A 144,179-nucleotide genomic window follows, 5' to 3' on the forward strand; every position below is an offset into this window, starting at 1 on the left:
ACTCACTACTTCCTGTGTGCTTAAGAATTTGCTCATACAGTCGACAGCCTCCAAAGGCATGCAGCAAACGCCGATACCTGCCACACACACAGTGCACACAATATAAACGATATCTCTCCAAGCATTCACTGCCGCTGCACCTCCCATTTACAGCAAGAGATCTCCCAGATAACCCACTATCTCACAAATTAGAATAGTCACTCAGCCAGCTCCTCTTCAGCACATTCTTTAACAGCTGCAGATGTGTGACAGTCTCAACCACCAGGATTCAATTTAAATCTCCACTTGACATGCTGAGTATGAGATGGTGCTTTAGCGCAATCGTTCTTGCCGAGGTGACAAGGATTTTCCACCGGGGCGAGTCTGGGTGCTGAGTACAGTACCTGATTTGGAAATGCCCTCATGTGCAGAGCTTGACCTTGTGTGCTTGTTTTACATTGCAGTCAAATTGGTGGCATTTTCAAACTCATTGTAGCCGCTGATGAGTTTCATAGTTGCGCAGCTTTACTCCCTCATTAAGTCTAAATGTCAGGCAGTACCACAGATGGAAAGAGCTGGAGTCATTTAACCTCGCTTGTGACAGTAAACACAGGTACAGCCATCAACCGTGAAGTGATACAGGTACGACGATTTGTGAGCAGATGTCAGCTTCGCTGCCGACGGAGAGCCGCTGCTGGAATCACATATCATAAACCTTGAGATCTTTCAACTCAGCTCAAAATACTGAAGGTTGTTGACCTCGGGGTATTGAGCAGCAGTGTGTGCAGCACAGTCATTCACTGCGTTTACTCTGCCGAGCAAAGCCTGCAATGTGACCCAGCAGCTTTTATGAGAAATAAAGGTGTGAATCACGACGGAGATGAAATTGGAAATGCCGGGAAGTGTGCACTGAAATTGAACTAATGCTGGGAACTCGCCACACGTCAGTAAAATTAATGAAGCCTTATGAGTGAGTGGTGAAATGTCTGACAGTCTAGACAGCCACTGTATACAGCTTTACCTAATACGGAGGGGTGAGAGAGTTGTGATTCTTTCCAATTAAAGCTGCAGCAAACATTATCAATGAATGTATTCCATCGATTCTTCTTTTTTGTTCAGTCAGCAAAATGTCAGAAAAATCTTTATAGAGGCCCAACACAATCACTCTGAGCCAGAGGTGTCTTCTAATTGCTGTTTTCTTCCACCAATAGAAAATGATGAAAATGATAAAATGATACAAAACAGAGCAGAGTTCCTCAAACTTTTTACACCATGCACCACCTCCTGTTACCATCATTATGACTGTTTTTGCGCCATTTGCTGGTAATGCTGTGAACAGGTGAGCAGGTGCTGTGAACGCTTCAGCTGCTCTGCCTAAGTAGCCATTAGCATTCAATGGTGTCGAATTCAGTTTCAACAGGGCCGCTCCAAAATATTCTCCTCCAGCTCCACACTTCTCCTCCTCGCTTGTTGTGTTTTTGAAACCTTTCTTTTGACCTCCGTTCACTATCTTGCCAATCGTGGTTTGAGTTTAGCTCGTAGTTAATCATGGATGACGTATGTGTGCGAGCAGCCTGCACAAATGTGACTTGCAAAGACAAGAGAGACAAAAGAGACTACGTCCAGAAAACATTCCAACGGGTTGCCATAGCAGTGGAAACAAATATCACGGAGTAACATTTAGCTCTTACAGAGGCCACTTCTACAACTACCTTCTAACACTTTTTGATGTACTCCAAACAGCAAACCACGCATTCTCTTGTAGCAGACTGTTGTGCTACAACATCAGGAAGTGTCGCGATAGAATCACACATTCGCAGCGTGGAGCTTTATTTTTCTTGAACACCATAGCCGTCCCTTCAAGCGGTGCTGCTTAAAGTCCCTATTTAGTAAAGGGAGAAGGTGTCAACATGGCTGTTGGCTGTTGTGGGTCAGATGCAAACATGGAGGATATGGCTGATAATGTTGGTGTCTGATGTTGGTGGGTGGGTTGTACAAATGCTACGATGTCCACCAAAGCGACAGCCACTTTGAAAAACGCTTTGCTAACCACGCAGTGGTGTGGTTCCTTAATTATCAAAATGATTGCCAATTAAGTTTTTGTCCATCAGCTTATCAATTAATGGACGTATTGTGTCAGCCATGCATCCAATGCAGTTTCATCCACTACTGTCAAGTCAATGCCTGCAATGTTCCTGAAACAGGTTTTGTTTGCATTAGTAAAAAGTTATTTTACCTCAGTAACAAACATAACAATTAGTCCAAGAATCAGAACTAAATAGTGCACCTTTAAATTAACCATTTACAACGTATGATGAACGTCATTTGCAACTTTACAACAAACAGTTGCTTAATAAGTGGTTTATAACTATTAAACTAAGATAAATTAACTATAATTTCACCATTTATGATGATGGTAATAATGATGGTTATTATAAAGTGTTGCTCTTTTCTTTATTTATGAGAATAAATTAACTATCTTTTCTTTTGGGGCTGTTGGGTGGACAAAATAAGCAAACTGAAGCTGTCTCGTGGGATTCTGGGAGAAATGAGTGGTCATCAGTATTTTCTGACATTTAATGGGCAAAAACTGAAAAAAATAAAATGAATTCATCATGAAAATAATGGTTGGTTGCAGCGCAATACCCGTGGTCGGCACTTTACATGGTGTTGTGTGACCATTTTAAATATTGAGTGACATACTAATTGCCACACTTGCTATACAGTACAGTATGTCCTTCAACCTCTGTATAGCCATTTCCATATCGTATGCACTGTAAAGCACGCCATCGTAATCAAATCATATTATTCACATGGTTAAAAGAAGGATGATGATAATGGTGATGATTACGATGATGATGGTGTTGGGGGGGAGTCGTGAGAGTGGACAGGAAAAAAGGCATGGAGAGACTGCAGTGAGAGCTGTGTCGAGGCTCCAGTGACACCTGCTGGAGGCATGCCGAGCACAAGAGAGAGATTCCTGCAACTGCAACATTTATCTAATTAGAGTGTCTCTTTCTTTCCTCAGTCAGTTTAACCAGTAGCCACATTTCCATATCCCCAGGAGCAGCAGCTCTGTGAGGTGATGCACACTTCACATAAAAAAGCGATGGAAACAGGGATTATAGAGTGCACATAATAAAAAAAAGGATTTCAGAGTATAATCCATGCACTCAGTCCAGCACAACACATTTAAATGTACTCACCAGCATGTATGTATGCTGCTGTAGCCTGCTGGATTTAGTGTTATACAGGATTGTGAGCAGACTGACACTGCGGGCATGATGCAACACCGCCACCTACTGTTTAAAAGCAATAATAAGTTTAAATGTCACTGAATATTTACTTTCCTAAAAGCATTTTGTCGTACATAAAATGCATTTGCTGCAGACCCTGATCCAGATTTTACGTGACAGATGTTCTACAGTTGTAATGAGAATAAATGGGGACTGCGACCTGATGTGATTTGATTGGATATGTGAGGTTGCTGTGTCGACATTTTGTGGGGAAAACTCTGAATGATTCATAGGGACAAGGTCAGGACAGAGAGTCCTGTAATATAAAAGGTAATAGATATTTATTATGCTAAGTTCACGTGTTAAGATGTACTTTCATTGAAACTGAATCCATTTGCTTGCAGGTACAGTGGGGTCCAAATGTCTGAGACCGTATTGAAAATCTTCAATATTCTTGTTTACTTATCAGAGCTTGGTCACTTGCAGCCACCGTTCACCTGTTTTTAATTAGGCTGTGACTCAGCAGAGCATTGCTTACTAAGTAGCATTGGCGCTAGTGGCAATGAGAACTAAGTCAAAGTGTCCAGAAGTCTAATCGTTATTCTCAGCAGAGGGAGTCTTTTTAAGAGTCAAATCGTGGCTCGACTCCAGGTTTCAGTGCATTGCATGGAACTCTAAAACAGCTCAGAGAAACAGGAACAGATGGATCCAAAGCAATACATCAAGCTTATATGCCCAAGAGACACAAAAACAACTTCATCACAAGACACTAATCAGCATAAAGTACTGTCAAGTACAAGTATGTTGACAGTATGTAATGGTATTAATAGTTATTATGGATTCAGGACCTGCCTTCATATTCAGCCCAGTTGCCAGGAGAAAGAAGCCAGGATAAAATGTTGGCAGTTATCGTTTCTGCAAACCACTCTGTTCACATTTGTGCGTCTCATAAGCTATGTACCACATTGACATTTCTCATTGTCATATCACATGTCATATTCGTCTCACTCACAACATGTTTGAGACCTCACTTTCACATCGGGTGGTGGAGAGGATGAGAGGCTGCCAAGCCAGTCACCGCAGTCCAAGACTGTGTAATTGTAATTTCCGACCATGTTTGTGGCGATCAAAACAGGTTTTTTAAGCCAAGACATGATCTTTTCCTGACCCTAACCGAGTGGGTTTTGTGCCTGAACCTAACAAGACCATAAGCACAGCATTGTCACAACATACAGTTGAACCCAAAGAAACGCAAAGTTGCAACATACCTATGGTGTGCAGAAACATGAACATTTATTCTGGTGATTGGGTTGCCATACTTGCATCCAAAAGACAACAAAATCTACTCACTGCAAGCCTCATGACCTCATGACCTCCTCAGGTTAAGATCCAGAGGACAGCGGACTATTACCTTTCAGAAGGAGAAGACAAATGGTTTGAAAGGACAAGAGGAGGCTATCTGTGTCAATCTAGAACAACTGGCCCTGAACAGAATGACAAACTGTGACACCAGTTATTAGCTACTGGTGACACGATCTTCACGGACGTTTCACACCTCAATTCATTTGACTTCAATGACTCTCAAAGGACCACCCCCAGAGGATAAAATGCCTGGAGCACCCGTCATGAAATAAAGCTTTTAAAAACGACCTTTTCACCAAACATCTTGTTATGATGTGTTGAATGCATATTATTTATTTAAATGTATTTTTATCCTTTTTAATTTGCACATTTTGCTTTAATATGCACATTAAACTAAAAAATCCATAAAAGCATGCAACAAAAAATCACAGTTACATTGGATCATTCATAATTGCAGTGCTGTCTCTGGTTAAACAAAGAATTTGGTTCTAATTTTGCAGCACAATGAAAGATTTGATGGTATTTGCTCCCAGTATTTGATCATGAAACATGAGACATCACTCGAGTAAACCGGCGTATGAATCAAATTCAAAAATTTCTGGGTAATTTTCAAATGAACATCTTGAAATTGATGTTGTGTTGTTTCTGTTCGCTGATTGTGTTCTTGTGAGTGTTTTGTTTATCTCAGGTCCCGATTGGAAAAGAGATCTTAATCGCAAAGAGACTTCCTGATTAAATAGGCTACGGATTAAATAAATAAGTAGTGTTTTACAGATAAACAGCTTTGTTTTTTATATAAAACTGTGCATTTAGTAAATGCTCAAACTAGAGTCACAATTCAGCAAACAAGCCGTCCTACAAACTGTGTGCCCCTCAAGGACTCGCATTTAAATGCAGCTATAGCATGAAATGTGGCATGAAATTCTTAACATGCACAAAATGTACCTCTGGGTCTGAAGTGGCATGGAACACACAGAGAAAATAAAATGTCATGAAGTAATTCAACATAATTGGTGAATCAGCACCAGAGTTTGGTTGCAATCATTGGGAAAATGCACTATTGAAACACTTGGAGTCGACTGTGTGTACAATGCTTTTGGTGGCAAAAAAAAAACAGTGAATGTAGGTTTCTATTTTATAACCACCATATAGTGTGTTGAGATGTATTCATTTTTATGCTAAATGAATTGGGAACATTTATGGATCAAATAACTAGAGCAGGAAATCAAACATCTGACAAGCAGGGGTGTGACTTTGTGTTGAAAAGTGTGGGACAGAAGGGCTCAGACACTTTTTAAACAATGTTAAACGTGCAGTTTTTGGCAGTGCAGTGAGGGGTCATAAGAGGTCAGACTGGATATTTAAGGTGGAAACGAGTTGCTTAATGGAACATCAATATTCATTTAATGTTGTTTGTTAGTTAGTATTTCTTTGTTCACAATGTTTGGATAGTATTTTCATTTTCAGCTACTTTATACTTCCACTCCACTACATTTTGGAGGAATTTAGTAATAGTTAATAATAATAATTATCAATTTACTTTATCGACAATCACATAAAAAACAAAAAAACATAGATTCTGATGATCAGAAAAACCCTGAATATCAGATCAGATGTTAGGATATGTATAATTTACTTTGACATGTACTTTAGATACTTAAGTATGTTTAATATCAGATACTTTAAGACTTTTACTCAAGAGCTATTTGTATGGGTGACTATTAAAGTATGACGACTGGGTACTTTTACAACACTGTCATTACACACAATGTGGCCAGTATGGCAAAGCTTTGATGATTGACAAATCAAGACTTTTTTCATGGTATATGTCATATTTCTCAAAACAAATGGCAGCTTAATGGCTTTAAATGCTCGTGTGTCAAGAAAAAAATCTAAATTACACAAAACACCCATCATATCAAAAAAAGAATTTTAAAAAATGCTTTTAATAGTCCTCAGCATCACACTTCTCTGTATGTATCGCCTCCAAGAGTCTCCATGCACATTATCTGTGGTGTAACAAGTGCAGCTTGACAGGGCATCAGTTATGGTGTTCTCTCCCTTATCATATCTCCACTCCACATACATAACATTTCTTATCACTGCTTGAAATATGGGCACATTCATGTTGGCCATACACAGAAATATCGTCCTGGCATTACTGGAAGGCACAGAGCTGTCTGTGTACTTCTTTTATTATACCTTCTCCATAGCTAAGAGGTTTACAAATGCATACATGACATGGAGAAGTGTATGCAAAATGATGTAGGCTTTATAAAATAATATAACGAACAGTACCCCGCTGACAACAGTTATTTCTCCACACTAGATGGCTGATTGTGCACAGCAAATATTTAGAATTTAACAAGGGAAACAGTAAAGTAGAACCAGCCTCTCTCAGTGCACACCAGTGAATTAATCACCATCCCCCTGTTTATGATCAATCCCAACAAATGCTCTATTATCCATCAGTTTCACATCTATATAAAACCTAACTGACACTACCTGGCAGCCGCAATTCACACACTTTAACTAAACACAGACTGCTGTTTGCTAACCGATTAGCAAAGCAGTGATGGTACAGAATCACAAACTGTTGCTCTGCTCATTAAACCAGCAATAAACATTAAACAGGCGATAACAGAGCGAGTCGTCTCACCCTGCAGCAGGTGTTTGTTTTCCGCCTTCCTGCGCAGAAGAAGAGATCAGATTCTGAGGCACTGAGCAGATTTATCTCGGTATGAGTTCACTCTTTAGGCCAGATGTCCCGGCTTGAAAAGCTCTCACAGGGGTGCACCATGTGTAAGCTGGTGGGTTGCATATGGATGCAAATAAGTGTCATTATATTGTGAACTTGTGTTGACAGCCTACACTTGTATATCACCTTTTGTGTGCATGTGAAAATAAATCAAACATATTCTCACACACTCAAGTTTGTGTGTATTAAAGTTGTAGCAGTAGCATAAAAAATAATATAAAAATAGTATAATATGATAATATAATATAAACATATATGCATATATACAGTAAAAAGAAAGAAAAACAAAAATAAAAATATATAAATATATACTGTATACAGTAAAGACAGAGGTAGCAGCTTAAACAGTGTAATTGTGCAAAACAGTGGTGGTGCAGTGGTGGGATTGTTCATTATGGGGGGTGGATGGAGGTCACAGCTCTGGGGTAGAAGCTGTTGGTGGTGGATTTTATTGTCCTGAACCGTCTGCCCGAAGGCAGCGGTTCAGATAGGGAGTGTCCGGGGTGTGTACAGTCCTTACAGATGCTGTTGGCTTTTTTCTTCAGCCTGGCAGCATAAACAGTGTCCAGTGTAGGAAGCTCCGTCCCAGTGATGCGCTGGGCTGCTTTAACCACACAGTGCACTATGTAACTTTCTCCCTTAATGGGGCACTATGTAGTTCTGGAGAAGAAATTCAAACTCAGAATTTTAATATTTACAATATTAATGAGGTAGTAATACAAACACATTTTTTTCCATAAGTGAATAAACAAGCTGTTCTCAGAGGAAAACAAGGTCCCAGTGCACCTTTAACATCCATTTTTTCACCATGTTTTTTTCATGTTGCTTTATTTGCTTCTTTTGTCTTACAAATGGAACAAGCTTTATGCTTATTACTCTCATTACTGTGTAGAGCAGGGATACCCGACCCAAATCTGATGGGACCTATTGGGACCTGACGGGCTGGCTGGAGTTCAGACATAAATTCAGAAATGATGCCCAGATTTGGATCGTGTTCGGTCACCTCAATTGATATGGTGCTTTAAATTCTTTTAGTGAAAATGTAGTGTAAAGATTATTGAATAGAGTGTAAATAAATAAATAAATACATTAAGTGTAAAAATAAATTAAGTGTAACATTAAATAAATACATATAATGTTAAAAAATAAATAAATAAACGTAAAAAATAAATAAATAAAGTGTGAAAAACATTATTAATTAAGTGTAAAAGTAAATAGATATAGTGTAAAAACAGTGCCCCTTGTGGCAGCAAGAGATAATTATAGACAAACATGGACTGTCCTTAGCCGTTCAATTAATTTCAGCCTCTTATGCAAGTACATGTATGTTATGATTGACTGACCCGTTTTTTAATTATTTTCAATTCAATTCAATTCAAAAAACTTTGTATGTCCCCGGTTGGCACTTAAAGGCACGTGGAGTAGTTGTACACAGACATAAACAAGCACGTTCAGTACACAGTCTATATGCTATACTGTGCACATTCCACACACTGCTTATGCAATGCATTGTTATTAGCTTCAAGTGCAAGCATACACAAAGTTGCAGGAAGAACAGGTATTAGATTAAACAGGAGAAATGGACTGAGTGCAAAGTGTCAAAATAAGCCCTCACCCTCGACTTGACAGCCTGGACAGAGGCTTCAGATACCTTATTAGACCTCACTATTATACCCTGAATGAAGTTAACAGCAGATTTGACTTTGTATTATGCACATAATTATAACAGATTACAAATAATGCTTCTGCTGTAAATTAACAACTTGATCTGTGCCACACACTCACACTCGTCTCTTTAGAGGCTGAGGTGGTTTAAATGGCTCTGACCTCATTCCAAAATTCATTATAACTTCTAATTAGCAAATCAGTCCTCGTTATTTTCTCATTTCTTTTCATTTTGACTCACACAGTAAAATACATCTGAGATGTTTATTCCACTGCAGTCCCAAGATTTCTGAGTTTGTTTTATTACCTCATTAATATTGTAAATATTAAAATTCTGAGTTTGAATTTCTACTCCAAAAGTAGCTAGTGCCCCATTAACCTTATTGTTATCTTCAGAAAATGTCTTTTCTATACTCAAATTAAAGTTTTACGATGTAATTTTAGACATCTTTTCAACTTACAGACATCTCAAGAACTAATTGTGGTTCATTTAGAAGTTAATATGACAGCCAAATTTTACTCCATGTAGCAAAAGTTACAGGACAGATTCAAACCTCTGGCCTCAACCTCAGTGATCTGCATGAGGTCATGCACTTTACCCTGTTGGCTATTAATAATCTCTACGAAGAATCACGTTTTGGTCATTCCAACTTGGAATATTAGCCTACCTGATGACGGTTGGGTGACCAAAACATAAAAATGACTAATGCTGATAAATATCTCACCCGGTGAAATGCATGCATCATGCAGGCTACTGAGGTTGAGACAAGGGTTGTAATCCTCCCTGGAGCTTTTGCTGCATGACGTAAAATTTGGCCATCATAAAACTTTTTTAATTTTGAACCACATGAAGTTCTTTAGACGTCTGTGACTGAAGTTGAAAAGATTTTTTTGAAAAGATAATTTGGAATCCTGTTTGGAGGTCACTTGGGCAACAATGGTGAACATCCAACAAGACATTAAAAAAACTTTCATTCTGGCTCTCCACTGGACGCCAACATTGTCAAGGACGTTGAAAAGACGTATTTTGGCTATGTTTATGCTCAGTGGGATGACTAGATGTGAGTCTAACAATAGTTTATCCATCATTGCTGTAAAAAACATCTAAATTGGAAATAGAATCAAATGGAGGACTTGAGAAATCGTGACACCTCTATCCTTTAATATCCCAATCTATTGCCCTTCCTCCAAGTATTCCACCTTGGACTAATCCCCCAACTCCAGGAATCATTTTGTGTAGCGAATACAAGCTTTACCAACTATGTCTCTTGAATGCAGATGTTACAATTCCAAAATCACTCTTCAACCACAGAGCTCCCTGGCCTGGATTTAAGTAGGGGACTGTGCAGTTACACGTTATGAATCCTGAAGATCCTGGTCTGCGTTTAATACATTTCTCCATTAAAATGTATCACACATTTCATGAAATGTATTGTAGCGCAGTCAGAATACATTTTGACAAGTGCCACGATGACTCAGCCCAACATGAATATGGTAATGTTATTCTAATGACACTATAATGATATTTTAATTATTCTGTTCTGTTCCATTTTGTTTGGTTTCATAGCATGAGATGCATTTGTGCCAGCCTGCTTACAGAGCTTTGAATCGCTGCCCACATCTCTGATTTCTTTTTTTTTTTTTTAAACATCCGTTCCGTCGAATTATCAGGCTGCATTTGCATCAGGCACTTTGTGCTTCATATCCTCCATTATGGTTCACTCCACTCCAGCGTACCTTCGGGAGAAAAGAGTTCACATGTTCCCTTTCAGAAACTCTTGCACTGTGTCTCAATCTGAAAAGGTCAGCAGAGACAAAAAGGTCAGGAGTGATCGACTTGCCTCTGCCTGATGATGATATCGCTCTGGACTGACAAAATTGTGTGTGTGTGTTTGTATGTGTGTGTGTGTGTGTGTGTGTGTGTGTGTGTGTGTGTGTGCGTAGCTGGGAGGGTGGGGGTGGGTGTTGTGAGGCAGGTGTTCATCAGTGCATGTAGAGTTATTTTTTTCCTTCCTTTTTTCCTCTTTTGTGCCAGCAACAAATATCGAGGACTCTTTTCACCATGAGTCATTTTGCTGGGTATGAGCTCAGCCTGTTTGATGACACAAAGCTCAAAGGTCCTCTGAGTCACATTTTCCTTGAACTGGCATCCGCACCACCAAGAAGAGAATGCCTCACTCTGGTTTGCTCCCGCACTTTTACCTTTGCACCACATGATGGAGCTGCTGCATCAACTTTAGGAGCCAAGGCAGCTTAGTAAGATGGAAAATATGTGAGTACCAGACGTGGGTGGGGGTTGTTATTGTGATTCAGCTCCTCGCCACCACTGGAGTGAGTCCTCTCAGGGGCACGCTGGTTGTTTTCTTTAGTTTTTTTTTTTTTTTTTTTTAAAGATGGATGGAAAAGCAACAACAAATAAAAAGCCTTTGGGTATTATGAATTTGTATTATGAATTCGATTTAGTGGCTTAATTCTCAAGTGAGAGTGAGAAAAAGGGGGAGGCAGGGAAACATTCAAATACAGCAGTTCAAAGAGAGTGGTACAGTAAATTACATCTTCAAGGCCAACCTGAAAGCCTGTTTACTGTTTCACAGCATTCACACACGCGTACACACACAGCCCTTTGGCATCTCCTTCCTTTACTCTTGCTTGGAAACATGCTTGAACCCAATTGGAGTCAATTTTATGAAAATGAAATGGATGTTTATCCATATTAAATGAATGCTATTGCACTAATGTATATTTAATGTTGTGGCAAGAAAAATATATCTTTGTTGAGTCAATTAATGAACAAAAAAGTTTCAAATTAATGAAAGAAAAGTTGAAATTATTTTTTATTGGCATGTTTGAAAAACAACATATAAACCACACATAAATCAACACCCCCAACTGAACTTAAAGGAGACATATTATGCTCATTTTCAGGTTCTTCATTTTCTGATTTGGGTTGCTGCTAGAAAAGGATTACATGCTTTAGTGCTCGAAAAATACATCAGTTTTCTTATTCTGTTCATTGCTGCGTCACTGTATTCCCTTTCCGTTTTAGCTCCTGTCTCTTTAAGGCCCCCCTTTCTGAATACAAAGTCTCCTCTGATTGGTCAGCTCACACACACCTGAGCCAGCACTGCTAACAACAACAGAGCAGCTGTGCTAAAGTAATTATTATGTGCATAACTGCTAGGCATTCAATTATGCAAATGTGTGACGTGGTGACGTCACAAGAATCGCAGATTTAAAGGCAGGACTACTGACGAGGCATTTCAGGAGTAGTGTTTTCTGTGGGAGAGAGGAGCTTCTGTTGGGCTTTTTGACTTTGAAGACCTTTCACATGCACAAGAACCAAATGAAACACTGAAGGAAAGGAAAAAACAGAAGTAACACAAAATGCCTCCTTTAAACATACACTCATTTGCAACTGCACACACAAACTCACAGATGCACATTCACATCCAGGAGGATACAAGTAACAAAGAAAAGTTCATCTTAGCCACATGTCAGTGACATAAAAACTGTTATCCTTAAATGTAACCATCAGGATTTGGTGCAAACAAGAAGAAAATAGGGAAAGAAACTACCTGCTAAATTTAAGAATACAAATGCAGTCAGTCTGAGTCCAAATGCTGCAACAAGGGAGCCCCGGCTTCTTCCCATTTATGTTGACATTTTGAATTATTAAATCGCAGTTTTGCAGTTTTCCAGCCTTTGAAAAAAGTTTTTTTCATTTAATACCAAGCCCACCATTAGAGCTGTTTGAATGTGTGAAGGAAGAATTAAAGTTCAGGAGTTCGAGTTCAAATGAAAATGAATGCTGATGTTGTAAGAACCAGTAAAACCTACTGTGTTTGAAGCTAGAACACATGCCTTAACCCCGAGACTCACCCAAAGCACAAACGAAAATCTTCAAAACTAGTGCAAACCAACATGGTGATGGTTTGCTCAAGTTTTTTGTCCCAGTACCCATAATGTGACTACAATTTTGTGAGTATAATTTTTGTCCAGTGTGATTTTATCAAATAAATGTAGTGAGTAAAAAGTACAATATTTGCTTCCAGAAGTAGTACTTCAAAGTACCTCAAAACTGTACTCAAGTAGAGTACTTGAGTTAATGTACTTAGTTACATTCCCTCACTGCACAGAGTAGGTCCTTCTCTGTGTGCCATGTAGATAATGAAACCACTCCTCTCCGACTGATGGAGCTGAGCAACTGAGCAATGACGCAGCCTAAAGTGTATCCAGAGTGTCCTCCACCTGGTGGAAAACTAAAGAAGAGTTTGCTTCCTCTCAGACATATTCCCACCTGCGCTGGGTTTATCAAGCATGATGATAATTGAATATTAAAGCAATTTGGTTTCTCTTATCACTCCAATGAGAAAGAATCGAACTGTACTGATTATATTGAGGACAGAGAATATGCAGCAGTAATCTCAGAGCCGTGCTCTTGGGGAGCGATAAGTAACACGATCATTGTGGATATGAGTGAGGACTGAAGGCTAAGTGTCCGAGAGGCTCTGCCCTGCACCGATAATGTGCCAGTATGAAGGTCAGCCAGAGTGTCACCCCTCGGCAGGGATGTACACAGACATTTTGGGGGGTGGGTGCAGAGGAGAAAAAAGGGGGCACTCACACCGCCCACTAATTCTCTGTTTCCACCCTGATTGTTGGAGCCTTTGAAATATTAATAATGTGTCCTTTTTTTGTTGATACTACGCCAGCCAAGAGGTTGTTCACTCTGAGATCAAAAGGGCAGGCTCTCAAGCCACTTTTAGGGATCTGTCTGTCAGCAGGGTTGCCAGGTCTGCGAATCTCCCTCAGAATTGGGCTACTTTTGAAGTGTTGCGCAGGTGAATTTTCTGTCTACGGGTTAGTTAGACATATTTTTCAATACGTTCAAACACACACGCACATAATGGACATGCCTATACACCTCGCCTCTCGTTCCCAACTCTACTGGTCAGTTAGTGGAGTAAGCTTGCTAGCGACCGCTGGAAGAACTATAGGCTATTGCCTGGAGAGTTTCTCTCTCTCTCCCTTATCTCAGGGCAGTTAACAGATAATAGGAGTAGCCCTTTACAGTAATCATGAGTAATAATTTTACCCCTTGCCACTTCTGCTACAAAACTGTTAGAGAGGAACAACTGAAAGTGATGCAACATTATGAGTCTTTTCAGTTGTAATAAGGTGTGGCAGTAACTACAGGAACCTTAAATGGTAATTACATTGTGTTCATGTTTGAAGTGAAGAGAAAGCAAAAGCATACGCTTAGTTTATGTGTCAGTGTAATGGTCTACATGTTCACAAAGCTATAATTTATTTATGATAATATACTGCATCTTCTTACAGAAGGTCATTATAGGGTCATAGGGAAAACTAGGCCTATTTAGATTCCTGTATCTGGATGGTGTTATTGCCCACGGGACTGGTTTAGTCACACAGACCAGGCACCCCTGTCTGTCTGTCAGCCCGACTGCAGTACAGCAAGTTGACACTGGTGTGCGCACTGTAGCTTCCACTCCATCCTTCTCCATCAGGGTCTGCATCAGCCAGAGTCAAGACATCCAGACAGAGCCAGACACAAACAGGAAATCACACCGCTGTGCCTTCAAAATAAATGACCCAGTGATAACCGCTTGAGAATAGTGGATGATTATGTGCTATGACTGTTTTTAAAATGAGAGACACGTTTATTTATATAGACAGTCTTTAAGAGGCAAATATTGCACATGAGGCTCAAGAAACAAAAATGTGTAGTACACATTTGGAGTTCAAACTCAAAGTCAGTCATTCAAACTTTATTTGTACTCGTTTACAATGACATTAAGTCAAACAAAATAAAGAAGAGGAAGAACAATAACAAGGGAAAATACTGAAATGTAAAAGTAAAGGAAACATTTTTAAATTAATGTAAAGTAACATTAATTTACATAAAATGTAAATGTGAATTTAAATGTTGCAGTTATGCAAAAATGGAAAATTTTAATGAATGAAATAAACTAGTTGGAAGTAAAATAAAAATACAGTAATACAAAATGGTTAAAATAAAATGATGTGAATGGTAATAACAAAAGCAGTGCTGTTTGTATTTATCTGCAGTGTTTTAATCATTATAATACCCTGATAGTCACCTGCAGTAACATTACATTATCGTGGAAGTTACTGCCCTCAGCGACCACGCAGACTTTTAATTCGAAAAGCTGTCACCGGATATTGACTTCCCTCTCTCCCAGGTCTGCGCTGACACCGGCCATCCACCACAGAGCAGCCTCGACTGCCGTATTCAGAGACCCCCGCTCTCCCAGTTCCTGTTTCCGCCGCAGCCTTTCTACTCAATTTTCCTGGAGCAACAAATCTCGGCTGCCGCTGCGACAGACCCAGCCTCCGCAGCCCCGGTCGGATGCCGCTGGAAGCGGGTGTATCACGCCAAGGTAGGTGGCAATAAACCCTGCTGCATGGCGGAAACGTATACAGCTCAGCCCCGTAGATTCCCTCCCGCTACATCCCGGCCTGTTGACTGCGTCGCTGCTGAGATCACGGTGGCCAAATAGCGGTCACGGTAGGCATGAATTCCTGGTACCGTTATATGAACGCAGTCGCTCGGATATGTTGGCTCTGTTGTCCCCGCTCCGTTACATCCTTACACCGGCCCGCCGCTCTCTTTGTTGCTTATCGGCGTCTGGAGGAGAAGCAAGTGGGCATGTTCAAAACAATTCACAGCCTGTCCGCGTAAAGCCTGAAGCCCGAAACATCCTTTCACACAGCAGCAGTACCTGGACTGAGCTGTGTGAATTAAAGTGGTTAAATTCGGCTGCCATGTTAACGTTAACGGCTAAATGCATCAACAGAGCTAGAAGAAGCGTGTAGCCGATAAGCTAGCTGTCCGTCTGTGTGCGTTTGTTTTCTGTTTGTCGTGCTCGCCGTCACACGGGAGCGAGATCTAACAGTTGACGTGAAAATGAAGACACATGACCCAGGGATGGTTTGACAGTCGCGTCCATCCTTCCGTCACTGTATGTTATGTGTGTCGGGCAAGACAAAGCAGCAGCCTGTGTTTGAGCCTCAGCGCACCGCTGCCAGTGTCAGGGATCGCTTTGTAATAATCACCAGAGCCAGGCGTGCGTTTGTTTTCAGTATCAGGAGGTGGGGTCTGATATGCGATAATGAAATAAAGCAGCTCAACTCGGGACAATCAGCAGGTTGATTCCGGCCTCACATCCTCTCCTCACAGCATCCACACACACACACAAAGTGTATGTGGTCCTGTGCTCAGTGTACCATGTCTGATGGAGTCTGGCGTCAGTGCTGGTAAAGACTAGAGGTTCAATTCCCTGCAGGGCCACCCATTAGAAGATGCACGCCTTCATAGTGAATGGCTTGTGATGAATGCACAGCTCATTGGGTGAAGGGGTGTGATGCTGGAAGTCAAAGCATGTCAAGGAACAGTATACTCTGAGGCTCTTTTTAATCTCATTTAATATGGCAGGTTCAATAGCTTTTTGCTTTGGCCATGAAATCGATTTGTGATATGGATGACGTATGGCTTTGTTTCCCCTTAACTGAAGTGTTTTATATCACTTAATGTCTACAGCTGATATTGCAAGACATACTTCACCGTCACCACTGTGAAGCCCACTGTGATTTTTCTCCCTTTGACAGCATATTGTCTGACAATAAATGATTAGCTCATCATGTTGTATAGTGCTGCAATTATCCCCAAGTTTTTGATCCATTTGCAGCCAATATCCATTGTGTTCTCATTTGAATTGGAGCTGCTGACTGGGGAGAAACTCAACACCTATGGACAACTAATGCATCATTAATGTTATCTAATAAAGTGAGCCTTGGTAACGGGAAGCAGATTGATTGAGTTAGTAGCCTTAACCCATTCATGAATAAGTAAACAGCCATAAATATTGCGGTGACAGCAGTCTGTGCAGTGGCAGGGGGAGCTCTGTCTTGGAAACAGATACACGCCTGCTTTAAAGGTGCACTATGAAGGAGAAAATCTCCATTGATTGGTTTTCTTGCTTTAATAAACAAACTGTCTTCGTTTTAATGACTGAATGTACTGAACATAACAACTGACCTTAAAGGGGCACTATGTAGTTTTGGAGGATAAATTCAAACTCAGAACTTTAATATTTACAATATTAATGAGGTAATAACACAAACTCAGAAATATTTATTTTTTCCATAAACTGAATAAACAAGCTGTTCCCAGAGGAAATTAAGGTCCCCAGAACAATGTTTGCAGCTTTGAAGGCTACTTTATTCAGTTGTGGAAATAATGAATATTTCTGAGTTTGTATTATTGCCTCATCAATGTTGTTAATAGTACCTTTCAGAATTTATTTTCAGAAACTACACAGTGCACCTTCCAACTGTCAAGGGCCAGTTTTTTATTTTAACATACGGCAAAGTGACTCATGCTTTGGCTACATGTTGCTGCGATCTGTGCTTTACCATTTTCAGAATGAAAAGGCAAAGAAATGCATGGACCCATCTATATCAGCCAAGTGCAAATAATTACATTAGGGCAGTCCATTCCAGCCTGTGTAATTTTTGATGAAGCACTTAAATGAAGTAGTAGTGATGACACTCACACTAACCCTTGAAATTTTCTTGGCAGATTTGAAGTGTTTTTTTGCAGGATGCCTCCAAGCCAAGTTGTGTTGTCTCTGCTTTTTGAGTTGATTGCTTCGGACAAATGTTGCATTCGCTACCATGTAGCTACCGAAACACATGATAGTGCATCTATAATACAGGATGTGCTTTCTAGAGAAGTAACCCACCCCCCACCCTCCCTCACTTTAACTCGTCTGTTTTCTCTCACCCCCCTTCCTTCCCTCTCTCTCTGCCCTTTGTGCTTCCACCTTCCATGCCTCATGCCACTGTCTGTCTTCATTTTTGACTAATGAGTTCATTAAACATATTAGTGTTGCTCTGCCAAAGAGGTTAGATGCGGTGCAGTGAGCAAAAATGGGCGGTGACTCATTTCATAGTTTTATCTGTATTTAACACTGTGCACATTTGTCACGTGGCGAGCTCCATTTCTCTGTTTGGTTTAGTGCAGCAAACCACTGCCAAGCGGAGTTTTATTTAAAATAGCATTTGGATTTGTTTTTCATTTCAATTCTAGTCTGCAATACCAGCCTGTCACCTGCACAGCAAGTGCCTCTGTTTGCATGAAAAGCCATTCTAATTTCAAGCATCACAGTGTTTTGGCGCACTGTACAGTGTGTGTATAATGCTTGATATTGGCTTCAATGTGCTGTTTATACATCCCCTTTTTTTGCACACGCTTGTCCCAGATATATTCTTTTTCTCCCTCCTGAAAACGTCAGATGAATATGAAGAGAAGGCTGAATTAAACTATGGAGGAAGCAAACAGCACATTATTGAAGACATGTTTTCAGTTTGGGGGGGCTTCATGCTACAAACACAAAGAACTGTGAAGTGAAGAGGCTAGGCAAGACACGGCAATGCTTGTAGCGAGCTGCAGTAACAATGCTACCAAAAGAGGAAGGCTCATCTGGAAGCATTGTTTTGTTTGTATTGTTAATCCATGTGCGGGGTATTTCTGCTCCCCGATTCCAGACAATGTACTGTAAATAGAGCAGAAGCTGTTGAAAAGAAGCTTTTGCCTTTGTTGTTCTTGCTTTGAGAAAGGGAAAGACTGTCACTATAACATATGGATACATGGACACACACACATCTGAGTTCTGAATCTCATTATAAAGACATAAACAATGAAGACTAGCTGGTTAATGTATAGGGTTCAGTGAGTAATCACTCTATGTCCAGTGTTGGCATTTGGCTGACATTTCCCACGTGAGACTATAATGTTTAATGTCAATTTTCTGTCTTCTCTACCCTTCAGGCTGTTGAAGACACCAGTAAAGAGATTAAATCATAAAGTTGTTGAAGACTTTGTGACAGATAGGTTCAGGTTCAGTTCAGGTGCCGGTTTGGAGCCAGTGCCTACTCTGGACCCAGTTCTTTTTGGTGGTTTAGACAGCCAAATAACTAGTTCTAGAAGGAAAACTGGTTCCAGAACACTTTGAAAGAACCGCTTACGTTGCGGGGTTATCGTGAACCAACTAAAACCACTTATGACCGCCATTTTTAACACCAGTGCTAGTGTAGCGTGTTCTGACTTATCCAAGGGAGAATAAACAAAAGTTTTTCACGACGGATGCCAAATTGGAGCATTTTTGGATGTAGGCATGCAAAGTCAGGGGCAACACTTGGAAAGAGTCACTGTAGACAACCATAGTTGTTTAGAAAATTAGAGACGTATACAGTGAATGAATGATGTGACTGTATGGTGTATGTGTGGCTCTCATGCCCGTGGAAAAGCAAAGTGGTTCTTAAAAGGTTCACTTGTTTGACTTTGGTTGAAAGGGGATGTCTCTTGTCCAGTAGAGCATTGGTTCTCAACCTGGGGGTTGGGGACCCCAAAGGCGGTTTCAAATTAACTTCCAGGGGCTGCCTGATGGTTCTGGAGAAAAAAATGAAGCAACAGATTTTAGACTTAAGAACAGTGTTTACATTTCATTGGCTGTATCAGTGATAGAATTTGCCTTAGAATAGATTTTGAGTGCTTGTGAGAGTCACAGTGGGGGGTCGTGAACATCAACCTGATTTTTCTGGGGGGTCGCGACTCAAAAAAGTTGAGAACCTCTGCATTAGAGTAGGGACTGTAGAGATAACAACTGCATGCCTTGTACAGGAACATATCTGTAGTTTTTAGTTCCTTGTAAGCTCGCTGGATGCAGTCTTTCTAAAGGGCAAAATCGGTAGGAAAAAAGGCCTCTCTGCTATCACTCTTCTCCTGCTCTCATTCTACCGGAGGGCCATTATTATCTGTATTGTAAGACAGAGTGTCTGTCTAGTGATCATATGAGCCAATCACAGGGCGAGTGTGGGGCAGGTTTCCATGGAGAAAAGCGGGCTGGGCTGTGAGGCTGCTGAAGCTCAGCTTCAGCTTCAGCAGCCCAGCCTGATCCAGCCTGATAGCATTCTCCGGCAGCAGAAAAAGAAAAAGGCCCCAGCAGGCCTGCCCTCCTGTCTGCCTGTCTGAACGTCTCGATGCTGCTCGTCTACCTGTCTTACTCAGCTGAATATCTAAAGACAGGGTGGAAGAAGGGGAGTTCTGAATAGAAATGCAGTCAGACAGGCACAATAGGAGCTTGGCCCGATAGCCATGTGGCATCACATTTGATTTGTGTAGGGAGTGGGTCTAGAGCACATAATGCCTGTCTTGCGTGTGTTTGGAGGATGTGTGAATGTGTGTTGGCTTTATGTGGGGGGGCAGACCAGTCAGAGATCCTGACCTGGAATGCCCCTCGAAGAGTGTGTCGCTCCAGCTCTGTTTGGCCCTGCAGGGGAGGCTGCCCAGCCTGCAGTGCACTCAAATCAGAAAGGATGTGTATTTGTGTGTGTGTGTGTGTGTGTGTGTGTGTGTGTGTGCACATTCGCTTATGTGTGCTTGCTTTTGCTGTATCTCGGGGAGTTATTGCTGCTGCAGCCTGAGCCGGGAAGTGGGTCTTACGACATTTCTTCTCGGCTCATTGGAGCCGTCCAGAAATGGGCATGTACTCATCCACATGCAGCGCTTAAGTTTTCTTCTTCCCCTTTTTTCCCTTTTAAGTAGGAAGCTCTTGCACACCTATTATTGCACAGTGCCTTTAGTGCATTTGCATTCATTTATGGCTATGTATATACCTATATATGTATGTACTGTATATCTGCATGGCTGTGTATTAATTCTAGTTTTTGACCATATCTCTGAATGCTTAACACTATGACAGGAAGAATACAGTGAAGTTTGTGGTGCCTCGTCTGCATGAGGAACTGAATTCACATGGGTATGACACATACTGAGAATTTTTAGCTCATCAGAAGTTGCTGAGGGACTCACTGTGGGACACAAACAGCCTCCCCCCCTTCTCCCTGCCAACCACCCGCCCACCTACCCACAAAATCCCCTGATGCTCAGTGCCCATGGCCCATCAAACAGCCTTGTCAGCCCCTCTGAGTCCACAGCTCAGGCCAGGATCAGAGCAGGCATGGAGGGCTGTAGGGATTCAGGGATGCTGCTAAAAATTCTTAGCCGCCTGACAAGATAGTGCACTGTCTGGGTCTTATGCTCCCTGCAGCGTTGAACTTAAAACAGGATCCAAACCTACTTCGGCCGCTGAAGGGCTCTTTCTAGCATGGGAGCCTCCTGAAAGTACAAACACACACTAGTGGCATCTACGGATGGATGGGACAGAGATTTGGAGTGTGGAAGAGGCAGATGGGTACGGAGGGGAAATTAGGAGAGAAGAGAGAGGTAGTAATTGGGACAGCTGCTCAGCTTGAGGCGTAAGCAGTCGGATCACCCACCTCACTCCTACCCCTCCACCCCTCTTCCCTCACCCCCCCCCCACCCCGGAAAAATAAAAAAGAGTGCCAGAGAGCCAGATGCTGGCCATTAGGATCACAGTGACAATAGCCCAAATTCATTCTGCAGCCAGAATGCACAAGCTCACAAAGGCACACACATAGGAATAGAAAAGAAGAAGACTATGAGCTCATCTGACAGAATGGGTGCATTTCCCACACTTGGGTAGAAAGGTTGTGTGACAGGCCTGCCTCTGCACGGGGGTTTGTGGATATTATTCTGTTTTCAACAGGAAGCCAAAATTCCCAGCAGCCACTCCACCTTTACCCACACACACACGAGGACTATTGAATGGCCCCCATTTAGCCAGTGGTATCTGATCCAGTACTGGCCAGTATTGGGTGGCCCACTTGTGACCTCAACTCAGGTCCAGAGAGGGTTCAACCCCAGGCCCCTGCGAAGTGGGACCTGGACCACGATGAAAGGCTGGCATTATCTTCCTCAAAGGCGGGGGGGGCTATTTATGTCTCTGGTGCCAGTCCTGCTTCATAGAGGGTTTGTTTGCAGCAGTGTGGGGAGTGTTTGTGGATTTTTGCCTTTACACTATTGATCCCCAAGGGGTAAATTCATCTCTGTGACCTCCGTTGAGAGGACACCATGTAATGTCAGCTGCACCGCATAGTCGTCATAGCTGGAAGGGATTTAGTGTTTCGCTTAGCACCAAGCCCCTGAATGTCTGTGCCAAGTTCACATGAGGTGAGGTGGTTAATGTGCATGTGTCCAGCTCCATATCTATCAAAGAGTTCGTTGTAAGTGTGCGTGGCATGTGTGTTGCAGACGGTTTGCGGTGTGGGGCGGCGGCAGAGAGGATTGTGAGGGATCGTAGAGGATTGGCCTGATTGGATTTCCGTTGCAGGAGCCCTGTCACCTGGCCCAGCGTGGTGCTCTGGAAGACAGCAGGGTAGCAATCAGACAGCAGTCACACTGCGAATATACAGCAAAATCTGCATTTACGCACTGCAGACACAAACATCCACCGTGTTAGTACAGAGTATAGAGAGAACTTCCTGACAGTCAAGTAAATGATTAAAAACCCAGTATCATAAAAACTGCCTTTATCGTTGGACTCTTGATACATATATGGAGGAAATGACCCAAAAACACAGAAAGAGCAACATAGTAACATTACCCGACTGACAATCAGGATGAAAATTATAGACAAACTGAAAACGTATATGAAATGAATCAGGAAGACATTGAGAAACTCCTAGGTGCTGCCAACAGATAGGAATTGATCCTCACAATCTCCTCTTCACCATGGAGACGTGAAAAGAGGGCAGACTACACAAACACAGAGAGACAGAGAGGAGAGGCTGAATCCCCCGCAGGATGAAGATCCAGATCCGAAACATCTGGAATGAGGCACTGGCAGCCAGGAGAGGGGGAGAGAGAAAGAGGTCCCAGGACAGCTGATGGTCCGGCACAGAGACGCTTGAGAGGAAATTGAGGACAAGGAGGAGAAACTAGGGAGAGAGGGACAGATAGGCACAGAGATTGGATGCTGATTTGCTTGTAGGACGACAACAAACAGATTACAGAGATGCAGTGGTTTTCAGGTTTACAGTATTCTTGTCAGCAGGACAAACATGGACTGTGAGTACTAGGCTAAATAGATTCAGTGAGCCTGAGAGACACATGCAAGAAGGGTAAAGGTATCAGGTATAAAGGCCTGATGTGGTCAAAGAATAAGCAACTAACTGAAAGTTGAGGCAAAATGGGGAGTTTAAAGATGGATTTAAAGACTGTGTCATGTCATGTTTTTGACAGCCTCAACTGCATACGGTTTTCATAAAAACCCCTCACAATTAAAGAAAAAGACTTGACTTTTAACCCTATTAAATGACGAGTAGTGAATACACTGGCAGAAATCCATTGTTAACCAGGCTGTGGTGCTTTTTTTGCCTCAAGAGGCCAGATTGCAATGCAGCAATGAGACATTTTGTGCTCTGATGCAAGCGCCCAACACTCTCGACTGAAATAAAAAAAGCTCCGATATGCTTACTATCTTTTCCCCCCTACATATACGTCTAAACCCCACAGCTGAATAAAACAGCTTGTTCCAGCTTGTCAGGCCTTTTCTCAGGGGGTTGTTGAAAAGCACTCTGGGAAATATAGGAAATCACTAACTGAAGTCAAATTAGAAGAGGAAGGCTGAAAGAAAGTGGGTACAACAAAAAAGTAATTATAAAAATCACAGAATAACTCCTGGAATGCATTGTTCATCACATATTGATGGCTCTCAACAGCGTAAGAGTATCTGAGGGTTGGGTTATTCTTTTTAGTTCTTTTCTCACAAATCTCCTTTAGGGCTGAGGTGGATTTAATTGAGGAAATCAGGGTTTTTTTTGGGGTTTTTTTTACAAAGAAGGACTAGAATATTAACCAGATAACTGTTAATGTTAATTTGTTATCATTAACAAGCTGAATTAAATCCCAGAAACCTAACATATTGGTGTTGTGTTTCTGATTTTAAATTTATTAATTTCATCAGGAATTTAGCATGTTTTATTTTTTTTTTAGTGTCACAACTCTGGAATTAATAACTTTGATAGAAAACCTTGAAAAATATTGACATTTAATACAATTTTTGATACCACAGGCTTACATTGACAGCATTGAGGGCATACAATTTAAGTGTTTAAGGCTAGACAGTATGAGAAAAGCAGCATTGCATGCAGCATGTAAACATTTCCTTCCTAGTAGACACCCCAAAAAAAAAGTATGAACCTGAAAAGTAGCATAATATGGGACCTTCAAAGAGGTCATATTATGCTACTTTTCAGGTTCATACTTTTATTTTGGGGTCCTAGTAGAATAGGTTTACATACTTTTACTAATTATTAATTTTCAAAAAAACACATTTGTTTTCTCATATGGTGCATTGCTGCAGCATCCCTTTTTTTTTACACAAGGCTTGACTTCAAACCAGGCGTTTCAGTCAGTGCAGGAGCAGTGTTTTCTGTGGGAGAGAGTAACTCCCTTTGGTGTGGACTTTGAGCTTTTTCACTTTGCAGACCTTTTACATTCACAAAAATGCTACATCAATGCAACACAATAAAGGAAAGGCAAAAACCCCAAAAGGCATAATATGACCTCTTAAAGTGACCCTGGGTCGAAGTTGTTGCTATCTCCGTGGCTAAACCCCTTTGTGGGAAGCAAGGTGCAGCTTGACTTGGGTCCTAAGATGTTTTAGCATTTATTCTCCGACAAACAGCCTGAACTGTACACACACTGCACTGCCACATTCATAGCTTTAACATCACTGTTAACGTCATATACTCACTGTTACACACGCTTTCTCTTTCTCTCTCTTTCGGACAACCGCACCTGCTTACATTACACATTACACACTGAGTTATTCCTCTTTAGAGAAATAACTTAGTATTATTCCTTTAAAGAATTTGGTACTTTTATAGCAGTTTTTTTTTTCTTTTTTTCAAAAACATCTTAATAATTCATTTTAGGGAAATTCCACTATACATAGTCCCGACGGGCTGCCATTCTTGAAGCACACTGGCGGAAACCCTGAATTGTGTATCAACTTGCTGGAAAGAGCAAGAAATAACAGCTGGTACCTGTGTATGGATTACTGTAGAAAATGAGTATGGTAACTGTTTAAAAAGTTCAGAAGTGATATGTATTTATTTGATATTTTTTACAACGCTATTGAATACTACCATTGACTTTGGTGAGGATACACCTGCTCATAAAAGGCATACAGCAGTTTTGGACAATTCTGGTATTTCCTGTTCTGTGGATGATCACCCTCAAATAGACAGAAAATCTGCATGTTCATTGTACAAACGGAGGGATCACAGAAATGTTAAGGAGCAGATTACAGAGGGATTCTCGCAGTGATGTGACATTAATTCATACCTGTGCAATTTACTCACCCAAAGGCAGAAGAGAGCCACAGAGCTAGGTCTGCAGTGTGGACTAAACATCAGCATTAATTTGACATATAGTACAGCTGCATGCATTTGAACAACAGATGTAAGGTTTTATTAACTTAATAGATGTGACTTGAAACATTTCCAGACGCTTCCCCGTTGGATGACTGCGGGAATATCTCCCACCGGACCTCTCAGTGATGTCCAATCTCTTGTTGCTTAATGATATTTCTGGGTATTAAGGAGTTCTGCGTGCCAAAAAAGTCTCATGCCCAATGTTTCAGCTATTGATTCGAGTTATAAAATGAATTTATAATGCTCATGTTGCAGGCCTTGAATTATAGATAATGCATTCTTCTATACTGAAATGTCAATATGAATTTCCAGGCCTTGTACAGTGTAGATGGCAAGTGTTTGTCGGCTGTAGTTCATATACAGTAAGTAATGTGCATGTCTTGTGGAAAGTAACATGTATTACTCTTGCGACAACACAGACCTCATTGGCTGCAAGGGGTTTTCCATCAGAAAGGGGCAGATTGATTTTTCACTTTCACATCAATTCAAAAACAAATAAATGCAGAGATGAAAACAGCTGTGCATTCTTGTGTAAACCATAACCATAACCATTGAGGGCAAATTGAGCTGTATATTTGCTATAAAGCTGTCTGAAAGTTTGCCTCATTAGTTCAACAGTGCAGGGCAATTGTTGTTTCACAGATAATATCTAAAAAAAAATAACTTTATCATGTGTTACATTTGGTTTTGACCCTGTCTATTAAAGTGTTGCAACTTAAACCATCTGTCTACAGGATGTAATCTTTCTCAGTATTGAGCCAGTGACTGATACAGAGGAGGGTTAAGTGTTCTCTGGTCTCTCTGAGGCATCAGCACGACATAGTGTGTCTATAGTTCAGCTGGTTGCATGTGGGGAGAAGTATGATTTTACCAGCATGAGCCTGAGCTCAAGATTGTGAGTTCGAGGGGCAGGAGGATAGTGTGGTCTTTTATCAGTCTGGGATGCTGGAAGCACAGTTGCTGCTTTTCTTTGATGCTTCTTGAGGCTCCATGAAGCCCAGAAAGGGGAAAAGAACAAAAGACCCTCTAAAAGTTGATGTTTCTTTTCCCCTCCCTTCCCGATTGTCTTTGTACCTATTCTGGTCGCTTCTTGCTGTTTCTTAATATCAGATTTCTTTTTTAGCTTGTGTTGGAGAGGAGTTCATTGGGCTAAAAACTACCATTTTATACCAAAATGATGGCTTATATGCAAATTTTTAAACACAGATAAACCTGCTAAAAAAAGGCAGTTGACTCCTTTCTCATTGCAAGCAGACAAGTTTGCCTCTTTGTGTTTTTTTTCTGTCATGTCGGACTGAAAATAGGGAAGAGTAGAAAGCAGCATGAAGGCCACTGACAATTTTAAAGTTGTCACTTTTTATCTTTTACTTCAGTTTCTCTTTCAAAATGAACTGATCGTGCTTGAACGAACACGGATGGGGAACCGTTTTCACGCTAACTTCCAGAACTTCAACATTGCATCAAAGCACTGCGCCGAAGAAGGGGCGAAAAATTATGTGTCCACCCAGGTGTTGTGTTTCCATCATTGCTGGTCAGAGCTGGAACCAATAAATACCCACGACAATGCAGAGTCATTTGACCCAGGAATCAATGCCAATGTCCCCTTTCCCAGTGAAGACAAAAGCCAGATGGTAGTGGGTGATTGTGGCTCTTTTGTCCAGTGTGAAAGGCTTTAAATATTGCAACTGTAATATCTTGCTCTGCTAGTTTGGCATGGTAAGACTGTGAAGCCTTGAGGGCCCTTTGTCCAAACTCAATGCCTGCACTCAGCTCCCAGTCAGATTCAGTATCCTACCTTTACTTTACCAGATCACTATTAGGGTCGGTGTTCTCCAAAACCAATTAGCAAATCTAAATATTTTTTTAATATTCTATTTGCTTTCATTATTGGCAAGTACCTAAAGTTTTGAATAATTGAAACTCAAAGACTCAAACACAGAAACCAGAAATACGTTTTGTAGTGCAACTTGCCAAATTAATCAACTTAACATTCATTAAGCTAAGCTAATTAAATTCACAAGCTGTTGCTACAACCTGAAAATGAGAAGCGATGAGCAAAACATTTGAAAAGCTGATCGTTGATTGATATTGAATGTTTTGACACACTGAAATAACAGATTTAACAAGATTTTTCAAAATAAAGGATCTCCCGAATCAGAACTATGATGTATGACTATGACTCTCCTGTTTTTAACATGCCATGTAGAGCAGCAACGACTAATGAATTAGTCAAGAACTAAAAGAGTCGCCACTCAGATGAACTAAAAACTTGCTACGTCGTGACGAACAGCACTTCTTCTATTTTGCGTCCTACTGCCCCTGCAAGCTTGTTGAGTCGTCCTTCAACATATGTAAGAGTGACAGCAGTGGCATTCACCTATGGCAAAGCCCATAGCAAACCAGCATGAGACCATTTGCATCTGACAAGCCCGTCATGTTGCCCCAGGGATGTTACATCACATGGTGTCACCTCCTACCCTTGCTCTCTTTTCATGTTTTCTTGGTACTACCCTCCACCACAGCTCCACTGCTCCTTATTGCCAGTGCCGTCAATGCAGATAGGGACTTTAAAGGGCCGTCTTGGCAGACCCATTCCTCAGTTTAAGCTGTGGTCTGGGAGAGCAATAACAACATGCCAGTCAGATATAAGAGCCCCTAATAGGACTCAATGAGATGACACAGCAGTCCAAGACCTATTATGCCGTTGGAGCTGTGGGGCAGTTGGGGAGAGGAGAGGAGAGGAGGGAGAGATCAAGAGCAAGACTGACCACATAACAAAAAGAAAAAAGATTTACGTTTCTCCTAGAAACGGAAGGAATGTGCGACAGAGGACTGGATGGAGGTAGTCTGAAGCGCTAGGATTTATGAACTTTCTGTCATTGACCCAGAGCTAGTTTTGACGAGGATCGAGGAGACACTTGCACGATGCCAGCAACGCTACCAGCTTTTCAAATATGCGTCTGTAAAATAGCTGTGTGACAAGCCGCTCCAGAAACAGAAAACAGCCTCCCCTGGCCTGGTTTTTACTTCTCTTTGATCTTGTGACAACGGCAAAGAATCAAAGTTGGCACATCAACTCAGTGAGGAGCTTTAAACACTTGGTGAGTGCTTTGCCTCCTCACTTTGATTTGTGGAGTAAATGAAGGATTATTATAGATGAATCCAGTGTTATGGTTGTCCTCCAACTCTTGATGTTTCAACAAAAACTGTAACAGTGCAACCACCTGAACTGCTGCGCTGTCACATTAAAGGATGAATGAGGCAAGCCGCAACCCTGTATGCCATACTCACTCATCATTATTCCGCACGCACAGCATGGAGAACATATTATTGAGAGCCATAATGGTACCCTATAGTCGCTGCAGAATAACGTACCCTGTGCTGCTATGCTAATTACATGTTCACTGCTGAAGTACCTGTACAGTGAGTGGGGAAGTCTTTACAGCACGGAGAGGGTCAAGTCTGGGCGAGGTCAAGCTGTGAGGTTCAAGCTTCTTCTGTAAGTTTAGCCCCCTGTTTTAAAGTTGACCCCATCCACTCAGGTGAAATAACGCAACGCCTTTCCGCACTCTCTTTTTGTTCAAAGCAGCATCATCGGCCTCACTCGGTCTTTGCTCTCTTCTGGCAATTGGCGCCCTAATTGAGGCACTCTTGAGCCATGTTTATCACCGTGGCAACGTTGCCCCGCAGATAATCATTGTCTTGTGGATTAGCATAACAACAGAGGAGAGGCTTTGCTTTAATCCCACTAACACTGGACCAAGCTCCTTTGTGTCGGCTCGCTGCCGGGCTTGTCTTAACTGGGATTAGAAGCACGGGCTGCTAGCGCCCACCAGGCCCGCACATTGCGCTCATGCCACTGCCTTTGCACTTGAGTGAGCCATCTTCGTGCCCTTGGATGTTTCTTGCAGGCAAAGCCAGAAAATCACAATTTTCACCATTATATAATTAGCCTTACCTGAGTGTTAAACTTTAGCACTCTGTTTCGAAAGTTTACTTGAAAAGAGAAGTTCACCATTTACTACTATGCCCTAAGTGCCTTCTCTCAAAGGACTGGAGTTAGGAAGGCTATCCTTTTATAACTAAAATAAACGCAAAAACATCTGCCAAGTTTGTCCGAGCAGCTTGTACAGCATGTTCTGTACCAAATAGTTTAACTTTGGATTATCTACCTGATTGTTACATTCACCAGAAAGTTATCTCAGTCTTGTGTGCGTGAACCTTGTCACCCTGCTGAAGTAAATTTTGTGTGCAAGCACAGGGTTTAGCATACTTGAAGCAATATAATTCACACTCAGTGTCCTCCTAACTTGTCTTATGCCAAAAGTGTGTATAACTCCTCCAAAATGCCACAGTCAAAGGTGGGGTGAAGAGCATGCTGTCAGAGAGAGGTACGTGGCCCAATGAGTAGTTCAAATAGAGGTAAGCACACACATTCAGTCTCTCTCCAAAGGCATTTATGGCGTCGCACTTGGTTGTATATACAAAATGTGACAGGAGTATTTGTGTGGAGAGCCCAAATCCTGCATGCTTTCTCCACTTTGCACTCCAGACCAATTGCTGCTTGAATTGGGCGTGTTATTCAGATTGTCAGTTTCCAGAAGTTACAAAACTTGTCGGATGACGCATGATGATCCAACTCGTACTTGTTTAAGGAACACTGTCGCTTTAATTTTTGGTTGGAAATCTTAAACTATTAGACGCTTAACTGCAAGCGATAAAACTTGAAAAATACTCCAGATTATTAATTAAAATCACGACACATTGGACTGGCATGCAGAACTGCTTGGCTGATTTTCACAGTTGGTAGCAAGTGGGTTTGGTTGGCGGCAAGCGCTGGAAGAGGAGGCAGGCATGTAGCAGTCGTGTCATGCTGTCCCATCCTGATCTGCCTGTGCAATGCAGTAGAGACTCTATGGGAGAATGGGTGTAACCACTTGTCTGTCCCTGCGAGCTGGAGCACACGGAGGCGGAGGAGTGAAGGGGAGAGGAAAGGCGTATTGGTAGAGTGGGGGCAGCCGCTGACCCCGAAAAACACACAAGATTAACAGGAATAATAAAAAGGGGTCTTTGCAGTGGCTCACTAATATGCGTGGTAATTTAAAGACGCTCCGAAAAGAAATGTCAGCCATGTGTGGGTGGGCACAGTTAATGTGTGTGTGAGAGAGAAAGTTCCACACATCTCCATGGAGGATTCCTGTGGTAAAGCATTCTCGGCTTCTCGAGCAAACAAGTGGTGAGGCGTGCAAAAGGAATTTCAAGCCCTCTCAAAAAGATGACCATACAACTGTGAGGGAGCTCCTTTGAACGATTAGCAGAGTCTATATGCTCATGTCCACAGGCAAACACGTACACACACTCCTTTGTCTCATCGTTGATTTATTTTGCGGGATGGTGGTTTCACACTTTTTCTTGTGGCTGACATTATCTAAGTATGTGCTCTTTTGCCAGGCTTCTCTCAGGACTAATTTGCTGTGTTTAAGGCTACCAGCCCACAGCCAGCAGTATTTAATTCAGTTGAACTTGCGGTGTCAGTACTTGGCAAGGCCATAGCAACATGACATAGCCAGTAGCTCTGGATAACATTTCTCTTTTTTTCATCCAAGCGACTGTCGGGGACACGTGCGATTGCTCTGTGACCCATGCTGGAGTCTAATTTTTTTTTTTTTTCCAGCAAAACAATTATTTACATTTCAAATAAGCAACAACAGTATGAGCTACTTGCATTGGCCTCCAGTGTTGTGCTGTTTACTAGTGGACGAGTGGTGGGGGAGGGCGAGTGGTGTGAGGCAGGCTGCTGGAGCAGGTGACATCTGTGACCCAGCACAACAGCGGTGGATGCCGGACACATGCTCCTTCCTCAAAGGCTACTGGCACCCTTTCTGCCTCATTGGGCTCATGCCCACATGCATGGCCACAAACACACACACATTTGGAATACTTCGTCTGAATGAATCTACTGTACAGAAGGTTATCTTAAAACCACCATGATTCAGCATACCTTTAGGACATAAATGCTACAAAAATCATTTCCTCCCACATAGACTTTTTTGTCTATTACAGTGACTAGAGCATTTTTTTTTTCCTTTTTTTCTTTCATTTTAGACTGTTGACCCACACTCTACAAGCTGCTAACAGCTACTCTGCGAACAGGACAGACTGCCAAACATGAGGATCATCGGCTTACAGAAAATAACCTCCCGATACGTATTGCTAAGAGCTGATAGTAGGTCAGTTTTCAGTTTCATACAAAAATCTAGTGGAAAAATGCTTCTCAGGACTGGCTGCTGCTCTGTACTCTTCACTCATATAACAGTGCAAACACACACACACACACACACACACACAGTGCATACTGTACGTGCATGTGCATGCCTAAATTGGAACTTTCTTCAGCTTTTCACACAATGACAATCAGATGATTGATCTTGCTTGCTGGGTTATTAACCCATTATATTTACCAAGCCATTAGCTGCCTGATAATTGAACTGTTAATTAAAACAAAGGCCTTAGTTTCCCCCTATTGAGTCCCAGACTCCCCTCACTGAGCTGAAGACAGTAAAGAGCAGAAATAGACAGTAAAAAGTAGAATATTAACACTCCGTTTTCCTAGGAATGTCCATTATACCATATTTTGTGATACCCAAAAGGATCCACACACATTTTTCCACTACATTCTTGCAATAAGTCAAAATGTATTATTGTGTAATTTTCTTTTAATGCAGCTCTACATTATTTAAAATACAGTTTTACATCAGCTTTCCCCCTCCATATCGCCCATCCCTTCTCCTCCCCTCTCCTTGGAGGGAGTGCGTTTCTCCTGCTGGTCTCTCGTTGCATTCTGATAAAGCAGACTCTCCCTCTGATGTCTCTTATCTCCTCTCATCTCCCGCAGTAAAGACGCCCGTCTCTGTTTGTTTTATGCTTCCTGCCAGTTTTTCCTTTTTTTCTCTTTTTTTTCTTACCCCTCTTTGGTGAAGCCCAGTGCTTCGTCCCAGCATTGTGTGCAATGGATCAAAATTGTCAGAATAACTTAATGGTGTGCTGACCTGCCTCCTGACCCCTGCTGTTTATCAAATTCTACCCCACTCCACACCCTCCTATTCTGTGAGAGGTATAGATTTGTTGCTCCATATCTCTGGCAGTGCAGTACTCTGCTTGCTTACTGCCGTTGACAGAGTGTGTGTCCAGTGCAGGCTACGGTTGGATGCATCAGGGTAATGCTGTTGGCTAGCTTAGATCCAGCAAACAAACAACATATATTATATTCGAGGCAAGGAGCGTGGTTGTATAGCCATGGGGCCCTCACTCTGTACGTGTTTGTATGCATGTCGGTGTGTTTTTGTACAGGACTGTGTCAGTGTACACATTGACCTACAATGTAGGCAACACTGCAAGAAGCAGTAAACCCAGACCGTGTCAGACCTGCTCCAACCATGCTCAAGGCAGCAGTGTAATAACAGCAAAGTCTAACTTGCCAGAAGTGGAAGCCGTCAGACACAGCAGCATACAGATTTGTGAACACTTACTGCAGCTCTGAATTGTTGGTTTATGTGCACTCCATAACAGTGTGTGCTGCAGGAATACAGACCCATTGAATACGCAACCCACTGAAACAAAGAAACAGAGCTGAAATGATTCGATAAGTGACCAGTCAGCAGACAGAAGATGTAATATTTTAAAAGTTTTAAATGTTTAAATGTATTCTTAAAATGAAAACAGACACACTCTGGAATTTACCCCTCCTAGTGTTTCCCTGTGGTATTACTGCTGCCGTTAGCAACATGGCTACAGCTAATGGCCTGTTTACTGTCCTAAGTAAAAAATACAACAGCAAGACTCCCGATACGATCTAGAATTCCCGATCTCAATGCGATGAAAAGGCAGAGTAATACACCTGGTTGATCTTGTGGAAAGAGCAGGTTGGACTGGGAGCTCAGGACCAGAAGAGTGTTGGAACGGGCCAGGGCTAGCTGGTTAGCATGCTAATTTCAGGAGATATCTCTGCAACTCAATACCAAGACATTAAAATGTCAACGCTGCTATTAATTCACATTCTGTTTGTAGTTTTAATTGTTTTTTTTGAATGTTTTCCAACTAAAACTTGCAAATATTGCCCCTTTTAATATTTAAAAAAAATTGCAGAGATGAAATAAGCCATTTGAAGATGTTACCTTGGGCTCTAGAAAAAAAAGCATTTTTCACTATTTTGGAACATTTCATAGAAGAAACAAATTGATTGAATAACTGATCATGATAATAACTGTTGGCAACCATACCAAGAGCTCCAGTTTCTCTCTTTTTCAGCTACATAATTACATAAAAACTTAAAAAAGAGCAGCTGGTGAAATAGCAACAGGGGTATTTGAGGGAATGCCAGCGCGAAGAGATGGTGGGCCATAAAGGTGAAGATATTGTTTTAACAAGCTAAGCAAATAATGCCCCAGAATGATTAATTTTGAAAAAGCTGACTACAGGATGCTGGCAAAGAGAATGGAGAGGAAAAACTACTGAACCTGGACAAAGAAAATGGAAAGTGTCTGTGCAAAGCAGCAGTCTTTTAGTATTTAATAGAGGTGCGTATAAACCATAACAATCTGAATAGTTAATTAAATGGTAAATGAAAAGTGTGCATCAAAGAAATAAATTCACAGAAGTAACTCGACTGTTAACCTCAAGTCTTTTAATTTATATCATTCTCCACATGGAGTATAAAGAATTTTCACTCCAGTCATTTTTCCTTATAAAGATAAAACCGAGGGGAAAGGAGGACATATCATAGAAAGTATCAGTTCTGGTATCTGAAACGGAATAATTAATTTTCAGATGCTGAGTATGAGAATGTCTCTTATCAGCACCAGTACTGATGTTACTGATAATGTCGGTGCACGTCTGATGTTTTAGCCCAGTGTCTCCTATCACTTCCACACAGTGGGGACTGGTTTTTAAAGGATCAGACTGGTCTGGCCAGCTGGCCTGACTGTCCACACTGTGGAGCCAATACAGGGCTTTGTCTTCCTTCACTAACCCCCACTCAGCGTCCGCCTGTCCACAATGAACCGCTTAGATAAAGTTTTACAGAATGTTTATCTTTTGTGTTAATAGGAGTAAACTCTGTCAGAGAGGCTCTGCATGTTTAGTGCAGAACATTTAATTCTTGGGAATTTTGCTCTTATTTTCTCATCCTGGAATTTTCCTATTCCTGCCACACTGTTGCATCATCTTCATCATTCATTTACTAGGGTTTCTGTGACTCAGGTGATGTGGTTTAATATCAAAGGAGCTGTAGTTCTGCTTGGAGACGCTGCTGTCAATGTGATCTGACACACTTATATGATATCTCATTTCATCATTTCATATCGCTCTCTCCATCTGTCACTGTTCCTTTCTTTATTTCTTAACCCATTTTCCTGTCACTTGGTCTGTTGTGTAAACGCAGGCGGCTGACGGATATGTAGAGTTCTATTAAGTGGTCGTACAAACACAGCATCTTGATTTTCATGATATTCCTTGTACTATATTCCTCTCCGTCCCTCTCTCAATCACTCACTCACACACACACACACACACACTGGCCTGAGATCAGGTGCATGTATGAGGTGGCAGTCTGCTCTCTCTGTTAGGTCCTCAGCTCCCACCGGCCCTCCAGATGGCCATGGTGTCAGCACCACACCTTCTGCACACATGAAAAACTCCCTACATCCTCCAACCCCCACCCACAGCCCCTGCTCCTTCTAACAAAGTGCGCCATTACAAATAAAGTGAAAGATGTCCTGTACAAAAGTCCTCATTAGCATTAATCTGGCATTAATTACAGTATAGGGATTTCTGGCACAGTTTCACTTATGTCCAAAGTGCCCGTGGAAGGGGTCAAAACTCCATCATCACTTGAAAGATAAATAGATAAATACTACCAATGATTAGTTTGCTTTATATTTCAGATAACTGTCAGGGAATGGATACATTATCTTGAATGACAAGGTGTGTGTAAGGTGTGAGCTAATGGGGTAGTCTGTCAAAAACATGGTGTATCCGACTCTTTTAATCATTTCGATAGTATAAAGGGGGCATTTCTGTATTCGTTTTTTACCAGCAAATAGGAGGAAACTGTAGAAAAAACTCTTTAACTAGTAAATTAGCTAAACTCAATTTGCCAAAATGTTTGAGGCTGGCTGATGACTTTCAACCACATACATTGTTTGCATTTTTATGCCTCTGCTCCCGCAGTAGAAGTATCACAGTCATCCTTGTGGAAGTAATATCTCAAGAGTGCCTTCAGAGAATTTCTTCAAATTTGGCACAAATGTCCAGTAGGACTCAATGATGACCTGATTAAGTTGTGGTGGTCAGAGGTCAAGCTGACTGTGACCTCACAAAACATATTTGGCCTTTACTAGGGCTGGGTAGTGTTAAAAAATATTTGATACTGGTACTGATACAAATAACAATACAATACAAATTACAAGATTACATTACAGATACACGTGGTTAGCCCCACCTCGGGGTGCAACCTAGTGTTTTTCCTGCAGCCAATCACCAGCACTATGAGATCTTGGCACAACGAGCATGCTGCATGCTTATTAGCTCACTGACACTGAAGAGATTAACTGACAAGACATTTTATACTACGTACTTTGCTATTATTGTAAAATTGTGTCTAATGAGAGAGGGCAACAGTAGAGGACACAGACGCCATCTTCAAAGTCAACTTGAGGAGTAAGCAATCGTTGAATGTTCATATTTGTGCACACAGATCACTGGACTTTATGTGCATGGGTTTTGATACTATTTTTCTCCATTATTCTTTTACCTCTTTTTTGTTTCAAATACTGATTTGTACCTCGATTACCATGGCAACGGTTGAAGCTTTGAGGCAAAGCATTTGGGTCAGCCCTAGATTTTTTCACCGGAATTAAAAGCATGGCAGGCCAGCATAAATTTGACCGAAGCAGGTTGTAATTTTCTATATGAATTATAGCCACACAAAAGAAACAAAAATGGAAAGAATCTCCTGCAGTTTTGTGTACACAATTTTTCTGGTGATGGACCGGTGATTTGTTTTTATAGGAGAAAATGAAAAAGCTTTCACAAACTGCCCATAGATTGAATCGCCGTGGCGTCAGATTAGTCAGCAACAGAAAACAGAAAAACAGCCTTTTATGTCTTAAAACACAGCTCATTAAATTATTCAGTGAAAGTTTGAAGAGGATGTGCGCTCCTCTGTTCTGCAATGCCCTGTTTCACATTCATACAGCAACTCAAATTCACTTTGGGAGTTCTGCAGGAGAACCACACGTTTGTTTTCTTCTTCGTGTGCGGAGCAGCTACACTGGAGCAGATTGGACAGTATTCGCTCTGCTTTTGGGGTACATGTGAAGTGTTGAGGGGCGGGGAAAGGGGTGGCATGGTTACTTGTCCTCAACTGGGCTACTTGTGGTCACAATATCATTTCTTTGACTTTTTTTTTTTTCTGTTTCAACTTAGATTCGGTCCACTTGTTTGTCTTTGAATTTGGTTCTTGTCATCGTGCCTTTCGGTCATTATTGCTGCGAGGTTCATCCATTCAAAGCTATTCCCTTTCACTCTTGATGCTCAGCAGCACCCGTTTTCATTAACGTGCTTCATTCACTCCGTGCTGTTCTCTATTAATGCATTCCTCCTTTCACCTCCCTGGTGAATTCCTCAGTACTGTATATATAAACTCCCCATTTGTTGTCCCTATCATGATCATCTCTCCTCCTATTCCTCTCCCTTTCAGTCTTTCTTCTCTTGTGCCATGTGCTCTCTGTATTCTTCCTCCCCCTTCTCCTCGCATCTCTGTCTCTCCCCGCCTGCCTCCATCCTCACTGCAGGGTTGAATCATCCCCGTTTCTGCTTGCCTTGTCACGTTTGGCCCCCCTGCACGTCTGTCCAGGCCTCATCACACGGCGATGGCGCTAGCCGGGCTGACATCTCGCCACAGCGCTAAGGGCCTCTGATGTCCGTGACGTTTGCACTGACCTGTCCCTCACTCCTCAAAACACTGACATCATCAAAATGGGACACATTTCTGCCCCGAGGGCTATTAATTGCTAAGTACGGTATGAGCCACATTTTCCTCCATACGATTTCCAGATTAGAAGGGGAAAGGGAGTGTCACATCTTTGTCTCGTCTTTTTTTCTCATATCAAAGACATACTCTAGCTGGCTGCAGATTTTTAGGCCTTTTTCATGTAGTTTCGTATCCTGCCGTCTCCTCGCATGGTATTATCTGGCTGTTCTCGGAGAGAGGGACCACATCAGCACTATTCTCTTCAGAGCTTTCCCTCACTGGGGAGCCACTGCTTCCTCACATGCTCCGCTTCAAACGACACACCTCAGATCAGCATCGCATATGCTCGCATGCGCACATAGACTTCGAAACAGCAGAGCCGCCGTCCTCGATGCAAAAGTGCACACAAATGAAAGCCCCAGTATCCTCCTTGGTGGAAAATTGAGTCATGGTCCTTCTGCTCGCGTAAACTGACAGACAAGCCAAGCGAAAAATGGAATCAAAATGTCCCTATATTGGGGAGTGTGTGGGCATGAGCAGTGGCACTGTGTGATTCTATAACAAGCACATGCAAATCAAGTCAAACCAACCCCAGGCTCATTAAATAAAACATGGGAGTCAGGACAAAAGCCTGCTTCTACTATAACCTTGCATATTCATAATGAGTGCTCTTTCCTAATGCGGAGTGGAAGGATGTTATGCTGGTTGACATTATGTGTCTGGGGTCCCTCTTGAGTGTGTGCTGTTGATCTGCAGACTCCGAGCATTCTTGACTGTTTCAGTAACTTTGTCTTTTCTGGCTCTGCACTCTAAAACTTGCGGTGTCCTGGAACAAAAATATATTAGTAACCAGGGACGCAATTCTCTTCTTTCTTTAATTGATAGTCGGCTGCCTTTACAAATGATTATCAGATAACCCTTGCATAAATTAAATATGTTGGACATTTTTTTTATTAGAAAACAGGTTTAACCACTGACTTGATCTATTTTTGATGCAAATTCAGAGTAGGCTATATAAGGAATTAAAAGAATAGATAAAATGAATAAGTTATTTGAATCAAACTAATAAATTACTAACATGTAATAATATCGGTTTGTATAAAATGCCTAAGAAATACCAATGCTAAATTAGTATTTTGACAATCACTTATATTTTAATTACATACATTTTCTCACATCAGTATTTGTATTTGCAAATAATAAGCTTTCCCCAAAATTTTACATCTGTCGAAGTGACGAAGTTCATACCCCATAAACATTTTCAGACTTCAAGTATTTTGGTCTGGACAGTTAATGAGATTGTGGCCATAGAAACAAAACAAGACTGGCAAAGAAACTGTACATAATGTGAATCAGTCACATCTGATTTGCTCTGATAAGGTCCACATCGTTGCTAATAAAAGTCCAGTATATTGTTTTGGTGCATTCTTCGATTGGTTTCATCAATTTCGCTAAAAGAATTGTGTAACATTTTTACATGACCAGATCAGACATGTTGATATGTTTCCTGCCCCTACATTGACATTTGGTCAAAATCCTGGCTGGCAAATGGTCAAAGAATGCACATTATGTTACATTAGATCATTAAAGTACAAGTATGTGCATGTGGTCGGTGTCATTTTCAAAAGTTGAAACTTGACTTAAACCCATACGGTACTGAGTTGTATCCTCCCCAGCAGTTTTGGTTTTTTTTCTCACAGAATGATCTGAGCATGGGACTGAGTTCACTTTGGTCCTGATTTTGACTCGAGCACCACAAAGGTAGCTGTAACAAACACTTGATGGAGGTGGGCAGAGAGGCCAGGATTAGATGCCTCCACTGATCTCTGTGATCCCCAGCCAGCAGGGGAGGTGAAAAAAAAGTAAAAGAGAGCCCATTTAGATCAGACCATGCCGATCCATCGCCCAGAGTGATGGGTGAGGGATCTGCAAAGAGGACTGGTACTGTGACAGGCAGTGTTCATTAATGCTCCAGCCTCTGCTGTAGAGTCCAATCAAGGGGCTCCACACACAAGCACCCTCCAACACTAAAGCTCTCTCTCTCACACGCACACACATGACTATCCAAGCAATGAGACAGGCGGGCTAAGCGTGGGCACTGATGGCTTCACTGCCTCAATTGATGGGTGCTTAGAGGGGAGTGAAAAAAGAGAGCTGGAGATACGGGGGCCAGCGAGACTGAGTGTGAGAGAGATGGAGCGGCGGGTCTGCTCCGTCGATGACTGTCTGATAGCCTGAGCTTAGCACCACTTCTGCTCAACATGCAAAGCCATTACATTAACCCACATGCTGCCCAGCTGTTTCCATTAAATGCTTCAGCCCTGAAAATCTCTTTAGCTGTCACCACATACACTACAACCCTAATAATGCTCCCTCACATGCAGGTGCTGAATTATGCTGGTAAAAAAGCAGTGTTATATTTTACAGATATTAGGCGCTTAGCCAACGCTTGTATCCAGAGTGAGTCACAGGGAGGGCAACCATAGAATTAGTTTATAGTCGTAAATTGCCAACATTAGAGGGAACCAATATTGCATAAATATCAGTCTCTACAAGGCGCTGGCATAGCTGCGTCGTGGCAGAATGTGATCGTGAATCTACATTTGCTGGCGTGTGACAGACTTGGCGAGACACGGAGCAGTGTCACAGACAGTACTGTGTCTGTTTGTACTGTCATTCAAATGTTTACCTCCCAAACACCCATCTGAAATGTAATCAGCAGTGTGTGCATTGATTGTAAGCCTGTTTGGTGGTGTGATTGACTCAAACGCTGGACAAACAGGCAGAGTGCCTGCGAGCATTTCCCTTAGATAAAAAAGGACGAATGCTGACTGGAGGCGTGTCGCCCCTGATCTGTCCTTGACCCAGCTGGTAGGGAAGACGGTGAGAAAACGAGCAGAGAATGAGTGCAGAGCAGTCTGCTTCATTCAGGTAATAAAAGTAATACGGTTATTCTCTGCATTCTTATACGGTTTTAAATCACTGCAAATTATTTTCTTGCGGTTTGTATCGTTGAATGAGATGCCTGCTCCATACTCATGATGTGTAGCATCTAATTCTACATAAATATCACTGAGTCTCTTGATATAGTGTTCCGCTGTGGGTGGCTATTTTCAGCCACAATTATGCAAAAAATCAAGCATTACTTTCGCATTAGTCTCCTTGGCTTGTCTGTTGGCCTAAACAGGACAACCTCCATAAATAACCACAAGAAGTTCTCTTTAAAACAAAGAAACAGAAAGAGGAAGAAAGACACTTCCTCCTGTCTCATTGCTGCTGGTGCTTTGTTCTCAAATTTGCTGGAGCTTCTCTCAAAATGTGCAAGTTTACAGCCTGATGCAGTTCTGCTAAATGGATTACTAAAATTGAAAGTCTCAGGAGTTGTTTTCTTTAATGTTTGGGATTATATTGCAGTGAAGAGATGTGGTTAAACTGATTTGAAAATATCTTTCAGTTTAAAATTAATTTTACATTGACAGGAAATATGAAATATGAGCAAACCCTCATATAATGCTCAAAATGCCCTTTTAGGCAGGAGTGATATTCCCCATAGAGCGCTTAACTGCCTCAAAAATAGTTCCCATGGCAGTCAAATGGCTGCCTTCCCTCCATTTAATGAAAAATAAAATACTTTCAGTTGTCTAATTTGTGACATTGATATTAACAGCCTTCATCAAGTCCTGTTTTTTAGTTTCAAACTGTCATGCCCTCACATTCTTTCAAAGGGGAATGTGAAATGTACCAGTTAAGACTGTCCTGCGCCCCCTTCCTCTGATTTGTACAGATCATGCTGTTCCTTGAAGAGTCTCTGTGCGATCACATGAGACAGTAGGAAGCAGGGACAAGACGGATCAGTCTCATTAGATGAGCTGATACATGCGTGTCTACTGTATGTATGTGAGAAGTCTCGAGTGGCTGCTGGACATGTCACAACCAACCAACGCGTTTGATTCAGAGCTCCCCTCAGACTGCGTCCCTTTGAGCAGCTGGGAATGAAAACAGATCAGGTTTTGCTCCATCAGGAGTGCGGCGTCGAGCTGGGTAATGAATTCCAGGAGGCTGAGCATGCTAACAAGTTCATTATTCCAGCCTGGTTCAGGAGTAATTACCATTTTGCATCCAAAGCCATTCAAGACTGGGTTGCACTTGTCACATTAAGCCAAGTGTGAATTCAGATAAATATTTGCATAAGCATGAATGCACGAGTTGGACCTCTGACAGCCTGAGATTGGTGTGGCCATGTTGGATTTTTGTCCACACCCTCGGTAGTGACTTGCTGATATGCACGTATATAGTGATGAAGGAGCGGATGGCATGTCTCCGGTGGGCGGATATCTTCCAGGTTCAGGATCGGATGATGAGAACATCACTGAGAGGCTTGATGTGAACTTGTGACACCCTTCCTTTCATGCTTGTCCGCTTTCAAGCCCCAAACCTGCTCTCTCACAGGTCATTTTCATATTTTTGCATGAGATTGATAGGGCATGGTCCTAATAAGCAGCCAAGCATAGAGCCTACATCAGATAAGCAGACTCATTTTGGTCTCAGAAGAATGTCATTAATTATAGAAAAGAAAACAAAAGGAGCAGGCCCCTGTAGTTGTCTGCGTTGGAACACTTACTCCCTGAGTGCATAGTCACACTGGTGGGACTCCTCTATGTGTCATAAATCCCTTTACAGAAAATGTTCAATCAATTTTACTGAAAAGTTGCAAGTAGCGAGAGATGAGTTCTCCAAAATGTCAGTAATTTACCACCTTTCTCTTGAAACATTTATATAGCTAAAACTGGCACATTTTGGTCTGTTTGCCCTGCCAGGGCTTCAACAGCTGCACATTTTATATCACTATCTTAAAAGACTGTTTCTACTTGTTTTATTACTTTCCTTTACTCACTTAGTCTTTATATCCACATTACTGATGATTATTTGTCAAAAATCTCATTGTGTTAATATCTTGTGAAAGTACCAACAATCATCCAAACAATATTGTGGTATTTGATTTTGTCGCCCAATCCTAACATTTATGAAGTGCTTGTGAAAAGATTTCAAAATATCAAGGTATATATCTTATATCGCGATATGGCCTAAAAATATTGTGATTTTTATTTTAAGGCCATACCGCCTCAGCCCCGTCACCGACATACCATCTTCATTTTACAGAACTCAGCAGGTTTTGCTAAAATTATTTATAGTTAGAAGTTGCATCCCAAAAAGGGCTGCAGGATATTGTAAGAAAAATAATATTGTGATTATTTTAACAGATAATGTATATAATATATCAATTTTGCATCACAGCTTTCATTTAAAGAAAAAAAATCATGACGATGTGACATTTGTTGTGGTTTGTACTAAACAAACAGGCTTTCTTACATCTGGGGAACACGATTAGTAGACCAGGGCATCTGTGCAGCACTACCGTGCTTCATTATAATGCTGTTTTGTCACAGATATTGATATTTCAAATTATTTCGAGTTATTGTGCAACCCTATTCTAAATGTACAATTCATAACCTCAGATTAAAGGTGCACTATGTAGTTTTGCGGAAGAAATTTTTAATCAAAAGAGAAATTGGCTGATTGTTTTTTATTTTTTATGCCTCAACAAACTAAACAAACCTTTCTTTGTTTTCATGACTGAATAAACTGAATAAACAAACTGACCTCAAAGGACAACACAATTTCATACCGTTTTACTGTTTATATTTGGCGGACCCTGCCACCTTTCTTTCCTGTGTATAATCCAATAATTAAGGTCCTCAAATCTGTGTGTGATAGCCTGACATTCGTAATCTGAGTTTCCTTATATTTGTACCTTTTTAAACGTGTATTATTTAAAGAAAATCTTTCATCACAGGAAGCTAAAATACATGAGAACTATGATTATGCTTCATTATCTCTGACAGTACATTATGTGTACAATAGTTTGTAACCACTTTGTGTGAAGCCGTATTACTGTTGTGCCCATGACTAAAGTAAATACTGCCCCTCCAGCGGTTATTAACGGATACACAATGTAGCCACGAAGAAACATGCTGTTCTGAAGAGTAAAAAATGAGCCGTCAAATTATTGTTGTTTTTCTAAAAAACACTATGCGTCACTCTATGAGTTAACTATCAGCATTCACAACAAATTCTCACTATTGAATTGGTAGTGCAGCTGTCTCTGGCGTGAGGCTCATCCTGCAGTGGTCAGACACACATTCAAAGTACACTACCACAATGTTGACTGTGTGCATTGTAAGTCCCCACCCTATGGTGTTTATCACAGAAGGCTTTTGTTGTCTTGAATAAATAGACATATTACTGAGAGTCCAGAGTTCAGTCCACACTGCCGGCTAGCCACAGGCACACGCTCAGTCTTCAAGGGAACAATCCTATATATTCACTGCTTGAGCGCTTGTACAGAAACATACAACTCTCACTTGGAAATGACCTTCATTGGAGCTACTGTAAAAACCTGTGCAGTGTTTGAAAATATTAATGAAAACATGCCTGGATGCATTCTGGCTTGTGCAACTCAAAAGTCCCTAAAAACATCCTGCAAGTTCAAATCCTCTTTTTAATTCACATGCACAGCAGATCATCTGTAACGTGTTGTTTACACCCAGTACGTTTGGTTGGTTTCCGTAGTTATTAAATCTGTTAGAATTCATACATCTGCCCCGAAATACCCGTCGTGTCTCTGTCCCGGTTTCCCTCTGTAGACGTGACAGAGGGTTGTGCATTTCATTTGAAAAGCATACCACTGCTTGTGCACCACTGGGATTTGTAAACTTGAAATCACAAAGATATCTTTTTTTTTTTCTCTCTCTCAGATATGTGAAACTTGGAAAGAAATAATAATCCAGCGGATTTCTTCAGGGTGAATATTTAGTTGCTAGGCAACAGTTGTTGGCATTCGACAGGAAAACCTCAAGTAAAGGAAATGGTGAAAAAAGGCGACCGGGTTGGGGTGCGTTTGTGGCAAAACGGAAAAACATGAGTGGCTCGAAATAGGTTGTATGAACAAAATGGCAATTTCCCCAGGCCTGAAGTGGATATGTTGTTTTGACAAATTGGCCCACATGCAGGACAGTTGTTTACCAAACCAAGGCCATTTGAACAGCATGGCCCAACATTATTGCAGCCATTTTAGAGAGCACTTATTTGAAGCTCTAAACTTTAAAACCTTTTCTTTTTCTTCAACTTCTAACAGTGCCAACAGTGAGCTGTTAAAGTAATGCAAAGCTGTTCTACATTGAGCTATTTTGATAATCTATTGTGTGTCTGCTAAACAGAAAGCTGTAACTTTTCGTATTCATACCAGGGGTCTTTAACGCGGCTTCCTCACAGCCACTGTAGCTGTCCGTGTAAACCCAACACTGTTTTTCTTTGCTCCTTCATCTTTGTAGTAGCCATTACCCTCCTAACTCTGCCCTCTGGCAACCAGTGAAGAAGTCTGTGACATTGATGCAGGATTTTCGTAACACGGTTCCCCCTCCAAGCCCATTTTCTTCGTCAGATTGGAAGTTTGGATATTTATAATCTTGGGGCACCAGCTAATGGTATTTGCAGAGCAAAATCAGTTTAGCGCGTGTTTTCTGTAATGGCCTTGACTGCGTGGCATTGCCGGCGGCCCTGTCTTGAATGGTGGAAGGATGGCTCTAATTTGGGCTAATGGGTGACTCAGCCGTCATCATCATGTGTCCCTCAGTGGGCTGCAGATGGCTGGTGAGCCATGGGTGCAGCGGAGAGCCACCGTTATACACACACATAGCACAACACAATGCATCAAGTCAGTGACACATGCAGCCAACACTGACATTTGTAGAGCCACATCCACTGAGGGAGGGCGGGGAGGAGGAGGTGTGTGTGTGTGTGTGTGCATGTGCATGTGTATGTGGCTATGAAATGAGACTTGCTCAGCTATATGCGCACAAAACACAGAGGAAGAGGTTAATCAGTGGCCAAGCTAATCGAATCATTTGTCATCAGATTAGATTAAAGCACTGAACCTTCCCTTGGGCAATCATCTAGGGAGATGGCTGTGCGCGGCGCAGGTATCAAATAGCTGTGAAACGATAATGCATGGTAAGAGACTGCTTGCTTTTGTTCAAACTCTACTTATCTGCACATGCTTGAAAATAGAGACAAGGCGGGCAAATCACTGTGGCAACTGGAACGCAAGGTGGATGCTAGGCAGGCAGTTTTATACAGGGATAGCAATACGTGTGCTGAGGGGGGAAAGGTGGGGGGGATTCGAACGGCACACCGGATCCCCGTTGGGGCAGCGTCTGACGGAGGCCGGGCAGGAGTGCTGCAGTGGCTAGTTTACATTCCACAGAGTCGGCTAAGCTTCACCAACCTCTGCTCTGCTTAGACATGCACACACACACACACACACACACACACACACACACACACACACATATATATATATATGCGGATATATTTGCAATTTCTCAGAAACATACATAATAGCTCTTCCTGTTTGCCCCCACCAGTCCAAAATTCCTATACCTCCATCAGCCCATCTCTACCTATTCCACCAGGACACAATCATATTTCGTCTCACATCAGCCATGTAGGCAGATAACAAACCACCTCATCTGTACCTCCTCACCCCGCCCCCGCCCTTCCCCAAGTAACCTTGGCAACAGCGTCACTTTGCTTCATTGCAGTGGAGGGTGAAGGAGGGAGAGAAGGTGATGAGAGGTTGCAACGTGGGGGAGTCGGTCCCAAGGGAGGAGCGAGCCGGTTTACAACTGTACAGAGCAGAATAGGTTTGGCTCCCCCCACACACCCCAGAGACCCATTACTAGGGGTCAGAGCTCTGGTCTCGGAGCGTCTCTGCGCAGACCTCTGTGTGCAACCTGTCAAAGATCAGCCGCGTGACCTGGGTACATAAGGGATGCATGCCTGGATTGGGAGGAGGTAACTGGTGACTACTGTGTGTCACTGGTTTATGAGCTACTGGAGGAATGAAGAGTGTAACAACAGCTGTTTGGCAGCTAGTCCGGGTAAATTATGGTTTTATATTTAAAGGGACACTATGTAGTTTTGGAGAATAAAGTAAAACCCAGAATTCTAATGTTGTAAATCTTTTTTTCCATAACTGACTAAATAAGCTGTTCTCAGAGGAAAATAAGATCCCCCAGAACACAGCTGAAAGGTGGCAGGGTCCGCCAAATATAAACAAAGTTAACAGTATGAAATTGTGTTGTCCTTTAAGGTCAGTTTGTTTATTCAGTTTATTCAGTCATGAAAACAAAGACTTTGTTTATTTAGTTTGTTTAGGCATATAAAAATCAGTCAGTGAAGATGTTTCTCTTCTGATTAAAATGTATCCCCCAAAACTACATAGTGCACCTTTAATAGTGGGTACTTTGCAAACAATTATTTTATGCTATATTTGGCGACTTTGTACATTGATGGCTCCGTGGCAGAGAAAACACTGAACGTTGCAAATTTATAATGAACACAAGGAAGATACTTCTAAGCCTTTGTCTTGTTGGTTAGTGTAGGCAGAAGTGCTGCGGTGGTTTAAAAACAGTTTTGACCTGCCACTGTGTAACAGTATGATTTATATATTTGTACATTTTCAATCATCACTTCTTTTTCCGCAAAACATCAAAATCTAATGCATTTCATGTAGAGCCGAACTACAGTAATCACAATACATTGCACTTATGATGCAAGATGCAGGAGGTGGACACACTTACTTTAACATTTGTAAACTATAATGCAATCCAACGCAACAGCCTTGCAATTAATGCTACTGTACCTTTGTGTGAGACTTACAGTGTTTAGCGATTATTTTTCAGTCTATGTCAGAGAGATGTTGATCCAACTCTGCAGTCGGTTTTGAGGTCAGAGCGTGTTTTACTGTGTGGTACTTCTGTTATTTTGTCCAATGGAATAAAATCACCTAACAGGGTGTTGCAATACAATACTAAGGTTCTGTTATATTGAAAATAATGAAAACACTGACAACGTAGTGTAATGCAGTAAAACACCTCCACAAAATACAGCATAAAAAATACTATTGAGTTGAGTCAGAATGTCTCTGACACACTGTCAGCAGAAACATGTAGTTGTAACCTGCACAAAAGAAGATACATTGCAGGGCTATTGCAGTGGGTTGCAGGTTTTGTCCACCTACTGTAAGGAGACAGCTGCCAGTGGGCCATATATGAACGAGATGCTATGGAGATACTTGACTGAATATTTGTTTCACAAAACTGGTGATGAATGGTTGAGAGTATAATCCAGTGAATTAACATAAGCAAGTTAGGCAATGCTAGTGTCATTAGTTCATAATGGACTGAGTGTCTTTCGTGCCTGAGCATAGATGAGATATTGAGCTGTCTAAATGAAATGTCAACAAAAATACTGCCAAAAACAGCCCACTTCAATATGGACACCGAACTGAAAATTGATGAAAACAACTGTTAAACAAGTGGTGGGCCGAGGATTTAGAGTCTTTTACGAGTCATTAATAAACATAACCCTCGCTTCCATCCCCCCATCACTGATATTGACTTCCAGCTATTGGGAAACGCTGCACATCCTCACAAGTGGTTTTTAAAGACAGCAGAGTGTGCCTCTGTGTGTGTCTGTCTTTGGGATGATATATATTTTTGTGAGCATGTGCGCCTGTGCTTTGATTTGAGCCATGTACGCTTGAGTATGCATGGGGTCTGTGGGTCCTGCCCTCCCCCCTGTGTCGCCTTTGGCTCTGATGGAGCCACCGGAATCAAATCAAATCAAGTCAAATTCATTTCATACCCCCCCACCCCCCACACCACACACACCCCCCCTCCAAGGAATTCCTCTGACGTCCCTGGCACCAACAAAAATAAAAGATGACATTAAGGAAGTGTGTAAACATCCAGCCGGCCGCACGTGAAGGCGATACACAACACATGCATGCATGCACACAAAAGCACCACGGCATAAAGATAATTCAAAGCGATTGCATGTGACAGGTCGTGCACATAATGTTCCTTCCTCTCTAGCCCTGTAGTCCCACAATGTGTAGTTGAAAGGACCTGTAGCCCAGCATGTACATCTTTTTTCCCCCCAGGAGACAGCATATAATGAGAAAGCACCATTATGGGTCCAGCAGGAGCCTGCGCCTCGGTGCTGCTGCTGCTGCTGCTACCACAGTTACCCGTGAGGTCTTTCTCTTTGTTAGTTAAGGGGAAGAGCAGCCGCAGACGTCCCTCGCTCTCTGCTTGTTAGCCAGCAGTAATGACTAGGCTGTGGGGAGCCAGGCTACCAGGCCAAGGCGCTGGAAGCCTGTTCCCCTCTGCTGGCCCTCAGCTCACCGACAGGAAGGGGAACAGAAGCAGACACCACTGAGGACACATTGGGAGGATCAGATCCGACAGACTGAGGAGGCAAGAAGGGAACGTAGGGGGGAGGAAATTTCTACCTCCGGACAAACCGAGACCAAACTAGATCATTACCGACTCACACACAGAAGCACATGGGATCCAGCTAGCACACTGCTTGTTCACAGACCTGGCATTAGATCAATCCTAGCTGAGCAGCACTAAGATCAATGCGTACTTTGTACAAAATGTGCCTCGTAGGTTTATTTGGTTCTCCAGGATCATGTATTCACAAGGATGAGATTAGAATTTCTAAACCAAACGGCTGTTTGACTTGGAGAACCATGTAAAAGGCAACGTCTTAGCTCAGGATCCTCCAACACAATCAAATAAAACTCTTTTATCTCAAGATATAAAGTAAAAGAAACAAAAAAAAAACCTTGCCTGTGGTGTTTTAGTACATCAAAAAAAAACCTGCAGATGCATTTCACAGTTGAATTGTTTCTATGATCTTGCATGTTTATTTTTTTCCAGATGGTCTATGTTTATCTATGATTAGTCATCTACACACACACACACACACACACACACACACACACACACACACACACACACACTCATATGTGTGCTGTGACAGAGCGGTATTATCATGTCAGTTTATTGTGTTTACGTTACACACGAGCGGATCAATAATTCAGAGGGAGACACACGAGCCATCTGTATTACAAGGCACTATAGCAGCAATAACTTGGAATGGCCTGTTTGTCACCATGCCCGTTGCATGGTCACCAGGAACAGCAATGGGAATAACTCTTATGCACACCGCATAGTAATAAATGTGTGGATATGGATGTTGTATGGATAGTAATATACATTCTCCAAGGGCCCATAAACAATGATCAATGGGACGGTTGAATCCAGAGGACACAAATGCAGTTGACTGCAGTTTTACCTTCTAGTGTTTTGGTTTTGAGAGTTGAAGATGAACCATCAATGCTGCCCGAGGGCTGGATTAGCCGTTGAGGAAGCATTTCGTTGCTCGGCCTGGCTAGTATTGATAGGTTCTAGCAGTGAAGTTGCTGTGAGCAAAGGCAAGAGGGCTGGGAGAAGAGTACAAGAAAGACTTATTGAAGTAGGTTATGTCAAATTAAATGTATCAAATGAAGCATGTTTTTCCCTGTGAGTGTACCAGAGACGATGGTAGCGTTTTTGTCTTTATTATCATCATTTTAAAATCTAGTGCTTCAGCCCAGGGCCATAGTCTCCATCCCTTTTGGTGGATTGCGGATGGAGTGCAACGTTGTGTGAAGACTCACAAACAACATCTGCAGCAGTAGCAACCAGGCACTCCCTCTGTGCCTCGTTCTCCTTCCAAGTCCGCCCACGTTCCCTCTCATCTGCTCAGGCCATCATCCCTTCTTCCCCTTCCTCGCTGTTTCGACTGTGGTTGCCTTCCAGATGACCCATCTTTCATCTGGACTCGTTGACTAAGCACAGGCCGGGCTGGTTCGGAACTGTGCATTCACTTGAATGGAACTGAGCCGTGCTGACTTTAGTGCAGAAAGACGGTAGGCAGTGCATTATTGATTATGTTTGTGATCCAACCTTGGAGCTCAGGAGTATCCCATCTCCTCCTCCCTGCTTCCCTGTGCACATGCATAATTTCTGCACCAAAAGGATGATTTTTTTTTCACCTTTATAACGGAAAGTTTGGTGAACTGTGAGAGATTTCCAATAACTCTGGATTTGGCATTCAAGTTCTGCTCCCTCTGTTTACCCAGTGGTGAATTCTAGTCCTGGGCCTGTCAAAGGTCGGCATGGTAGACTGAGACAAATAGAGAGAAAAGTACAAGAGCGAAAAGAGAGAGCTCTATTATAAATAGATGCCATCAATCAGGGGAATGTCCTTCATTTGGCATGCGTCAGTCCTGGAGGGAGAAATGCATATTCAATCTTGAACAATGAGTGTCAGTCACACCGCTTTCACCAGACACATGACAGCTGTGCGCAGTGGCTGGTTACACACTCGGAGAATAGGAGCTGCAAGCAAGTGAGGGGGTGAAAGCCCAATCATTGCACAAGGGAACTGAATAAGCAACAAACCAGTTCCCTAGAGGAAGATTGATGGACTTCCCTGTGCTGTCAAGACTAGTGCCATGACCACTGTTCAAGACAACTGACAAGACGCGCATGTACCAGAACATATATGTGACATTGCTATCATGTCTGATGTGCAAACGCGTAGTGTCCTAGAGCGTGGTGAAGGAGAGCGACGGAGTCTTCCCCGCGGGTCTTTCGGCTGATCCTCGCATTTAGAAGGGGGGCAGCCTGTTGTTGGTGTGTTATTGAAACAAGGATGCAGCTGCTCCCAGTTGGATCACAATGTTCCGCCAGCACTTGAAGTGTCTCTTCCTTCACTTTCAGCTTTAACAAAGTCATATTGTACAAACTCCTGCCCTGGCTTTACCAAGTATTAATAAGGCCTCAGCGGTGCCTGCACTGGATAGACGAAAGGACTAGAAAGAAAAATTATTTTTTTGCGACAACACATGATTTTATTTCTTTATCCTCCTCGGTGAGAGACGGAGTAGTAAAAGGTGGGATTGTTTGTAGGTGTGATTGCATCAGCTCAGTTTTAGCACAGCCTGGCACACTGTGTATTGAATTGAGTTTTTTCATCTGCGGTTAGTTAATGTGATTTGAGCAACAGGTTCTGCTTAGTGGCAGGTTGTGTGGAGAGGAGAGATGTAGTGGCTGTTTTCTCAGGCTCTGTTAATAGGGGTCAGGGAAGACAGTCTGCCAGTATTTCTCTTTATCTCATTTAGGAAACTTCTTCCTGTAGAGGTGAGGCAGGGTTTTTTGTTTTTTCAATGAGTCTTGTATCTTTTTTATTGTCCTCCGGAGGAATGCAGAGTTGAGCCATTTAGGGCCAAACCCAAATGACTTCACTAAAAAAGCCTGTGGTTATGAGCAGCCACAGAGGGGGATGTTTGCACTGTAGCTCGTAATTGTCAGTTTCATTACACTAACAACCAATGGTATATTTGAGTCAAGCAAGTCAACGCTGAATGTAGTGGATGTGATTAGTGTCTCTGGCAAAGCAGAAAGCCTTCAGCCTGATGACAGGATTGTTTTCCTACAACACTGGCATAAACTCTTGTTGAACCGGTCAAATAAAATCATGGCAACCGTTGCTGCTACATCCCAGACACAAAAACAAAACCCTCCTTCCACATGAGGCTTTACACATGGAACACAATCTATACATTAAGTACAAAAGACTTACAAACAGGTCACATCGAGTGGAAGGAGCATCCGAGCGGAAGCTGATGGGCTGAGCAGACACACTGTGCCAGACGTAGAGCCGGAGTGGAAGAGACGGAGGAGAAGTCAGGCAAACAAACGAGTATGTACCCGAAGCAGAAAACTCAACCTGACGGGGACGAGGAGTTCTGTCAATATGGCTTGTGTTGTGACGCATGCAGGCTGTGGTGGAGGGACAGGAGAAGAGGCACTGCGGTTAAAAAAAAGAGACAGAAATGGGCGGTAAACGTAGGTTATGAGGTGCAAAAATAGGATCTTATCTTGGAAATTGTGTCAAGGCTGTTCCAAACTTATATCCAAGTACCTTGAATCCCAACATGGTGAAGTAATTTCTCTTTATTAAGGGGAAGAGTGTTTACATTTTCAAACAATCCTGAGCCAAAGTGAAGCAATTAAAAGGAAAATTCGGTGGAAGCTTACCCAAGTCTAGGCTGGTCCCAGTAGGTTTGGGTCTTAATGTCAAGCCTTGGCAAAAATCTGTAAAGATGAAGAAGAGCGGATTGGAGTTAAGAGGAAGTCAGGGACCTGGATAAAGCAATAGCGAGTGGAGCAGAGAGTTGAGAGTAGGACAGCAGTCAGGCTGGAGCACGGCACAAAAAACACCCATCTCAACTTGTCAATTATTAATTTCCTAGTCGGCTTTAACATTATTCATGCCAGTCGCCAGTCCGTCACAGGGCCAATACAGACAGACCAATGCATGCAGCTGTGGGCAATTTCCAGTTTTCATTTCATCTCGCATGCACGTCTTTGGAGTGTAGGAGGAAACTGGAGCACCTGGAAGAAAGTGAAAGGGAAGAGCAAACGTGGAGGGAGAAGTCAGGGCAGAAAATACCAGAGCAGGGAGTGAGACACTTTTTACATCCTGCCATTTTCACAATCTGCCGAACTGTCTTAATAAGCATTAAGGCAAGGACAAAGAGTCATTTTGAACAGCTTTAATGCATTTTAGGCAAGAGTTTCTTTTAAATGCGTGACATTTCAAAATATATGGAACGATGCTTTATTTCAGGGGAAAGACGTTCGCTTAAATGTCTGGGAAGTTGCCGTGTAATCAACCGTCTCCTGCAGATGCCAGCTATTTTTTCTCTCTTGTCTCTGAAAAAGCAAGGTTTAAAGGCTGAACAGAGGATGAATAAATATGTCACTTTTTAGCGCTGACGTGTTTTCGCAGTGTGGGGATTTAAGGTCACAGAGCAAAGACGCTGAGGGTTGAAGACAAGAGAATGGAGGTAATGTAGCAGAGAGCGATGAATCGGTGGGAGATGTGTGTGACTGCTGTTTATAGAACTCCTTCTCTGTATTAGTCAGGACTTGGGCCCCTCGGGGAACACTCTTCATCTCCCCCCTCTGTCTGTGTCTACAGCCGCCATCTTTCTTCCGCTTACCACCTCCCTGGCTCCCACTTTTCCTACCACAATGCTTTTTTAAAATTATTTTCCCCCTCTGTCTTTGTCTGTGACTGTTTTCGTTTCTTGGTGTTCTTGCTGTCTGGGCATTCGTGTCCTGTTTACTCTCCCCTCTTCCTTGTTCTTCCTCCTCTACTGCTGCAGCCAAAGACTCTTATGCCACAGCTCTCCTCTCCATTTTTTCTGTCCTCCCAGTTGTCGCTTTATCATTCAGGCCTCGGAGAGGGCACTTTGACTTGTGGCGGTGGGGGGGAGTACTTTTGCCCTGAGCCAGGGTATAATGGGAGTTAACCACTGACCGTAAATTCTGTCGTGGAAGATGAGTGAAGTAGGGAGTGTTCGGGGGTGGGGTGCCGCGCTTATTGTGTTGGAAGACGTAACTTATTGCACAAGAGACCGTCGAGCCCCCTGTTCTCGTCAATCTTACCTTTTATTGGGAGATTGCGATAGGAGATCCGGACAATTTTTCTCACTGTCCGCCTCTGTTGCTTGTGTCCCCTAACCGCTGGCTTCAGAAACATTTCTTCTGTCTGTTCTGACTGTGATGCCATTGTACTGTCAAGTGAACTGTGGTTACACTTTAGTCTATCACAGCGCGATTTTAGATACCTGATCACAAAGTGTTTTATTGGTTCACGTGGTTGTGCATCCTCTCTTGACTTGGAACTGCCTATTTTATCTCCTGTGGGTGTGTTAACAGAAATACTTGATGTTTATGCCACATTTTTGTTCATCTTTTTTTGTAGATCATTGTGGATTGCTGCCAAATTACAAAGAATTGCAATCACAATGTGAGCCTGACCACTTCCAAGACTACTTTCAGAGGTCTGATTGTAATCTGAGCCAAATCCATATTCAGTGGATCCAGGCGTATCGCATTATGCGTCACCGCATATTCAGATGATAAAAATCACACAATTTAGCACAGTGTAACAGTAGCTGTTCTCTCTCCCTGTCCTCATCTCCCTCCCTCTCTGGCCACTGATTTCACCTATTATCCCTTCTTCTTGCTCTCTTTTTTCCTCTTGTGTTTTCAGCCAGTCATTAGGCCTCTTTATAGTGACTGAATGATGGTTGGCACCCTCTGTATGGGGTCACCACAGGCCCCTCCACCCTCCCTCACTTGCCTCACCTCTCAAGCTCATCCCCGGGCCGTGAAAGGTCAGCCGTCATTGGGACTCATTACGAGGAACTGAAACTGGAACAGACAGGAAGTGTGTGTGTGTCTGTGTGTGTGTGTGTTGATCCAAGCAGCAATACAGCTCAAGGAAAATGGATAGTACAGCGTTTGGAGCTTCCTCTGTTCTGTTTCTAACAAATAATAACGGTCAAGGTTGTTTTTTAAGCGCTCTCTGGCTTTCACAGAGGAATCTATTTCTCAACACACTGCTGAGCATAAAGTAAATGATCAATTTGAAATGATGCTTAGATCCACAATTTCTCTGCAACCTTCCCATCACCGGATAAACACTCACACTCTCACACACACTCTGACACTTAATGTCCTCTCTGCTCTAGGCATGATACATGCAGCTGCTTGAGTGGCATTGACTCTTGCTCTTTTCCCTTCTCTCTCAAACGCACACATGCACACACCGTTGCAGAGCCAGTTCATCACCCTCACTGACACGGTGAATTTACAATGCTGTCCTTGACCACGTCTGAGCCCTGAGATCCACCTTCACTCGTCAGGAGACAGATTGGGTTGGCAGGTGGGGCCCCCGCCCATGTCCATGTTTTTATTTGGACATAAAAAGCAATAAAGCAGAGGAATGATTGGTTCTTTTTACTGCTAATCATATGTCCCACCGTCCCAATTAAAAACTTGTTTGCATAAATCGCCAGCACAAACATGCCCCCCCCCCCCCAATGAGGTGTGTGTACCGCTGTGTTTGTGTGTGTGTGTGTGTGTGTGTGTGTGGGGGGGGGGGGGGGGGGGGTACCTATCTTTGTGTCACCGTGTGAGTGCACGTGCGCGTGGAAATGCGTGTGCGTGTGTATCCTGCTGTCAGCGAATTCTCCACAGAGATAACCTTGAAGGAGAGGCGGTGTGCTTAGCTCTGATACTGAATGCCAAGCTGCAGCGGGCTCAGCGGTTGCATGGCTAGAACTTCTCTAAGACCTTTGGCCACTTCTGCGAGACTTAATCCCAAAGTTGGGATGAGGTGGGCTGCCTTCAGTGCTCGAGTGGCGTCCCTGCAGATAGTTGGTGAAAGCCATGGTAACAGTGCGAATACACAACCCTCTTTTAAAAAAGAGCTGACAAATATTTGATTTTTTAAAACTCTCTGATAATGCTGTCCAAATTGAACCATTAGAGTACATTTGCAGGCTGACGTCATCAAACCTTATTTGTAAGGCTGAATTAACCTGTTTAGAGGCTCCCGAAGCATAAATTTGCAATTGGGCCTTGGGCTGACCAAAATGCTTCGAGGCTAAAAAGCTTCTTCAATTGCCATGATAATCAACGTTCAATCAGTATTTAAAGTTAAGTTTATTCATCATGAGGAGTAATACTCAGGCTGGGAACACTAGTTCTATAACATCCTCTGTGGTTCTGGAGGACCTTTGTAAAGTCTCGGGAGAATTACCCTGATGATGTCAGAATGATGTCATCAAGGTTATTTGCGTTAAGGCTTGGAGACTGCATTTTTTTTTAAACTAGACAGCCTGTGTCAAAAACTGAATGTGTGGAGATCGAAAGACGCAGGCATTTAGTTGTCAGTGATGGCCTGACAAAAGAGAATATGAGTTGCTTATGGGAAATGTAGGATCCAATGGTTTTGACCCAAACTCTTCTGCACTGTTGATTTTGGCCATTCCTACTTTAAATCTTTGTTTTCTGAGTCCTCCAATTTAATAAAATGACGATCTTTCGATGAGGTTCACTGAAAGCATGGAGATATTGTATTGGCTGCATGGAAAAAAGAGGTAAAAGGTAAAGAGAGCACGAAATCAGCTCCTCTACTGTGCAGTCCCACGTGCGCAGGGCTGTGACGAGCATGAGCTCGACCTGCCACGCTCGCAACTGCTCAACACTCGCTCACCCCCTAAATTGATTTTTGAGGCTTTGGAGGCGGGGACAGCGGCTGATGTCTCTCATTAGACTCAGAATTAGTTCTGCAGTAATTAGCTGAAAAAATTAAAAAAAGAGTGCCACCCAAAGCCCCTTCGACATAGGGTCCCTCTGCAAGACTTGGTATCAAGATAATAATAAGGCTAATTTCACCTTAGTTGACATTGTTTTTTATTGGTGCAAATTTAATTGCTGGAATTTTCTGATTAATCAATTGACCAACTGACTATTGGGAGCCTTTGTTCTTGAGGGCAATTGGCTGGTTTGCCCAGTTTGAAATCCAGCCTTGATGATCTGGACTGGACAGTTATGTTGGCAGACACAATAACAAATTGCAGAGCAGTAAACAACAGCAATAGATGTTTAATTGGCCCATTTTTATCTATGCTTGACATTTCTCAATTCAAGTTTGATATGGTTTCAAAGATGATGTTGCTATTGCGACATTGCACCGGCAAGCCCCATTGTGCCCATGTTGAAAATCACACGTGCTAGATCAAACTGGTCATATGCTAGAATGATGGCTTTGATATACTGTTTGCTGTCTGAATTGACTAATATTCATTCCTACTATTTTTCATGCCGATAAGTTATAGATGCACATCGAGTAACAGCTACAGATACTCCTCGTTTATGTTTTTCTTCTTCAGATTTGGTATATGCCACGTTGTAGTCTGGATTTTTAGAATGTGGAGGTAGTGATTGAAATACTGAGATCATGACACCAAATCCCCACCCTGTGATCCCACCGCTCCAAGAAATCTTTGCTAATGTACTGAAAAAGTTTTCCTTTTCACATTCAATTATATTTTTTGTTTTTCTTGTTCAGTATTCTGTAAATATTGTCCTCCTACATCCCTCTTCTCTCAGCCAGGAGTGTAATTCTGGTGGGAAACAGTAAATTACAGTTGAACTGAATTGTTTTGCGTAAATACGGCCATATTTAAAGATATTTACAGAAAATATCAGAATCAGCCTAACCAAGTGTGGCGTTAAAACCCCCATCTTCCCACAAACAATTCTGAGGACATGACCTCGGTGTGCTCTTCTGTTAGCTACAGGCCTTTTCATGTGCATGTGTTAAAATCCAGTGCGGTTACTTCGGGCGTCCTGCCCTTTTATTCTCCCAGGTCGCCATCTATCTGTTTTCTTCTCTTTCCCCATGCTTGTCCCCGTGCCAGGCTTTCTCTCTGTCATTTAGCCTAAGTTAATGGACTCTTCCACATTCAGCTTAGACATGTTGTGAAGTAAACAGCAGCTCATGAAATATTTACCACTCTCCTGTGTGTGTGTGTGTGTGTGTGTGTGTGTGTGTGTGTGTGTGTGTGTGTGTGTGTGTGTGTGTGTGTGTGTGTGTGGTCAGGTGACTCCAGCACACCCACCCATGGGCACACACATGCATATGAAATGCCGGGTGCGCCCCAAAAAGCTAAGGGTGTCTCCGCATCTCGGCTCTTTGCCAACCGAGAAGCATAAAGGAGCTCTGGGAGTGGGAGCACTCTGCTGCTGAATGAGTCACACAGTTGCTGATATTCATATTGATGAAGAAGAAAAAAAAAAATCACAGTCACACTTAAAATTTAATCGGAATGTTTTTGTTGCAAATGGCAGGAACCAAGGGAGCAAACATTTCAGGTTACAATCCCTCCTGAAACATTTGTTTTCTCCTGTTGCTGTCGCTTTTGGGAATGAATACATTATGATTTCTTTGTTAGATCCACTAATATGTTGTGTCTGGTTCTGGTAGTTAAATTTGAAATGTGTCAACCCTGTGTTCCTGATACGAGTCTGATCCATTCCTTGGGAACTGGGGTAGAGGCTGTAAGGTCACTGGATTGAACCTCAGGACCAGCTGAGAAAATAGCCAGAAAAGCTGCTCACTGGCCATTTGTAAGAAACTGTGGCTGCACCATGCAGCTATCAGGTGGAAATCAGTGTAACTTTATGACTATAAAGAAGGCTGTTTCTCAAGAACAGCTTGCTCAGCAAACCATCCCTGGATAAATAATGGTTAAAAATTGCTGCCAGGGTTGAAGTTGATGTTTCTCTTGCTGCATTTCTGTATCCAAGCACCTGCAAGCTGCCCCCTCCCTTGTCCTCATAAATTGATATTGAGAAGCAGCCATCTCAAGTCGAACTGGTCGATGCTGGGATGGAAAATCCCCAGAAATATATTTCATTTCAACATTTTTGACAGCATCGGCTACAAAACTACAGCTCCCGTCCAATCGTAGGCCACATTCTGAGGAATAGATATCTCTATGTGTGTAGACAGCTTTTTCACTTCATTTTTTCCCACTTGCATCCTTTCTTCCTTCTTCCTGATCCCCTCCTACATGTATGTTCTTCACACTCAGCCACCATGCTACATGCTACATGCTACACCATGCTACATGCCAAAACATGTACCACGTCTTGCTGCGTCCCCTTAGGGTTGCCCCTAGCATCACGCACTAATACACTCACACACGCATATAAATATATATAAATGTATATATATATACACACACACACACACACACACACACATATATATATATATATATATATATATATATATATATATATATATATATATACACACATACACATATACATATATACACATACACATATACATATATATACAGTATATAAAGTATAGATGACGCTCCCTTCCTGTTGTCCCCAAGCTCGATTGGCCGCGTTGGTGTAATAGAAGCCGTCCTCAGCCGAGCTTCCATGCATAATTCAGTGGCGGACCTCATCGCAGTGCTCATTGCCTGGAGACCGGAGCGAGCTGATAGATGACCTCTGCTGCAGCTTGAGTCACGTTGAAGATTAACCAGCAGGACTGAAAACGGGTCATCTCTGCTGACCCCTCAGGCTCCTGCATGTTGCTGCAGCACCGGGGTGACAGTCCACCCAACAGTAACATGTGCACCATACCCTCCCTCCCTCCCTCTCTCCCTCTCGGTAGCCGTGACAGCAAGGTGAAGGGCATAGTTGGAGAATGATGACGTTTGAAACGCAAGGTCAAGAGGAAGATTTGGAGAGCAAATGTGCAGGTGGAGCTGACAAGAACAGTATAGACCTACTTTTTTCCTTCCACTTATACAATTCAAGGACTGGACATTCAAAAGAAATGGTGATGTATTTCATTTTGTCCAGACTAGCTGCGACCTCGCAATCATGTTGCCACTTTACTTGGAAGATGAGGGTGGAGGAAAGCGGAATAAAAAAAAACTGGCACTAAATGGCCAACTTCTGTAAAAACCCCTCTGTCAGCGTATCTGTCTCAGAGTCCAACTTAGAAATGATTGTGCCACAGCAGGGAACCTTTTTTTATTTATTTAACTGACATTATTATAATTTCCATTATTTATGTAGTACCCTGTTCATGGCGACTCGAGGGCAGATGTGAGAGGTTTCAGAAAATGCAAAAGTCTTTAGGTCTCAGTCTCACGCTCGGGCTATATCTCTGGTTTAAATATTACTCTGCCAGATCCTCATCTGGGGAATAGATTATAGTAGAGTGTCATTTCCCCTTTAATCAGGCCACATTCTGCTGACACAGGACTCAATAGATGTCTCCTCTTTCTTTCAGTTATAAAACACAGCGATCTGAAACAGTTGAAAGAGTGTGAATGTGTTTCTTCACTTATTTGCCACTTAATCACAACCAGGGCTAAGATGAAAGGCATGTTAAAAAGAAACTGTAAAACCGTCTTCACTCATTTATAGTTAATTAAAACAGATTTAGCCAATAATCCAGAACAAATTTTATATAAAACACCTCCTTAATAGTGATTATTATGTGCTTCTGGGTCTTTAATTGCACCGTTGATCTCAGGTTCTGTTAACTAACCTCTTCAAAGACTGTGTGCATCCAGTAATTTAACCAGATTAGCTTGCACTGTATCACATTCTAGCCTCAAACATTATAGCGTATTTGCTTTTGCTTTAAATGGCACTTGATTGTAACAATTCCACCAAAAGTGTGAGTGTGGGTCAGCAGACTGATACAACAGTCAAACACCCACACAGTTTAGAGTGATTGATCTGTTTTTCAATGTGCTTGGTCTTCTGTATCTGAATATGTTGATCATTTTTCTTTTGAACTTGTAAAATGATATTAGCTTTGTATTTTTAAGCTTTAAATGGAATCCTGCAATTTAATGTTTCACCATACTTTTGGGGGACTTGCATAAGTAAACAAGAAAAGCCAAAACCTAAGCAGAAGGGTGGTAACCTGACGCGCCAGATGGTTTGTTTCACTGAAACATCTGGGAAGTCGTCCATGGAAACTGTTTGGAATAGGACAGGCATGTTAAAATAATACTAGACGGGTGATTGGATGAATCATCAGTCCGTCATCATTGATGATGGGCTAACTTGAACTAATCAGATCAACAGTAGAAGAGTACTATCACGGGTAGCCAGTTGGTAAATCAAAGTTCTGCAAAAGCCAGTTGAGAGAAAAGTGAAAACATCTCAAAACCTTCAGTGCTATAGCTGCATCTATGCTAACCTCTTTAGGAGCCACCATTGTTGTTTTCAAACGAGCAGTCGCTGCTCTTGCCGGTTGTCACATCTAAACCACGCCTGGAGCTCCCAGAAGTTCCTCATAGGATGCTAGTTGGTCCGAAGCACTGTGGTTCAGCCATAAGCGCATAGCTGGAAGCCCGGCAAGATGGATTCTCAAGATCACATCATGATGAGATGTCACAAATCTATCTGCCTTTCCCATTAAGAAGAACATGAGATATCCTGACTTTTAGTTAGTAGTATGAGAGAAGCTTCACAAAAGCTGTATCCTACAATTCCCAAAATGCAAATCCAAAGTGCTTTTTATTTGACGTTCCCTGGCTGTTAAATGCCCCTATCTTTTAAATTTTGTGCCTTAAGTTTGTAAACCAGATTTTCTTGAAGTCTCATTTTGTCAGACGTAAGAAAGTTTCTTCTAAAGCCACAGAAGAAAATATAAAATTGATGGAGTGTGCCTTTTAAATTGAACTTGTTTTTACTGCATGTATTATAGTTGGATGAATAGAAAATTTTAGCATTTCCTGGACCTTTTTACCTCTCTGTTATCTAGACTGAAATCACTGACTTGCCAGTGTCCAAGGTTGGCCATTTAACTGCAAGGAGTTAATTTCCCAAGAGTTCTATTAATATACCAGTAATATATGACTAGCTTAGCTTGACTTTCAAGTGTAAGCAGAACTACTAGCTCGAAGCATTTTCTCCAAAAAGTTCCCACATCCTACTTGGCAGCAGTTGCCCGCCTCATCCTACAGTTTTATATTTATCAGTTTTAGTCTACTGAACACAAACCTCATTACGGCTCCTCAAACACAGTGACAAGGGTTTTTGCAGCCTGCCTTTTAGTAAAGTCCCAGTCGTGCATTAGCTGGTGGAGTGCTACCCCCTCGCAGCTCTTATTTTCCATAATAAAACACAGCTCAGCACATCCTTGTGCTGCATGCATAAAGAGGAGCCACCCTTGTGTCAGCCTAGGTTAGTCACAACAGGAGCACAGGCAAAGAAGGGAGTGTCTGCACAGATTTCAATAATCCCACATCATTCAATAAGAAATGAAGGAGAATGGTTTGCCTCTCATTGTTTCAGTGATCTCAGCTGCTGTATTCTGGGCAGTTTGCGCCAGTGAAGCATGAACAGTCTCTGTGGTATTACAGCATGGCACCATTTATGTCCTACATATGAACCATGCCGCCATGGTAAACATGATGAGCTACTGTTAACCTACTTCTGTGCTGCCAGGCGAACCCCAGCAGGAACACTTTTCCTCTGTCTTGAACGCTCACGGGCAGAAGCACCAGAGACACTGCGATGTGTCAATCAAGCCCACCCCACCACCATCACCACTCGCATAAAGTCTAAGATGTTTGGCATTATTCCAGCGCGCTGTGGTACACACTCAGAAATGAAAGCACACATACACACACACGCACCTGCCAGTCTTCATCCCATCACACGACTAGTCTCAGTTGCGTGGCAGGGCTTTGTTGGGGAGTTGACAGCGAAGGTTGCTTCATAAACCCGGCACGCGTCCATCTCCATCTCCCCCGCCGCTTTGGGATGAAGGGAAGTGATGATCCAGGGATTTTTTTCGTTCCCTCTGCTCCATTGAGCTCAGCGTATCACCTTGACAATGTTGAATTCTGTCATGGAGGCTAAAGGGATGGCAGTAGGCACTTGGGTAGAGCGAAAAAGCTCGGGGAGAAGTTTGTGGGATTTAACTGCCTCCAAACAAATCCATTAACTATCTGTATGAGGCGTGCTTTAACTAAGAGCGACAGAGAAAGTGTTGGAAGTGGGTTGTGGTCGGCTGTGGTTGAGGGACTAAGTGTTGAGGAATTAAATATGTATTCTTGGTTATGTGATGGCTTCTGTATGTGTATGAGTGAGAGCGTTTGAGAGACTAGAGTGTGTATGAGTACAAGTGTGTGTCATGTGCAAGCAGGCAGGACGTGGAAAGTAGAACATCCCTGTCCTGCCTCGACAGCAATGCAGCATAGCTCAGGGACTGCACATCACTATGTAAATGCAAATTGCAGTGTCATGCTGATCAATCCTGTAGGCTGCTGAGACAGGGTTATGTCGGGACCAGTCTGCAGCATCATGGCGGCATCTGGCGATCTGTCTGCCCTGTTCTGAGTTATGTGTTTATGGCGCTATATGAGTCATGTCTCTTGCTTTGCTCTCCCCAATAGGAGTACTTGTCTGTTAGGCTGGCTTGCTGGCCTAGCTTTTCAGTGATTTGAATTTGCGTCTGTTTGATACATTTCTGAGACAAAACGTTGTGCAAGAAGCTCAGCTAACAACCATTTCTTTCTTTGTTTCTGCAGGACCCAACTCGAGTAAAAGAATCCCGTTGGACAGGAAGGAAACAGCAAGACAGTCTGGGACACAGGTCAACCTGGAGCTGGGTGGAGGGGAGAAGACACCAATCGGGCTGTCAAAACACATGCTAGCCATGCTTTAGCACACACAGGAGAGGCTGCTTGATCGCTGGAGAAACACCCACAGCCTTTTCTCACCCACTCCTGAGACACAAACACACGCATCTCCCTCCCATTCGTCATTCAGTGAACACCATCCCTGCAAAGATGCCGATGCCAAGGTTGGCGCTGTGGCACTTGTGGTGACGGGGCACAGAGTGTGTGTGCGCACATCCGGCAGGCAGGCCGGTGGGTCGGTGGGTGTACGGGCACACCAAGAGGCATTTTCGGGTGGGTGAGGTTGAACCATGCGGCCCTGGGCGGGTTCATGGCGTTGGATTACCCTGGTGCTGTTGGCCTGGGGCACGCTCCTCTTCTACATTGGCGGTCACTTAGTGAGGGACAGCGAACACCCGGAGCGGTCCAGCCGGGAGCTCTCCAAGATCCTGGCCAAGCTAGAGCGGCTTAAGCAGCAGAATGAAGACCTGCGGCGCATGGCCGAATCGCTCAGGTAAGCTTGACGCTTTTATAAGTGACTTGCTTGACTGTAACGACATCAAACATTATTTTTCTTAAAATTATTGTGTTAACATGTACATTAGTATACTGTTTATGTGGTTGAACACTGAATATGCTAGTTGTACTTTGATTGAACCAATACAACATGTGACCCCCTTATCTGGATTTCCGATCATTGCCTACCATGTGCGTCCTCAACTTGAGTTTTGTAAACGGCAAATTTCCATTTACTTGGATTTATGTCGCTCTTTTCCGGTCTACCAACCACTCACCCATTCCCATGCACATCCATACACTGATTGAAAAGGCAGCCATGCAAAGTGTTTCCTAAACAAAGCACCCAACAATGGAACAGCCATTCGGAGCAGTTTGGGACTCACTATCTCGCCCAAGGACATGTCGACATGCAGCTGGAGCCAGGGATCGAGCAACCGACCTTCTGATTAGTAGACAACCCGCTCTACCTCCTGAGCCACTGCAGCACTAATATTAGTAATAGTGAGGTGATGATAAACAATGTAGTAATTCTGTTAAAATCATTTGTAGAAGATAGAAATTCTCAGTTTCCCTTTAATGTATAAATCACTTATCCCAAATATGATCAAAACTGAGCTAAGAATAAAAACATTTGGATATTAGCACTCAAGTAAATGTGCTAAATGAAAGGTTAGCAGGGTTTCTCACTGACAATAACAACTGAATCATCACAATCTGTGTTTTCCATTAAAATCTACAACTCAACATGTCCTAATCCTACCTTTTTTTGAACATCTGCACACGTGGCAAAGTAAAATAGTGTTACAGCTTAGATCAGATTTGCAGGTCAGTGCCATTTGATGTTGCACCAGATTCTGAGTGCTTTCCTAAAATGCATCAGTTTCCAGAGTTTTGTCACCACTGTGTTGACGTTTTTGTGCACTGTTGACCAAACAAATGTGATGCACCCCTTTTGCTCGCCTGGTTAGTATACTTTACTTTTTTTAAGTTAAAAAAACAAAACTATGGTGCAATGCATCATTCTCTCAACAAGTCTCTACAAAGTCCAGCATTTAAGTATAGCCTCCAGCTCTATGGTAGTCCAATCAGAGTAATTTTACAAAGGCCAGGATGTGGCAATGAGATTGTTGTTTTTTTTTTTGTTTTTTTTTTTGCTTTTGTGAAAATTTAATCAGCATCTGATTAAATCAGCATCTTGTGCTGCGCACAGTTGAACAAATGTTGCAGCAGCGTTTCATCAAAAGCCGATCAGTGGGGCTGGAGATGCTGTGTGTGACAGACAGATGGATGGACTGTCACACACCTCACCAGATTTCATTGTGTTATTTTGGCAGACAATAGCACATTGTACGAGCCCATTAACCACACAGCATCGTTCACACACTATGCTATGTTTAATAGAGGGACAGATGGTTCTGCTCTTATCTCCGCATGCTGACAGTGTTTCTCTTTACACATAAACACTGGGTCTGCGCATGGATGTGTACGTCTGTGAGTGTGCATGCATGTGCAATGGATGCAGTTAGTGTGTCCTGCTGCGCGCCATATTAACAGGGAACCCGAGCTTCAGATGTTACCCATTGCTGCTCCTCTGTGATATTCTGATTCACTTTGATGCAGGGCCCTCATCAGCGCAGAGTAACATAAAAACACACGCGTACACGTTGCTTCAGACAGCTGGTCCCTGATTAAATCCCTTGCTTTTGTAATTATTCAAAATTGGCTCAAAAACAAAGGTGGAATTCATGGCATAAAAAACAAGTGCAGCTTTCAGTCGACCAGTGTCCAGATGGGTCCCCGACACACTGCACGCTTGTTGCTTGTTATTGAGTTGGGTTGTTGATCTGGGACCGAGGCCTCCACAGTTGTTTACTGGGGCAGCGCTACAGTGCCTTCTCAAGTCCCCCTAAGCTTCAGCTAAGTATCCAGCACAGCAAGCCAAAAGCAGGCAACTGGCTTGCGGAGGTTAAGCTTTATGAGCTATCGACGGAGACAGGGGTCTGTTTGTCCTCTGTTTAATTTTGTGTCTTTGTGCATGTGTGTGTGCAGTGGTCAGATACAGGCCCGGGTGAGAACAGCACCACCGCCTCATCCTGTACTGTCTCTTATCCTTATATTAGAGCCCTAATAGAGGCAAAGAGGCTGTTAGTGAGCTGCCCATCAGTCGTGGCACAGCCCCTCCCTTCTCTCCACCACCTCCTCCTGTTCCTCGTTTCACTCCTTCCTCACCTCCCTCCTCCTCTGCCTCATCCAACCACCAAAGTGCTGACAGAGGCATGGCACAGAGCCAGACTCCAGGCGGCAGGTTGTCACTGACTGACTGACTATGTAACAACTCACTAGCTCGCTGATTGACTAGCTCAACGCATGCCTAACCCAATCCACCGACTTAAACGCTCTGCATATTTGTTTTGAGAACATGAATCTGAGTTTTGTATTAGAAGCAGAACCGGTCCTTCACAGGCGTCCCGCTGACATTAGGTAATAAAGCAGGTTTCATTCGAAGCACCTAACCTTCGCATTAGTGCATTCATTTTTTATGAGCGGCCTCAGAGAGATTTAAACCTATAAAACTGTCATTATTACACCTTTGTGTTGAGTTGTTGCGCAGTAGAAAACCCACTGCATTGCGATTGATTTATGGCTCAGAGTGGGATTTAACTTGGTTAGTGCCATCACACCACAGCAGCACTAGATGGATGTGTACTGCATTGTTGGGCAGTGTTGTGCATTCATTACGTACCTGAAGGGATCTTGTTTACATTGTTCATTTGCTTTATGATAGAGAGTGATAGTCAGGCTGAAGCAGTTTGCACAAGATATTGATTTTCTTGGTCACAAATTGCAAATTTGAGTAGCATCAAAGCAGATGAAGATACTTAGTTATTCAGCTTGCTCATCTGAGTCTGTGCACAATTTTCTTCTGAGCTCTCCATTATTTTTAGAACGGAATAGTCATATGAAATTAATTAATCTATCAATCAACTCTCAGATTCAAATTAGTATCACCTGGCTGGCCTACAGATTCAGTCCAACGCTTCAGTTAGTCAGGCCATTCCTGAGTGATCTGAGTGACAGGCAACGTGCCAACCTACCAATCACCCAGCAGCATTAATGAGAGGTGAGCACGAGGTCGAGTCACTCAGTCGGTCTGGCTCCGCCCTCTCTGCAGCTGTCAGTCACCTCGGGCGCGAAGCCACGGCCCCTGCAGAGACAATGACATGCGCCAGCCTGATGGTGTGACATCGGAGGGAGCGAGGGGTGAGAGTGACAGCTGGGCTGAGCGATGAGGACCTGATCGATCCCCTAGGCATGCCAACAGAGGGATGGAGGCAGGGAGGGGGCGATGCAGAGGAGGCAAAGAGGAAGGGAGCATGATGGATGGTACGAGGACTGCGCTAAGTAAAGAGCGGCTAGGAGGAAATGGAAAATGAGGACTGAGAGGATGAGATGAGTTGCGAGGACCACAGTCGTTGCACTAAAATCTTGTCCACACATGGTACTGTTTGCATGTCCGCCTCATTTAGGTCCCTATCTGTCAAGTAAACTAAAAATGTAAACAGACGTGTTTGGTATGGCGAGGCCTCTGTTCACCCACGTATAAAGGAGACAGTGAGGAGACTCATTTATCCTGTAAGGGTTTTAACCCAGTGCAGCCCCACCAAACAGATGCAGACCTAAACACCCATCGACCCAGCCGTCGCTCAGGCCCGGCGAGGGACGGCCCGCTACGACACACACTAGCACCATTGTGGGAGCTGTCTGTGGTCAGGACATCTCTGTCAAGTAGGGCATGTAGCGGAGCTGGCCTCGCTCCGGCTGTACTGAGGCGTTGAAGCAATGCAAAGCAAGAATGCAGCATTCAGAATCAGTTTACGAGGATTATACTGTGTGAGTCAGCAGACATAACATGAGATGAAGAGACAAGATCAACGGATTTGACACAATGCAGAACTAGAATGGTAATCAGAGTGCATCCCTCGTCGAGGCCCAACAGCCCCCTTTAATTCAATCAAGCCTAATCCAGTATCAAACGCGATAGTTCTGTATCACTCTAAATTTTAAACACCCTAACTGATTAACCTTAAGTTAAGCTCACCATATCTAGGATCTGCATCAAATTGTACTCACTCATAGATACCAGCCACCTAAATAGTCCATGCATTATTCCCTGAGAAATTATCAAAAATGTGTCTACCTTGTAATGTTAAAGGAAGTGAGGAAAAATTCCTGTATCCGTCCCTTTATTCGGATCCGCACAAAAAGTTAGTGGGGTCTATTCTGAGCCGAGAACCATCCTCCAAGTTTTGTGGAAATCCGTTAAGAAGTTTTTTTGTAATCCTGCTGACAAACCAGCCAAGTACATATAAAATACAGTTAAATATAGTCAGAAGATATATGTGGGGATAGCATTGTTCCTATCTTTTCCAACACATCTTCCAAAGCGATTATGAGCAGTGGTTGCAGGTTTTCATAGTGGTAGCAGACTGTTCCGCCCATTTGCAGTGTTTACTTGCAGCACACTGAGACATTCCTGCGGTTTATTAGCTTGACTTATTGGAGTCAAGTGGTTTGGTTTAACACAGCAAGTTCCCAGAAAAGGCTGGGACAACATCAGTCCAGTGTTTGAAGCATCTTGGTGTAGTGATGCACATGTAAACATGTAGAGGTTACAGGAACAGTGAAACAGAGTTCCTTCTTAATGTAAAGGTAAAGCGACTCCATGTAGCCCGCTTTCATCTCCACCTCCCAGAACACTTTACATCTCCATCCATATGTATGCCTTCCCAGGTCGGCACATGGGTTTTCTTTTGAAGTCAAACACAGTGTATTAAATCTTACCACGGTAATATGTATGCGCCGCAGTGCCATCCATGGCCCCCACTGTTCACACAGCTCCGCCCGGCCCTGATCACCCTATGAACTCCGTGGTTTCCGGGTGCAGGGGCAGGAGCCGACGGAGCGACAGCTGGGGCAGCATTTCAGAGGAAACTGGGAAAGATGCACGAACTTCACCTGCTTTCCGGCTCAGTGCTTAGTGCCGGCTGGGCTCATCGCACCCTGCTTTCATAGCTTGTCTTTCACTCCGCAGTACCCCCACCTTTCCGCCCCGCCTCCCCCGGAGTCAGAGTTTTTCTCATCTGTTACCTCTCCTGTACCGTTTGATTAAGACGCTGTTGAATCCAGCTGCCGCGTCTCGTCTCTGCTTCAGGTCCTCTAGAGATACCGTCAGGGATCATTTGTGTATTTGTGTACGGTGTTTGCCTCCTTCCTGTGTGTGTGTGTGTGTGTGTGTGTGTCTGTGGGTTTTGATACCGCCGAGTGTTTGGATAAATTTTATATCTGCATATCTTGGTCGGGGATGCTTGTGTTTTGCCTGCACCAGCAATGTGTCTCAGCAGTTTACATCTCTTTGGAGGATGTTAGCTAACCTCTGTACCACGTCTCTACTCATTAGCCTGTGCTGGTGTGGCCTATTTCTTCTGCCTTGTTCAAGGAGATATCATGTTGCTCTATGTTACAGTTTTAGCAGCACTTAAAACCCCTGGGAAATGATGTCACCGAGGAAATAGTCCTACTTCCTCTACAGTGGTGTAACTAGCAGGTTAGGGTGTGGCCTTTGGGAAATCCTGTTGAATATTGTTTGAACAGTCTTAGCTCGGAGAATAGATAGTCGAGTTGATACTTGGAAAGGAGATACACCTGGGTCTTATTTCAAAATATCTGTGTCAGGCAGCTGAAAATGCGCACACAACAGATTTCAAAAAGAAAGGAACTGAATTTAAGACATGCATATAAATGCCTGTGATGCCACAACAGAATGGAAAGGTTTCTCCTTGTCCATCACACAGTTACATAATGTGAGTTACCATATCCTCCCTTTTCTCCTCAGTTATTGTCACGGCTTTGAAGCACAATGCTCAGTTAGTGCTCAGTGAAGTGGGAGGCCAGGGTTTCTCAGGGGCCGAGGCTTGAACAGCGGAGGGGGTGGGGGTGGGGGGGTTGTGCAGCAAGAAGGGCTGTTGCAACTTTTAAAGTCTCATCTTTATGCCTGCCAGCGACTGATGTTCCTCACTCAGCGAGCAAATTGAGTTTGCATGCCTTGATGACTCATTAACATGGCCTTTGCAGCACTTCACCAATGCCCCTGTGCATTCCAACATATTCCATTTTTAATAGTTTTATGTAGAGGAATTGATTCGGTGTAATGTCAGTGGCGGTGCTTTTTTCTCCTTGGCTGATTTTGAACTCTGTGTTCTGAGCATGTCTGAGTGCTCATTTGTGTTTTCAGTACATGCATGCAGCACTTAGTCATAGTTCATCGACGCAGAGCTGTGAACATGCTTTATTTATATTTGAATTTATCATCAAAACACTGCAATCGTACAGATCAGTTTACATATACAGTATTTACTTGAGAAAAGCTCATTACATTAATGTGGAATGAATTAAATGGACTGAAAGGCTGCACAAACATCATTTCAACTTTAATGAGCAATTAGGCTTTGCAAAATTATTAGCCCGTAAATTTTTGGAGCCTTTTAAGTTTTATTCTTTTGAGTGCAGATCTCCGTCATGCATGCTCATTTTGTCAAGAAGACAGAAACCATTACACAGTAGAGTCAAAAAGTCTAAGACCACGATTCAAAATAGTTTTATTTTGAATTTGCTTTGAATCTAATACTATTTTTTCATTACAAATAATAATACCAGTTTAACAATTCGAGTGAAAAGTTGGATTTTTGAATAAGGGTGCATACATTTCAGAATAGCTGGCATGGACTCCACAAGTTTGTCAAATTGTGCTAGGATAACATGACTCGTCAAGTTTTGTATAAACGTGTGAGGAAAATCTCCATGAATTCGATAATATCTTAGCATTTGGTATTTCCCCCTTTTGCTTTAATGACAGCATACTCCCGAGCTGGCGTGGACTCCATCAGCAAAACCTGATGCAGGATGATGACCCCAAACACACCTCAAAGCATGCTGGGACAACGTGAGTCATCAGGCTTTGCACAAACTTGTGGAATCCTTATCAGCTCGAGTGCATGCTGTCATTAAAGCAAAAGGGGGACAAATACTAAGATGATCTGAAATTTATGAAAATTTTTTCAAAGATTCAACTATTTACTCAAACTGTTAGAAGTAAGAAAGAAATAGAAGTATTTTAACTGTTTGACTTTTTGACCTTACTGCAGCTGAGTTATTCCTGAATGGTAAAACAGTGTAAGGGAATGATTAGTTGTTTGCGGACAGTGTGCATGGTTTGTTCGACAATAGAGCCTTTTATTCCTACGTCACACATTAAAGAAAGAACAGGCCAGCGTGACCGCTGCAGCACCAATCATCGTAAAGTAATAATGAACGGGGATTTCCAGTGCGGATAGAGTTGAATGGTCAAATTACAGGAACAAATTATATTCAATCTGTTTATTGCAGTTGAATTGCTTTGATGTTGGTGCAGTTTCTTTTATTGGAAAGAGTATGTTTTTACTCATGAATATCCCTTCACTTAATTAAATTTGCATTGAAAGTAGAGTTAAGTATTGGCTCATTACAATACAACAGGCAGGCAGTCTTGGAGCCTTCAAACAGTCAAGGGAGAAAAGTAATTTCTTCCATTTCATAAAGTTTTAAAATTAAAGTCACAAAGAAATTAACTGCCACTTGTCTCTATAATTAGACACTCACTACATAGACTACTGAGTGGATATTTAAAATGTCTTGATGTATTGTTAAGACCTCACAAATAAGTGAAAATGATCCAGTACTTTGAGTCCTTTTTGAGCGTAAAACAAATAACTGGGACAAGACTCGGAGAGGCTCCACTGTTGTGTCTTAGCGTATGAAATGGAATTTTCACTGTTGAGCACTAAAAGACGCCAGCCGTCACAGCTCACTTTTCACTGCTGCTTTTAAGTCTTAAAACACCAAAATGATAACCGAGTCACCCCAGTAGGATACAGTACGCATCCCACTTAAGCAGCGAGTGTCGGGATGATAAACCTTCTCGCCTCTGTCGGCAGATTTATTCAGATTTTGGTTGATGGCGTGAGAGGAATTTCACAATATTTACACCGTGTTTTTTGCAAATTGAAAATCATGAGAACAGATTAATTACAGCCAAGTGAGTGAGTGGTGTGTGCATCCAGTCAGGTGTAGAAACGGTTGCTATTGAAGGAGAAAACTGTCAATCAACTTACTTTAAATGGTGTCTGTCTCAAGCTAATTCATTCAAGGTGCTGCCGGAGCTAAATGAGTCAAAATCAGTCTGAACTCTATTTCTGTTGCATCGGAAAGAACATGTAAAGTGTTAATTTTGTAACTTCTAATCATGTTTTTTTCAAGTGATTCAGTAATTTTACTACTGAACCAGTTACGTGGTCAGTGATTGACAGCAATTGAAATACTTGTTTCATCATTTTAAGGAATTCAGCAAGTAAAAAATGGCAAACAGCTGCTCAGATTTTATGATTTTCCGTTTTACTCCGTTTTATATCTTTGTAAATTTGATGTTAATGTTGTATTTGTTATACAGAGTAAATAAGCTACTTGAAGATGTCAAGATGTTTTTTACTTTATTGAGTAATCCAAAAAATAATTGATAGCTTCTTTAATAGTGAAAGTAATCACTACACTTTTTACTAAATTATCTTTCACAGTCGATTTTTTTGTGTTTACTGGAATACAGTTTTACAATTTCAACAGAGTGTTTCTGCAGAGTAGGGCTTTTTTTTTTTCCTCCTGTCAATGTGCACATGCTCCCATGCTCACCCATCACATCCTCTCCTTGTCTCTTTCTCCCCCCAGGATACCAGAGGGTCAGGCAGAAGCCGGGTCCCTGGCTGCAGGGAGATTGCGCTCCCTGGAGGACCAGTTAACCATAGCCAAACAGAAGATCCACAGCTTCCAGAAACTCACTGGAGATGGTAAGCAGGCCAGGGCCATCTGAAAGGTTGCAGGGGAAGGATTTGGCACAGAGCTAGGAAATATGAAAGGATTGATTCTGGAGGTGTGTGGGTTGACTATATATGGTACAAAACAAAGTCAAAGGCTCATGTGAGCTTCCGCCTGCGGCGAGAGTCTCAGTCTAGACCAGCATTAAACCTGCTGCAGCTTAACAGCTATGATGGCAGAGCAGCGGTGTCGGATGGGCAGGGTTATGTGTGTATTTGCCACTCTAAGCAGTGGTCGGGGGGCAGGAAAGCTGTCAAGTGAGTGGGGAAATGTGTGAATGAAGTGGAAACGGTGTGAATGCCCCGATGGCAGAATGGGAAAGAGAGAGAGGAGAGAAAAGAGACAGACAGAGGGAGAATAAAGAAGGACATGTGAGCGTGGAGGGCAGCATAGGGTCAGCCTTTCCATCTTGCCGCAGGGGAAGAAAAAGCTAAAAATACCCTCCAGCTTTTTTCCACCAAGGGAGGGAGTGAGAAGAGAGGAGAGAGTGTGAGATCGGAAAGAAAAAAAAAAAGATTTTTTTTCCCTCTCCACCTCTACCTCCACCTCCTTCTCCTGCTCGAGGCTGTCCTTCCCTTTCCACAATTTTTTTTTTGTTTCCCTCGGCAGAAACCAGAGCAGGCAGCTGTGTTATCCATGTGGGTTACTCCACATTGTTTAGCTCGGGTGGGGTATAGAGTTCCTTCCTGTTGTTAGAACTGTGTGAGAAAAAAAACACAGAGAGGAGCCTTGAGGCACAAAAACAGTGATCAAGTGCTCCTTAATGAGGTCAAAGCAACACCCAGGGACACGGTATGAAAGAGGAAAATTTTATGTTCCGAAACCTTGCTTTGTGCCGTTAGCCTATTTAGGCTCACATAATCCAACACTGAAACATTCCCAAAGACCTCTTGGCATCTTCTCCGACTGTGTCTCTCCCTGCTGTATTCCCATGGAGGCGCTTTGAAGTTAACGTCATCCATTCATTGTTTTAGATCATACCTGCGTCTCAAATGTCATGCCAGCTGAGTGTCGTTGTTATGTTTTGTTGTGAGCTCTTCTCCTTTACCCCCCTCTCCCTGCAGGCCCTGGGCCCAATCAAGAGGAGCTGCGGAGGAGGGTGGAGAACGGCGTTAAGGAGTTCTGGTATTTTGTTCGCAGCGAGGTGAAGAAATTGGCCACCGTGGAGCCCAGCGAGAGGCAGAAGTACGCCGACACGCTCCTGCAGGACCTGGGACACCAGGAGAGGTGGGCATGTAGTTGCTTGAACACGTGGGAAACAACCACAAGTGGAAATGTCAGAATGGTTTGAAAGAAACCATTAAATCCATGGGAAAAACCCAAATAGCCTTGTTATTTTCTCAGGGTATAGCACTGTCACCTCCACAAACAGGGAGTCTGCCAGTGTTTCCTCCTCTCAGTCAAAAGTCATATATGTTAGATGATTAGTTTAGACTAAAATGACCATAGATGTGAGTGTGTTTTTCTCTTTCTTTGACATGCAGAACAAAATTAGGGGCAACTCTTGAAATGAGGATCAGTTGTGGACAATATTAAACATCACTGCAATAATAATACCTCAACAAGTATTGAAACATTCTTTATGGATTTTTTTCCTATTAAGTCATACAAACCCTTCTTGTATAGTGGTCTTTGCCTATTTGCTGTCTTTTGTGAAGTAACAAAAGTGTTACTATTTCTCCAAATAACTTATTACCTCCTCCAAGGAGGTTGTGTTTTTACCCGTGTACGTTTGTTGGTTGGTTTGTCAGCAGGATTACACAACAACTACTAAACAGATTTCCACAAAACTTGGATGGAGGACTAATCTTGGCCAAGAATAGACCCCATTAACTTTTGGCGCAGAACCAGATACAGGAATTTTTCTTAACTTTTATTAACATTGTAAAATAGGATGATTTTTTTTTTTTGACATTTTAGATAATTGCTTAGGGAATAATGCATAGATCTTGATGAAAAAAATCTGACGTATTTAGATGGCTGATACACTAAAGGGGACTGTTAAGCCTTGGCGGAGGTATGTCCTTTACTGAGTGCCTTTCTAGCTAGTATTGAATCTATGGGTTTTTTTTTTTTTTGATAAACGCCTTTCCCTCCTTCTGATAATGATTTTAAACATGCAATTTGTAGGAAATGGCTAGAATTCTAAGGTAGATACAAAACTATAGGGGGCAGCATAACCACTTACTGCTGCTCACTACACTACAGTTAGCTTTAGTTTTTTTTGGCTGTGGCAACTTGATGTCGTTAGCAGGTAGCTCAATTAGCCGTGGAGCTAAGAGGCCCTATTAGCCGATGCAGGTCTGCCTGGACTGCAACCTCAGTTAACGGGGGGAGTCATTGTGGGCAAAGGGGTCAGCTCAACCAGACTCAGCAGCCTCACCTTGAACACAGCTCAACACCTGACTGGGACTGAACACAGCTTCCAGGGCTGACAGAGAGGTCACTTTGAAGACAGGGGATACAGTCTGGAGGTGATTTGCAGAGGCTCTGACCACGACTATGACTTCAGGGACGAGAAGATGAGGCAGGCAGGGGACAAGAGAGGCATGAAGCGACAGACAAGAGAGAGAGAGTTGGGCATCAGCAGCTGGCGGAAACGGTGTTGTAGAGCTGGATTATTTTCAAATCTTACTCTGTGAATTAAGGATTTATTTCAACCAAGCCAGAGGGGATTGTGGAAGGACAAACCAAGACTGTTTTGGTGAGTTTTGTCTCTGTCAAGTTTGAGTGACGTGTGTTTTATGATGAGTTAATGAGACAATTAAGCCCTCAGTGAAACCTGGACTGTTGTATTTTTCTGTTCAGTGACATTTTGTGAGTTTATTTTGTTTCCTTGTTAGGCTAAGTGCTACGCTTGATTCAGTAGAAATGTCTGCAACACATCACGTAGATGTTTATTTCATCTTGTGAAGGGCTCATTGCATGGGTGAAATACAGTCTCCAGTCTCAAGACTATAATTCACCCATTGAGCCCTTCACAAGATGGAATGCGCAGAGTGCACTTGCAGTTTCCAAAGAGCACCTGTATGTGATCACCATGAAGACCCAGCAGCTCTTCCACTCAGCTGTCTTCACAATACGTTGATGTCTGTGACGTACCGTCAACACTGTTGTGTCTTCACATTCTGGAGATCTTGGAGGCAGCACTTGCAGTTGTTGCAAGAACAGGGAAACAAAGGGTAAGGGTCATACCCTCGCTGTCATCTGGATGGTTGGCTTCCACACAGTGAATGAAGAAAGGCCCGGTGTCACTTAGCCAAGTGGTTCATTGTAATCCTGCTGAAGTGGCTTACAGGGCCCATTGTCTTAGTCATTGCTGCCTAAGCAGCTTTCCAACGACTGATTCCTCACCCCGTACACACAGACACACTCATACAGTCACAGACTTTCACATGCATTCTCCTTCTAAACCCCCTTGCTCTCTTTGTATGTGCTTCAGGCAAAGGCTGAGAGAGCCAGTACAGATAGGGGCAGAGGTGGAAGGAACAACGAAATGTTTGACTCGAATAAATGCGCTGCCGCCTCATTTAAATTCTGCTCAGGGAGCAGGTAAGGTCCTTGTCTTGAAAAAAATCCCAAGTAAAATAATAATGTAGCGCATTATAAAAGTATGCAATTGCTCACCTGCTCTCTCAATGAAAACGATCACTGCATGATGGAGAGCTTTGAGTTTCGCAAAATTTTACAGACGTAAAATGAAAAGGCGTGAAAGCTCATAGAGATCTGCTGGGAATCACAACGGTTCAAAGTTCAAATGTCTGCAACGGGAAATGAAGGCAATTAACACTTCTGTATCTGTGAATGAGTGTGTCGAAATACTGGCACCACATATGTACAGCAGCAAAACAGCACATCACACTGTGTCAGTTATATCAAGTCTCAGTGAAAGCAGTTAAATTGAACTAAAATAACCTAGTTGAGGTTCAAAGTTAAAAGACACTCAGGAACATGGACATTTTTGTGACAAGAGGGCAAACTCCATCTGCTGGTGAAGATTATGTGACATGATTTTACCCCATAGGAGAGCTAATAAATGAACCTTGAGCTGAGATTATTTTTAACTGGAGTAATCTAATGATCTTGATCTATTTAAGAAGCAGATTAGTTTTTTCAATTAATCATTTAGTCTATAAAATGTCAGCCAAGTTCCCAGAACTCATGGTGACTTTTTTTAAGTTTTTATCTTATCTAACTAACAGTCAACACTGTATTCAGATATTCAGTTTACTGTCACTAAAGAAAAACAGAAAATGTTCACATATGAGAAGCTTGAACCAGTGACTTTTCTCTATTATTCCTCGAAAAGAGAGATGGGACAATATAAGTTGTGACCAGACCACTGATTGGTCAGTCAGAACAACCAGAGTCATTGCGTCGTCTGCGCCTTCATTTAAGACTGCTGTCCACAGTGGAAATGCAAAACAGATCTTGCGTTTAGGTAAAGCTATCAAGGGTGACGTAGGGGTTAAAAGGGTACTAAACCGACAGCACTTTGTTGACAACACAGTGTATAAATCTCCAGACCAGTACCTTTTGTCTTTCCTCCCTTTAGCCCATCTTCCGTCTTACTTGGCCTGGTGATGTGCAGGCTCTAATGTAAATCTGAAACCTTCTAATTGCTCTCCCATTGGTGCTGCACCAGTACTCAGAAAAGCTGTGCTCTGCTGCCAAGCCCAGCGGCTGCAGCCTCAGCGTCTGCCGCTTGAGCCAATCAGCAGCACCAGGGAAGCCCGGAAGCTTCACATATGCCCAATACCACACACAATTACATCCACAAAAGAGCACCCCCTCAGTACATAAGGACTTCAGGGCTGCACGACTTTGTGGCTGTGTGGAGTTCCCCCGACTTGCTACCAAATCCCTCAGGGCTTGTCTGCTGATTCCTTCTTGTTAAGTTGTACGTCCAGCAAGGTTCGCTTCTCCTTCCCGTAAAGGGTCGGTGATGGCTCCCCGGAGCTCTCCTGGAAGAGAGTTTGACATCCATTCACCGATTGTGGTTCCAGCTTCAAAATGGGACAATGAGTAATGATGCTATTTCATCATAGAGAAAGACACCATTCACCCTGTCGTGCTGTTAAAATGGGACATGGTACATATATCTGTGTTGTGTATGAGTGTCTCTGTGCATGCACTGCTGAATGTGTGCATAAGAACTCTCAGTCACACAGGATGTGACTGATTTGGGTCAAAGAAATGAGTAATAAATTAAGCTTGTATAAGTGTGTGTGTGTTTGTGTGAGTGTGAGAGTGTGATGTGTTTGCATCTGCCCTTAGCCTCATACATCAGAGCTCTTGGGCATGTTTTAAGTGGATGGTCACATAATTTGGCAGTATGTGACACGGACACATATTCTCTGTTGGAGGCACGCAGATGGCAAATTAAATCCAAAAAAAGCTAAACAACCAGAAATATGCTGTTGTCATTACAGCATGACAGAAACAACACATTTTATAATATCCTGAGCGCATGTTGAACCATGATAATGTTTAACACACAGTATACTGTCAACATATGCTGTCCGGTAAATGACTTTACCCGAGGCGCCACATAATGCTGTCGGAGTTTTCTGCAGAAGAGGGGGTTGCCTTCAATATCTGCCTGCTGGCGTACACAAATCACATGATTCAAATGAGTTTTGTTGAGGAAAATATCTGTGCAGAGTTTATTCAAAGTTCATTTATTTGATGTGAGGATATGAAGAGGAGTGAGACAGGCATCCTATCTGGGAAAAATAAGGTCACAGACAAGATATGCAAGCATGTCAAGTCAATTTTATTTTTGTATCGCAGAATCACAGCAAAAGTTATCTGATGACACTTTCCAATTAGAGCAGGTCTAGACCATACTCTTTAATTAACAGAGACCCAACATTCCCTCATGAGCAAGCATTTGGCGACAGTGGCGAGGAAAAACAGCCTCTTAACAGGCAAGAATGGTAATATAATGCAAGATATACAGTAGGGTCAAATAGTTTTAGACCACTAATCAAAATAATTCTTTTTTGCATTTGTTTCACATGTAAATAAATCAAATTATAGATCAATGATCATATGAGTTTGACAATTTAAAAATTTCTATGAATTTCAGAATATCTAGCACTCAAGCTGGACTACACAAGTTGGTGCAAAACCTGATGCCTTGAGTGTATAATATAGCAGGATATTGACCCCAAATAGTTTGAGTGAATTGCAGAATATCTTAGTATTTGCATGTCCCCCTTTTCATTTAATGGCAGCATGCACTCGAGCTGGTATGGACTCCACAAGTTTGTGCAGAACCTGATCGTTCACGTTATCCCAGCATGATTTGACAGTGTTCCACAAAGCTTCTCATGATGTCACAGAATGCTGGCTTTCTCAGTTTTTAAATACCCTCATAAATGTTCAGTGGGGATGAGGTCAGGTGACTGTGGGGGAAAGTCCATGTCAGTCAGGACTTATTGGTCTTCTTCGGTCTTCAAGACGTTCTTTAAAGCTTTGAGGTCTATTTGGAGCCATTGTCCTGCTGCAGTATAGAATCAAGTCATCAGGTTTTGCACAAACTTGTGGAGTCCATGCCAGCTTGAGTGCATTAAAGTAAATGGGGGGGCATATTGAATACTCAGATATTCTGAAAATGATTACTTTATATCCCTTTTTGCTTTAATGGCAGCATCCACTCAAGCCTGTATGGACTCCACAAGTTTGTGCCGAACCTGATGACTCCCACATGACTTGCCAAACTTGTGGAGTCAATGTCAGCTCAAGTGCATGCTGTCATTAAAGCAAAAGGGCGTACTAATGCAACACAGAAGTATCTTGACTAGTGGTGTTAGACTGTTTGACCTTACTGTACAAAATATTCACTTCGTCAAGATTATGTTGACCTAACTCGTCTGCATATTTAAGTAGGAGTGGCAATATTGATTTAAATTGTATATGTACTTTAACATTTCTGATATTGGTGCTGTAAATTTTCTTTTGGCAGTTAAAAAGGTTAAAAGCTGAGGCAAAATAATGAGGTAGGAATGTTTCTGGTGAATTAGAAAATGAAAAAATCTGATACAGTGCTTTGTCAGGTTAATGCAAAACTTCTGTAAAATCAATAGCGCCATAAAGCAGACCTGCTTATTGATTTACAACAGCCTCAATGGTCTAGTACAACCACAGATGAAAGAACGTTGGATCCAATCTTAAATGTACCCCTGGAAAACCAACCTGAACTCAACATGTATAAATGAGTTCTCCGATGCGATCTCATCCGAAGGCCTGAGGATAAGCAGGTTCGATCCAAAATCCAGTTGACCGGAACAGACACAGACAAACACCAACGCTGGCAGCAGTAACGTGCTTTATATGTTTACAAGCAGCTGTGGTCAAAAATTCCAGTGACACGTCCTTTTTCTCTGCTTGTCACATTTACACACTCCATCTCAAATAAAAAAACACATTTTTCTTGCGCCGTGCTTATGACGCGCCACATGATTAGAGCCAAGTTCACTCTGATCCACACGATTTATTGTCACAGAGACCTGCGGCAATACAAGTTCTAATTGACTTTACTGAATCCAAACGCAATATTTGAAATCTGCATGTATACATTTTCCGTTTGTGATCGTGTGGCTGAAAACCTGTCAATATGTTCTTTGTTTGCTGACCTGGCAGACACACAAATTGACAGCTAGGATCAATGCAGTAAATACAGTGTGATGTTTCTCTGGTTTCCCAACAAGTTGCCCTTTTAATTGCATCATGACCACAAATGTGTTACTGAGTCCTTGCCACACACTGAATGACATCATTGGGAATAAAGTGCAAGACATGATAGAGTTGTTGATGTCTTAGTTGAGGACATGAGGTCACATGTTTCGTCATGTACTCGGGCAGTCCCTAATATGTTTATACTCTTTAAAAAATTGCAGCTTAATGACTGTCCTAGATATTATCATTGTTAATGAAAGAAAAAGAGAAGTGTCTGTCCTGAAAATGGGATGATTGCAATGTATGTGAGGTTATTAAAGGATAGTTTCACCCAAAAATGAAAAATCAGTCATGATCTAATCACCCTAATGCCGATGGAAAGTCAGGTGAAGTTTTATAGTTCACAAAACTTTTCTGGAGCTTCACAGCAAAACAGCGTTGCAGCATTGTCTTAAACAGGTGAAGTAGATGGGGACTTTGGCTTTAAAAAAGAGTGTAAATATTGTCTTTTTAAATCAATTTTGAGATCCCAGGGCTTTCACCAGAGGAGCTGTATGGAGCTATTTAATGCTTTTTTTTGTTTTGTTTGTTTTGCTGTGAAGCACCAGAAATTTTTTGTGGACTATAAAACTTCACCCAACTTTCCATTGGCTTGAGGGTGAGTAGACAATGACTGAATTTCCATTTTTGTGTGAAATTATCTTGTAAATCTGAACCTATGAAAGATGTAGTTTGGGTATTTGATAATGTGACATGGCTCACTCAACATCTTGAGATTACCCTGCCTGCTGTACACTGTATTGCAAACCTTAAAAAAGCACAAAATGCCCAAAAGAGGTGGTAGCAATCAGTGTCTCTGTTCAGCTTTAATAATTAAAGTGTTGTAATGTGTCCGTGCCTGCAGGTCCATCATGACAAACTTGTACTACCTCAGCCAGGCGGACGGAGTGGGCGAGTGGAGAATGAAGGAAGCTAAAGACCTGTCGGATCTGGTCCAGAACAGAATCACCTACCTACAGGTATCTACAGACACACCTGCTGCTTCGCCAACTGGCCATCTACTGTCTCTCTCATTCATACACACACAAATAGACTCATATACACACCCACAAAGACGTAGTAAACAGTTTTGCGGATGTTTCCATCACGCGTGCAAAAGCGCATATGCGTTTTTCACGACATCTTTCACACTTGCTTGTCTCATTTGCACCATCCATAACTGTCAGAATCAGTTTCCACGAGGAGCAGGTGAGGAATGTGATAGCAGGCTATTTCAGCAGTTGGATCTGTCAGGCAGGATTCTTGTTGCTTGTCACCAGTTTAGTGACACACATGCATGCGCCATAGACGAACATGCTGACTTACAGAATGACAGATCGGCACACATTCAGTAATGCAAAAAGCGTCTACGCGGGATAAGGACAGACAGAAACACAAATGTACTCGGGCTTAGATAGATTCACATATGCTTACAGTTCAACACACACACACACAACCTGAGAGCAATGACACATCCGCTCACCCGCAGCCGCCCCGCTCTCCTTCCCCAGCGCTGGTGCTGCCGGGTTCTGGGTGGGGCGGTGCACCACGGCACCGGGCCCTGCAGCATTAATGAGCCGGTGTGTTTGATGAAGAGGACCCAGTCAGTCTGGCTGGGCGGAGACAGCACCACTAACAGCTGCTGTCACCACCGCTGAGGGATCACACCGCTCCACCAGCTGCCATCACTAATTCATCACACACACACAGAGTCGTGCACAGATGGATTCACCCACACCTACGCAAGCAATTGGCGCATACTCGCTCAGCCACAAGATGGATGCAAAGAGATGCCCTGTGTGTGTGTGTGTGTTTGTGTGTGTGTGTGTGTGTGTGTGCGCGTGTGTCTTGCTATCTCCCTCACTCATATTCACACGTCTATATGTACACACACAGACCGACGTCTCCCTCCTATCCTGCTGTCTGTGTGCCACCCGCACCAGCCTCTCCCTTCATTCCTGGTTTAACTAACTCCATCTCCGCGTCTGCTCCATCTGTCCACTCACAACATTGAGTGAACATGGCCGCCTTCTACAGATGGATTTCTGTTGGACATGCTTTCATCTATTTCTGCACCGTGAGCCTTTATATAGTGGTGTTAATTGGCAACGAGCAAGATGATGGTTTTGACGTTTTTGGCATCTTTGCAGCGCATCTCAGGAGATCATTGTCACTCAACAGGTGTGTCCAGTCTGTTAGTTATATAGCTTCAAGTAGCTATAGTCAGTGGTTTTATATTAACAAGAGAGCACATGACTGCGTGTATGTGAAGGACGTTGCTTATAGTCGTGAACAGTGTTGTGCAAGTTCACACTTTACAAGAGTAAGTTCAAAGTTCAGTTCACACAGATTACAATGAACTCATTCAAGTTAATAATTAATATTTTATCATTTTTATCACAGACATTTCCGAAAAACATAATTCCTCAAATTTGTTACAAATGTTCACTTGGGCTCAAAAATGAACTGATTTGAACTGAATTGGTGACGAAAGGTCAGAGGTCAAGGTCACTGTGACCCCACAAAACACATTTTTGGCCATCACTCAAGAATTCGTTCCGAAGAAATTTGACACACAAATGTCTAATTGGATAAAATTATGACATTTTATATCCAAAAGCTCAAAGGTAAAATGCACTGTGACATCATAATATTATGAAAAAAATGTTCTAGTCATTATTCAACGCCACAGTTCAGGAACAGCAACTTGACTGATATACAACTGTGATTTTAGTTCATTTTGAAGCTCACAGCCACAAAAAATTGACTAATTCCCGTTCATCTCTTCTATATTCTTCTGTATTATTTCTTGCAGTGTCTACTGTAGCACTACCACCCAACCTGGCCATCTGGGATCCACAATGTAATATACTATAGCAAAATATGTTGTATACAACAAAGAAAATATCTCTTGAAAGCTGCATGTTAATGACTTAACATTATTTTTGGCTGGAAGGATACCATTGTGCTAATGACGGCTCTGGCGCGATCGTATCCCTATGAGCAGCTTTGTAATCCAGCCTCAACTGCAGTATCTTTTTGGAGACGCTGTAAAATAAATCCATAACGATAAATCCAACACTGAATTCTTTGCTTCTAGTTGCAAACGGATATGTTCAGTTCACCGTTCACCAAAAATACGAGCACATTCATGCACAACACTGGTCATGAACCGATAGCGATTTATCAAATGACTCCATTCTAGGGAGCTTTAAACATCTTTCAGCTTGTTGGTTTTCCGGCTTCAACTTTACTGGTTCCGTGTCACCGCTCTCATTGCTCTCAAAAGCTTAAAAGCTGGCTCGTCACTACCTGCAAATCACCGAACAGCAGACAAATTGAAAAGTTAGGAAATAGTGCCGCATTTAGCGCTTAATGAGCCAGATATTTCCCCAGAAGTTGGGGACCAAAAAGAGCTAAGAGGAGACTGAATATTGGTTTGAAATTTGTCAGGTGGACAGAAACACAACTCCGTATTACTACTAATGTTGCTCCGTATCTGCCGGATGCCACAGAAAAGAAAACTGCCGTATCGCTTGACAGCAGAGCCAGAGAAATATGAAGTGAGTGAATTCATCACATCGCATTGTTTTAATATTGAAGACTAAAGAAGACAGGCAACCTTGGGTTCTGAAACAGTCATATTGAACCTGTGATCAAGTGCATTGCACTGGCTTTTGTTTTCCACAACTCATCTACTGAGTAAATGCCTTCTTTTCTATGAATCTCTTCTGCGTGGGTTCACAACTTGAATCCTGTGGCAGGAAAGGCAAACTCAGCAAGTAACAATGAAATAGAGGCGTTTACAGAATGCAAACATTATATAGGATATTGCTGAGAAACATTGCCCACAGTAAACAGTATAAAATGGGGTTTGATGTAATAAAACTCACAATGAAATGATCAAATCTTTAACATCCTCTTGCTTGGATTTTCTCTTGAGGTAGAGCTCGTTGACACTTCAGTTAGTGTAGATGTTTATCTTCATGCTAACTACTCTCTTTAATTGATGCACTGTTGCATAAAAGGTGTCACAACCTGTCCATGAGGAAAAATACAAAGACTTGATGGAGATGGATATACTGTAAATCTGCTGGCATCAGAGATGAGCAAAACAGACATTTACCTCCACAACACCTCTCTTTAGATTTCTTAAAGTGTTCACAGCTTCCTTTCATCTTCCTCTACAGTTTTTGAATGTGGGCACCACAGTGGATAATTACCTGAGCCTTACTTTCAATTCCTCATATCCAGTTGATGTCTGCCATATTCTCTACATAAACAATATCACAGTGGTCTCTCTGAACTGAATCACTCTGCAACTGCCTGTCTATGTTGCACACTCCAAAAGAACACCATTTAAACAGGCACTTAACCTACAGTACAGAGCGGTACTCAGAGGCTGCCTTTGTGCACGCATCTGCCGTCATTATCCTTGAACCGAGTCTCTCAGTGCTTCGGAGTCATTCCAGCCTCGTCATTATCAAGCCGGCATCCAATGGTGGCCTGACCGCCACATGGCTCACACCGCTCATTGATCTCATGCAGACATTGTGTGCTGACACGCCAAGCTCTGTCGAAAGGCTTCATGCGTGTTCTTTCGTCAGGACGCCGCTGTAGATTGTTAGTACAGTAAGTTTGCTCACAGCAATCGGGCTAGTAATGAACCGGCAGCCTGTAACTTAGAGGAAATACCTCTGTGGCTTGTCCTGTCAGCTCGATGGCTGCTGTCTTCATGTTATTGAACAGTTGTGGTGGTAATCAGTTTTCAGCACCTAAAAGGCGCCCGTCCTCTCCTCTCCTCTCTCCTTTCATTTTTTTCGTTATTTCCTCTCCTTGCCCCTCTTTTCTATTGCCTCCTGTCTTCTTTCTCATTTCATCTCCACTCGTGTTTTTTTATCCTCTCATCTCTTTTCCCCTTCGCTTCCCTCTCCTCCTCCTCCTCCCCTCTCTTCCTCTTCCTCTCCTGCTAGTGTGTGATAGGCAGCGTTAGCCGGTGGGTGCCGTGCGGCCTGATTACTGTGAACCATCCACAGCTGCAGCAGCCTAATGAGGAAAACACTCCCATCAGCCGGTAATTGCTGTTTAGGAAGCTGGTTGGCACGAGCGTTGCGGAGTCGCTCAAACCGGCTGCCGAGCGAATCACAAACCGCCCGGCGACTCATCGACAACACAGCATGTGTCACTCTGTTGGTTTCCACTTTTTTTTCCTTTCTTTTATGCTGAAAAGAGAAATCCTTGTTTCTTCTCCAGTGCCTCTCATTTGGTATTCTAACCCTCAGACTTGATATTGAAGCTAATTTATGAGAGGAGGGAGGGGGATCAGAGAGAAAGGGGTATGAGGAAGAAAGAGTGAAAGAAAATAGGAGGGGGAGAGATTGAGGGGAAAGGGTAAAATAATGAAAACGACAGGGAAAAGGACAAGAAGCAAAAAAAAAGAAATGTGGCAGTGACAAGTGAGGGAATAAGAGAATGCAAGAACAAGAGAGATTAAGGAGGAAGAGATGTTACAAGATAAGGCTGGTTATATTCTACAATCTCCTTATTGTCAACAAATCCCAGGAAAACACCAAACCCACTAGTTTGTCCATCTTCGAATACTTTGTCTTCCGCCTCGCATTGGCACTCCACACTGGTTCTGGGCTGGTGCTAGTGCTGTTTCGGAGTTGGTTCGATCTTTTAAGAACCAGTTTGCTTTTCCACAGGCATGAGAGCCACCGTCAGAGTCACATCATTCAGTCACTGCATACATCTCCAATTTCCCAGCATTGCTTGGAACAACTACGGCAGATTACATCAACTCTTAATAAGCGTTGCTCCTGGCTTTGCATGCCTACATTGGCATACAAACATGAAAGGGGTAACTGAGGACTTGATTCTTTAAAAATCTGGTCACAATTATCTCATTTCTTCAAAATAGAAAAAACAGTTAAAGTAGTTAATTTGCTGGGTACTGTATTCAGACACATATTAATATGTGCTAGTGCAGTGTTTCCCATTAATTACCTTGACTGTAGTGGCCAGACATAGTCTTATTTGTCCCACCACAGTTTTAAAGATTCTCATACCACTAAAGATCTCTAACAGTTTGCACCGTTGCTTTAGCAAACTATCTTTCAGGAGTCAAACAAGTCAGTCAAGCACCAGTGCAGTGCTGTCGATTTCTCTCAAGTCTGTCATTGCTAACCTAGCTGGTTTAGTTCCTCGGTTTGTGTTTTATTTGCAAGCCACTTCCAGCAGTGTTCTGTGACTTTGTGCCAGACAAACTTGAGACTGAAGTACAGCATGCGTCACGTTTGATAAATGCAACCGGGTTTATGAACTGCAGCAGCAGAGATGAAGCTTGAGACATTCAACGTAAAAATGTGCAAAAAAAAAATTTCCATGGGCCCCTAGAGGGTCTGAGGTCCACCCTCCATAGCCTCAGGAAATCCTGTGGGAAACACTGCTAGTAAATATTTACAACGTATTTGTTTTTCACTCAAAATGAACTACAGTGCCCATATTCATAGTATTGAAGAGATGTGTCAGCCAGTTCAACAATGTGACTACTTCATGTGTTTTCAATAGTGGTGAAAAGGTGCTGTATTAGGCTTTGACTCCACAGAGAATACGTGCGACTATAAAGTATGAACTGTATGATATAGCCATTTTTATTATTTGAACAATAAGAGAGTAAGAAGTAGAAGATAAAAAGAGATGGAAAAGATAGTCAAAGAGGAATTTGCAAGGTTATCACAGAGAACAAGAGTAAGAGAAAAAGAAAGTGGCAAGAGAAAAAGCCAAACCGAGAAATAGACTGAACAGGTGTAAAATTAGACTGAAGTGGAGTATGAGACAGACAGGCAAAGGGAACAAAGAAAACAATATGAGCCATGTGTTATTACAAGTCAGAGAGCGGGGCTTTGAGAGATACAAGACGAAGGTCAAGCAATAAAAAACGTTGAAACATTCCTTCCTCTCCTCTTCCTAGAACCCCCCAGACTGCAGTAAGGCGAGAAAGCTGGTGTGTAACATCAATAAGGGCTGTGGTTATGGCTGCCAGCTCCACCATGTCGTCTACTGCTTCATGATTGCTTATGGCACCCAGCGCACGCTCATCCTGGAGTCTCACAACTGGCGTTACGCCCCCGGCGGCTGGGAGACAGTCTTCCTGCCCGTCAGTAACACCTGCACCGACCGCTCTGGAGCCACCACTGGACACTGGTCAGGTAGGTACACACATACAAATACCTGCATCATGAGCTACACACAGTTGTAGTTGGTTGCTTAAAAATTCAAATAACCCTCGCTTTTTTATTTTGACTATCCCAGCTAAAAGATAGGGTCTGCCAGACCTCTCATTTGTGCTGCTACAGCGAAAACGAAGTGCAAACTCCCTGGCTAAGCAGGACTATGCAATCCCTGTTAAAGCACTTTGGCAGCCAATATCGCAGCAGCAGGTTATTGTTCAAAGGTTTTATTGCCAAGAAATCCTGCGACTTGATTTCAGTAAACAACCGGCTCCTCTGACCTACAGTAAGATTCCACTTGTAATGTCTGATGTAGACCGAGATTGCAGAAGTGTTGTCTATTATTTCTTAACTCAAGCTCCTCGCACAGTTTTTATTCGTCATTTCGTGTACACTGAGAATATCTTTCATCATAGTCTATCCTTGACCACGGAATTGAATTCCAGCAATTATAGCAAATGCATCTTAACTGAGGAAAGCAGCTTATATTTATCTGTTGCAGCCGCTGGTTGTTTCAAAGACTGACTGAGGGCCCTACATTTTCACATTGAAAGCTTGTCTCATGCAATGTAAACATTTCCCTGATGCAAACCCACTTTGACATCAATATTTAATCTAGCGTTGATGTGAAAATTGTACTTTTCTAACCACATGTTAGTCAAAGTCTACTCAATCTGACAACCCCATGAGCATAGGTCCACTTTTCTACTCTTGAAGCAAGTGCTGTATATGAATCAAATATTTAATTTTTATTTTCCATAAGAATTTTAAATATCAGTGGAGACCCCAAAGGAGTGTAAACATGCAGGGTCTTGGCTTTTAATTGGCTTTCAAACTGAACTTCCTTGTACATATTTCATGGTCTTACCAGTACCTGCAGCCTTGTGTTTGCCGGAGGGCTATTGTTGGTCTATTAGTTAGGCCATTTTCAACCCTTAAGCCAGCAAAGCAGTTTAGCCCTGAGCCATTTTTCAAGCAATGCAGTTTAGCTCCACCCTGATAGTCAAGCATTGTAGTTTAGCTTCTAGCCAATAGACAAACAATACAGTTTATCGCCCACTCGTTTTTCAAGCAGTGCAGTACAGCTCCGAGCCGTGAGTCGAGCAATAATTTATCCCACAGCTTACACTATGTTCTGCCTTATATTTTAAAATCCTTCCCACGACTCCAACTATTCTTACTTGTTTCAACTTTTATCTCCTCATTCATACTTTAAGACAGAAACAGAATTTTAGTTTAGTGTCAGCTTTTCAACATTCAGCAAATGTTATCAGGACAACTTACTCAACTAAGTGGCAGTGAACATGGGAAACATTGTGCCTGCAAAACATCAGCATGTTAACATTTTCATTTTGAGCATTGTAGCATGCTTATGCTAGCATTAAAGCGCAGCTGTGCCTGGCTGTGGATTATTTTTCTTGTTATTTATGGTTGTTATTAGAATTCTGTGCCAGTCATGGACTGTCTGTAATGAAAACCATACTAGGGCATATGGTGGTTCATAATGTATACCTGGTACCAGAATACCTTGGAGTGAAGATCGATGTGCTTGTTTGGGGGAAATGGATCTCCCTATGACTGCAAAGGTGGCAGATTCATTATGAATGAGATTGTGTAGAGGCTCGAATTGAAGTTTAGATTTTTAATATGATTAATGGATATTCCTTCAGTATAAGTGTGTTTGCCTGTGCTAAGTTGACAAAACCAAAGCATTTGTAAATGAAGACCATTGATGATTGAGGTTTTACTATGAGACTGTGCCTGCCTCTCCCTCTCCCTCGCTATCAATTTCTTTCTCATTGCTTTCTTGTTCTCGTCGCTGCATCCTTTCAGCTCTTCATTTTTCTCCTATCGCTTCATTTGACTCGTGCTCTCCTGGGCTCTCCCTCCTTATCTCCTGCTCTCCCAGTGCCTTTCTTCTCTTATTCTCCTGCCTTTCATGTGTCCTTTTCCACTATCTAATGTCTGTCTCTGGTGTCTGTCTTCGAAACCGCCTCCTATAGATCCATATATGCCGTCTGCCTGCTCACAGCCTACAGCCAACTCACTGCAAACGCCACCCCCCTCCTCAGGCCAGTTTAGCATTCTGAATTCTTTTCCTTATAAAGTTTTGCCATTTGCAGCTGCAGTATGTTCTGTTGACCAAGCCAGCTAACTAGCTTGGCATAGCTAATGTAAGCCTGTTGGGTACTTGGTTATGCCTGTGTTCATGCCTGTTTTGTTAACAGTGCAGGAAAGAACATTCCTTGGGGCACTGGACCACAACGGGCTGCTAAATCCTTGGATTAATAACTAGATATACATTGAATATCTCATTAATTAGGTGGACTGTTTGCCCATGCCAGTACAATTACAATGTTTATATGTAGTGAATACTGATTTCTAGAATACTTGAAATGGTGCCAGTGCACCTACATTTACAAATATGATGTTCTAGCAAAACATCTTTTATGGTTCACCACTGTTTGTTTCCTACCATGTCAGCTACTTCACATGATAAGGTTTTTATCATTGGAAAATTGGCTTTGTTGTTTTATTTAGCAGCCCTACTGGATTCCACCTTTCCTCATTTATCTTTACATGGTTATCCCACTTTCTGTTTAGTGCTTCCCCTAGGATATGAGACATTTATAGACAAGAGAGAGGATGCTTGGTATATCCATCTGTGACAGGGTAGTTCTATCAGGAAAACATATAGCTTGGGGGGGAAAATCAAAGATAGCGATGAAGTCATTATGGGACCTGCTGAGTTTCTTCCCGCAAATGGGAAATGGGGAGAACAAAACAAGGGAAGCTTTGTGTCGGAAAAAGAGTCGTAAAAATAGAACTGGGGGTATAAAATTAGTTGTATGGTGATTTTTACAGGAAGTTAAAGTAAAGAAAGTAAGTAAAAAAATGCATATATTATATTAAATTATCCCCCGGTGGCCTGTGTGAGAGTGGCCCTCTTTTCATACTGGCTTTTGAAGTTTTCAATACTGGTGCTGAAACGATACCCAAATTTCAGTTCTGATGCCAAAGCAATGGGGTTTTTTTATGGCTTAGCTTGAAAATATAAAAAATGCTTTTCTGCCAGACATTTTTTCTAATTTGAATGTGCTATATTTAAGAATTTTGGTTGAACAGCCAACTAAATATGGCACAATTTTTTATCAAGATCCATGGATTATTCCCTGAAAAATTTAGGAAAATGTCGAAAAATGTTGTATCTCGTGATGTAAAAGAAAGTGAGAAAAAATTCCTGGATCCGTCCCTTTATCCAGATCTGCACCAAAAGTTAACGCGGTCTATCCTCCATCCTCTATCCAAGTTTAATGGAAATCTGTTCAGTAGTTTTTGTGTAATCCTGCTGACAAACCAACCAACCAATTAAAGTACACTGGCGAAAACAAAACGTCCTTGGTGGTGGTAGTAAAATGCAATCTAAAGTTGGCAAAATATTGGTTTTATTTAGGGATCTAATAATATTTTTTATTGACCCACCTGTCTCTCAGGATTGGATCCTGGATATGAATGCAGATGCCCCTGATCCCTACATTGAGAAATACTGTACAAACGTGTTTTTCTACAAACCAAACCAATTCTTCAATATTCTCTAAACACGAGCAGTTGTACAAAAACTTTTAATTACACTTAACCACTATAAATCTGGACGGACATTCAGCGCCAGCTTTTAGTTCGAGATGATTTTAGCTTCTTGGCGCTACAGCCGCACTTCTGTCAGTTCTTAAAGAAAGTAATGAGTTTTAAATAACCGACCCTCCCGTCTATTTAACCCACTGGTGCATGTTGCTGTTTTACTACAACTTTTATGTTCAATGGACAGCATGAGGGAGCTTAGCACCATCTCACAGGCCTGGTATAACAGACTAAATTCTGAACACACAAAGGGGAAACCAGTCTTCTTGTGGAACAATGGTTCGTTGATCAAAGAGCTAATTTGCAAAAGAGAGTGTATTCCTTTGAGGTTTTCTGTAGAGATATTACTGCCTTATGAGTGAGTCTGAGAGCAGCAGGAGAAACATAATGTTCCCTGCCATGTAAAGGCTGGAACAAGAGTTCTCCAAGTTCATAAACTGAGTCTCAAATGTATTATGAATGGAGAGGCTCCGTATTTTCTGTCTGGTTGGTGTCACTCTTGCTTCTCCGGTTTCATAGCTGTGTTAATCTTCTGAAATATTTATTGGGCTCAGTATACATCATAGGTTTAAAATACAGTGTAGGAATTCTGCGTCAGTGGCAGTGCAGGCCTGTGTGATTCAAGTCATGATGCATACAGAAAATCTATGCAGAGGCTTTGGAGTTGTGATGAAATTTAGAAGAGCTTTGTGATCTAATTAAGTAGCTGTGGGAGGAAGACATACTGCATATCTGTACATTTCGTGCCAAGAAGTGCAGGCCTCAAAATATGCCCATTCCCCCTTATGTGAATCATGCCAATGCTGTTATATAAGCAAAGACAGGCCTGGGAATATTTTTTCTGTTCAATATTTAATGCTTATACCAATTTATATTCAGTTCATGCCCAGGCAAACACGCACACAAATTGAAGCCTCTGTTTCTGTCCTTGTTTTTAACGTGTTTTTTTTATGTACCCTTTCTGTGAAAGGCCATTTTTAATGAGTCATTATGCCATTTATTTGGAAGTGTGTCGTGGATGTGTTTGCAGCCGTATTAGGGCCTGTCTCTGGCAGTTAGAGAAGCCACTTTAGCCTGACAGAGCACAGGCCTCCAACTTGTTTTTACGTAAATCAGGGGTTTACACACGCACACACACGGACAAAAAAAACTCTCCTCGGGTTTTAAGACTGAAAGAGAGTGAAGGTTTCGTCTGCCAGGCATATCCCTTCTGGTGAGATGAGATTAACTGGGGCTGTGTGTGTGTGTATGTGTGTGGGGGGGGTGTGTATGTGTGTGTGTATGTGTGTGTGTGTTTGTGTGTGCATTCTTTTCATTGTTGTTTTATTTGAACCCCCATTAGTTCTCACTGTTAGATAGGTCACCCAGCTGTTCACAAGACCTGTGCATGTTCATCCGTTTTCTCTGGGTTGGTACACACGTGTTTGTCGGCTTGTATGCTTTCCACCTTTGTTGACACGTGCAGGTGTGCATCATACACATGAGTGTGTCTTTGTGTACGGACAGTTGGCCTTGATGTTTAGTGGTGGGCTGGCAGTGCACGGGGGGAGCTTTCTGCTGCCCAGAGAGGTGACCTTCGTAATCAGCCATGCTCAACCTTCTGCCCAGGGCCTCTGCCAAGCAGGACTCAGCCTGAAGGGGCCAGTGCCAGACTGACCAACAGCCCTCCCCGCCCCCCCCACCCCCAATCCCTCCAATCCAGGTCCTTGCATCAGCCCCTGGCCCAACACAGCCTTGATAGAAAGGAGCTTACCTTGGCCTTTAAGCAAGGACATGCAAAGAGCAGCTGTCAATCACAAAAGCTGGACTCACCAAGGTTGGAGCGGTTTGGATTCATGCTGGAAACAGAACAGGAATGGATATAATGGGGCTGAGCAATAATGCTGAAATATCTCACAATAGAATATTTTTTTATTTTTCACAGAGTATCGCGCACTGACAACCTACAGATGATTATCAGTTTTGTCAGTTATATGACAGAACCGACAGATTTTACTGAAGGCTATGCTAAAACTTGCTGATGTCTTCAAACTCCTTTTACTTAACAAAAGAGGAAAGAATAAAAGCTGTAATGTGTCTTTCCTGAACAGGTGCATCTGATTTCCTTCAGAACTGAAATGAGGCACTGGCTTTCTAAATCCTACAGACAGTTTACTCACATGAGGTTTGAACCAGTCAAGTCAGTTTACTGTGTACATCCCCAAATATCACAAATTTACTTCAGAGAGCTTATTTATTTATTTGTTTGTTTGTGTGGACAGTGCACAGCTTTTTCGTGTGCCAGAGTTAGCTATATGCTAATTTAATCTGTAGTCTCCGGGCAGGAGGCAGAGATAGCATCTCTGTGAAGAAAATAAACACAGTAGTATAAAAACACTGGAACAAGACAAAGAACTTTTGTTGGACACAACATTGGGAATATGAAAAGTGTATTTCTCCTGTTTACCTCGCCATGGTCATAACAAGCGCTGAACAATATATTGGGGAAAAAACTGACATTCATTTTGATTTTCTGTGATATATGTTGTGATTTTTTTTTTTTTAAATACAGGAATTTTCACCAGGTGACTTGAATAGCTCAATAGAGTCTATGCACACAGTGTGACAGTAGGCAGACGTCGCCATGGTTCCAATGACTTAGTGGCAGAAAGACTACTGAGTGGCAACTTTGTTAATATTTATCAAGTGCTGCAATCTGAACATTTAGCTTGAATGCTGCGAAAACGCAAAAAAAAACACATGTAAATGTGAAAGAGCTGAGTTGAGTTAATCTGCACACATTGTGATGTTGATTCACAACAAAGGATTAATTAATTATTAAAGATTAACCATTTTCCACTGTTGACAGTCCTGTCTCAGGGTGTTATAAACCACTGTGCAGTGTTTTGGTGTCTTAAAAATCAAAGATATACTACTCAAACTGTCCTTCTTGGATCACATTTCATGTCTCACCATTACCTGAGTGGGTGTAGCTAATGGATGCATATGTGAGCATTTGCTGCTTTTCACTCTGCTTTGCAATATAATTTGGTTTTGGACTGTTGGACAGTCAAAACAGGCAATGTGAAGTCAGTACTTTGGGTTCCGGGAAACTATGAAGACCATTTTGTACTTGTGTCCGATATCTGAAAGACAAAACAACTGGTTAAAGGGGCTCTATGTAATAATTTGTATTAATCCCTTTTCTTTGGCTATATATGAGCGGATTTCAACATGACGTGAAAAAATGAGACCTCCTCCATGTCTTTGGTTGCCTCTACAAGCCTGTGAATGATTAGTTTAACTTGTTTGATGCTGCTGGACTGTGGATTTCTTTGTGAAGGACTCTGATAGTCCAAAGGATGTGACTTCTTCTCAGTGCCTCTCTCCGCTCATCTAACAGAGAGCAACAGTGGCTAACGTTAGTTTAGAAATGGAGTCCGCTAACATAAACTAACAACCAGCACAACACAGAAGTTCAATAGAGCCCCTTTAGTAGAACATAAAATGTTTGCTGTAATTATGAAAAACAAAATCATTAGTTACAGCCTTGACCTGAGCTGTCAAAAATCTTGAATAAGTTTTGAATCTTGGGCGTACTCATCGTGCCCCTCTTTGCACCATCCAGGAGAGGCCCACGATAAAGACGTCCAAGTTGTGGAGTTGCCAATCGTGGACAGTCTGCACCCTCGGCCACCCTACCTCCCCTTGGCGATCCCAGAGGACCTGGCCCCGCGCCTGCATCGTCTTCACGGCGACCCCTCCGTCTGGTGGGTGTCCCAGTTCGTCAAGTACCTGGTGCGCCCACAGGCCTGGCTGGAGAAGGAGATCCAGCAGAGCACCGCCAAGCTGGGCTTCAAACACCCCATCATCGGGTAAGGACACTGAGATATCACTTCTCACTGTGTGTGGCTTTGTCTTTTTCTTTTTTCTCTAGTTATAAACACTTCGATAATAATTAGTTTGTTTCTATAGCATATCTCTGCAATTACTGTACATTACAAAGTGCTTCAGAATCAAAGCAAACAGAAGGCATAGGAAGAAGAAAACAAAGACATAGCCCTGAGGGCTGTGGTGGAATACAAATGTGCTTTGTGAGGTTAATACGGGGTTAATACAATAGTATTAAAAGTAACTTAATTTGATGGTCTGGTTTTGTTTGAATAATTTTTTACCTTTTAAATTTTCCTTAGAAAGCGTCTGCCTGTTCATTACTTCCCTGCTCTACACTCACAGGGCTCATATTCATGCAAATCAACTTGTTTAAAGACATTTCATCATTCTGTACTCATCACTCTGTGGTGGTATGATACGTCTGCTTCTGTCTTGTTTCATGTATTAATGTCCCCATGAGGTTTTTCAGACTCCAGTTCAATCTAAGTCATTTAATACTGAGGATCTGCTGATGCCAAATCCTGATGTGATATTTTTGTTCAAGCAGTTAAAAAGCAGAATACTGAATAAATAGCTGCTTTTAAAATCAGTGAAACTAAACAAAACAAGGAAAGAGAAGCTTATCACACAGTTAATGCATGCACGGAAAAGACTGACACCTTTTCTTATATTCAGTAGCCTCTGTTAATCAAAGGATAAGACTGGAGATATTCTATACATCAATGTCTCCTGTCAACAAATCTCATGAAAACACCAAAAATAGTCTCATTATATCCTTCAAGATTATTGTCTGTGTGATCAAAGGCTGATATACTGTAAACTCTCTGAGCTCCATTATTGTCAAAAAGATTGTAAGACCACCAACTGCATGAAATAATTTACAAAATGAGCATCGTGCCGTATTGACGAAGACTTGAAAAAAGACACTTGACCCAAAAGCTACATCCACTATTTAACTGTAGTCCATGTTAAAAAAAACAAACAAAAACCACATAAATGAGCCACGCTGTTGCACTGGAAGAAATGTTCCTTTATTACAAGGAACAGTTTAGTAGTTTTTATTTTAAGTTAACCCCTCATACGTGCCATCAATAATCAGTAGTATTAATTCACTGCTGAAATAGTCCCAACTGATCCGTTTTCACTCCTGACTCACTAAAAACTTTTCATCTTTGTTGACACTTGGAAAAAGACGACAGCCATGCCAGAGACTCCATGAGGGCTTTCAGCAAAATAATAATGATAATTAAAAATATCAAAGTTCCTTCATATCACACCTTTTAAGAACAGACATCACAAAGCGCTCCACCAAAAATGAAAGAAAACAAAAAAGAGACAGTGGAACAGACATTAGAAACAGACAAGCGGCTCAAAGAAGATTCAAAAATAAAAATAAACAAAACAAATTCAGCAAAAGCACATTAAAAAAATGGGTCTTAGGCTGCTTTTTATCAGTGTCAAAAGTGTCTGCAGAAGTCCAATCATAGAGAGTCCAAAGTGTAAAAAAAAAGGCTACGAGCTGAAAAGCACAGGCTCCTTTTGTTTAATGTTGCCTTGTTCGCAATCTTAGTTTAGCGCGTTAGCATGCTGATATTTGTTAATTCGCAATAAAGGCAAGTACAGCTGAAGCCGATGGGAATGTTGTTTGCTTTAGTCATTAAACATTGAAAGCAATGTTGCTAAATGAAAGGTTAAGGTTATTTTAAATCATCCTGAGTAGGACATGAATATCTCTAACAATAGTTCAATCAGGAGAAACAAGTGGATGAAGTCCTAGGCCAGGGGTCAGCAACCTTAACGATTAAAAGAGCCATTTTTGCCCCCGTCCCTCGCCAAAAAAATATGTCTGGAGCTGCAAAACATATTTGTGTCTTATAATGAAATTAAATTAGCCTATCAAGATTATTAAATAGCCTCAATGAGCATTCATTTATAATTCCACATGATGTGGCAACTCTGCAGTGGGCTACTTATGCTTACAGTATAAGGTACTTGAACTTTGCATTTCCATTTCAATGATGCCATGTTTTGGTGCATTTATGAAATAAAAGAACTAACCTACAATAAATAGAAATAGAGTAGCAATACAGAACTATATATGCAGACCTACTTAAGTCCTCCCTGTGTTTGTGAAAATGTACAAAATAAAAAGTAGCCTCATTTGATAATAAATAAAACACATAGTGGCAGGCAGTAAAAGTAAAAGAAAAATAACACAGGACAGATTAAATTTATTTTAGTCCATTTCAGTGTGAGTTAATCCTTCTTTTTTTATCCTCGGCCACATACAGCAATCAACCCTCGGGCTTGAGCATTAAACACAATGTGTTAACTCAGGATCATTCAATTAATCACAACTTGATAGAACAGATACAATTCTGTGTGTAGGCTACGCATTTTTACTTTAGGAGAATGCGAGAATCACTGTAGGCCTAAAGCAGTGATGATGATATATATATATATATATATTATTCATTTTCATGTAAAATGTCAAAGCCACAGAGAGCCACTGCAGTGGGGCAAAAGAGCCGTATGTGGCTCCAGAGCTGCAGGTTGCAGACCCCTGTCCTAGGCGTTAGCCTCTACACAGAGATTTTGTTATCGAGGGGTGTCTGCCTTCAGCATCAGCAAGAAAAATCGCCCAGTGGAGTCCCGACACTGGTGGTGGTGGTGATGGTGATTGTTGGTGATGGTGATTGTGTTGGTGATGGTGATAGTGATGGTGATGGTGATTGTTTTGGTGATGGTGATTGTGTTGGTGATGGTGATGGTGATGGTGATGGTGATGGTGATTGTGTTGGTGATGGTGATGGTGATTGTGTTGGTGATGGTGATGGTTGATGACTCTGAGACTGATGAAATGATGAAGCTGGTGAAAATGCAAAGAGTTGGGGGTTAGGGGAGCTGGAGGAGGGCGCACAAAACAGCTGCATGAATGAACTTGAAATGCAGGGAGAGAATCATTTTAAAAGATAGAAACAAGATGATAGGCTGAACATGTAGGTGTGTCGCTGTGCTGTTGGATAGAGGTGCCCGGCTAATGTGAACAGCTGATCTCAATTGACAGCAGGAAATCATAAGTGAGCATGCTTGACAGGATGGAAAGACGGGGTGGAATGACATGCAAAAGAATATTCTCCGTGACTGAACTTTTTTGCTTCATTTGTTGAGACATTTCACTCAAAACCACATTTTAACCTGCTGGTAGTGCCAGATAAAAAGTCCAGAGGTCAACAAAGTCAGCAGGCATCAACCTCTGGGAACATGAATGTGCAAAATACTAGTAAACTAAATAATAGTTACTAAGATATATCAGTCTGGACAAAAGTGGAGGATTGGCCAACATGTCTGAAAACCAGAATAATGCCGTCCTTATCCTCATGGAGCTGCACTTCCGCATTGCAGGCAGGATGATCTCTACATTCAGTACAAAGCACCTCAGTGTCCTATTATCAGAGCTCACCACCTAGATATTATTTTCATGAAACTTGGCATAAATGCCTGGTGCAGATGAGATGATAGTGCCCGTTCCAAATATGCCATTATTAGGTCTGATTTCAGTCTTTGATACTGTCTCTGCTTTGATTGTGATGACTCAGCATTGTGCCGTCCCCAGAGATTCTGCTCTCGCGGCTTGAAACTGACTTGGGACTTCTTTTAGTCCAGTCTAGAATAATTGGAAAAGTTTTCATCAGTGTGACGTGCACAATTCCCACGAGGGCCACCACCCCTTGCGGGAATGTATGCAGTCACAGTAGCGTAAGCCACTTTAGACAGCTGCTTCTAAGAAATGGGTCGGCCACGTTTAGCTTTTTATTTACTCGTTTATTTTTCTCTGTATCCCTGTCAGGCGCTCAGTCAACATTCATGTGCTGTCTGCCAGCCTCTCGTGACTCATAAATAATTCCAGCTGTCTTCAAACGGGGATAAATAATACCTTGCGTATAATTCTCTTCAGTTGTTTTAACCACGTCGGTCTAGGAGATGGGAGGGGATTTACCATATCAGGACGATGCACATGATGACTGGTGAGATGTCAGTCATGGGAAAGTATATGAAATGACTTTCAGGTACTTTGCTGACATTGTGTAAAGTTTCAGCACCGTCCCATGAGGCTGACTCCACCCGCCCGGTAGAGGAAGTGCTTTAAAACGAATGCAAAGAGTTATATTCTCGTAGTTTGTGAATCAGCCCGGCTTAGTTCTGTCACGCCCTTCATAGCTCTCACATCCATATGTTCATAGTCTCGGTGCCAGCTTCTCGCCCTTCATAGCTCTTCTTTTCCTCACCTTCTTCTTAACATTTTGCTGCGAGCGATCGTCGCCGTTCTCGCTCACTTTTTTCTGTCCTGCTCTGCTTAGTTCTCCCTCTTGTTACAATCTCTCCCCGTCTGTTCTCAGATGCTCCTTTCTTTGGTTTCTACCTCTTTTCCTTTCATCACTCCAGCAGCTGCCGCCGCTTCCTCCCAGCCCTCTTTGACTCTCCTCCCCCTTTTTTATTTTCTGTGACTCATCCCAACTTTTTTTTTCAATCTCCCCCGTCCTCTCACATCCCCTCATTTGTGATCGTTCCTCCGTCTTCATTTGTTCATCCTGCTTCAACATCTTTCAGATTTTTACATTTCACACTCACCTCTCCCTTGCGTTCCCCGGGCGCACATCCGTACCCACAATTCTCTTGCTCTCACAGTGTTACGCACATCTCTATCACTGTTCTTTGTGTCCCCCCCCCCCCTCTATACACTCATATATCCCATCCCTTTTCTCCCTCCATATCACTAGGGAAAGGGTTATTGAAATGTAGTGCTGGGTAGAACAAAGTTTTTATCCCGTTTTTTTTTTTTCCCTTCCCTCCTCATCCACTCCACTCTGCACTGATGTTGCAACAAAGCGGCTGTGTGCTTCTATCAGCGCTGTGGGGGGAAGGCGATATGCGTGTGCATGAAACAGCAATGGGGGGGGAGTGAATGTGAGATGTAAAAGTGGGTTTGAAGGAGATCCACAGTGTCGAGGCGAGAGGGCGGCAGCGGTGGGAAACACAGGGGTTGATGGAGAGAGTACCATGAGGCATAGGAAGGCAGCTTGTCCCCAGAGCACCCAGCAACCCCCAGCCGACCCCTACAAGCCTCAGTCACCACCACCACTCTCTCCCTGCTGCTCCCTCAGGACGAGAGCTGCAGGAAGGCTGGAAGCCAGCGACCAAAAGCAGCTATCAGCACAGCTCCATCCTGCCACCATTTAATACTTCCTAATGGTAGTAAGGATGGAGAGAGAGTGGGGTTAGTGCTTCGGTTGCAGATACCAGAGCAGCGTTATCGCCATGGCGAGAGGTGGATTTACTGTGTAAATCTTTTATGATACCTTGTGTCAGGTCTATTCTGTATTAATAAATAATACAATATATTGTGTATATGTTTTTTAATCAGATAAACTTTTAAAGAATCAATAGTACAGAAATATATATAATTTTGCAATTTGCAGCAGAAACTTTGTAGTTCAGGTTTTCTTTATTTCTTTTCCCCTAACTTTGAGTGTGCTTAATCAGCAACTAATATTCATTTTCGCTATTTTTAACTCATATTTAAAGATTTTCTGTTCCGTTGCTTGTTGCAAGAGAGCCCAATTTACAACAAACGGCAGTAGTTGACGTCGTCTTGCAGCAGGGAACAGAACAAATCACTAAATGAAATAATTTGGTCTCCGTCGACTCCTGAGGGAAATATCTGGCTGTTAGCTGCTAAATGGCTCCTTTATGATCACCAGCTAGTTACTTACTTTGTCCGGGGGCAGCAATTTGGCACAGAGCTGGTAAAAAAACATTATTTTTGTTTTAAAAAAAAAACATTAAAAAAAACCCAACTGCCTGCTGAGAAGTGAGAGTGAACCAAAAAAGTTTCAGGCTTTAAAATAAAAAACAATGAGCTGAAAGATGGAAGGGAACTGCAGAGTCAATGAGGATCCTTCATCACTACAGGCAGTCAATTGATTTCATTCTTCATATTAAATATTGATTAGTGCGGCATTAACTCATAAAATTATAATCAAATCTCTACTTCCACTAATTTAGTTCTTCTCCACATGTATCACAAAAGTGGAGAAGTCTAAGTTTTGCATAACTTAAACACATGGTTTTATATCTATATAAACAAGTGACGTGTTAAAGGGAAAAAATGTGTGTGATGAGGGTACAGAGAGTGCAGACGCTTCCATACAAGACATAAGGGCTCACTGTTTGAGTTCGATGTATGATGTGATATGAACATCATACAAAAAGTACTCAGAAGTCATACCTGAGTAAAAGTAAAGATAGCATGTTAGAATATTACAAATAGTACTTGAGTAAAAGTCTTTAAGTTTCTGATTTTAAACGTACTGAAGTATCAAAAGTACGAATAAATAATATTAAAAGAAATATATATAAATAAAAAATAAAATCATGCGTATAATTACATACATCTATATACTGTACACTATGAGTCGACTGATTATTGCCTTGGCTGATTATCTGATCTGATATTTAATACTTTGCAGATAAAATAAATACATTTGAAAATGTGATTCTTTGTCTCTGATGCAGCAAAGTAACTAGTAACTAAAGTTATTAAATAAATAAAGTGAGTAAATGTGCACTATTTGGCCACCAAAATGTAGTGGAGAGGAAGTATAAAGTAGCGGAAGATGGAGGTACTCGAGGAAAATACAAGTACCTCAAAATTGTACTCACTTGTGTAAATGTACTTTACATTACACCACTGTCACAGGCCAGTGTTTCCCACACATAGACATTACAAGGGCGGCCCCGCCAAGGTATATTTAGGGACACTTTTGTTTATATCAGTCCAAGACACCAGCAGCATCTGAATCAGTGAAGTAGTGGACAGTCTGCCCTCGCTCTGCACCTCCTGTCTGCTGACATTCACACATGCTCTGCAGAGAAACAGACAGAGAGAGATGTTTTCTGGTATTATATCCCTCCTGTAAACACACACTGATTGTGATGCAACCTCTCCTATTTAATATAAGCCTACTTATGTCATGAAAGCTTGTAATTGCACCTGTTTATTTGTGTCTTCTTTCTCAGCTGTATTGTTAGAGCAGGTGTAGAGTGACAGGAAGCAGGGAAAAGGGGGGGGTGATGTGTATCAAAGGGCCACAGGTTGGATTCTAACCCTGAGCTCCTCCGTATCTACCAACTGAGCTATTAGGGCGCCCTGGTTGTTGCGATGTCATTTGGTGCCTCATTGGATAGTTTCAACAGGCTACATAATTAACCAAAAAGCTTCCTCCACAAGCGGCTCACCTGCTGTTTGTGAAAATGGAATCGGTGGTGAAAAAAATCTAAGAGGTGTATTTTTTTGGGTGACTTTATAAAACATACTGCTGACAAAGAAAGTCAACAGAGCAGACACATGCTGGGAGAGAGAAAAGAAAGGCTAGGCAAGCCAGCGCGAGTGCATTAAGGTAGACAATTAAAGCAACACTATGAAGGCAAACTTTTAAAGTGATTCTGAAAAATATCATTGATTTTTTCAGTGTCAGTTTCAGGTCGTCAAATACCCATGTTTTTGCACCACCACAGCTGCGCAGCCATCCTGTGTTAAGCACTGCGCAGTGTTCATACCCTGATGGAAGAGGCTGCCTTGCAAGGTGCTGACGTGCTCATCAGGAGCGATGCAGCGTTTCCAAGCTAAAGCGCCTCAGGACATTTCTATGCTTAGCCAGTCACAGCAGAGGAGCTATTTGTGGTTCAGTATCTTGCTAAGGGCACTTTGACCTGCAGCTGAAGCCGGGGATCAACCCAACGGCCATTCTACTGTTGATTGACCCGCTCAACCTCCTGAGCCACAGCTGCCCAGAAGAGATGGTGCTCTCCACCACCATCATCAAAACACCAGGAGGAAATTTCCTTAAGAAAAGCAGTGTTCATCTCTCCGATTCCACAGACGATCTGTGCTAAAAGAACTGAAGTTGTTCCAGAAGCTATCGGTGACCCATCACCTTATTAAGACTTGTCTTGTTGGCCTCTGACACCCATCTGTACTTCTGAGCTGTGAAGTGAACTTTGACATGTTTTGATGTCAAAGTACACGTTGCAGAAGCAGCGATTCTACTGCAAGTATATGTAAATGTGATGGTATGAGATGTCTCCTACAGATTCAAATGCTAATGGATGCAGCGGTTCGAAAGCCAGGTAGCCCAGAGTTGCTGTATTCTTCATCATAGGCAGCTGAGAATCAGCACTTGCTGTGTCTAGTGTGGGTGTGTTTGATGTCTTTAATGTATGCTTTTACGCCTACCATGAGGATCGCCCTGCCTTGCCAGTACTGTATGAATAGAGAGAAATGAATTGAATTATTGTGGCACTTGTGTGGGAGAGTGCTAGGAGGGTGCCGAAGGAGGGAGGAGACGGTTAAGAGCTAAGCAATGCCTCAGCGCGGCCTCTGCTGCTCTGACAGAGAGAGAAAAGGGCAAGAGAAAAAAGGGTTCACAGGAACAAAAAACAGTAGACATGAAAGAAGCGAGGCAGCAGAAGAGAGGGACGTGGACAAAAGATGGAAAAGCCTGGAGTCGAGACCTCTGTCTGATCAGAGAGACGCAGCCAAATAAAAGACTGCGACACCCCCCTACCACCCACTTGCTCTCACTTCATTCTTTGAGATCTATTTGTTGCGTAAATAAAGGGTCTATTTCACCGCCGAGCATCCCCAATAGTCTCTGATTGATCACTGGCAAGTGGTAGAAATTAGGTGCAGCCTGTTTATTCTCCTCTGCTGAACCTCTGACTCTACCTTTCCCACCGCTTCCTCATTCTCACAAGAGTTGGAGGCAGCCTTGAGGTTAGGGAAGCTGTTTGAAGCCCTGAATCAACTGGGAAACCCCTGATTTGGGGAAGTAAAAGACTAATACTCTACTTATAAAAGGTTCCTGACCGTAGATGTTCCAGTGGAGCTGCTCCTTGGTCATAAGCCGACTGATGGTTGTACTCCCAGATGGAACTATGTGAAGAAAGCGGACACGTAATACTCAATTTTCCCTCAACAAGTGAAGTCTAAAATAAAATGTGTTTTTTCCTTTTAGATTTAGGAATTTCATTTACCCCTGAAGGCCAGGAGTCAGCGTGCAGATGTGGCTCAATAGTTTTGTAATTGAATAGTAGTAGCAGTGGATGTAGTAGCAGCGAATGGGATAAAATTGTGTTTGGGCCTCCGTCAGATTGAGGGATGTCTCCGAAATATTTCCATTCACGTCCATCCCTTGTCGTCCTTTTCTCTCATATGTACAGTCGGTGACGACACTCTTTATCCTTGCTTACTGAAAGCGATGACAAGGACACTGAAAAAACATACAGGAATGTTATTTCTTTGTCCGTCTTTCTTTAGCTTCTTCTCTCTGTCACAGTTTGCCTTTTATCCTTGTCTTTTGTCCCATCACTCTTTTGTTTGCATTTATACAACAATAGGAAGATTCCCAAAATATGCCATTCAAGTTGAAGTGTAAAAAGAGAAAAGAACCACTGTTGTGAACAAGTATTTGAAAATGTGACCACACATGAATACACAACGATGGAAAAAAAAAAACAGACTGTAGAGCGACAACGAGGTTTTCTCAACAAGAATGAAAAACTTTCTAAATAAAAAACACACATGAGTAATATGGAACCACATGCCACACAAAGCCTGTTCGGTACAGTCGGGTGGCTGAGAGGAGAACTCTTTCCATGCTCTTTTCTATGGAAGACTGAAAGTGCGAAAATCAAAAGTAAATAAATGACTCAATAAATAAGTAAATGTGCCAATGTATGCAATGTATTTTTGAAAAAATAAGTAAAGCAGTTAAATAAGAATATAAGAAATCACCGGCCATTGTAAAAGAATTTGGAAGCTAAGCATCAAAATTAGTGCAGATTTAACTGGTTCCTGGTTCCTGTTTCAGTGTCAAGTGCACAGTAACGCCTATAACAAGCTGGAATGAACAGATTTCAAATGTACTGTAGTGTTTTTATCTAGGTCAAAATAGCCATTATTGAAGGAAAGAAAACATTTCTGTAGCAGTTGATTCTAAGCCTTTGAACAGGAGTGTACATCAGCAGTACTCCTGTTCAAAGGCTTAGAATCAGTTATTGATTTTCCTTCACCTTTTTCCTTAATTATGATTCATTTTTAGGTCATCCGCTCCGAAGACAATGTTATAGGACAGCGTATAAAAGTTGCCCTCTTGTTTCGCATGTGACAAAACGGTGCGAGCATGTGCAAATCCTTTGTATCCAAGAAAGTTTTTTTTTTTCTAAGCCATCTTTCCTGAATGTGTCTAAAAACACAGAAATTTGTTCGGAGAAAGCAGACAAGATGCCATTTATTTTACTTGATATCTCGCAGCGTAATTCAGGCTTAGGATGGGTGCGTTTCTGCGGGGGGGGAAAAAAGAAGAAAAAGTGCACGGATCAGCGTTAAAGCAGCTTACAGTGGTGGTTCTAAAGCTGTTTTTGCTTTACAGCACAAACAAACGTTCGGTGGTGTGAAAAAGGAAGTTCTTGCAGCCCAAGTAGAAGAGAGTTTGTGGAATAAGTGCAGGGTCTCTGTCAGTCGCAATGAAAAAATATTAAAGGAAAAAAAACTGCCTAAATGTTTGCATTTTTGTCCAAAACTCAACACCAACGTCATCAAAAATGATGTAAAACTAAGCTGAAAATGAAATCAGTGAAATGGAACGAACAGCTTCTCATTCATTGTATTTGTAAAGTCTGTGACCCTGTCTGTGTCCCTGTCTGTGTCCCTGTCTGTCTGTCTGCAGAGTCCACGTGAGGAGGACAGATAAAGTGGGGACGGAGGCAGCCTTCCACCCCATTGAGGAGTACATGCTGCATGTGGAGGAGCAGTTCCAACATCTGGCCAGACGTGTGCACGTGGACAAGAAACGAGTTTACCTGGCCACTGACGATCCGTCCCTGCTGCAGGAAGCCAAGACCAAGTCAGTGTCCAGGAGTGCGTGTGTGCATGTGTGTGTGTGTGTGTGTGTGTGTGTGTTAATGTCCATTGTGAGTGTGTCCAGTGGATGTGAGAGAGTGTGAGTCTTGTTTTTCGTCTCTCTTTACTTGAACTGACTTAATGTCCCTTCCAGGTATCCAGACTACGAGTTCATCAGTGATAACTCCATCTCGTGGTCGGCGGGCCTTCACAACCGCTACACCGAGAACTCTCTGAGAGGGGTCATCCTGGACATCCACTTCCTGTCTCAGACCGACTTCCTGGTCTGCACCTTCTCCTCACAGGTCAGTCCGCCCTCCTCAGTTCACATTTGGAGACGCCATGAAACGATGTTTTGATCTAGATGATGATCGATGTGTGAAACTGGAGATTTGGATGGATTTGATGTTGGGATGACAACAGTTCAGGAAGTGGAGCTTTATTTCTTATTTCTTTATTTATTTTGATATTTTTTATGTTGTTTTATGGCATTTGTTGTTAAATAGTTATATTTATTTTCATTTTTTTAAAAACCTGTTTTTATTGATGAATTTGTCATAATGATTCCTATTAGACTTCCTTTACATACTACTGAATACACACTGACTGTAATTAACTAAATTCAAACTAACACATGCACACAAATGAACACACATAACATTTTGTCGAGCTTTCAGCAGTCACATGGTCTTCATCAGTTTCTTGGAGATGGTTCACTTGTGATTTCATGACCTAAATGCGACCACCTGTTGTCACATGAGCAAATGTCCGTGCCTCGGTCACGTGATAACACCTGAACAATTACCATGACAAAAGCCGATTTTTGGAACGGTTAATGTTTAACGGAAACCAAACAGCTGAATTTCTTGACACCTGGGCTCCCTCTTCATGTGAATCCATGTTGTACATCAGTACCTCTTTACATTAATCATAGACCACTGGAGTCTGTCATTCAGTTTGTTTGTCGCTATGCTGACTAATATAACATAAAGGTGGAGGGGGGATGTGTAGCGGGTGGTTGTTAGTCCAAGTTTGGTCTTTGTTTATTTGAACTCACCTTTCTCATGTTTTAGTTTGTTTCTTCTTTGTTTGCTTAGTCTGTAAATCTTTGTTACTGCACAATTAAATTAAATTAAAAAAATTCTAATTAAAAATGTATTTTTATAAAAGCCGATTTTTTTCTCCGAAACTAGATAAACTACAGAAATAATGGACTTTCAAGCTCAGATTAATTATTTTTTTGTTGCTAAATTAACAATGTGGTTCAGACAGGTGGTGCAACCTTTATTTAATTCATATTGTATTTGTAGTTCATTTTTTATTTTATTTCTTTTATTTCTTTTCAGATTTTGTTTCTTACTCTTTTGTAAATAAACCACATTTATTTCAGATTGATTTTGTGTTTAATTTAGTTTTATTTGTATTGTTTATTGTTATATTTTGTCTGAAACACGCCTTAAACGCAGAGTTTGCATGCAGTATATGTTTATTTATTTACTACCTGCCTCCCTTTTTGTCAACTTTTTTCTTCCACACTTGTTTGTGATTACTTTGTTTTTTCAATACAAACTTTTCACCTGCTGTTGTACCTATCTATTACATTATTTGCTATTGCTTTAGGTTTCTTTATACATTTTTGTGAAGCAAACAATAAAAAGCATGATAAATAAACAAGACAATGAATCCGATAAAAACAAAAAGATATTGATCATATTGTGAATTGTGAGCAGGGCTTTGGAAAACAAGCTCCGGTCAAATGTGACGAAGGCTTTTGTTCTCAATGACTTGACGGTTATCACCTGATGTCTCCAGAACCCCTCTGATCATTACGATCATGTGATTGTCAACAACCTCATTGTCTCATTTTCACTCACGTTTCAAAGCATGGAAGCGATTAGCCCTTTTATTATGGCTCTGACATTACAGTGGCAGTTGTCATCCATTATTCTCATCATTTTTAACACGTGAGTCGGGCTTCCTGCCAGCCCTAAAAATAAAGTGTGAGCCTCATAATTCCTATTCACACTCTGGGCTTATTAGTCCACTTGAAAGATCTGACGGGAATGAGTCGCTTAGCACATTTTATCCCTCTTTTACCAGGATATGTCTTATAGTAAGAGGTCCTTTTGTCCCTCATCCTGCGTGTTCTCTTGTCTCCGCAGCTTTATTACCCATACAAAAACGTTTATGTACATTTAAAGATCCAAGTATGAAAATAATCCCTGGTTCTGTCTCCGTCTCAGGTCTGCCGCGTGGCCTATGAGATCATGCAGATGCTGCATCCAGACGCCTCGTCTTTCTTCTACTCCCTGGATGACATCTACTACTTCGGAGGTCAAAACGCCCACAACCAGATTGCCATATACCCCCACCAGCCGCGCAACAGCGAGGACATTCCCCTGGAGCCTGGCGACGTGATCGGCGTAGCCGGCAACCACTGGGACGGATACTCCAAAGGCATCAACCGCAAACTGGGCCGCACGGGCCTCTACCCTTCCTACAAGGTCAAAGAGAAAATCGAGACGGTGAAGTACCCGACGTACCCCGAGGCAGACAAACTGCTCAACTCTCAAAAGAAGTAATAAGAAGAAATGAAAAAAATAAAAGAGGAGGAGTGAGGAGAAACACGCAGACTCCGATTCCAGGGAAGGAGGCTGCTTTTTTGTACAGAAGAGAGGCGTACTTAGTGCGCTAAGCTGAGAAGAAAAGAAAAAGCCTGCACCCAGGGGTGATAGGAATGAGAATGCACTCTGTGTGTTTATGTGAGAGCGCGTGTGTGTATGTATGTGTGCGCGAAGGAGCGCGTGTGTGTGTGTGTGTGTGTGTGCGCGTGTGTGTGTGCACTTGTGTAAATGCCTGTGCATATGTCAGGTCATGGAAGACTTGCACCCTACCACTACTCCCCCGCCCGACTCTCTGACGTCTGTCGGGTCTGTAGAGATTTTAGACGTTGAACATTGATTTTAAAATAAAGCAAGAAAACAATTAAAATCCACACAACTGACCAAGCTCGCTCTCCAGAGACACGACTGGGGGACTACTGTAAGACTGGCACACCCCAGGGTTAGCTTCGAATCAATGACTGGGGGAGAAAAAAATGACGAACTGGAAAAAAAGTGTTTTGATTTTTATTTAATTCTTTTCAGTGGTTTTGATTCTAATCTTGCCTTTTCTTTTTTCCTCCTGGGTTTTCTTTTTTGTTTACTGAATGTACTGTATCCTCTTCTTACCATGCTCACCGCTGCCCCTCCCCCACCTCCTCCTCCTCCGCCTCCTACCTGCTCCACTCACTGTGCTTCCTCCATCTCGTCTCTACATGTGCAATTATTTTTAAAATACCATATTGTGCTTTTATTGAGTGTTTTTAACGGTCTTAATTTTGTGTGTGTGTGTGTGTGTGTGTGTGTGGGGCTTGTGCATTGTATACTGTACAGTGGGTGTGTGTGTGCGCGCGCGTGTGCGGACGAATGTGTGCGTGTGTGACCAAGTGAGCCTGTGTGTGCTGTTTTAAGTCTAAGGGGGCCATGTCACGACCTGGTGCCTGGTTATTGGTGAGCAGTGTGTGTTTTTATTTTCCTCCCTGCTGAATAGTGTTTGTGTGGCCAGCGGGAGACTGGCAGCGACGGTGGGGGACTGTCCTCAGCCCTCAGCACTTGGATCAAACTCCAGTCACTCCGCTGGTGACCTCTAGTGAACAATGGTAAGATTATGTGGAGTTTGGTGAACTCATGGTGCACGCACACACCACAGACATAGGAGCCGTCCCGACTTGAGGCTCACCAAAAGAAGCACTCCACCGAGAAAAATGTCCTTTTTCAGCATCTCTGCTGTCTCTTCTGTCCATCTATTTGTTTGTTTGTTTTTTACTTTTAACATTGCTGTTTTAAAATAAATGAGGAAAAATATGTTTAAAAATGATAATGCTATGTCATATCAAACTCAGAGTCCCCATCATGAAGGCTTTTTTTCATAACTTATGTTCTTGGGCATTGTCTTTGATAACCACAAATCGAATAAACTTGAGAAACCAACACGGCATTTATTTTATTTTTTTTTCTCCTTTTCGGTCTTGATTCTGTTCACCATCTGCTCCTCAATCTCTTAACGGGCGACACCTGCTCGTTCAATCAGCCTGCACATGCTTCAGCTACATCACACACATTCGTAACTGAAAAATCAAGGCTTTTTTATATTTGAAGTGTTCATTTCCTGAAGGGTATCCATCTATTTTTGAAGAGTAAAAGTCATTACCTTAAGTTAATCTTTTGATATTTCCATAAAAAAGGAGGGCCCTGCTTCTAAAATTGATATCATTTTGGCGTCCCAGGATTAAAGCCACCTCCTACCTTCGAGTGGTACCAGTAGTTTGTTTTATAAATCATTCAGCGCGAGTGTGAATCCATTTTTTTTTTTCGAGCCGTATCAGAGCGAAAACTCTTAAATCCGGCTTTGATTTACATTTCAAACTGAAGAGCGAGATCAGTACCTTCAACAGAGACATCACCATCCTTCATTTAAATATTCCTCGTGACAGCTACATGACATCTCTGCCCCAAATACCAAACATCTCTCCTGCTGGAGCTGCAGCGCAGGTACGTCATTAAAGCACCAGAAGACTTCCTGCTCTTGTCTAGCGTCCTACTTCCTACTTCCTGCATGTCTGAATCGTTCATAATCTTGTTCCCTGTGTCTTATTTATGGGCTGTCTTGTTACTTTCCTACTGAGGGGGCTCTGGGAGTTTCATTACAGATCCCTCTTTAATTTCAACGCGGATCTGCATGCTTCATTGGACACCCATAAGGAACGAGGCGGCACTGGTAGTGGAGATGAGCTTTTTGGTGTTCGCGAGGGAGAGTAATAGTTTTATTGCCTTTTTTTTTTTTCCCTGACAACAATCCGCAACCAATTTAGCCCGCGTTGATAAAGCGTTCACAATGCACATGCAGTGTTCCAGCAGTTCATTGAACATCTCTTTTCACTGGGAAAGAGTCCCTCGTGGGCTTTATAAATGCACACGCTAACTGGAGGGCACTTTAATTAAAATACACTCGTTGCTGTCACAGTGGCCTGTAACAGTCGTTTAAGAGAGACGTTAGTTCAGTTAATTATTCTGTTAATTGGACTCCGCTCCTGATAGAGAGCAGTCAGGGTTTCGGCAGGCGCCTCTCTCTCGCTGCATCTCTGGTCTAATTGTCGTGGAGCACGTCGAGAGCACAGCGAGGCCATTTTCAAGCCTCCCACATAAACTTGTGCCTTGAAAGGAAGCGGAGGGCCTCTTCCATCTCCAAAAGCTTGTGTCAACAGGTTAGACCGTTTCCACAGCCTCGCTTTAAAGGATGAGTTCACCTTATTTCAAGCCTCTGTTAAAGCAATACTCACAGGTAGCCCGGGAACCAGACGAATATGCAAGCTCATTTGCTCTGGCAGATTTGTCAGCCACTCTCCCATTCAGACAGATTTCGCTGTGTCCTTTGTGACCAGCCAATCACAACTGTTTATCTAAAATGGGGCAGGCTAGATATGATAACTGACAGAGTACAATCACTGGCCCTAATTTGGTCTGTACCCGTTGATAACGCTGCTTGGAAATTGAAAATTAACTGAGAGGCTCCGAACTAAAGACCTTTACACACCAGGGACGAATAAAAAACACAAATATGCGTAATACTCCTCTGTGAATATGTCTCATCAAAACTATTCATACTGGCAGCAACACGAACCCGGGTATATTATCACATTAAGATGATACTTAATGCAGAACAAGCACGGCTGGCTCCAAGAGGGCCTTGAGGGTCTGGTCAGGTCTGTTAAGATGTATTAACACTTTTAAACACCAAAGTTACCGATCAGTGCAGCGGTAGACCAACGACTCAAGACTGTTTCTATCAAAGAATGGATATGAAGGGAGCACAGATGGAACGAACAGCTTCTGTTCCTCGTCGGTAAATCCCACATATAGCTCACAGCGGTGTGTCTGTGCAGGGAGCAATCCAAGTGATTCATCCCAAGTCACCTTTTTACATCGTCTTTATAATTTTGTGTTCCTCTTCATATTATGTCACATAATACAGGGTAGTTACAAGCATAAACAATCAGCAGGTACAACATAAGCATGAGTGAATGTCCGTTTCAGACATGATTAGTCGATGACACTTTATTCGTGGTGCAAAAACCGTCCGTATAAAAAGACACTTTTTTGCTGTGTAGTAACATCTCTCTGTGTGAGAGTACTCAAGACAAAACATGCAAATTAATTACACAAAAAAAACACCCCCAGTGTCTAAAGGCCAAAAGGTTTCCAAAAACTCACACGGCCATAGGTACATGTTGGTTGCTTCCTCCTCTCCATAACAGTCGTGTAGAATGTAAGAGATGGGGAAGAAAATCCATAAGCCTTGTTTCTACAGAAGTCCTTTTTGTTCCTCCGCAGTGTTTCCTTACTGAGCTGCAGTGGAGGAACATTGACCCAAAGAGAGAAATTTGTGCCAACAAAACTGAGTCTACAGTCATACTGGCAGCTTTAGGAGGCCGGACTTTAACACAGTAGTGCTTTGAGCTAAACATTTGTACTTTGTCGACAATGGCATCCATGGAGACATGCAGACTTTGGAAGAGGCCCGCTTGATTTGACTGACCCGGACTGCTGAAGCCTCGTACTTAAAATTGCTTCTGCTGAAATTGAAAATTTTGTGTAAATCGGAAGACGTTTTAGTCGACCATCTCTTACACTGCAGTCACTTTAACAGGGTTGACTCCTTCACGGCCAGGAATATCTACAGTGACCAACTAGAATGCACTCGTATGCATACCTCCGCCAAGGCCCAACAGTCACAGTGCATGATTTGATGATGATGATGATGAAGATTGACACATTATTACCTGATGAACTAATGAAAAATGCTGAAAAACTCCCTATCTTGCGATGTTAAAGAAAGCGAGAAAAAGTCCTGACCCCATTAACCAAAAGTTAATGGGGCCTATTCTGGGTCGAAACCGATCCTCTGTCCAAGTTTTGTGGAAATCCGTTCATTATTTTTTGTGTAATCCTGCTGACAAACAAACAAACCAACAAACAAATGGACACAGTACATTTTTGGCGGAGGTATTAACTCTTTCAATGTCCATGTGGGCACGTCACTGTTGTTTCAAGACAAATTTGAAAAATTGTGAACCTCTCCTTTTAATGCTCCAAGAACACGGACCGAGATTTCAATGTGGCCGTGTAACTCTGATGGAATTCATATTATATAGAGATAAGTGCCATCGCCTTGTGGAATTCTAATCTTGTAAAGGGCAGCTGAATTAATTCTGACTGACTCATGAAAAAGGGAGAGGAAATGGAAATGATTATTGTAGTCCTGGCCGGCTCCAATCAGCACTCTGTTGGCGCAGCAGTAACAAGTGAAGTGTGCCCTACGGTAACTGGCCCACATCAAAGCTGAGGGGGGGGAACTCGAACGAGAAACTGTCAGGTTTTCATACGCAGAGAAGATTGTAGGGTGTCAATCCTTCTCCTCTTCGCCTTAAATCAACTCATCAATCAGCTGCAGTTTGGCTTTTATAAGCTCTGTATTTTTAATCCTACCTGTTATCGTGACTCAATATAAACCTGATTCTTTAAACCTGATTCTTGGCACCGAGCAGGGCCAACTTAAGCCAGCGAGGAGTACATCATCACTCAGAGGAACAAAAGCATTTTGTTTGGCACACGTACTGTACTTAACTGTGATCCCTGCTGTGAATCCAGTAAATCACTCACTCTAATGGAGTGCTGACACACTGGAGGACTATATTGTTATTTGGAAAAAGCATCTCCACAAACTCTACAAAAACACTTGGCTACCTCTTCGCCTGTCTGTGTGAATGAAACAAGCAATGTGTGTTTTCTCATGTGCTTCATACAGCCGGTTTAAAGGTGCAGTATGTATGAAATGGCCACCTTTCAAACTCATACTCGACACTCCATACAGATGAGTTGTACACCCTTTTCGAAGGAAACATGGAAATGCAGAGTCCCTCACGTAGGTCTTTATAAGCTATCACTAAAAAGCTGATGTTAGCATTACCGGAAGTCTACTTAGAAGAAAGCTTCAAATTTCATCGCATCACTTTGTCCCCAGCCATGGAAACCACTGTCAGCGTTAACCACTGTTTTTCTTCTATATCTATCACGTCTCAGGTGGTGATACTGCTCATTCGCCAAGAGCTTCAGCCATCTGTACGTGAACTGTTCCACTCGCTGCCCACCCGTCCTTAAAAGGTCCGGTTGGTTGCAGTACCTTGCAGTAATCGGTATCCTGGTTGAGAGAACTGTGCTGATTTTTTGCCTGAAAATATTGGAACAGGTTTGACAGCAGTTTCATGACTCGTATGTAGCGGCAGCAAACAGCTGGTCCCCGAGCTCTGTGATGTCACACAGATAATGGAGCTGCAGACAGTCGACACTCTGCGGCTTCCTTTGTTGTAAAACAGACAAAGCGCTTTTTATTAACAGCCTGATGAAGACCGAGTGTATTATTAGCACTGTGACAATGATGTCATAACAGTGCGTGTTAATATATGGTAATGACGGTGGTGAATGTAACAGTGTGGTGGCAAATGATGATGTTTTAAAGGGTAATTGTGGTGGAATTACTAAACGCAGAGCTTGTTTTCATACAGTTGGCCGTCATTCCTTTAAGTACTTGTTAAGATCTGGTAATGCATCAGAAACATGAGCAGTCAGACTATTACTCAGGTTTTAAAGCTCCTCAAATTGTTTCCGTAATGTTGCCCGACACTTTGAATCACAAACCTTTGGTTTACGTAATGTTTAAAGTCACAGTTGCCCCGAAGGATTACATCGCAGCTGCCAGCTGAGGCGATCGACCGGACCGATTCCAAAACTCTTTCACACACCAGAGATGTAAGTATAAGGTTAAAAAAAATATCACAATCCCCCTTTTAAGTGATCAAGGCCTGTAAACAAACCTTCCAGTTTAAGCTCATTTAAACTGTGAAATTATTCCCCAAACTGTACATTGTAAACATCCATCACAGTCGCATGCGGTTTCCCTGTGCCACGAGGGATTATCATTATTAATGTTTGGTTTTACGATTAAATAAAGTGGTTTAGATAAGAGCTTCCCCAGGCCATGCATCACATGCTACTGGGCCGCTAGGAGACAATATGATTGGGCAAAAAAACTCTGAATACTAATTATGTAACTCCATACGCTATTATGGGCAATTAATTTTTTTTTGTGGTAATTAACTTGAACTTGGGGGCTTTCTGTCTGTCCTCATCACTCCCTGTTACGCCTCCGACAACAATACACTGATTTTTAACTACAGTCATCAGCATGCAAGGTACAGAGTCTGCCATCATCAGCTTTCAGCATTTAGCAGACAGAATGTGTGTGAGGACACTGCCTGAGTGCTGCTGAGAGGTCTACCCTTTATGTATGTATTATGTAATTAACCGCAATGAAATAGTGACCGGATATGGGATCAACTGTTTTCTCTCTCTTTTCTCTTTGTACGTTTCTAACTCTGATATTAGGAATTATTGCGTTAACATGGTTGGTGAATGTTTACGTGATCCCACAAGATAAACAAGTGAGACTTTAACTTTATCTTCTATTACTCTATAATCAACCAGCACTCCTGCCTGCTTTAGAGAACTGGTCGTAACTCCGAACTTATCCAAAGTTTGTCAGAATGTCTCATGTTTCTTATCCCACTGGGCTTTATTGTGTGACCTATTAGATAAGTTGCCAAGACGACTTAAATGTAAACTTAGATTATGCGAAATAGTTTTCCACCACCGTTCAGACATGGAGAGAGAGTGTTAATTCATGTGAAGTGTTTTTCTCCCCATTTGCTCCACACGCGCGCTGCCAGCGATTTCTTCCTGAATATGAAAATATTTATGAACCTGGGCCCTAAGCCCGGTATGACATTCAAAAGCCGGACACTCCAGCAACAGCCCCGAGCTTTGGCTTGACAGCAGTTACCACAAGTCCAGAATGTCAAAGGCGAGGCAGACTTCCCTGGGCCCGTTTAATAAAAAAAACAGAAAAACAAGAAATGCTGAAACAAGTGCTGCAGCCCAGTCCGGCAAGACCACAGACAAGTGTCAAGCTGCTGCTCCTCAAAGATGTTTACGAACCAGAGACGTGTGCAAAAGTGTTGTTCAACTTATTATTCTCAATCATCTGCAGAGCATCGGTGACATCGGTGAAGTGAATCCAAAGGATGTTTACACCCACCCCAGCCACAGACTGTTCACCCATCTGCCATCTGGCAACAGATACAGAAGTATCCACTGCCAGACCACCAGGCTACAAACCACCTCTGTTCCCTCAAGCCCTCAGTTCATCCTTCCACACTCCACTCCATGAAAATGTTTTGTTTTGTATTGATTCTCCGACCTAGCGTAAAGGAACTTTTACACTACAAAGCAAAATGGTGTGTAAATTGACAGATAAATTAACCTTGAACTCTCGTCAGTGTCACACTTGGCCTGGGCAACTTGCGCCAAATTGGCGGTCAATAAAAAGTCTGGTTTAGGTCCGACACCAGAATAATCCTGTAAAGTGCCGTCGTTGATGCTATAATTCTGCCTGGATAGTGATGTCACCTAATGGGCCTGGTGTCAGCGGGACGTCCGCTCTACTGTACAGCACAAAGACTAATGTTGCTGCTAAAAAACATCCACTATCCCTCTGTGTGTCCATGTGTAGCCTGCTGCTGCTGCGGCGGCGGAGAGGAGTCTCCACAGCATTCGGCCCCGGCCCACCCCCTCCCCCCGCTGCTGCCTGCGGGGTTCAGCCCGCTGTGATGACCATTAGCGTCTGGCTGAGGCTGCAGGAGATAACAGGTGATTTAAGGCCCTGTACCTCAACACAGCCAGAGAGAAATGGCCGGCTGCTGCTTATCTCCCTCTCCGCCATACTCCACACACTTTTACATTAGGCTCCCCTATTCAAAGCCATCTGTCTTCCCAGTCAGGGTTTGATAAAACCGCCTGCGTACCTCATGAAAGGGGAGGAGCGGGGGGGACGGTGGAGACACACACCGCCACTCCGCCTGCATACTTATACACAGCAATTCAGAGGATCACGGTGGAAGTCGACAACACCACACTTGCTGAATACTTTATCCACGCTGACTTAGAGCCCGGGGCGACACAGTGGGACTCAACAACAATAGCTGAGCGCAGCACACAAAAGATACTGTACCTGGTTGTAAAAAGAGAGACCTGAGTGTGTAACATCACCCCTGGACTAATTGCAAATCAATGGTCTTGGTGAGATGAATGTGCTGCGGATAATAATCGCCTGGGGCTGCCGTGCATCAACCATTCATGCACGGTGCCAAACGCTAATCACAGTAGGTGCACCAATAAAGGCTCTGAAGATGTTATCATTCCTCAGCAGAAAAAAAGCATTATATGTCGTTAAGGGCTTTCTACCTCTGAGCGGGGCGACGACAATGACGGAAATATTATTCCCACTGATTGCTCGCAAGGCTTTGGCATGTCTATAGACTGGTGATTAAATCTTAATGCCGTAACATATTTGGCAGCCCCCAGCAGGAAAAGGGATTACTCCATCCTCCTTGGATGTGCATATGTGAGGAAAAATCCGCTACCTTTAGGGCACGAGTGAAAAAATGCCTGTTATCTTGAGGAAAACACGCCGAAGAAGCGGAGGAGATTGGATGTAAAGACAGAGACGGTTAAATTCAGATGAGGAGCAGGAGTTGTGTAATTGCTCCTTCTTGCTGATTTTCCCACTGTGGAGGCTAAGTGGGCAGTGGCTGTCTTCCTTTGGTCCCTACTCTGTAATTACAGTGTCATTGTGTGACAGAAGAATAGCCTCGGCAGCTGCTAAAGGACAGAAAGTTCTCTTGTGCCTGGACGTATGCTGAGAGAAGAGTGGGCTCTTGTCCTCTCCGTCCATCTCTTTCTTTTCATCTATCGTCGACCTCTCAGTCCTCCATCTCCCCTCACTCCCTTTAGCCTTTGTCCCATCAAAATCTGATGAGCAAGCAGAAGTGAAGAGCGCCTATGCAATTAGCTGTATTGCACAGAGTCCCCCTGATGGCAGATTACCGCCCAAGTCTTGAGTGCATGTTTCCATTGGCAGAAATGGGGTGAGGAGTATGCTGATCCCTGCACTCAGGCAGTCAGGCTGGATCGGTGCCCAGGTGGCCTATGCTGCCTTTGTGACAACTCGGAAATCCAACATTTTTCCGACATCCTACCAGAAAAAGTACAACTCGAAATCAGACTTCCTACTTGTAAACTTCGGGGCGCATCCATTGACCCTGACCTCAGGGAGGCAGGATGTATTTTCAGTATTAGTCTTGTGAGTGGAATATGAAAGGTATGTAAAGCCTTTGCCTATTTTGGCCGCCTCTCTTCACATCTACTGTACATTTGTCTCTGTCTCAAACAAATAATGCAGACAAGCAAAATTCTAATTGCAATCCATCCAAAGGTTGTTGAGTTATTTCACTTAAAACCAAAAATATCAACCTCATGGGGGCACTAGAGGGAAACTCGAGATGACCAAAGCCACACGCTCTGAACGTCTGCGCAAAATGTCATTACAATCCTTCCGACAGTTGCTATAATATTACAGTATCCAAAGTGGAGGGCCACCCGTCAGACCCGAAGTCACACCACAGCCGTGACTAAAAAGATCCCAGCTCCAGTCCCTGCAGCAGCCTGGCTGGCGTGTCCATCCCTGCCCGTGCTTATTTTTGGCAGCTCCTCTTTACTGCCTACTGTACATTCATCTCTGTCTCAAACGAATAATGCAGAGAAGCAAATTTCTAATTGCACAGCACGGGGTATAATAATTAAAGTGCTCTGAAAAAAAAAACGTCTTGCATTAACACTGGGGGAGTGATGGACTGTGCTTGTGGCGTCTCAATGGAAAAGTGGGCACCTTTGCCAGTTGGCACCCGACCAGCTTTAGACTTATTCATAAATGTCTGCGGCTATGATAAATTTACTGTCAGGCTTTTTTAATAGACCCTCCCAAAAAAAATCTGAACTGGCCTAAATTCCTAAAAAAGGATTCAATGTCAGTTTGATTATGCATAGTTTAATCTTATGTTAATTCAGCCACATGTATCTGACATCAGCCCACAATTATCCAGGTAATATTAAAGGAAGCAGGTGTTTAAAGGAGCCTTAGATGAAAGGTATTACCTATAAGCCTCATTATAAATAAGCCCTAATGTTCCCATCCATGTTAGTCATCAGAGTAATTCTACTGAGGATATTTTCTCCATCATTTAGTTTTGTTTCTCTTTTTGGGGGGATTAAAGGATAGTGCTTTTAGCTATTTACAAGGGTACAACTCTTTGATTTTGGCAGATAACTAACAACCTGATATCTGAGCGTGCTTTGTTATCTTTTCAAGCACAATTTTCTGTCAGTCTCTAGCCTCTCCATCCCTCTAAAGTCGGTTTATGAGGAATGTTCTCCTGTAAGATATGAGCATGTAGTCCTGGCTTTTGAAGCTCGGCTCGGTGAAGGTTTTGTAATTCCACGTGGAGTTATTTATCCCCCCCATGCAGATGGGTAAAGTCATGGAGCTTCCATTAGACATGCTGTTAGATCACTGCCTCCAGCTCCATTCTCCCTGTGATGACGGCCTCGCCCTTGACCCCGAGGCCGACCCAGAGGCCGACCTGCCTGTCTGTGATGCTGGCCAATGTCATCTGGTGTAGTCAAAGTAAGATAAAGCCGCCTGTCGAAGGCCATCCCAAACAAACAGTGGGCAGAGTGACACCAGCCGCTACTTACTATACTATGATGTTAGCTAGTTAGCTCAGTTAGCCGTACAGCTAGGGATGGGACAAAACACAGCCTCCAAGACCAGCGGATACCAGTATGACACACATTTACAGCAGCTCTGACCAAGACTTTTACTCCTGGAATGAGAGAAGGCTGAAGGCGGAGACAGGAGAGACGGCAGGTTGGACAACACCAGCGTGGAAAAGCAGGCGCAATACTTGCACGTCTAAATAGCCAAATTAATTATGTGCCAGTAATTGCTGTAACAGTGGAGTTTGAAACTTGAATCCAAAACGTGTATGTCTGTAAATGTCTGTTTTATAAGGAAAATCGGTGGAAGAATATTGAGTTTCTTGACATTTTGCGAGTCTCTTGGGTTGATGTCAGAAACCCTGACTTCAGTTTGGGGAGTTAATGCGTGTTCAAGTTGCTTAAACTTATACAAAGACAGAATTTACAGCTTGCTTTCCTAATGTTGACATCGCCCCATGTATTACTAACAGCAGCAGTAATTAATGCCAGTGGGGAGCAATCATTTGATACTGATGTCCACTGAGGGTGAGTGAGTTCTGGGTGCTGGACTTCAAGAAGTTAGACTCTGCTGCGAAGGAAACCATGCGTAAAGGGTAAGAGTAGTTTACTTTTTATGCTTGTAATTATGGCTTTAATATGCTTTATTCTGTTTATGCAGCTTCCAAGTGTTTGTATTATTTGAAAGATGTGACTAAGTATAAATGAAGTGAACTCACATACAGGGTGTTTGTAGTGGTGAGGCGTGTCTTAGCTGTATCATGTGCAGTTTGAAGGTACAGCAGCTCACTGTGGTGGTGGATATTTGTTTCGATTAAATAGAAGTCTTTGCTTTGACGTCAAAACTATTTTTTCTTCACATTCTGTTGATAATGTTAGTCAATTTTAAAACTCTGGTCGTATTCTGTGTGTACATGTGTAAAGATGGACACGTCTGTCGGGCATCTGAACATGTTAACACGTGGATGAGCTCTGACCTTTGTTTATGAGGTGGAGAAAATGTATTGCTTTATTTAATCTCTGTCTTTCGTCCCACCCGCCTGATCCCTCCAAGTTGTCTATTGTTAGCCCTGCAGATTGTGCACTGGCTCGTATTTCCCTGTGGCCTCGGTGACAGCGCTTTCAAGATCGATGGGTACTTTTCCTCCCTTTGTGGACTCTGTTGAAAGGCTATACAGCATAAAACTTTCTGTTTTATCCCCACTGATGTGTAATTTCACTCTTGACGCACATTAAAGTGTCGGTCAAATCATATTTCTCCCAGTTTGTGGCCTCGTAAATCTTCAAAAAAAAAAAGAGGTTCTATCATTTAATTAAACATTAAGCAATATTACTTTATTAACTGCAGCTTCAGTTTGCGTTTTGAATTGAGAGCATAGAGAGCAAATTAACCCGACACTCACACATGGCGTTCATGGTGCTTTTATTCTCATGCCCCCATTCACAGCGGTGAGACCTCGCCAGCCGCCCCTGTCGCCCTCTCTCAGCATGACAGCGAGTTGAAATTATGTGCAAGTATTTATTAGGATGCCTGAGCACGCTGTTCATCAGCCGCACAGTGGGGGTTATTTCATTTCCCAAGTTTAGCGGAAAATTCAGGTTATTCATATCATCCCAGATGTTTGCCAATTTCCTTAACATCCATAACATATGCAATACCCCAAAGCAAACAAGCTCCCCGGCTAATCACAGGTTACTCTCTGAGAGGCTGATTCGAACGCTGACAGTCTCCACGCAATATGACATAATTCTAATGTCACCCAGCCAAAGGGGCACACAGCAGAGGTTCAGTAATGAGTGTGAGTGTAACAAACTGCATGCTGCAAACGCCTTTTACTCAAAGCTCTTCAAAGGGTTGGTTCACCCAAATTATAAAAAGCATATTTTTATACTTCTACCTCCTGTGCTTTCTAGCCATGAAGATAGTTTGGGCGTTCTTTGTCCTGGTTTTTGTTTTTTGACACAATTAGGGAGAATGCAGTTTTGATTGTGGTGCTCACAGCAGTAAAAACTTCAGCACCAACATGTTATTCCAGAAACAACGGGCCTCATGCACGAACATCTCACATGAACAGACTCGTTCTTAAGTTGCACCTACAAGTGATTTAAAGGTGCAAAATGTAAAAAAAACCTGTCGGAGGTTACTCCAACCCAAAAAAGTCAAGCTGGCCCGAGCAGACAAGCTAGCTCTGACCACCGACGGCTGGCCAGCAGAACAGAAGCTACGTGACAACTAGCTTAACTGTGACTTTGTGAGTGCTGACTGGGAGAAACAACCTCGCTCAGTGCTGACTAGTGCGGTGGAAACATGGGGGCGATAGTGCCAAAAACATTGTAGCAGCTAACGCCGACATAAGCGTGCCTCTTGGATTTCACAGTATTTTGCATTTTTTTCTTCTTCTTTTTATTTAATTAACCAGTTAAATAGCCTTCTGGTTAAAGGGTATCAGGCTGTCGAAAGCAAAATTAACCAACTGACATCCCTATTTATTACGTTCACCATTTTCTTTTATTTAGAAATTTGATTTGGAGTTTTAATGAACTTCAATATGTTACCAAAAGAAACTAAAAGAAGTCAAACCTAATGTAATATTAACATTTTGTTTACCAGAGAGTTTTTACATGCGGTTATATTTTGACATTGCAGCTGAAACAATTCAATCCGAGCGAGGAAACTCTGACACTCCAGCAGCTGCCTCACAGTGTTCATGTAAGTGTCTGTCCAGAGGTACTGAGGACTGTCATCTCCCGTCTCAGCTGTGGACCACTTTGTTTTAGCACAACGTTTTTGGCATCTGACTTAATGTCAAACTGTTCCTTTTTTTACTTCTGTCACGGTGCAGCTCCGCAGCGACACTGTGCTGACAGCTTTCGTATCATTTTCCTCTCTTGGTGCCCAAATATTACAACTGACGGTGCTGAATCCCTTTTATGCCCCAACACTTCAGGCTCCACTGAGTTAAGTTCTTATTTTTTGTACTCTTAGGAGGCATTTCTGTGAATGGAAACTTGGTCACAAATGGAGCAGAACAGGTAGCCTTATATAGCCATTTTGGAGTGTTGATTGTGCTAATGACCAAATCTCACCTCGTTACAAACAGGTGGCACTCATCAAGTTGAAATGGGTTCTGTGAGCACCGGCATGAGAAACCACACGGAAAAGGGTTACAATACAAAAATGTTCCTGCATGAGGCCCATTGTCCCTGGATAATACCTCACTGTGAACACTTTTCATGGAAACTACTTTCTGCTACAAGCTCTATGGTTGGTTGGATCCCACTGGTGATAAGTGACAAATATGTTTTTTAATTATTAAAGTAAAGTCACATTTTAGCCCCTTAACTTATACAGGTTTCCCTTTAAGTAGCTTTAAGGTGGGAAAAAACATAAATATTCAAACCCAAGACTCAAGTATTGTAGTTGTTTTGTTCATCAATACACATTCTCCAAAATTCAACCTGACACATTTGGTCCTCTGTCTCTGTGTGATTTTAAATGTTTGGCAGCAGACCATGAGTTTACAAAGAGTGACCCGGCTGCAATTGAGATTTAAGGAGCTAAAATCACCACAAATGGGTACAATTTTCTGCTTGTGTTACGCTTCTTCAGAAACAGAACCATGTGTTTTGAATTCACTTTGGCTTTTGCAGATCAACATAAATACGCTGTGACCCCGCTGCAGATTGCATTGTGTGTATATATTCTGTATGGGAAAATTCAACGTGAATAATGAAATGCAAAGCAGTTAATGTGCAGAACTGTGCCTTCAGATTGTCACAGGATGAACTTAGTTGAGCCTTTTTTCATCCAGGGAATGTTTTTGCTGAGCAGGCATGTTCTTTTGCGTACTTGTTCTTTTTTAGCTCTGCTCTACTTCGCAGTCTTGACTCCTACACTCGATTCCCACCTGGGAACTGCCCAGTGCATCCACAGCGTTCCACTGTCGGATGCTGAGCAGCCTCACTTGAGCGATTCCGTGTCGAATTTGTTGCTCAAAAGCACCTCAGCAGCAGTTAGTGCAGTGAGGTAGAGCCTTATTCGTGCTCTGACAGGTTTTTCCCAGCTGGTCTGAGGCAGCCAAGAATGGTTTGTCTAGCCTGTGGGGTAGGACAAGACAGAAAGTAAAGCCTCAGCCTTCTTCTAGATTAATAATGCAGTGACACTATTCAGAGTCTCCACGACTAATCCAAGCCCCTGAGAGCCAAAAGTATGTTGGCACCTCCATGTAAAGGCTTTTCCTGCTGTGCCTTGTGGGCCTCCAAGCTCGCTAAGACCTCATAACATGCCGCGAAAATCCCAGTCTAACCGTCCCAAAACAGTTCCTGCTCTATCTGCCGTGTGCTGCAGCTGCAGAGAAGGGCCTGCCACACAAGGGTGTCATGATCAATATTCCTGAGAGTGCCTGCCAAGGCCCCTCTGAGATGAGGTAAAGACAGATCTTATCCACTGCGTCTACGTGTGTGTGCGTGTGTGTGTGTTTTGAAAGAAATGGGGGGGGCTGCGAGACAGAGCGAGCGAGCGAGCAGGAGAAAGACAGATGGAGTAAGAGTTAGATGGAGAGAGTTCGACACCGACTGAACAGCCAGGCTCCATCGGAGATAAATGTACGGGGATGCACTCTGAATAATTTATACACGCCAAAAATAAAATCAAAAACCTTGTTCTCGCTCCTTACAGATAGATGAGTTCTCTGGGATCCCGGGAGACTCGCAGACAAAAGTGGAGAGGGTGGAAGAGTGAGCTGGGACACGGCGGTGCGCAGGTTTTATCCAGCCGCCATTAGTGCATGATTCATAACTGGTTAATGAACATTTATATTTCATCACGGAATCCATTTTGCTTCATTTGGCCTGACTGGTATGGATGTGGAATACAGAGCACAGAGGCGACCATGCATGAGGAAAACTGTGTTTGCAAAGAACCCTGAATCACCTGTATTGACAGCGTGCAGAGTGACACAAAGGTGTGTTTTTATTAAGTCAGTGCTGAAACAGGGATGTACTAGAGAGCCCGATGATTTTCAGGGCCAGTGCCGATATCAGGGAGTGAAATGTTCTGATATTGCAATAAGATAGATAGATAGATAGATAGATAGATAGATAGATAGATAGATATAGATGTGGTTGGGTGTTCCATTTTAAAGGTGCAATATGTAAAAAAAATTCTGTTTAAATCATTCAAAAATTAACTAAAATCATCGTCAGTGTGAAAAAATAACAGTTTTGACGTTATGTCAAAGACGTCTATGTATTGTGTCGAAGAGATATCTGATGAAGTTAGCATGCTAACAAGCTAGCCCCAGGCACCATGTAGTCCTGTAGATGGACCTCCCTAGGTAGGGAGTAGGGAGTAGGGAGTGAATGACCTGGACAAAACCCAACACTCCCCTGGTGGTCTGGCTAGCTGCACGGCTAACTGAGATAACAAGCTAACAGTAGCTTCGGTCATGGATGTATATAAATAATCCAGTTAGCAGCAGTTAGCAGTTACTGATATGCTGCCCCCTATTTGTTGGGAGTATAAATTCAAGGTGGCCATTTCTAACATATTGCACCTTTAACAATAAACGTGCACTGCAACAACAAACTTCACTCAGAATTTAATAATTATAAATCACACCAGGTATCTTTTTCTGCATTAAAAGAACATACTTTTCCGACAACATATAATGTATGTATGTATACCGATATATGTGTGATAGAGCAATATCAGCCAACTGAGATATCGCTCAAGAACGGGAAAGAAATTGTCCACAGGCTTGTTTAAAGCCCCTGAGAAGGACACGTCACATCACAGTCTGCTGATAAATGGCCAAAAAGAAGTCATCAACACATGTGAATTGCTACAAATGTTACATGAAGCCGCTTTAAGAATATCTTTGATAATAAATACATATTTCTTTGTTCTCTGACATATTTTACTTCTTCTACATTATTCAGCGCAAATTTAAAATGAAAACAACAAAAGCAGCACATAGTAGCAACTGTAGCTCTAACAGGCTGTTCTTTTATCAACGTACAAAGCACAGAGAATATGAGGATATCTACATGACATAATAAGCAGACAAAGTAAAATCAAACAAAACAAAATTAAAGCTTTATGAGGCATTGGGCAACACTAAATAACATTGTTAAATCATTAAAAATTCATTCTCCGTGTATATTTGCATAGCAGATTAATATATGATTTTACCCTTTGCATGAACTTTACACTAGCTGGGTTTCATCTCACAGAATTACAGTCTGGAAAAAAAAAAAGCTTCTCACCCCCTCTAATATAGATATCAAGAGCACTCAAGGTACAAGGAGGCCCTTAGGCAAGTGCAGGTCATCCGACACATATCGGCTAGGTGTAAATGGGATGTCGTGACCAACAACAAGCTTGATGGTCTCATGAATTTCTAACCACAGGTCCTGACCTTTTGGGCATGCCCGCAAGAAATGGATCAGAGTGCTATGATTGGCCTCACACATCCAGTGAGACAGAAGTCCAACCTTGTGGAGGCATAAAAAAGGAAAAAGGAAATCCTGTCCAACATCTCAAACTGAACTGTTTTGGTTCTCAACGTGAGAGCATCTGTTTAGCATCCTCAAAATCTCTCATCAGTTCACAAAAAACTTAGAACATCTACATCAATTGTTGACATAATTTAGAGTTAATCCCTATTTATCCTCACATACTTGTTGGACTATTCATTTCCAACCATCTTTGCAGTGACTATAGACTTTCATAGTCCAGCAGATGGTGAGTTTAGTTTAGCATAAACACTGCAGCAAGGGAAACAGCTACCCTGGCTCTGTTCACAGGTACAGTAAATAATCTGCCCACTGGCATCTCTGCAAGAAGACAGAGCATGTAACTCACTGTGTTTGTTGTACGTTTCTGTGAATTAAACACAGAATCAGTAAGCCATTTTGGTGTTGGACAAATTGAATAATCTTTGAAGAAAGTTAGGCTAGCTTAAGTCCCTGTTTCAAATCTATAAATTAAACTAAGCTTGCCTCCTGCAAGAGCATATACAACTCCCGCATTTGAGCAGTCATTGACAGAGCCCATACAGTAGTCAAGTTATTGCTGGAGAATTATCATCACGAGTTGACGCCATATGGCGCTAAACCGTGGCATCTGTGGATGAAAGTAAACACTGGGTTGATGGTAAGAAACTTTGACCAGGGTCATGTATAGTATTGTGATTGTAATGTTTCCTTTGCTCTTCCTTGACACTCAAATACTGGAAACAGCTGTTGATGGGTTGTTTAAACAACTTCTTTTTGGCATCCATGTTGTTCCCACATTCAGACATGACGCACAAACACACCGAAGTCGGAAGAACAACTTCCCAAATCGGGAAATGGGACCATCCGAGGACCACGTGATTGTGGCAGTACTGTCTGCAGTAACAACGCAACAGTTTCCAAAGATGGAGTGTGAGCCTAAATTCTGTTGATTTAACATGGCATAAGGTAGAAAATGATTGCTAAACAGATTTGTGTTCAGCAACAACTAAAGTTATGTCCACCTTCTGTTGCAGAAAGCCATCTCAAAGGCTCATAACTGCCAACATCTGGCAGAGGGAGATTTTCTGGGGTATCAGCAAATGGCTTACCCTAAATGCCCCCCTCCATATAACCCTACACCGCGTATGAATAGAATAAATAGAAGGATGTGAAAGTAAAATGACTTTTCGTTAGTCTTTGATTCAAAGCTCAAAGCAGTAAAATAAAAGTTGGGGGGAAAAAAGCATACCAAATGTACAGAAACACGATCAAAAGTCAACATCTGACATGTTTCACAAAAAAATATCTTCAAGCGCAAACTTTGTGAGAGTGTGTGTTGAGAAGCCATCATTGCTAGATAGACCTTCAAAAGGAAGACAAAAAAGGATAAACCTCTTCTTGGGACCCGTTTCATTCAGAGACGAGGGCTCACCTCTGCCTCTCGGTTGGGTTGCCAGGTACCACGACACACATCCCACACAGAAATCGAGGAATAGCCAATTGTTTTGCATAACTATGCAATTGGAAGATTAAGAGGAGAAATTACCGATCTGGAGCACAGTGGGAGAAAGGGTTTGCTTTATATTTAGTGTAGAGACATGGGAGTGGAATCTTCTCTCTCTCTCTCTGCGAGGCAGCGAGTAAGTGTATATCCCAAAATTTCAAAGTGTTCCTTTAATGAACATTTCTTGTACGGATAGTGGCACTAAAGATGGAACTAATCCCAATGGGTGCAGCTAAAGAACTCCAGTTTCTCTGGCTAAGTAGGCTAAGATTGGACTAAAAAAAAAAACAGTAAAAAAGGCAAGAGTAAGACAGAAGGAGTCCCTGCTGCTGGATGAAAAAATTGCCAGACTTCCCCATCTGTTTTAGAAACTTACAGAGATCATCAGCCGAGGAAGCAGCAAATCCAGGGATTGTCCCCCGACAACACAGAAGTCATTCTGCCATCCAGCCTCAGGATTTGTCATCGTGCCTTTTAGTCGTTCGGTCCAGATTCTCAGGTCACAAAAGGCCTGAAGAGAACAGAACAACCGCTGAGTGACACGGCCAGCACTACAGTCACTTTGTTGTTAGACTGCTAATGATATCTCTCAAACCTGAATCCCCCTGACGATCTAATGATCTTTTGATTGTACGTTTTACCTGCAGGGTTGGACATCCAGTGGTGTCCAAGCTTATTTCTTACAGTGAGTGGGCTGCCTGTTCCCCTCTGCCTCTCTCACATTAACATATTCGTTTTGAGGTTTATGAGATTTTTCTTGGAAAAGCATTCACATTAAAAATTGTACTGAACGTCCTTCTTCTGTCACCTGTTTTCCCATATTCGTAAGAGTCTGCTGTTTCTTTCTAAATCTTGCATCAAACATACTGATCAGACATTTAAAACATTATAAGCACAATCTGTCCTTGGTGAAGATGCATTTTTCATCAAAACACACTCAGTTCTTTCTCGTTTTCTTTTACTTTAAACATGTAATTGTTTCCATAAGGCATCATCACCGGAACCACTTCCCTTTGAAATGCAGAGTTGTCGTCTTCAGTCAGTGTAATAGTCTGTGATATCGTTTTCAAAGCTTCAGAGAAATTAAAGTTTTTCTGTCACTCCTAATTCCAATGTGTTTAAATATAATACGAATGTTACAGTAATTTGCATTCCCATTTCTTCAGAGTGTTATTTATTTCAGGTCTAGATAAGAAAAAGATAAAAGTTCTATGGTAAGGCGGCATACTTTAGAGAGCTACTCTTTTATAATAAATGATAACTCTGCTCAGAAATATATCAAGTACAATATTTATGAGCAGAAGCAATATTAGAGTAAAACAGAATTTGGTTACATAGTCCATATTCATGCAATGTTGCCATAAGGCAACAATTTAGCTCTAAATAAAGTGCCTCATATAATCCCCATCCCCATTTTTCTTTTTTTTTTCCCCCCATGCACATGAAAAATGATCATTCACATATAATGTTAATCACACAGTGAAGTGTTTGAACCCTGCAGCAGCTTCTCTTCACTTCCAAATCTTGCTGGAGATCCAAGTTTGAAGAGAACGTGCGTGGTTTGGTGTATTTGCACATCTAAAACAGACTAGAAAGATATGGAGTAGGAAATGATGAGAAAAATCAATATGAGGTTCAAATGCAAGATCTCTAACCGTGCCAAAAGTTAACACATCAATACCTGCAACACTGCACCCTGCCACACATTTGACACACACTGCGAACACACATGCAGATGAAGGTAAACAAAAGTAAGCCGACCATAAAATGTAGCAAAAGCAGTGGGGGAAAAAACAACAAGAGCGATAGTCTCTTGCCTTGTTAGTGCTCCCACGAGGCTGCAGTGCTCATTACACACCATGGAAACAAAAACGTTATGTGGATGAAAAATTGAATTTTGATCGTTACCACTGTTGGGGCAGAAAATATCTATATTTGGGCTTAACGGTGCCACTAGAGGAAAGGCCATGTTCCATAAATTAAAGGGTTTGTCCACACAGCTCCGCAATAGCTAATGAAACATCCCACTAATACTGCCATTTGCATGCAGCGGTGCATACTTCAATTAACAAACATCCGTTCAAATCAAAAGGTCGGCATATTTGTGCATATCTTTCAAAACGTTTAAAGGTGTGTTTCTTCCAATCAGGATTGTGGGCTTCTCTTTTATGCATGCGTCTCTACCCCGGACTTGCAATCTGTTGGTTAAACAACACAAAGAGCTGACCATAAACAGTGAAGAGGTCACATATGCAGTAAAATATTGAGACGCATAATCCAAATGCTCCTGAAATCTGAATATCAGCACATCTCATACGTCTTAATTGGGAAATGCTTCATCTGGATAAGGAATATGCTGTTTACATGTAACACAATCGCCAGAATAAACGCTGGCAATTCAAACCATGGACATGTTGAAACTTGACATTTCTTTGTCACAGCTTTACGTTTGTTCAGGTTCAGCTTTATATTCTATGTTGTGACAACACTGTCCTTGTGGTCTGGTTAGGCTTGGGCACAAAAACCACATGGTTAGGGTTCGGAAAAGAGCAAGTTTTGACTTAAAATACCACCACAAACACGGCTAACACGGTCACCACAAACACGGCTGGAGATGTCCCGACTTCTCGTCAAAAATATCAGTTTTTGGTCACCACAAACACGCCTCAAGTTGTCCTGAAGTTGTGAATTTGGTCTTTGGTTAGTTATTTCCTGTTTTACCATGTAGTCGTAGCCTCTTGTGTCTTGTTTTCACTCCCAGTGTTCTGTTCCCCTCCTGTGTTCCTCCCCAGTCTCATTTTCCTCCCACACCTGTCTCACATCAGCCTCGTTAGCACTGTCCTGTTCCCACTGTCTCTCCACCTGCACCTCATCGCCTCGTTAGTTTAGTTTATATTTAAGCCTGTGCTGTTCCCTCACTCTTTGTTGGTTCATCTGTTTTAGTCCATGTGTTGCCTGTTCTCTGGTCCTTGTGTGTTCCCTGTATTCCTTATTTGTTCTTTGTGGTTTTCTGCTTTGTCCTTAGTTTTTCTATCAATTTAGTATTTTCCCTCACCTGCCTCTGTGTTGCCAGTTTTTGTTGCCTGCCCTTTCATTGCTTGGAATTTGGACTTTCTAGCCTCTGTGTGTCTTGTCTTAACAACGTTGAACTGCCGTCACTGGCAGTCACTTCTTGCCTAACTCCACCACCATCCCCTCCGTCTCCTGTTATGAAAGTCGGGTCAAAAACGTGACGTGACTTCACGTATTGTAGAAATATCAATATGGTACATAGCCATTAACCATTTAATCTCACAACTGGGCTGTTTCGTGACCGGTGTCAATGTCAATGTAGTCACCATCCACTTTCATCAGTCTAAGCTGTACATCGTTTCACCTGAGCTGAATTCACATTTATATGTTTGTATACATGTTGCTTGTATGTTTTTCGACACTGTTGTTGACAAAAAATGTGGGGCTTAGGCATTGATTATAAATTGGTTCAACAAAATCTCCATAGCTGGTCAAAAAAACCTCGGGGCCTAGTGCTGAACTCGGCAGTTTTTGTATATTTGAAGAAATCTGGGCTGAAAACTACATCTGAGAGTATATTTATGAGCAAGATTATCAGGGCTACAGAGAAGAAAGTTTTTATTGAGTGAGCCATGGACAAATTGAGCTACTTGCATGTGACTGACTTGGTAAACATTAAATAAACCATTTTTATGGAACAGGGGTAATGTCCGTATCTTGGTTTTGCAGATTTATTACATTTTACTGCGTGTTTCTGCTGCCTGAAGATAAGTCGTAATTTAGATGAGTGCTAGTCCAGCCAGAATTACAGTAACTAATGAGAAGATTAAATGATAGAGTCTAGAAAAATGTTTCTCGTGTTAATGAGATGGTAAAATTTCCAAATTATTTAGCTTCAGATGAAGCGGCAAACCTGACAGCCTCGTAAGAATATCACTTTTTAACACTGTTTCTACAAGACACGGGTAAAATGTATAGGAGTTGTAAGAACTTAGACCAGCACAAAGCCAAGCCTACATTTCTTCATCTCTATCTTCATCTCTTCCTGTGAGGTCTTTGGTGACACATTGACACACTGGGTCAGGGGTCAAATTGATTGAACTTTTGAGCCAGTGTTTCACCTGCCGCTTCCTGCTGAGTGCTGATGAACTGATGGAGAAATACCATAAGCTGCTTCCTCCTAATGTCCACTGCAGACTGGCTTCAAGAAGGTCACCAGGGAGGTGAAGTGAGAGGAAACCGAGCAATAGACTGATCTTAGTGATTCAGTTACAACCAGCAGACAGATTGTTTTTGCACGAAATTTCCACATTAGATTTGTTTTAATTGTTTGGCACATTCACCAGAGAGGTCACAGAGCACTTTAAATACAAGCTGTGTTCATTTACATAAAAACTGTTGCATGGCTGGAGGTGGAATCTTTGAACAAAATCAACAAAATGAAAACCAAAGCAAAGTCTCTCTAATTTGCTTCTCAACAAACACATAAATCATGTAAACCAGGGTGATCAGGGGTATCTGCTAACTGTGAACAATGTGAATGCTTTAATCAAGCTCTTACCTCTAGTATCGTTATGCAAAGTAATCAGGTGCAGTTCAGCCTCTTGACATGAGCTGTCTTTGTACTCCCAATGGTATCTAAACTCAATTGCAATTCAATACAACAGTCAAAAGTTTGTAATGTTCCATGCTTTGTCATAGTCCTAGGTTTTAGTCCAGCTGGTTTTGTTTACTCTCATGTGTCATGTTTTACCTTCCACTTCCTGTCTTTGTCTGTTTTCCGGCCCTTTTTCAGTGTACACCTGTGTGTCATTTATTAACTAGCCCTTGTGTATTTGAAGGTACGTGTCCACAGGAACCGTCATTTTTTATGTTTCCCTTTCATTGTCTATGTAGAAAGCTGTGTAATGCCTTCTGGTAGCGGAGCGTTGTGTTTCAAGAGACGGGGCGTCGCCGTGGCCCCTGCTCATTTGCATTAAGTTGAATTCTGGCTACTTTATGCAAACTCTAACAAATTAAACTGACTCAACTGACTTATTTCTCACCTAAAATACGTTTTGCTGAGCTATTTTTGTAATATACGAGAATGTTTCTATGTAAGCCGCCATGTTGTTTCACTTTAGAAGCCCGGAGCAACCGACCCACGAGTGGTGTTCAGCCAGTCGGGTGCAGCTAGTGAGTTTTAGCGTTGTTGGCAGGTGTAACCTGTTTTGGTGACGCGTGCAAAGCTGGGAAGCGCCGTGTGGCCTCAAGGGAAATGACACCCCCGTGGTCGCGAACGTTAAGTCTGTGTTTTTCCTTTATTCTTCAGTGGTTTGTCTGTTTTCATGCTGTGTCTCCTGTGTTCCTGTGCCTGTTCCCCAGTCCTCATGTGTCCTCTGTGTTCCCGCCTTGTTCTCCATGGCTTCTGGTTCGTCCTCACTTTTCAGTGTTTTCCTTGGACTTTTGGAAATTTCTATATTCATTTATATGTTAATTACTGAGGTCATACTTAAAGGTGGTATTTACATAACTACATTATCGTGAGAGGTGTTTGTAATGTTTGTCCTCCCTATTTACATACATTAGAGGGGCAGAAACACCTCTGAATATAATGCAGTCCAGTACATGCCATCTCAACTAACAATGACCTCAATGCTAGAACATGTAATTGAATTAACACCTCAATAGCCCTATTCGCAGAGGACGAGTATTACTTCGGGACCAGTAGTAATTTAAAATAATTGCAGAGGTTGTCTGTGAGCTTCATCCCCTGCAAATCTGCAATGTCCATAATTTGTAAAGTGAAGATTCCACCGCAAACACAGGAGTCATGTTATGAGAGTCCTGTGCAAATTGGCATCCTCTTTGATTAGAGGTTGTATTTTATTTAACATCTGTTGTCTTTGTCAGACATAGTGAACAATTAAAAAATTTGATCGCAGCTCAAAGTATGTTGAACGGCAGTCAACAGCTGTGCTGTGAGATTAGCTATGTTGGCGTTTAAAATGAATGATGACAGAGAACGAAAGGTTGTCATAATGAAGTACAGCCACCAAGCATCCTTCATTTGATCTAAATGAGCTTTGAGTGTGTATTTGTACTTGTAACAAATGCGTAAAGTGGACAAAACAACTGTTAACTATATCATTAATGTGGCTGCAGAAGAACAGATGTTCCGCTCTTGAAACGTTGATGATAAGTGACATCATATCCAGCACATTATGTCAGTAAATTTGAGTAAAATACAAATTTTGCTTCGCCCGAGCGAATGCTATACTACAATTTAGTGCCTGGTTATACTAGTCCCATGCAAATAGGGCTTATGACTGCTCCAAAAAAAACCCTGAACATTATAGCCATCATAAAAGTAGACTTTATGGCATATGAGTTGTATTGGACTGCATTAGATTGTGCAGGAGTACCTAATAAAGTGGCCACTGAGTGTATATGCTATTAGACTACATTTTCCCCTGTAGCCTTAAGGGATCACTGAGTCATTTAAATTTTCAGATTTTCTATATTGGATTTTTTTTCCCTCCCTAAGGGGAAAGCAAAATGATGATTTATTGCATTGAGGGTTTTAACTGCTGCCTCCACCACTATCCTCTGAAACTAGACCAGTGTCAATGTCTCAGCGAGACCCTGAAATCCTGTGACAGCACTGCAGGGGTCAAACTTAAAAGTGTCTCGGTATCAGTTTTGAATTTCTGTCTGAGAAGTGTGCTCTTTTAGCTGTGAATGATATATTACAAAAATCTAGCAGTGGTATCTCCCTGTTTGATAAAGCACAAAATGGCTAAAAGAATTAATAACGCCTCCTCCATCCCCTCACCAGCTTCTCACTCCTGCTGGGATCTGCTGAGTGAGGGGGTACACGTGTATTCTGCTGACAAATGGGAATCTAATTATTTGATCTGACACCGAAGTGCTGACTTCACAGAGTAACAGAGAGGCTGGCCGTCTGTGTCCCCGTTCCTCAGGACACATGGGTGACCGTCCGCTGGGGGCATGGCCCTGAGGTATGTGTGTAAGTGTGTGAGTATACCCGTATTATGACGTTGTGGGGACAAGAATAGGTTACCACAGTAAAGGGACTCAACTGCACTGCACTTGAAAACAAGGGGAAGGACTAAAATTTGGAAATGGGATTGAGCCTAAATCTAGATCTATTTATTTGTTTGGTGGGCGCAGCACTGGTTAATTTAGGTACTAAAACTACTTGGTCAGGTTTACAAAAACATAACAGTTAACTTGCTTACTTACATGACATAAGTTAGGTACATCACGCAATTTTTAAAATGAATCAACTTTGACTCTCTAGGTGAAAGTCTGGTTGTGTTTGACCCATCCACCCGACCCAACCTTCTCCATATGTTGACTTTGTTGCTCCACTGCGTTACCTGACTTCCTCCTTTCCTCCTGTCATAATTACAACAGCCAATACAGGTGGCCGCCCTACAAAAACAATGTAAATATGGGTCGTAATAAGCTGCGTGCAGGGTTTTTGGTTTGTTTAGGGTTAGAATAAGTGTTAAGGATAAAGTTTTAATGCTTAATGTAGTCCTTCAGGAAATGAATGTACTGTAGGTCAATAGAAGGCAAGGCTAAGGTGTGTGTACACGTATGTACACAACTTCTTAAAATATTAAATTCTATATGCTTCAGTGTAATTGGCTTATATAAATAAAACATGTAGTGAGAGAACATATTTTCAGAGTGAGGATGTTTTTGCAAAACACAGACCATTACTCGCTTATTCAAGGAGCTGTTTGAAGGCTTGACTGGAGTAAAGTTGATGACTCAGGGATCATCCTCACATGTGCAGTACTGTACTATATGTGCATGTGTGCGTTTCTGCGTAAAGGTGTCCATCTGTTTAGGGGATCCCAGGTGGCATCCAAGAAGGGGGACTGGTACAGTACATTAAATCCAACTTACAAAAGTCAATCCTGAAGAGAAAATGGATAAAATCATAGTCCTCAAAGCAATTACAGCACCCGTATGTGAACAGGTGTGATGGCGTTGTATGAATCATGGATCATCTTTGAAGGTTACGGCGTAGGTTATGGTATTACCAGCTACCTGCCTGTTAATAGCTTCCCACATAAGTGTTCGGATATTACATTTGGCTGAAGTAAAACTCTTGTGGTTATGAAAGATTTAATGAAAATTTATGTTCCAGAGTAGTGTATTATCAATACTAATCTGCTCAGGCTGATATGAAATACACCATTTCCTCATTGGAGCTGTTTTATCTACCTGTCCTAGTTTCTTTAACTTGGCTTAAATCATCAGCGTTTCCCTGCTTAGGCTCTTAAATCCATTTTTTTCTCTGATTTCTGTCATTTTTCTTTTGTGTAGTCAAAGTATTTGACTTTGTCTGACCTTATCTTGTGGAAAGATAAGCCGAGTACGAGCCAGATAGCAACTTTAAATCCACAGACAGGACTTTCCTTGCAATTCTGACGTCTATGAAAACTGAGGATGATAAAGTATTTTTCCACTCGGGTCCCTCAACTTCAAAACCCCCCTGAGGACAGTAGGCTGCCACAATGTTATGACATGCCTTACCATTGTACACCAACACTGGTGTTGTCACATATTGTGGCTTTTCCTGACTGTGCAGACGAGTCAAGACTGTGCTTGATCGGCCTTGATCTGACAAACTGTTAACTTTGTTTCACCTGTTCAGGTGGGTCAGTTGACACTTTCATCATTCTCACGGCGAAGTTAGATGGATTTAACTTCCCGTTTATTTTCTCTGTGGAACGGACTGAGACACTTTTGCTTCCAGACGCTATTTTCATCTTGCACTTCCAGCATATTTCTACCCAACTTCAACCCGGAGCAGAGCAAGAATCAGCAAGAATAAGTGAAAACACCTGTGTGGGTGTGAAGGTCCGTGTGGTGGAGGCTCAATAATTACAGGCTGGCTGCTCTCACTTATAAACGCAGAGTGTGCATCTGTTAGAATATGTTCCCAAAAGACTTGATGTACATAATGAATCCTAAGACAGTTGATCAATTTACTGCACTTTGGGGAGCCCTGGTAGCTCACCTGGTAAAGTGCGTACCACAGATTAAAGCTGAGTGTTTTTTGCAGCCAAGGCCCATTGCTGCATATCACCCCCTCTTTCTGTGCCCTGCATTTCCTGTCTCTGTTCAGCTGTTTCTATCTAAATACAGCAGATACCACAGCTTGTGTTTGTGGACATGACATTCAATACCCAAACATCCGATCACATACAGTTTGGCTGCATCGCACAGGCTAACGAACGGTATCCTTGTCACGCTGGGCTAACATATGTAGAAGTTCCCTTGATACTTAAATATTAATTGGTAATATTATATACATAAACTAGAATCGCACTCAGTAGAGCGCATACCTCTGCCAAGGCTTAACCTTCCCTTTAATTCAATCACACCTAGACCAATATCAGATAAAACATATTTAATATACAGTACAGGATGTAAGAATGGACCACCTGTTAAACAAATAAAGGGCCGCATATCATAGGAGTAACCGCTAACTGCTGCTGTATCTGCTGTTAGCAAATTAACTAAGTTAACCATGTAGCCAGCAAGCGTATTAGCTGACTCTGTCCAGACTGGGAGCTAGTACAATGTGGCTATGGGCTAGCTGGTTAGCATGCTAATCTTTGGACAATGTCAAAACTGTTATTTCTTCACATTCTGTTGATAACTTTAGTTAATTATTGAGTATACTAAAACATATTGCACCTTTAAATCCGCTACATCTGGATTTTTATCTCTCTCTATCTCACTCTCACTCATATACAAGCCACCTAAATACACCAGATATTTTTTAATCAAGATCCATGTATTATTCTCTGAGAAATTCATGAAGATGTTGAAAAACACCCCATCTCACAATGTTAAAGACAGTGAGAAAAATATTCCTGGAAACCTCCCTTTATCTAGATGAGTACCGAAAGTTAATAGAGGTGTTTTCTTGGTCGAGAACCGTTCTCCATCCAAGTTTTGTGGAAATCTGTTCAGTAGTTTTTGTGTAATCATGCTGACAAACCAACCAGCTAATCAACAAAAAACAGACGACATGGTTGAAAACTCACGGGCCTCATTAGTGAAGGTAATTAGAAAACAGACAGTAAGCAAAAGCAAATACATAAAAGGACCATTTAGTGCTGTTCACTTCAATAAATGTTGCATTTTTACTACTACTCATCTACACAGCAATTACAGAATTATGACAGTGGGAGGAAAATATATTCACAACTTACATTTCTCTCAACGCACACAGGGGAATGCAAGCGGTAGATCAACTGTGAAATGGAGTAGCACCTTAAATATGAAAAGAAACTAAAACTGTATCACTGCCCCTAGTGGCTGCTCCCCTAAACAACCTGCCCTGCTTTAAATACAGGCCTTAAACGGTTATAAATGGCATTTTAACATTACATTCAATTATTTATAGTGTAGAAACACTGTAGTGGAGACTTAATACACTAGAATATTTGATGTTGCATTGCATTTGAATTTCACTACTAAACTGGACTACTAAAGTGTGGTATTGGCAGGATTGAGCTCGGTTTACAGAGAAAAAAAACAAACTAAAAGGGTAATAGAGGCAGTATCAACGTGATATTTGACAGTAATGCGGACAGGCTTTCCTACTAGCCTCTTCTTAAAGACTTTTTATCGTTGAAGTTTGTATGGTTTGGTACAGTCCCCCGCTTTTCAGAATGATTAAATAAAAATAAATAATCCGCTTGTCTCCCGTCTCTGGCTTGACATTAAGAAAATAATAGTGAACTTCCATTAAACACTCAGTAGATACTTGTTAGTTTTGTCAGGTGATGCTTTACTTCACGTCCTGCCTTGTGAAGGCAGAAAAAGAGTGAGCAACGGCAAGGTATTTTGTGTCATCATTGTACCAGTTTGGTTATATTTGGTCTGATTACATTTGGTTGTTTGCTGCACCGTCTTGTTTTCATGAAGGTTTTTTGCTTTTGCTTCTCATGTTTCTTAATGAATGCTGTAATTCGTGTGTAGCCTCTTTTCTTTTTGTCAAACACAGCTCTAAACAAGTAAAAAGGTATCTTCATTTTAGAAACACGAGCACTGAAGTGAGTCTAATTACACCACGGGTTCACCGCTGATGATGATATATTGATGTGTGCAAATACGCCACATGTCAACTTTAAATTACATCTAAAAGCACATTTTAAGAAATGGAATTAATTTGGTCTCTTGCCTCATTAATTAGCATTTTCATTTTTTAATTATTAAGGTTTAATTAGCACCACTGACAGTCACAAAATGAAGATTATGATTGTTATTATGAGAATGCTTTCCTCTCACTTTACTCATTGGTCTTGTGTTAGCTGTGGTGAGTGTTTAGGAGGCATTTTCCTGCCTTTATTTTGATAGTGGACAGTTTGATAGTGCCAGGGACATCATGTGGATGAAGCCCATCACTCTCCTGACAGTGTGTATGAGTGTTTTGTAAGAACGTGTTAGAACAACTGTAAAAGCTGAAGTCATCGTCCAGCATGATGTGAGATTTTTTTCCAGGCTCTAGTGGCTCCTCTGCCTTTCCGTTAATGATGGCTGATGACAGTTGATGAGCTGGATCTGTCAGACACTGTGTGCTGGAGGAGCCTGACATAAAGTACACTTGTCTCAGAGCAATTAAGCTCTTGGGAAGTTGGTGTCACACCAAAAAGGCGTAAGAGATGGACCGCTGGTAGGCTGTCAGAGTTTTTGTCAGAGAGGACTTTGGAGATGGCAGTATTGTTTGAGGTGGACAGTGTGCGGAGTAACCAGCGGAGAGACAGATACGCAGGACACAGCTTTGCTTCTGGGCAGGGGGTGGAGGTCCCTCGGGTTTACTCTGATGGTGATAAATGAAGGTCTGTTGTAACAGAGTCTGAACACCAGTGAGAGAGAATAGGGAAGAGAAGAATTTTGATCATTTCACTGTGACAATGTAACAAAGGTATCCTCAGAGAAAGAGAGGCATTCAAGTATAACAGCCAGGTGTGTTTAGTTTGTGCTGCAGACTTAAGCATTAACCGTGGACCCAGCCTTTACGCCCAGCGAGGCAGTCGTTCCCAGAGAGGGGTTCACCAACCCCTGTGGATAATCTGATAGGTCAGAAGACGACCAAAAAGTGGGAAAGAAAGTCACACAAATACGGTTTATTTTTTCTTATTTTTCTTGTGTAAAACTTTACTGTACTCTTCCCCTGTTGCAGACTCCATATCATTCAAATGAAACTGAATGGAAACCCTGCAGTTTAAAGTCACTGGGTCAAAAGTAAAGTTGTCAAAAGTATAAATTATTTGGGTTTTATTGGGTTATATACTTTGTTGAGTTGTGTGCTTACATTATCCCAAATGTTTCCAAGCATGGCAGGCATCAAGGGTGTATGTGTATGTGTGTTTAAATCCAGGTCAACCTCTCACTAAACTCAGCACTCACCGGAGACTCCGGTTCCCTCTCTTCATTATCCTCTCTCTTCTCTGTTTAATTCATGTATTATATTTACAGTACATAAAAACCCAACAATGGAGGTCACCTCCTCGGATCGCTGCTGCAGTCAGGTTGATAAATGGGAGTGAAGATAAATCCCGTTTTTTAAACCCAGAAGTAAAAAGTAAAAAGCAGAATCTGATGTGACTCTGGGTGTTTATTCCTTCAGAATCCCCGAGTTTTCACCCAACTCTCTCCTCTAGAGCTTGCCGGCTCCAAGTAGCTGCAGCAGCTATACCCCCTGTTTTGCCCGGCCCTCCCCACACAATACTTGGCAAACGTCTTTTGTTTTATTTTGATAGAGAGACCCCTAGAGGCAGAAATTACATATTCAAAATAGGAAATAAATAACAATATAAATACCATTTTATTTACTTTTCAACCTTTCTCAAAAAAAATGTACTGTGATTGCATGACTTTAATGTAAACTGAAGGTGTAAAGAAAGCCATGAGGTAATGTTTTGAGGCAAATGGTCTTTAAAGATGTTTTCATGACTGCGAGGCATAATAGCCACGAAAAGATTAAAGGTCAGGTTAGAGTTAATACTAAAATCACATGAGTCTGGAATGCTGTGATATGTATTTCAGTGCAGTCATCCACGGAGCCTCGGGGCGTAGTAGTTGCTCCAAACTCACATGCCCCTTCCAATCATATATAACTGTGACCTCAGTGACACAGCCGGGTGATCCATATAAATACATTTGATTTTTTCCCCTGCATACTCCACGGCTCAGCGCTACATCCTTTCTGCTTCCGCCACCGCCTGCTTCCCCGCAGTTTAAGTCCCTCGACCTCCTCCTGTATTAGGATTTAGATTTATGTGAATTCAGCATGTTTGTCTATTCAACATGAGTTTATTTCCAGTTAACTGTTGTGGATCTCTGCCAGGGGGATTGTGAGCTCAGAGGAAACTGTGTGGCGACTCGTGCTGAAGTAACACATGAGTAGAGCCATACGGCAAAAACAAATGTTTTATTGTTGCGAGAAATTAATGGTGTCTTCACTAAAATGTGAAGACGTGTTTTTTTTAACACCATATGGTGCTGCTGTGTCTGTTCTCTTCGCCTTGATTCAGTCCTTATCTGCCTTCATGTTAGTCACAATAAAAATACTTTAGTTTTTATGTAATTCTCTCTTCTCCCAAATTATTTTATTGCCGGCCAATTTCACTCATTGTACGTGGGTTTGTGAAGTCCTTCGAGACTGTGATTAAGGGCTCCACAAATACGCTTAAATGACATTATCTATGCTTGTGTTTCCACGCAGTCAAGTGTAGTTGAATGTAACAGGGTTTCTCCTCTGATGAATTTGTGCTTCCACACATTCTTTTACAGTATGAAAAACAAGAATGATGGAATAATTCAGGAAACAGGAAGCTGTCATTTGGCTTTGTCGGTTTGTGTCTATGCAGAGTGTGTTTATGTCAGTACACACATCATCTCATGATCCTTATACTGTCACTCACCCGACGCTCACAGGAAGCGATGAAGTCTCCACCAAGAAATAATCCCTCAAAAACATGTTGCCACAAACTTGTCACATCCGTATTTTTATATTTAGGGCGTCTTTGTAGCTGAGACAGCAACTTCAAGCTACGTTTGACAGCGTTAAGTCTACATTTTTGAAAAGCGGAAGGATAAAAATTGAAATACAAAATGCATTGCAAGATGTTTTATAATCCCAGTACAGCCCCTTGCCCCTACCACTTAGCCCAACCTCTCCGTTTTTCCTAGGGGTAGGGTGTCCCGATTGTTGTAGGGATAGAGGGGTAGGGAGAAGTGTTGGGGCTCCAAATGTAAGTTTTTCAAGGCCACACTTCCAACCGAGGGTTATGAGAATTCAGTCGTTTGAACTATTGTATGTATTGTACCATCGTTATTGCTGATTTGTGCATGACAGTCTCGCATTTTTACGCATTTCAGTGTCACATTCCCCCCCTTTAAATGGCACATGAAGCTCAAAATTTAACTTCAGCACCTGCACCTGGTACCGCTCCTTTGATATCAGGGCAGACTGGCAGGATAGGAGCTCGGGTTGTTTATGTTAGCCTATAAAGCTACTGGCCAGGTAATAATGCAGTGTCCTTTTTTAATTTGATAACTTGATTGATTGCATGAAGTTGAGATTGAATTGCGAGCACCAATGCTTTTCTATCTCTGCAACTTAAGAGAAAGCCCCACAGCCTTCACACAGTTTTCACCTGTGTTAGTTAATTAGTGAGTAAATGAGTCCCTGTATATCCAGTCGGTGTGTTCGCCCTCATTTAGTTTCCAGTTTGTTCCCCAGTCCTGCATTTACTCCTCATGTCTCTTCAGTGTTCCTGCTTCCTTTTCCCTGTGCCTTTCTGGTTTGTTCTTAATGATGTTTTTGTTTTTCTATTTCATTTTGGACTTGCTTCAGCGGTTTTTTTTTTGCCTGCCAGTTTTGGCGGTCTTTACTTCAGCTTTATGTAATTAAAGCTTGTTTTTTTTAGTTTTTTTTAAACTTGCTGTCACGGGTTGTCAGGTATTTAACAAAAAAGTGCACGACGTCATCATAATTCTCTCCAACTAAGCCCTGCCCAAACCAGTGAGAAAAGCGTAAACAAAAAATACTTCAAATCTTTCATATGTAATTATCGTTATTGTTTATAACTTTGGACAATAATAGTGTCTTCATGTAGAGCCTCATTAATTATGGTATAAAGCTGTTTTGTAAATGGGTTTTTGGGACCTTTAAGCTTCACTCCACATGGACCAGCTGCTGTTTACACGTTAAGGCATCAATTATTTAATACTCTAGACGGGAACCATTCCTCATGAGGAGTGCTTGAGGCACAATCCTTTCGCACATGTTGCAAAAAAATACATGCCCTAAGTTCTTGTAATCACCTATTGCTACTTTTTACTCAAGTAAGTAAGAGTAAGTAACCATACAGGTGGAGATAAATACACTGCATGCCTGCATCTCCCCCTGCGGAGGTGGCTGAGAAGGGAAGATGCTCCAGCTGCAGCAGCAAAAATCCGGGAGTGAGCTGTTAACTCCCACACTTATCGGGAGCTGAAAGCACTGCAATGTTCACTCCTCAGGTATACACACAGGTATTTCCAGCTGGCTGCCTTCCATCTATCCTGTGTGACAGGTGCTTAGGCGCTGGCTTATGATGACATCGTTGAGGGGCCTGAGCAGGTGACAGAGCACAACGGCCAATCTATCGCTCATCTATACCCCCCACATACACACAAACGCATGCACACACTCCAATATCTTCATCATCTGTAGTACACCGCGTTCTCACATTTTTTTTCCTCAAATGTTGCCTCCTCCTCCTCCTCCTCCTTATCCTGTCACAACCAACCAGGCTCCCAGGTGGCTGCTGGATTAGGCTCATGATGCTGCTTTATGGCACATGAATCAGGCCAAATATTGCAATGAAATCTGTATATTCG

General features: G+C 42.2%; 1 protein-coding gene across 2 annotated transcripts; it reads left to right on the forward strand.

Annotated features, from left to right (window-relative positions):
• Window positions 1–15,249: 15,249 nt before the first annotated feature.
• fut8b (fucosyltransferase 8b (alpha (1,6) fucosyltransferase)) lies at window positions 15,250–110,443 on the forward strand. 2 transcript variants are annotated; one of them, XM_073493456.1, is made up of 10 exons: window positions 15,250–15,422; window positions 63,414–64,017; window positions 72,837–72,955; window positions 74,048–74,210; window positions 81,571–81,685; window positions 87,679–87,916; window positions 95,184–95,430; window positions 106,240–106,416; window positions 106,567–106,717; window positions 108,656–110,443. In XM_073493456.1, the coding sequence occupies exons 2-10, from the start codon at window positions 63,815–63,817 to the stop codon at window positions 108,992–108,994; spliced, it is 1,752 nt and encodes a 583-aa protein (XP_073349557.1). In that variant the 5' UTR covers window positions 15,250–15,422; window positions 63,414–63,814; the 3' UTR covers window positions 108,995–110,443. The 2 variants fall into 2 exon arrangements, with proteins under 2 accessions (XP_073349557.1, XP_073349556.1); XM_073493455.1 differs by lacking the exon at window positions 15,250–15,422 and adding an exon at window positions 70,936–71,022 and having other exon boundaries at window positions 63,737–64,017.
• Window positions 110,444–144,179: the final 33,736 nt, after the last annotated feature.

The sequence above is a fragment of the Pagrus major genome, chromosome 22 (assembly GCF_040436345.1).
Source record: "Pagrus major chromosome 22, Pma_NU_1.0".
In the NCBI taxonomy this organism is placed as follows: Eukaryota; Metazoa; Chordata; class Actinopteri; order Spariformes; family Sparidae; genus Pagrus; species Pagrus major.

Coding starts and splice junctions, on each gene's coding strand:
- fut8b (XM_073493455.1), top strand. CDS start 63,815: ATGCGGCCCTGGGCGGGTTCATGGCGTTGGATTACCCTGGTGCTGTTG. Junction 71,023..72,836: donor TCAAAGCATGCTGGGACAAC/GTGAGTCATCAG, acceptor TTCTCCCCCCAG/GATACCAGAGGGTCAGGCAG. Junction 74,211..81,570: donor GACCTGGGACACCAGGAGAG/GTGGGCATGTAG, acceptor CCGTGCCTGCAG/GTCCATCATGACAAACTTGT.